Source organism: Accipiter gentilis, chromosome Z (genome assembly GCF_929443795.1).
Source record: "Accipiter gentilis chromosome Z, bAccGen1.1, whole genome shotgun sequence".
Taxonomy (NCBI): domain Eukaryota; kingdom Metazoa; phylum Chordata; class Aves; order Accipitriformes; family Accipitridae; genus Astur; species Astur gentilis.
Genome location: NC_064919.1, coordinates 25,747,215 through 25,891,393, shown reverse-complemented (window position 1 = coordinate 25,891,393; position 144,179 = coordinate 25,747,215). Strand labels below are relative to the sequence as shown.

The 144,179-nt window shown below is 41.7% G+C and overlaps 2 protein-coding genes and 1 long non-coding RNA gene across 4 annotated transcripts; all 3 read left to right on the top strand.

The window, feature by feature from the left end:
• Window positions 1–22,536: 22,536 nt before the first annotated feature.
• On the top strand, window positions 22,537–37,680 carry SLC25A46 (solute carrier family 25 member 46). The gene is made up of 8 exons (XM_049795299.1): window positions 22,537–22,899; window positions 24,831–24,873; window positions 27,459–27,516; window positions 28,018–28,095; window positions 28,790–28,890; window positions 31,825–31,881; window positions 32,362–32,419; window positions 35,564–37,680. The coding sequence occupies exons 1-8, from the start codon at window positions 22,647–22,649 to the stop codon at window positions 36,140–36,142; spliced, it is 1,227 nt and encodes a 408-aa protein (XP_049651256.1). The 5' UTR covers window positions 22,537–22,646; the 3' UTR covers window positions 36,143–37,680.
• Window positions 37,681–70,736: 33,056 nt separating this feature from the next.
• On the top strand, window positions 70,737–96,642 carry LOC126036400 (uncharacterized). Its single transcript, XR_007505140.1, has 3 exons — window positions 70,737–70,853; window positions 94,101–94,303; window positions 96,172–96,642. It is a non-coding gene; the product is annotated as an uncharacterized LOC126036400 (long non-coding RNA).
• Window positions 96,643–107,989: 11,347 nt separating this feature from the next.
• On the top strand, window positions 107,990–143,495 carry WDR36 (WD repeat domain 36). Of its 2 annotated transcripts, XM_049795298.1 has the most exons (24): window positions 107,990–108,189; window positions 108,535–108,675; window positions 110,949–110,976; window positions 113,863–113,963; window positions 114,444–114,561; window positions 115,451–115,583; window positions 117,279–117,333; window positions 118,154–118,286; window positions 119,974–120,149; window positions 120,723–120,843; window positions 122,988–123,053; window positions 124,025–124,108; window positions 125,626–125,780; window positions 126,920–127,034; window positions 129,357–129,522; window positions 129,811–129,919; window positions 130,698–130,777; window positions 134,344–134,451; window positions 135,628–135,725; window positions 137,216–137,358; window positions 137,998–138,114; window positions 138,354–138,435; window positions 140,753–140,940; window positions 142,722–143,495. In XM_049795298.1, the coding sequence occupies exons 4-24, from the start codon at window positions 113,907–113,909 to the stop codon at window positions 142,869–142,871; spliced, it is 2,454 nt and encodes an 817-aa protein (XP_049651255.1). In that variant the 5' UTR covers window positions 107,990–108,189; window positions 108,535–108,675; window positions 110,949–110,976; window positions 113,863–113,906; the 3' UTR covers window positions 142,872–143,495. The 2 variants fall into 2 exon arrangements, with proteins under 2 accessions (XP_049651255.1, XP_049651254.1); XM_049795297.1 differs by lacking the exons at window positions 107,990–108,189; window positions 108,535–108,675 and adding an exon at window positions 109,575–109,756.
• Window positions 143,496–144,179: the final 684 nt, after the last annotated feature.

The following is a 144,179-nucleotide window of genomic DNA, read 5'->3' as shown; positions in this document are numbered from 1 at the left end:
CCGGTTGAGGAGTGAAGTCAGGAGTAGTAAGAGGAGAAAACCTGAATATCAAACCCAGGTGTGCTGAAGCACTTAGTCCACTGCTACCCCTTGCACAAAGAGAGGGGCAGGAGGGTCATGGTCTGGATTTCCCCTCATCCATGCTTTTGGACATGAATGATCACAGAAGCAGCTAGTAGTACTGAAGCTGGTGGCACAGGTGTTGTGTTGTGCTATGCTACCTTACACTACACTACAGTACATTCCACTAAACCTCTCCCAGGTGAGGAAGAAGGCTCCTACAGCAGATGCCCAGCCATGGTGGGCCCTCTCACACCTGCACATGAGCTATTGGGCTTGTCGCTATGGCCAAGGTTCTGGTGGAAGCAAAGCTCACTGTGCTGGGGTGGTGGCCAGAGATGCTGCGAGGCCTGAGCCCAGGTGGGCAGGGCATGGGGGGGTGGGAAACTGGGCAAACCATAAGCTTGGTGAGCAAGCAAGACTCAGCTGGGGTGGGAAGCCTTAAGCATTGGGGAAAGGGCTTGTAAAGGCTTAGGCAGCAGGGACATCTCCAGGGCATCCCTTCCTGTCCATGCATATTCTGCTTCCTGTGGGTTTTCCCATTGCAAAGCACTAGGTGTGACCTCCTTCCATAGTGTGTCCATAGGAGTAGGAACCTCTTTGGGGACCCAGAGGATGACAAAAAGCCCAAGGAGAAGGCTGACCAGCAGTTTCAAAGGATTTCTGCCACATTCCTTCACCCCTTTGCATGGGAAGCCATCCTTGGAGGATGAAATATGTCCCTTACTCCAGAGACTCTCATTATTCAGGACTGTTTCGTTGTGAATTATGGAAATGTGGAAGGCACTTATAGTAAAAATGAATCCACAATCATGTATGAATCAAAGATGCATACAGCAATCTCATTCATGTTATGACAAGAGGTAATGACAAATGCACTAGGCATATTAAGTGACTAGGCTCACTTTGCCTTCAGTGTCCTCATCGGGGCCAGAAAAAGCTAGTCCATGTCTGCCATTTCAGCAGTGTAACCACTGTGGCAGAAGGCTAATATTTTGAAATTCCCAGTGGTCCCTCTACTGTTCTCTCTGAGACTTCTATATGCTCATTTCCTTTCATTTCAGTGTGTTGGGGTTTTTTTCTAGCTGCAAGCTTGCCTGTGACTAATTCAGTAATAAAAAAAGCCAGGAAAAATGTATCATTTGCTCTCTTCTATTGATTTGGACAGACAATACTAGTCTGCAAGCGCTTCCGTCATCCCATTCAGAATTGTAATTTCTCTCTTTTTCGTTTCCAGTGACATTTTGTGTCAAGCCTATCACAAATTCACCACAGTGTTTTGAAGACAAAACTGCAGTAATAACTTTGGAAGAGCATGACACCCATATAATATCGTTAAATATGTATGACGTTACCAGCTGCATTTGCCCATTGTTGCTGATACTTAACCTTTACTCTCCTTCTACAACTTGAAAGTGCTTTTGAAATATATATTACAGCGTGATCAAACAAATTTAGGCAAGGCTGACACAGACAGTTTCTTTGTTTGGCATTGATTTTTCCCTACCAGAAATGCTACTAAACTTAAGCAAAAGGCATTTTTCTCAAGCACAGTTTTAGCACATCAGTCGATTGAATTCAAAAGTCTATACGAATCAGTACAGGCCTCACTGTAAATAAACATGAAATATTGTACAACTCCAGAAAGTTTCTTGCCGCAGAAACATTGCAAGCTGGAGAAGATAACAGTAGACACATCCTTGTCACATAAATTACTCAGATTTCTTCTCTTTTTGCTCTGAATATGGAGAAACCAGTGTTTCACTCACTATGCTTGAAGCTTTCTATATCATAGTCTGGAAACTGGAGTTCATAAGGGGTCAGAGATGGTGCCTGGGTCCCTTAGTGGCACTTGTGTTACTGATCTACAGAGCACGTTCATATTTAGCCATGCTAAAAAGTTGTATTTGTGTCTCCAGTGTAACCACTAAAATTAATGACTATTTTACTTCAGATGAAGTTCCCTGCTCTAGCTCATACCACAATCACACAAACAGTTGCACTGATACAGCTAAGAAGGAGCATAAATCCTACCTTAGCCTGGAGACAGGAACAAGCGGCTGGGGATGGGGGAAGCAGGCCAGACCTTACGTCAGTGCTGCACCTGAACACTTTGTGATATGAATCCACATGCTGAGGTGCATTTTCTTAATATTGCAACCCCAAATGACATACAAACTATAAATATTTTAAAACTACTCCAGCTGACTCATCTAAGACAGTGATTCTACTGTATGCTTGTTAAAAATCAAATCTTTAGTGGCATGCAGTTCCCTGAAGATGACTTCCTCCCCTTCATCCAGTAATCTGTCTAAAGTGTCTGTAGACTCTGCTTGGCAATGGTTACTTTCCTCCAGAATGTTCATAAAAAGGAAATAATGATACAACCTGAACAAAAGCCTTAAATGGGACAGGTAAGCATTGTCATTGCCAACTGTTTCCACATGGCACCAAGTTGTATTCGTTTTGTGTGGCAAGGTTTTGGTAGGGGGGAGGGTTACAGGGGTGGCTTCTGTAAGAAGCTACTGGAAGCTTCCCCTGTGTTCGAGAGAGCCCATACCAGTCAGCTCTAAAACAGACCCACCGCCAGCCGAGGCCGAGCCAATCAGTGATAGTGGTAACGCCTCTGTGATAACATTTTTAAGAAGGAAAAAAAGTTGGGATGGAGAGAAACAGCCACCGGAGAGAGGAGTGAGAACATGTAAGAGAAAGAACCCTGCAGACACCAAGGTCAGTGCAGAAGGAGGGGGAGGAGATGCTCCAGGTGCCGGAGCAGAGATTCCCCTGCAGCCCGTGGGGAAGACCATGGTGAGGCAGGCTGTCCCCTGCAGCCCATGGAACACCACGGTGGAGCAGATCTCCACCTGCAGCCTGGGGAGGACCCCACACCAGAGCAGGTGGGTTCCCGAAGGAGGCTGTGACCCCATGGGAACCCTGTGCTGGAGCAGGCTCCTGGCAGGACCTGCAGATCTGTGGAGAGAGGAGCCCACGGAGCAGATTTTCTGGCAGGACTTGTGATCCCGTGGGGGACCCAAGCTGGAGCAGTGTGCTCCTGAAGAACTGCACCCTGTGGAAGGGACCCATCCTGGAGCAGTTCAGGAAGAACTGCAGCCTGTGGGAAGGACCCACATTGGAGAAGTTCATGGAGGACTGTCTCCTCTGGGTGGGACCCCACGCTGGAGCAGGGGAAGAGTGATGAGCCCTCCCCCTGACGAGGATGAAGCGGCAGTAAATAATGTGTGTTGACCAAAAACCCCATCCCCGTCCCCCTGTGCCGCTGGGGGGATTTGGTAGAGAAATCCAGGAGTGAAGTTGAGCCCAGGAAGAAGGGAGGGGTGGAGGGAAGATGTTCTGAGATTTGGTTTTATTCCTCATTACCTTACTCTGGTTGATTTGTAATAAATTGAGTTAATTTTCCCCAGACTGAGTCTGTTTTGCCCATGACAATAATTGGTGAATGACCTCTCCTGTCCTTATCTCGACTCATGAGCCCTTTGTTATATTTTCTCCCACCTGTCCAGCTGAGGAGAGGGAGTGATAGAACGGCTTTGGTGGGCACCTGGGGTCCAGCCAGGGCCAACCCATCACACAAGTATAGAGAATTTTCAGGGATGTCACTTATGCTGCAAATTCTCGCTTCATCCACAACATCTATTTTCATCAAATCCTTCTTATCCACAACATGCCCTCATCGGTCAACACATCAACCTTGGTATAAACTAACCAGGTTGTGTCCTGATTGCTTCCATCTGTTGAGAGAACAATCTGTGGTGGGAGTCACTATTTCTGACTTAGGATGTGGGAAGAAAAACAGGGGCAGCTACGAAACCTTCCCAAGACACTGCAACAAGAGACATCTCGTCTTATGCAACAACTTCCATTGTGGTTCAGAACAAAGAAATCCTTAACCTCCTCATTTAAACCCTGGAAGAGACTGTATTAGCACACCCAAACATTACTCAAAGCCTTCTGACTTCTCTGGACCACTCTTCTGACACTTCTGCTGATGTTTCTACTACTAAGAAACTCCATGTCCTGATACTTGCCAGAGAGCGCATTGGAAGAGAGGAAAGATTTTCACAGAAGAGGGACCTTTCGAGTGATTGGTTGTAAAGACAAATTTCTCCATGTTCTTCTGCCAGCCAAGGTCGAATATTCAATCTCCATCAGGCCTTCTCTGCCAGGGCTATACCTTTGACAGAGGTGCTTCAAATAGTCTAGCATGTATGCAGATTGAGCAGTAGGAAAGCATGGGATGCAATAAACTGCTTTCAGAAAGGGAAGAGTGGATTTCATGTCAGTCATGTTAGCCCTGGGAGGCAGCCTCACATACTCTAAGAAAACAAGACGGGGGGGGGTGGAGGGGGACGGGACCCAGAGGAGGGAGCTAGGCATGTTTCAATGAAACATACAACCACCTCCATTAACCTTTCTTTCCTCTGTGAAAGCTTCATCCTACTGACAGGCCAAACTCCTACACCCAAGAAGTTTGGTTTTCACAGAGCATTTCAGATCTACTCAAGGGGTAAGCATATTAATGCTTCACCTAGCAGCTTGTTAAAAATACTCCTTAACAGCTTATTAAAAGAGCTATATTTTCTGCATGTTTGTTTAATAAATAATTGCTTTGTACTTTAACTAGCTGTAGAATCATAGAGTATCTTGAGTTGGAGGGGACCCATAAGGAACATCGACTCCAACTCCCTGCTCCCTGCAGGACTACCTAAAACTAAACCATATGACTAAGAGCATTGTCCAGATGCTCTTTGAACTCTGACAGGCTTGGTGCCGTGACCACTTCCCTGGGGAGCCTGTTCCAGTGACAGACCACCCTCTCAGTGAAGAACCTTTTCGTAATGTCCAATCTGAACTTCTCCTGATGCAGCTTCATTCCATCTCCTCATGTCCTATTGCTGGTCACCAGACAAAGGAGGTCAGCACCTCCCCTCCGCTGGCCCCTTGAGGATGTTGTAGACTGCAATTAGGTCACCCGTCAGCCTTCTCTTCTCCAGGCTGAACAAGCCACGTGACCTCAGCCACTTCTCCTAAGTCTTGTCCTCAAGGCCGTTCAGCATCTTGATCGTGCTCCTCTGGACCTACTCTAATAGTTTGATGTCCTTCTTATATGCATCCTGCTTTCAGGGTGTCTCTAAATAGGATAAGGCTGCCTGAACAAAGTGACAAGAGCAGAACAGTTTACACAGGTGGAAGAGGGTTGTGTTAGGAATCGCAGGTGGAGGACTGGGAATACTGTAACGGATGGCTATTGAGCCATCAGCATCCCTTTTGCACAACCCAAAAAAAAGCAACCTTGTTAACATGGTATGACCCAGATTGCTTTAAACTGAATTTTTTTACATCAGATGTTGGCTGTACTGTGACAGGGCACAATGGCAGATAGGTCCAGGGATTTCCCTCACCCTGTCAAGGGTAGGGAATGTCCACAGGGAGCAGGTTGGTGGGGGTATGTAGTACATATGTGAAGTATCTCGTACAGGAACAGTGTTGATCTTTCCCCTGACCATGTACTACTCTTGCAGGCAGTCTATAGGCACCACTGCACCCTCTGTGGGCTTTGCACCAGGCACAGGCAGTGTGCAGAAAGTGCAGAGGTTAGGACTGCGTACAAAATTACCCCAGGCCAAGGTAACAGTGTGTGCCACCTCTGGGAAGGGCTTATTTTGAGGAACAGACAGCGTCCCAGCTCCAGAGCAGTGGCTGGCGAAGATGACAAGCAGACACAATTTGAGGGAATGGCCACCAAAGCTCACAGGGACACGGAGCAGTCCTGGGCACCTGTGGTTGAGCAAGATCAGAATCTGATTTGGTAACTTTGTTCTGGAAAGTAAACACATATGTAGTTTAACATTAAGTAAGTGCTTCAATTGTATACATTTTAAGGAAGTACAAGCACATGTTTAATAGAGACAGCTACTGCAAAAAGCTGTACATATTTGGAGCTTGAAAGCAGTGTAGAAAGGATTGAAGTCTTGTCTTTTAACCTTACAGGACATCTTTCATCATCATACTGTGAGACTTTGAGAAGATTTAGCCTCTTTGCCAGCTTTCCTGTTCCGAACGTGGGTGTGGTGACATTTAACAGCCTCAGTGTGATACTGCAAAGATAGGTAGTTAACAGCTATAAAACACTAAGGACTGTATGAAAGCTGAATGAATTGATAGAACAAACATCTAAATAAATTATTTGAGTAAATAACATGGACAAGAGTATTCCCTAAAGTACTTCATTCATCTTGGTAACTGTATTGGGATACTTTTCATCTGTCATTTGTTTTGATAGATTGTGGGCTCCTTGGGAGAGGAGCTGTGTCTGTCCTCAGCACTGCCCCGAGAGCAGGCTACCCAGTGGAAATAATGTCATGAATTATCTCCATCGGGGCTATCGGGAGTGTACCAACTTTCACACCTGAGCATCTTTGTGAGTATCTGAGTGTGCTCCTGGTCCCAGGACCTCTATGAGGTGAGGAAGTGCTCCTCTGTTGGTCCCACACAAGGACACAGGGTGATGAAATACCTGGAACTGTGGCACAGCAAGGAAACCCCAGAAATCCCAAGGCCCAGGACTGCACCCAGGTGGCACACCTCAGACACATTTGCATTGACAAGCCATCCACAGGAGGCCAGCAGATGTGACACAAGACCTAGAGCAGGAGCTGTGCCCTTCTGAACTGATGGGCCCAACAGGATAGCCCGGGGCACCCAAAGCAGCCAAAGTGTCAGTGTTTAACACTACAAGCCTGTGTTTAGCACTCCCTGTCCGTGTTTGAGCATTCACATCCTGTCTCACAGTCTGTCCTGAAAGTGATGACAGAAAACATGACCTTTTGGAGAGTTATTGGTACCAGGGAGTGTGGCAGCAGTCATCTTTATTTTCAGCTGCTTAGATGCTGGTGTCAGGCCCAAAAGCCTATAAAAGATGAGGGTTGGCTTCATTTTGAAAGTAGAAATCCCAAGAAACTGCCAATGACATCAGGGTCCTGCATTTCAGATTCAAACTAGACAGATTCATTACCTTCTCAAGGGTAAACTCAGCGCACAGATCTCTGCCCTTTGCTCTGTCATCACCCACAGCCTCCCTTCTGTCACACTGCTATTTTCTTGCAGTACTTGCTATTATCACCAGTATAATTATTTGTGGAGAGCTGATGGCATGCTCCAAGCTGGGTGGATGTGCAGGAGAGTGCGCACGCTCTCTTATTAAGAGACAGGGAGCGTGTTAAAGACTGCCTAACTATTTCTGTGTACAGTGTTCCTATCTGTTGCTCAGAGCCTATGCTGACATCATTCCTTAAACTCCAAAAACCCCATGGCATTATCTCGTTGATGACACATACAGATTGTTTTTCTTCTGTATTTCTCCTCAGCCCCAGCAAGAAAGACAGACTAGTCTAACTCCTCGTGCATTTTTAACAATGCTAAGAATTAGTATACCAGCAGGGTACCCATAACGACAGAAGCGGTCCTTCCAAAACAAACCAGAACGACCAGATCTGGAGCAGCCCCCTGGGCTGATGCTCTGGGAGCGGAGTGATTGCTGGATCAGCTGTCCGTATTTCAGCTAAGTGCAAATTAAACACGCTAAAGCTGAAGTAACTGCCAACAGAATGATTTGGGAAGCGGTCTGAGGCTCGTGTGACCGTGCAAACCCCAGCAGCTGCGACCCCCTTTGGCAAGCGCCGCGATAATACGTAGGCCTGTAACCCTATCGAGTATGACACAGTGCGTCACACGGTGGTGCTGCTGTTCAGCAAATGTGAAACCTCTGCCAGCACTGGCAAGAACGGAGACCTGCCGCTGGGCAAATGTATTGACTCGTGCGTGTGTGTATGTGTGTGTGTGTAAGCGTATCTTCAAACACTGCTTGAATTCTGATGTCCTGATGACAAAAATCTTTATTGCAGATGTGCTATCCTAAGCAATTTTATTTTTCTTGCTGTACAATACACCATTGCACATGTCTGTTGTTGTATGTGTAGATGAATCAAAACAAATCTTGATCAGAGACAAGTTCTTTGCATTCCTTAATGCACTTTTCTCATCACAAGCTACGTGGATGATATGACTTTGTAGCAGGCAGGCTTAGTCTAGTCACCACTTAAACCAATGAGAATCTTTTCTTTGCTCCAGGTCTGATTCCCATTTCCCACACATGTTTTTTTCAGCTCTGCTGGGGAAGAGAGTCTAAACTTTGTTTATCCATAGCTTTATATTTATTAATCATATACTCAGCATTTTACAGGATTTGGTATGGTTTTGCCAAATCCATTAAAAGAGCATTAATGCAGCATACTGTACCCAGTATCATATATTGACTTTGCCTTTTTTTCTGATTTTTGACAGAATGTGGTGTCATTCTTCTAGTTTGGAGGTATATCTAACAGTCCAGGTGCTCTGCCTTGGACTTCCAGGGACAATGAGCACTTTGTCTCCGAAGGCTGTTGTAGAGGCACCCCCGAACATGCCGAAGAGCAGCTAATCCTGGGGAGGAGGGAAATACTCCCGGTTTCTCCTCTCCTGCAGCCACAGCTCCAGCCTGCAGGGCTAGCAGGCTTGGGAGCAATGCTAGTGAGTATTTTGCCTTCTGACAGTTCACAGAGAAAAAAGCTCTGTGTGTTCATGAACACCCAGCTACTCAGAAGTAACAAAACCAGAATGGACGAGTTTGGTTGTGGCAACAGCAAAATGGCACTTGGAAGGTTTGCAGCAGCAACCCAAACCCTGCAGAGACCACTATCTGCCCAACTGCAGCTCCAGGGTGTTCTCTGCATGCCCATGGTGGCATTTCAAATGAAGACAGAGAAGTTGTTGGTTATGAAGTATTTCTAACACTTCTGGCCAGCCCCATGCCTGTCACCTGTGCTGGTTTGGGCTGGGATAGACTTAATTTTCTCCACAGTAGCTAGTATGGGCTATGTTTTGGATTTGTGCTGGAATCAGGGTTGGTGACAAAGGGATGTTTTCATTACTGCTGAGCAGTGCTCACACAGAGTCCAGGCCTTTTCTGCTTCTCACCCCACCCCACCAGCCAGCAGGCTGGGGGGGCACAAGAAGTTGGGGGGGGACACGGCCGGGACAGCTGACCCCAGCTGACCACAGGGATATTCCACACCATACGGTGTCATGCTCAGCATATAAGGCTGGGGGAAGAAGAAGGAAGCAAGGACATTTGGAGTGGTGGTGTTTGCCTTCCCAAGTAACTGTTAGGCGTGATGGACCCCTACTGTCCTTGAGATGGCTGAACACCTGCCTGCCGATAGGAAGTGCTGAATGAATTCCTTGTCGTGCTTTGCTTGTGTGCACAGCTTTTGCTTTACCTATTAAACTGTCCTTATCTCAACCCATGAGTTTTCTCACTTTTACCCTTCTGAGTGGCTGCGTGATGCTTAGTTACCAGCTGGGATTAAACTACAACACACCCCACACTTGGCACCATGCTGTCAGAGGTGCCCAGCTGGCCAGAGAAAAGAGGGGATCCCTGTGCCTGGTGACTGCTTGAATGACATGTGGACAACAGAAGACTGAAGCTGAGCTGTTATTACATGGGCAGCAAAGGATGATCCATCCACTCACCTTTGGTTCAGAGCAAAACTCTGTGGAGAGGACGAGCGCTTCTTGGTCAGCACAGAAACCAGCAGTGCTGGAGTCTTTGACAATTTTCACCTATTTGTGGGATGCTGTAGCTAACACAGGATATGCTAAAAAAAAACCCACCCTAACCAAATGGCCTGAGCCTCCTGCTGACCTCCATCCCCAGCAGAGCTGTCACTGCTGTGCCCGACAGGGACTCCTCCCCAGCCCATGGCCTCCTGCTCCCAGTGCGTGCCCAGCTGCCTGTCTCCCAGGCACCCCAGAGCGCTGCCCCTGCCATGAGGAGGGACAGAAGGGGTAGGAATCAGCACCACATCCCCAGAGACTGGAGACATGCTGCCATGGGGAGGGACCTCAGGAGCAAGATCTCACTGGCAATGGCCCAGGATAGAGTCCCTCCAGAGACAGCTGCTCAGCACCCCATCTCTGCTGTTTGTGGTGTGGAGCAGGGGCCAGGCAGGATGTCACGCCTGGTGCCAGGACAAGCCGGGGAGAGGGATGGAATGGTTTCCCCTCCAGGGACTGTGGGTCCCTCTGGCAACAGCTTGGGCACCACCACTCAAGAGGGCATGAGAGCAAAGCCCCTGCACTCTCTCATTCCCACAAAGCTGCCAGTGAGTAAAAGCTCTGCTGCTGATCAAGAAACTCCAAAGGATGCAATGGCTCAGGGAGCAGACCCAAACCTCCACAGGGGAAGGCTTTTCCCCAGCCTCAGGAGGTCTGTGGGTCAGATGACCTGAGACAGATGTGTGCAGGTTGTGGGAAAGGAACCACAGGCTTCTGCTCTTCTGAGCTGTGTTGAGAAACAGCCCCCAGAAAGATCCCTTTAACTTCCAGACTTGCTTCTTTTCAGCTCAGAAGAGAAAATCCTCCTGTGAAGGGGATTTGTTGCCTCTTCTTCCTGGCCCAGGTCACTCTTGATGAGCATTGGTGAGCAAGCACCAGCCAGCTGTACGCAGTACAGACATGCTGGATGCCAGGTCTCAGTGTGAGGGAGAGACACAAGAGCCTGGTGCACTTTCCAGCTTTCCGTTTCAGTGAGTCAGGGAGTTGTGGAGACGGACACCCCCAGCAGGTCCCAGCTCGTCTAAGAGCTGACACATGCACACAGCATTTAGCGAGTGGACTGAGTAGGACACTTCTGCATGCAAGTCCCTCCTCATTTACAACTTCTCCTTTCAGATAGCTAGTGCCAAACAACTGCTTTTAGTAAGACTAAATTTCAGGTGATTTGTATCAGGTGAGTTACCCACTCAGGTGATATCAGCAGGAAGATGTCACAGCTCCAAGTCCATACTGCCAGCAACCACTGAAAACCCCAGGCTCCTTTTTTGCTGGCCTTTTTGGGCTGACTCCTGCCTCAGGGCTTACATATGTGGTTAGTAAGATACTGAGAGAAACCAAAGATTTTCCTGTGAGAGCATTTTCCCTCCTGAGACAAGCAGCTGGAGGGAAAGAGCTCTTTGGACAGCAGTTCCACCACTGGGACAAGATGAAGGATACTGTGGAGGTCAGGCCCACAGAGGTGTGGGGAAAAGTCAGCCAGTTTGCTGTTCCCTCCTCTGCAGACTGTGGCTGTGTGTGACCCTCCTCCCAGTGCTCAAGCATCTGTGTTCTCATCCTGAGTCATAATGGGATGCAAAACATGAGCACAGGTTTAAGACCCCAAATCACAGAAGAACTAGCAAGCGCCTTGTTAAAGCCAATGGCAAATTAACATTCAAATCTGTCGCCAGGTTAACCAGAGGGAAGTGCTGCCAGGGGCCATACCTGTGCAGCGGGAAGCAAGTGCAAGGAGAGTCAGTGCTACAGCCCACCCTCCTACATATCTCTAGGGAGAAGAATAGTCAGTTTTGGCTCTCTGAACAATGCTACTCCATTTATAATTGGGGGTAGAAGAGAAACAGCTTTCAAAGACAGCAAGTGACAAATTTTCTTGTTGGTTTTATATTTTTTTTATTGTAAACACAACTTTGAAATATTCTGTGGGTATATTTAACATACAATGACAATATAGGATTGCTTTATGAAAATCCAGCTTCCAAGCACTTTTCTGAGAGACCTTAAAAGTTATATACTAGCAGTACTCTACTCTACTTTTTAGAAGTTTGAGTGTAAAACATGCCACATTATTTTTCCTGGTGAATCAAACCACCAGCATCTGTTGACAAGCCTCTTTCTTTGGCAGTCTTATTGTCAACAGTGGTCTCTCTGGATGCTCCAGGAAGGATGCCCTGGGAAAAGCAGTTGACTGGAGGATTATGCTTCTGCTCCTTGACCAAGGCTAGTTACAGGTCCTGTGTGAGGCGTGTTACTGCTGATAACCTCTGGGAACAGACTCTGATCAGTTGCTGTTTCTTGAAACTCGATATCAGCATTTCTAATGCCACTATCTAAGTTCCTTCTTCTGGTACTAATAATTTTTGGCTGGTCCTCTACAGCAAGTTTCCTTGCTGCTTCTATAAACACTTTTGAATCCTGTCATTCCTGTTAAAGAAGAAGGAGACTCATTTTCTGTTTCATTTATCTGAGCTGTGCCTGTTCAAGTAATGTTGCTGTCACATTCAGTCCTTTGTGGCTCCTTCTCATGATCACTGTCAATTGTAATCACTGCTGGAGGAGCACAGGCTGAGCTACTCATGTGATGTTTCTGGTGTTTCTGCTTTTGCTTTTGCTTTTGCTTTTTGGGGGGCCTCACTGTGTCTGCCACTTTTCCTTCACAGACTCTCTCTGCACTTGGACTCCACATCCTTTTTTTCCTTTTCTTATGCTCTGTCTGACTCCTTGCTGGATTGTCTAAAAGGCTATCTTCACTTGTGTAGCAGTCACTGATTTTCGATAATGTTTTCTGGGGATCATTATCTCTCTCTAGATTTGCATGCGCTTTGACTGTGCTCTCCACATAGTGAGTTTTGTACTTCCCTTTTCCACCAGGCTTTTCTCTTCTCATTCTGTCAGCTCATGCTCAGGCCTGATGTGTGGTGGGAGCAGTGCCATTAGGTCAAAGCGAGGGTAACAGGTGGCAGTACAGGTGGCCAAAAAGAGCTAAAAGACCATTATACAGCCACACACACTCGGACACACAATGCAGGGAGAAAAGGTGCAGGTTTGTGCAGTAGCTTAGCAGGGAGAGCAGCTAAAATGGTGTCCTCAGTGCTATGTACAGATTGTCCCAGAACAGTACTGCATGCCATGACCAAAAGTCATGCCTTCCTGAAGTGGTTATGCAGCTCTCTAAATCCAGCTTTTTAAAAAATATTCTCTTAAGAAGTTTGGCTGCCATGTTGTGGCTGCAAAAATAGTTAAAAAAGAAAAGGCTAAAGCAAGTGTATATTTCTGATGAAGTTGTTTACAATATTATTTTAGCATGCTCAAAAATGTTAGGGCAATGGAAATGGGCAGTAAAGTCTCCTATGCAGCATGACGTATGTTTAGAAGTGGAGACAGTTATAGCCCAGCAGGAAGAATATACTGAGTAAAAGAGTACACCGTGAATATGAAAAAACATTCCCCATACTCCTATTCCATCAAGGGACAAAACTGTAGAGATGGGAGAAGTCATCCCAGCCCAAAAGAAGAACCTGGTGGGCACCACTGGTGGTGAAATGTCAATTTCCTTCCTCAGTCAGGGTGAAAACTGCAACTGCCTCCTCTCCTTTATAAATTTTCATTCTGCATCCCTTCATCTTCTCTTTCATTTACTTCTTTCCCTGTCCAGGTTGCTCCAGCTGCTGCTCATTTGGGAGCTTCCTTTGCCTCCAGTGACTTTTATCACTGATCTCTTCCCCCCACCCCCCACCCCCCCCTTAATAACTTTTCATCTGGTTTAACAAGATCTGGCAGCAAGACAGGGCGGACATTATAACACCAGAGCGTCACTTTACATCTCAGGTAAATCTGTGGAAAAGTCTGCCCAAAGGAAGGGAGTAATGCTGAGCGGGACCTGTCTAAAGCAGAGTGCACACAGACAGGGTGAAGGGCTCTCCTCTCCCCAGCAGCCTAGCAGGCTCTTTTCCATCCAGCTTTTCTTAGAGCCTGTCAGGGAAAAGTATGCTTCCACCTCTGTCATGGTGTTTCTCTGCCAACAGAGGACAGTTAAGGTGGAGTGACTGGATAGCACTCCACTGACCCCATCTATCCCTGCACATGAATCTGCATGATGACAGCAGGGTGTAAATGGTGAGATTAAAAAAACAGTGAATGAAATGAGGCTTCTGGGGAACTACACTTAGGCACTGAAATAAATACCTATCATTCAAAAGTGGCAAGGATCTACATGTTCCTGTTGACACAAAGTAGGACCTCTGGAATAGGTTCTTCAGGTTGAAGCCTCCACTGTCCAGCAAGATGAAGAGGAATGGTTCCTCCATGGGAGGACCTCCATGGACCTCCGTGGATATTTCACTAAAGATGATCTGAAGTTTATTTCCATTCACAACTAAAATGGGCAATCAAACATTTCACATATTTTTTCAGGGCTGAGACCAAGGTGGATTTCAGGCTGCTTGCCCTGCTTTTTGTACATTTTAAATAGTGAAGTGCTCTATTTTGGTTACACATGTTCATGCACTTGAGGAAAATGCTATCGGCTTTGACGAGAGCTGGCTGTGGTTTTTTGGCCTGTGATACATTCTTTCAAATCTTGCTTCATGTGCCCTTAAAAAAAATAATTCTGAATTATTTTCCTATGGTATAAAATATCTCAATTTCTAAAGTAGCTGAGGCACAATATTCCAGATCCAAGCCCTGTACTTACCAACAAAATTGACTGAAGTTTTGCCGACCTCCTCCAAACTTGTAGGCTAAAAAGGTCAGAAAGGGTGGAAAACTTCTGTCTTGAGACTTCCCTAAGATCACACAAGTCCTGTGTTAGTTGTGACAAGGAGACATTCTTTTTTGAGATGAGTTTTATCACCATAAGAACTTGTCTAATAAAATTAATTCACTTGCAAAATGCTTTGAGACATATGGACCTCTATTGCCACCACTATGTCTAAGGCACCTTGTGTAAAGAAGTTGTACTTGTGAAGGAGTGAAGAGTCAGCAGCAGCTGTGGGCTATCCAGCAATTCCCAAATGCCATCAGGGATCTGCCTGCCCAGGACAGGCAGAGCTGCTGTGGAGATGACCTCGGCTTTGGTCACCAGACCTTTATAGTTGTCAAGTCATGACATGAACATGTCATGCTTCACCCCAACAGAGTTTTAATCCTGTGGGCCCTCCTGACCCATTAATGTAAACACAGTACATTCCACTCCTTGCCTCTGTGAAACACATACTTAAGAATTATCACTAAAACATCTCTTCATCACACAGTGCTAATAAACTTCACTTACATCAATTACCCAAACTGAAGTCAAAATAATATCATGACAACACCAATAAAGTTGGACAATTTACACACATTCCACCCCTTGTCCCTTCACCACATTACAACAACAAAAATACCCCCCAATTATTCCACTTTCTGGCAATGTCCAGTCAGAGTTTTGCCCATTATCTCTCCCAGTTACTGTCCTTATCTTGAATTCCTTGACAGCCCCACTTTGGGTACCAGAAACAAATGTAGTGGTTTAGCCTTGGGTGGCTGCCAAATGCCCACCCAGTCACTCTCTCAGTCACCCTCCTCAAGGCAAGAGAGGAAAATAAGACAAAAGGGCTTGTGCATTGAGATAAGGGCAGGGAGATCCCTCACCAGTTACAATCACGGGTGAAACAGACTTTACTTGGGGAAGATTAATTTATTGCCAATTAAAAATAGAGTAGGTAGTGAGAAAAAAAAACAAAACTTGAAACAATTTTCCCTCACCACACACCCCCCCCCCCTTTCTTTCCAGACTTAACTCCTGTCCTGGTTTTGGCTAGGATAATTTTCTTTCCAGTAGCTAGTATAGTGCTGTTTTGGATTTAGTATGAGAATAATGTTGACACACGGATGTTTTCAGTTGTTGCTAAGTAATGTTTATACTAAGTCAAGGATTTTTCAGCTTCTGGTGCCCAGCCAGCAAGAAGGCTGGAGGGCCACAAGAAGTAGGGAGGGGACACAGCCAGGGCAGCTGACCCAAAGTGGCCAAAGGGATATTCCATACCATGTGATGTCACGTCTAGTATAGAAACTGGGGGGAGTTGGCTGGGGGGGGGGGGGGGGGGGGGGCGCTGCGTGGGAACTAACTGGTCATCAGTCAGCAAGTGGTGTGCAATTGCATTGGGTATCACTTCTTTTGTATATTCCTATATTCCAATTCTTTTTATTATCATTATCATTATCATTATTATTATTTTCTTCCTTTCTATCCGATTAAACTGTCTTTATCTCAACCCATGAGTTTTACTTTTTTTTTTCTCCTGATTCTCTCCCTCATCCCACTAGTGGGAGGGTGGGGGGGGAAGTGAATAAGCAGCTGTGTGGTGCTTAGTTGCTGGCTGGGGGTAAACCACAAGAACTCCTCACTTTTCTACCTCTTGCCCCTGAGCAGTGCAGAGGAATGGGGAACGGGGCTGGGGTCAGTTCATAACAATTCACCTGTGCTGCTCCTTCCTCCTCACACTGTCTCCCTGGTCCAGCATAGGGTTCCTCCCATGGGAGACAGTCCTTCATGAACTGCTCCAATGTGGGTCCTTCCCACAGGCTGCAGTTCTTCAAGAACTGCTCAAGCGTGGGTCCTTTCCATGGGGTACAATCATCAGGATAAACCTGCTCCAGAGCAGGACCCCCATGGGCTGCAGTTCCTAACAGCAAACCTGCTCTGGCGTGGACTCTCCATGGGCTCCAGCTTCCTCCAGGGTATCTCCACCTGCTGTAGTGTTGGGTTCTCTGCAGGCTTGCAGTGTGGAGATCTGCTCCACCATGGTGTCCATGGGCTGCATGGAGACAACCTGCTCCACCGCAGTCTCCTTCACAGGCTGCAGGGGAATCTGCTCCAGCACCTGGAGCACCTCCTCCCCCTCCTTCACTGACCTTGGTGTTTGAAGGGCTGTTTCTCTCACACATTCTCATTCCTCTCTCCCAACCTCTCTGCAGAGGTTTTTACCCTTTCTTAAATATATTCTCACAGAGGCACTACGACCATTGCTGATGGGGTCAGCTTTGGCCAGCAGCAGGTCTGCCAGCTGGAACTGGCTGTGTCCTACATAGGGGCAGCTCCTCGTGTCCTCCTACAGCAGCCACTCCTGTGGTCATGTAAACCCAATATATAGACACAACTCAAATCTCTTTCAAGCTGTACTGCTGGAAAACTCAGGCTACCTTGGAGCACAGATGCCCTCTTCCATTATATGAACCAGAGGGCAGCTACCAACTATGCAGATCTCGAACATGTAGTGTAAATCAAATCTGTCTCAGCAGCTTTTCAGTCTAGTCCTTTGCTAACTGGATAACAGCAATAGCTAACAACCTTGTTTTCCAATGGAAATGTAGATTTTAATTCTGCAGGACTCATCAGAGAAAGCTAAGCAAAATCTGCTCAGAACATCCACTTTACTGATTAAGCACACAGCATTAGAGCAGCTCTCTCCACTGGCATAACTTGCTCCTGCCTGTCACCATGTGTGAGAGCATGCATGTGCGTGGAGGCAGGGGGGATTCAAGGAAAAAGAAGGGCAGGAAGTACCCAAAAGATGAGCTCTGAGTACCAGTGCAAAGACACATGCTGGTAGAAGCAAGCAGCGTAAGCCAGGTGTTAGGTATGTGTAGACAAAAAAAGGTAATTTGTGTTTTCTTATGTGTGAGATATTGAACAAGAGAGACACTGAAGCCTTGCATGTGAAAAAGCATTCCCCATGAAGTAGTCAGGCGCCTGCTTGTTTTCATCTTCCTAGAGAACAGGTGCCCTGTGTGCATGGCCTGTGAACACACAGGCTTATAGTAAGCTATATGAGTATCCACGGAGTTGATAGTAAACTGCTATGTAGGATGCATTTCTTTATGTTGCATATAGGATCCTGAATGACACAGGCTCCCTTTCTTGAAGTTAAAGCTGAAAGTAGACTTCTCCTGAAGAGCAGACCTCATATTTCCTGCAAAGAATTACCATTGCTTGGAGGATCCAGTTGTCTTTTAGCCTTTCTGACATTTAGCCTTTCTGTCTTCTAGCTTTTCTTTCTGACAGATAGAAATTGTCATAGAAGGAAAGGGAGACAATGCCTTGGAAGCCTGCTCAAGTATTCTTGTAAGGACTGAAAAACAAAGAATGGATCTTTTTCAGAAAATTGCTTTTGTGAGCAAGGAAGGGTACAGTAGGTGGTAGATGTCTGTAATGATGTATAGGAATGGGTGATGTTTTTCTGTGACATATAGTTTCCTCACCCAGATCACTTCTACATCTCATACACATACTGAGTTCATTAGCCTTGTTTTAGAAAAGACAGCAGATCTGGCTTATTTTTCCAATGTGGAAAAAGATTGGATTGTTCTTTGGAACAACACTTTTTCTCCTATATTCTCCAAGTGAGTGTGGTTTGCTGCTTTCTCTTCTTAACAACTTTCATTCTGTTTTCTCTCCTGGAGGGTGGTCATGCTGCCAAGAGAGGGCAGTAACCAAATACAGAAACTGCATGCCTGGCCCTATATTAGATCACATAGGAATTTAATTTAAGGGATCATTAGCACAGGAGCTCTGTGTCTTACTGTAATTACTGCTCAATACACTTAGCTTGTTGGTCATTCTTTCTCACTGCAAAAGCAAACCTCTGAATTGTTCTCTTTTCTTTGTGTTTTCTTTCAAACAAAAGAAATCAGCCCAAACTTCTGCTGAATCATTTGCAAATAAATTCTGTGCCATGAGGGCATGGTCGGACAAACACCAGGGGCTGCTCTGGGGATGCTGTGTAAAAGGCATAGATCCCACACCTGCGTTTCTCTTTAATAGTACTGATTAATATCTTCATTAGTGTGGTGGTACATTCTCCCTCTGCCTCAGGAATTTCTGTTAGGCCTTAGCATTTGTGTAATAAAATGGGTGGTTAAGCATCCCTTGACTGTACCGGGAAACCTTGCATGGTTTAGGTGGGGAGCAGCACTGACTGTGCCAAGGACTCCTGTTGCCTTGCAGAGGCAGAGATGCAGAACCAGGAACATTACTCTGCTCCTGACAGCCTTGGAGCATCCCTTATCAGTCTTTTTTTTTTGTTCCCTTGGAGCCTTCCTTATCTGAATTTTAAGTCATTCCTTGATAGCCTTGGAGTCCTCCCTCATCTGAATCGTAGCTCATGTGGAAATAGTACCAGTGCCACTGGAATTCCAGTAATTTGCTGATGACTAAAGCAAATCACCTTGTGAACCTATAAACAGCAGTCCTAAGTGAGATCCTTGGAGCTCTTCAGGACCGCAGCAGGTTGCAGCCAGCATGTCCCTCTGAGTGGGATGCCTCTCTGAGCTTGTAAACTCTCTAGTTTGCGAAAATCAGAGGACTGTTGCTGAGAGCTGACAACAGGACCTGGGCCAATACCCTTTGCTCCTTGAGGCTCAACCATTTGCCCATTGAGAAAACTGCTGAGATATTTGATGTGAGCATTTTCACTGAGCTTGAGGGGAACTGTTAACAGTTAACCTACTTTTGCTTTGCTTTATATCTATATATCTTAGTGTCTGTCGGCATGCATGTGTGAATTAACTCAAGTATCCTATAGCAAGTATAACATAAGTGTTGCCCCTTCTAAATCTTCTGATTTACTTCAAACTGTGAATGAAACTCAGAATGCTGTTTCACATATAATGCCTTTAGACATAGACCATTGATGAAGTCTAGGAGTCGATCCAACCACACCTAAGCTCCAACAGGAGTTTAGAAAGCAAGGGAGTCTTCTCTGAACTTCATGACTCAATGGCAGGGTCTCCCTTACCCTTTTGTATCGCCTACCTTTTACACATAAACCACTGACCAAGTCTGAGACTACAAATCATTCCAGCTGCACCTAAGCTCCAACAGGAGTTTAGAAAGCAAGGGTGTCTTCTCTGAACCTCGTGACTCAACAGCAGGGTCTTCCCTACTGTTTACATCCCCAATTTCTGTGCAAATCGTGAAAAATCAATTCTAACTTGACTTTTCTTTGTATGTTTCTCTCGTACCCTTTTGCATCTTCGGTCTCTGCTTAAATCATTCTAGTTTGACTCTAACTTGATTTTCTTTGCACATTTCATCCATGTATTAAGTAATAGAGTGAACTTTGCTATCCAATTCTGTGAAGTCACACTTTTTATAAATTCCTATTATACAATTTTTCCTAATACCCTTGACAATGATTCTTTAAGCAGTCCAAACCACTCATTTTACGACAAGCAGTACTGTTTAATATCTTCATCAGTGACATAGACAGTGGGATCCAGCACACCCTCAGCAAGTTTGCAGATAACACCAAGCTGAGTGGTGCAGTTAACACACCTGTGGGACTGGATGCTAACCAGAGGGTACCTGGACAAGCTCAAGAAGTGAGGCAATGTGAACCTCATGAGGTTTAACAAGGCCAAGGGTAAGGTCTGGCACCCGGACTGGGGCAATCCCTGGTATCAGTACAGATTAGGGGGATGAATGGATTGAGAGCAGCCCTGCAGAGAAGGACTTGGGGTACTGGTGGATGAGAAGCTAGACATGAACCGGCAATGTGCACTTGCAGCCCAGAAAGCGAATTGTATCCTGGGCTGCATAAAAAGAAGGGTGGCCAGCAGGTCGGGGGAGGTGATTCTACCCCTCTACTCTGCTCTGGTGAGACCCCACCTGGAATACTGCCTCCAGCTCTGGGGCCCCCAACTTAAGAAGGATGTGGACCTGTTGGGGTGGGTCCAGAGGAGGGCCACAAAAATTATCAGAGGGATGGAACACCTCTGCTATGAAGAAAGGATGAGAGAGTTGGGGTTGTTCAGCCTGGAGATGAGAAGGCTCTGGGAAGACCTTATTGCAGCCTTTCAATACTTAAAGGGGGCTTATAAGAAAGATGGGGATGAATTTTTAGTAGGGCCTGTTGAGATAGGACAAGGGGTAATGCTTTTAAACTAAAAGAGCGGAGACTTAGACTAGATATAAGGAAGAAATTTTTCACCACGAGGGTGGTGAAACACTGGAACAGTTTGCCCAGAAAGTTAGCAGATGCCCCATTTCTGGAAACATTCAAGGTCAGCTTGGACAGGGCTCTGAGCAACCTGATCCAGTTGAAGGTGTGCCAGCTCATTGCAGGGGGGTTGGACTAGATGACCTTTAAAGGTCCCTTCCAACCCAAACTATTCTATGATTCTATGATTTCCACAGCTTTACAGGGGACTAAAAGCGTATAACAAACAAGTGTACAGCTACACTGTACCTTTATTTCCATGTGTAAGGCATTTTCATTGTTCATGCTGTCAGCTTCCCACTGCAGGCTGCAGTACCGATAATACACTGCTCTGCTCTCTAACGGGCAGCATTTTCTCTCAAATCCACCATTCCTCTAAGATCCAGAGCCACCTCCTTCATGTGTAGTGCTGTATGATCAGATCACCACATATTCTTAAAGACATGCTTATTCCAGTATTTATTGACCTGATCCAGGCTGAACCTGTTTTAGAAACAGAAGTAACCCGGTTGGTTTTAATATGGATAATTATCTTTACCCCCAAAAAGAGCTGCAGTGTTTTGGCCCCTGCCTCCAGAGGCAGTTGGTTCTTCCGCCCATAGGTTTGAGGTTACAACATTAAAACACAACGTTCCCAGCGGATTTTCAGTCAGAAGGAAAATGTCGCGGCCCAACAAAAGCGGAGGTAGAGAGAGGGAGGCTCCGTGTGGGCTCTGTGTTACCGCAGGACAAAAGTGCGGTTGCTCTCTGCGGCTCTGCTCTTCCCATGTCAAACACGGATGCCGGCTCTTTACCTGGTTACTGGCAAACACTTGAAGCTCTACTGGCAAAATAAACCTGCATTTAAGGGCAGAAGAAGAAAGCACCCCCAAGCACGCTGTGCGGAGCCGGACAGGGCTGCGACGGTGGGAAAGCACGAAGCGGCGGATGACTCCTGCGCCTGGGCTCTAGTTAGACTTGAACGGACTAATGCTGGCTTAACCTTGCGTACAAAAAAAGGAAAGGCTGTGGGCCAGACCGAGACCCAGCTGTGGGAGACCTCGGCGGGCTCCTCAGGGCGGGAGGAGCTGAGGGAGCACCAAGCCCCCGGGGACGGTGTTCGGCCGGTGTCAGACCCGGCGTGCCTCACGTCAGAAACCTCTCCGGCTGGCGAAGGGGGAACACCCGGGGTCCCACCGGTGACCTGCTCGCTTCTCCTCAGCCAGGAGGCTGCACGGCAACCAGCATTTTAGGGGGAAGCAGGTTACAGGAGAGGAGGGGAGGCACAGGGAACGGGAGTGGCGGGCTTACGCCGGGCGGGCGCCGCTCTCCGATCCCTCCTGCCCCCTCTCCGCTGTGGGGTTTGCTCGGGCCCGCCAGCGTCGTCAGCACAACCACGAGCCCCAGCTCCCAGTTCTGCCGCGCGGTTCGCACTGAAGGGAGCCGGGCGGCCGCCGCGCCTGGGTCTCACTGACTGCGGCTGGGGTGAGCGCTCACCGGGGAAGAGCGCCGGGAGCCCCGCCGGCTTCTCTGCACGCCAGGAAGGCACCGGGGCTCTCTTTACCCGCCCCGACAGAGGCCAAGCCCGGAGATGGGCGGTGCGGAGCTCGCCGCCCTCCCCGGCCCCGCTCGCCAGGGCCGGCCCGCCGGAGCGGCAGGGGGCGTCCTCGCCCGCCCTCCGCCGCCGGCCCGGGCCCGCGCCCGCGCCCTTCCCCGCTGGACACACCGCCCACCTCCCTCCTCCCCGAGCCGGGCAGAAGGAGGGACGCTATTGGCCCAGCCTGCCGCCGGACCCGCCTTCTCGATCACGTGGCCTTGCGCTCGGCTTCAACAGGGTGCGGTCCCTCGCTCCGCGGCCGGAAGTGGCGACCGGGGGGGGCTGGTTGCGGGCCCCGCTGTCGCCGGTGCCGGCCTCTGCGCGGCCCTCCCCCCCCCCCGCGCCCCGCGCCTCCCGCCATGCACCCGCGGCGCCCCGATGGCTTCGACGGCCTGGGCTACCGCGGGGGCGGCCGGGAGGAGCCGGGCCCCGGCGCCAGGCCCTTCGGCAGCGCCTCGGAGCTGGGCCACTGGGTGACCAGCCCGCCCGACATCCCCGGCAGCCGCAACCTGCACTGGGGGGAGAAGACGCCGCCGTACGGGGCGGGGACCCCCCTGGGGGGCGCCGGCCTCAACGAGGAGCCCAACCTCGGGGCGGGCGGCCCCGGCGCCGGTAAGGGAGGGCCCGGCCCGGGCCGGGCCGGCCCGGCGGGGCTAGCCGGCTTCTCGCCGTTCCGCCTGTCCCTCGCTCGACTGCGGGGGCGGCGGCGGCCCGCCAGCGGGCGACCCGCCGAGGTGGGCAAGGGCGAGCAGGCGGCCGCCGTGGGGCTGTGCCGCGGCCTGGCCGCGCCCGTTCGAGCGCCGCCCGGGTTTGCTGGCGCTGACCACCGCCGCCGCGGCGGGCCCGGAGACGCGTTGGGGCGGCGGGCCGGCGATGCTGAAGCGCCAGGAAAAAAAGTCCCTTAGAAGAAGGAGGACCTGCTCCATCGCCTGTTGCACTCCAGCACCCGCTTCTCTGTGTAGCACCGCGTAGTTACAGGCAAATACGGCTGAGAGTGCCAGAAGGCACCCTGCAGCTTCTAGTTAAGCAGCGTGTGGTCAGCTCCCCATTGCCCATGTAAACGATATCCTGCAGAAATACTCCGTCTTCCGTAAGGGCAGGAAGTACCGTTGGGTCTTGAGTATATTTTGTTACTTGGTGTTGATGTTTCAGACTTCGTGTCTTCTGGCAGCTTTATTGTTCCGTTGAAAAAGTACAAGGGGTGTGGCATGAGCTGCTGAAGTAAACCCTCCCTCCATGCATAATAGTGAAGGAACCGTGGGACTGGTAGAATCTGAGGAAGAAACTGTGTTCATGTCTTCTCCAGTAATTGTTGGGAAGCTGAGCAGAAACCCTTGGAAGTACAGTATCATTTTATGTCTTTGTGAGATTGAGGTGAATTAAGAGAAACTTGCTAAATCTAGGCTACAGAACATTGTCTCCTTTAATTAAATGGATGTTCTGGAGCAGTTTATATACATACACTTGAGTATCAAAGTTTTATGAAAGACTAATTTATATAAAATTAAATTGTATTAATGGGTGAATCTTCCTGGTTTTTAACGTGTAGTGCAGTGTTTCTGTTCAGGTCGTAATGAGTACAACTCTTACCTGGACTTTCATCCATGCAAGCACTACTTAAAGCACTACCTAAATTTTCTTAAATACTTGGACTCTTTTTTTTTTTTTTTTTTTTTTTGTGTGTGTGTGTCCTATCTACTCATGGAGGGTATGTTGATTCTTCATTTTGGAGGACTCATAAGGAGTTGCTGTATCACTGAGTCAAGCTTCTGCAAGTGGAGAGAGTCTTATAATTCCTTTTAGGAGGGCTGCCACGCCTGTGTGGAGCTCCACTGAAGTTACTGGCATTACCTATGCTTACAGCCTGCTTGCACCCTGTAGATTATAGGACTGAGCATTAATTTTCAGTTGCCTTTACAGTTATGATTATCTTCTTGAAATCTCTTCTGATAATTCCCAATGTGTAAATGTCTCTCTGGTAGCAGACAACAGAGAATTGAACCCATTACTCTTGTTGCAGTTTTAACAGTTCTCTAGTAACTAGATTTTTGCAAAGGAGTGGAGATAAACAACTGACGTGAAAATTTGCATCATGTTGTTGTTTGTTATGTCATCAGTGGCATTTTGTGTTACTTTTCCCAAAATTCCTCTTTTTACTGTTTTTTATTTTAAACTTAATTTCACCTCAGGTGCCTAAATTTGTGTTTCAGAATTATTGTAAACTGTCATGCATGCTAACTTTTTCAGTGGTTGGTCTGCATTCACTTTGTCTCTCTTCCCCCCTGCCCCGTAGCTGTCTGAAGGCAAGAATAATTTTACTTATAAAAGTATGTACAAACTCAAATGCAGTCCAAAGTGCAAATATTCCCCGGGGAATAATTTTTTATATCCTCTCTTGCTGAGTTGCCATAAATGTTGTGGTTTACTGCTTGTAATTTTATGAAGCAAGTACAGTGTAAAATTAGTTTTTCAGATAGTCTGTGTGGCATTTTCTCCCACTTTGTGATTATCACTGCTGTATAATCTGTTTTTATTTTTTTCAGAGCAGTTGAACAGGTTTGCAGGCTTTGGTATTGGCCTTGCAAGGTAAGAGTTGTGTAATGATTTTCAGTGATAGTGAAGTAGTAAAGCTATAGTTGTCTTATGATCCCTGTGTATACTTTTGTGTTGTATTTTTATGACGGTAGACAGTTGAAATGCCTTTAGAAACCTGCTACCTGAAATCCATGTAGGTTTCTGTTCTCTTTAACTGAAGTGTTCTCAAAATTACTTAATCAGCCGTGAATATTAGAAACAGTTTTTCATAGGGTGTGCCCAGGATATGTGTACCCTATCAGAGCGATCTGAAAATAACACCAGAAAACTGTTTTCACATTTGCCACTTTTATTAATATTTTTAGGTGGTGTGGCTGTTTCCTAAGAAGGTGAAAATGTCTTCAAGTATATTATCAAAGTATCCTGGAATAGTAATGTTACTCTAGCCAAGTGGTCCGATAATCCATTTTATTCTTTATTATGGTGACAGTGATTATTGATAGTATTTTTGAGAAAGTGGTGGACTTTAACATGCTTAACAACATTTTCGAGCTTAAATTGTCAAGTGTAAGGATGATGATAAGCTTGGGATTTTTTGCAGGATGCCTGCTTAATCACACTCACCTTACTAGGTTTTTCTTGGTCACTGTACTGATGCAACTTGTGAAAGGGTGGGAGGTGGGTTGTTTTTTTGTCTTGAAGAAGTTAGAACTTAAAAAAAGTTTTACTGCTTGTTGACCTGAATGTGAGACTTCTAAGAAGAGTGCTTCTCTCTTCAGAACATGAGAGTACTTGTGTCACTTACCCAGTTAGACCAATATGGGAAGCTATGTCAGTTGAGGTTCTTATAGTGTCCTTCTGCTTAAAGAGGAGGACCTCTTACTTGACCCCCAGCCAGTCCTGCTCCTTACCCCATTGTTATCACCCTTGATGCCCATCAGAACCTCTTTTAACCTGTTCAACTCACTAAAACAGAAGATAACTTCAAGGAAAGAGCTAGATTCCTTTTTGCTGTTTCAGTTAGGTTGATTTACCTGGAAGTTGACTAGCTGTGAAAGCCAGCAGACACCAGCTAACTGGGCCAGTGAGGGAAGGGATAAAGAAGGACTATGAATGACTTTTTTTGGCAAGTAGTGAGTTGCTTAAATCAGATCATCCCATCTCATTAAACTGCCTGTCCTCCTTCTCCCACTGTATCCCTTGCAGTGGCTGAGCTTGCTCGTTCAGACCCCTTGATAAACCTGTTAAAATGGAGTTGATCGGGGGGAGGGGGAAGAACACCCCCCAAACATGTAAAGAGTTGTTTGGTTTCTTTCCAACCTTACCAAGCTCAGTGAGCTCAGGAGAGTACCAGCAAAGAAGTAGAGCTGTAGGGCAGGAACATCTTGATCTCCTTCAGGAACATCTTGATCTCCTTCAGGAACATCTTGATCTCCTTCAGGAGCAGAGAGATGTTAGGGTGGCTCAGTTGTCCTTTTGAACTATATGCTGTGATTTAATCAAGCATGAGAAAGGTTTCCACATCCTGATCACCATGGCCACTAGGACTAAAATGAGCTTGTGGTTTTGAGAAAGAGAGTGGATCAACATTGTATCATTGCTGAGAGCAATTCTCCCTGCTTCTGCTTTTGCATTTGTACCAGATCACTTGTCAGACACACATGGTTCAAGTCAGAAATCTTGTAGAAAGCACCCAAAGGAAAAGGTTAGTTTTTGTGAGGCTAGTTGAATTGGCTACCAGGAGGGCTTAATAGATAACAGTTGGAGTACAGGGAAAGTTTCACCTTTTTCGGTAGTAGCAAACTACTAATTAGCTTAATAGTTGTGAAACTATTATCAGTACTTTTCTGTGCAATTAGTACTTGTTTATCCAGAGTAAAATCCCCATAAGAGACCTAGCCCAGTAGATCCTGTAGGTCAGTGGTCAGAGCTCTTACTTGGGGTACTTGGATAAAGCCTGGAGGTTTTGCTTTTCTAATCCATATCCCAGGTTTGAACCACATACAGGTGAGTACTCTGATCACTCGGGCACTTTGAGATGAAATTAAAAGTTTCTCTGTGTGGCTGTGAACAGGAATACTACTTTAGAACTGTGAGAACTTTCTTATGGAGGTTTGATTGAAATACCATTTCTGTGGGTGGAGGGAGAGTTGGTTTTGGGCAGTAATGTTTTCTGATTAAAAAATGTCAGCTGTTAGTACCAATCCTCTGGCCCTCCTCCTAAGGAAAGTCTTGATTAATAATGTGGTACGCGGAATTAACATAAAACTGGAAACTGATCCTTTCATAATTCTGGCTCTGGCCTGTTCTGTTCCCTCCTATTTTGCGGAGGGAAAGTTTTAAGAAATTTGGTATGTTGTTTTGCCTATAAAAGTGCATACATACTATAGATAGATAGGGGCTTTTTTGTAGTGAGTGCATGTGTCAGGTTTTTTGATATGTGTTCCTTTATAGTATTGGCAGGCTATTAGGTAGCTATCTAAAATGCCTCATTAATTCACTAGATAATGTATATTTTTTCCAAATACTGATCTAATGTTGTTAGGGAAAATAACAAGCTTTTTCTAATAAATTTTTGATGGCTTCCCATGCTTTAAATACACTTCTTTTTTTTTCTTTTTTTTTTTTTTTCAAAGCCTATTTACAGAAAATGTGCTGGCACATCCTTGCATTGTTCTACGTCGTCAGTGTCAGGTATGTCTTTTATATTACCTCTTCCAGTCAGAGCTCCTGTGTGCTGTGATACTTCGTGTTTTCCCACTCTGTAGAGTATAAGGAAGCTTTACAATTCTTAGGGAGATACTGCTACATTAACATGTTTTTATTTGTAGCATGCCTGTTTTCCGTTCTGAAATTTAACCTATCTTGAACATTCTTATTTATAATTTTTGGGCAGTGGAAAGTGAATTACAGCAAGTAAGTGTTCAGAGTCTGTGGAGCAACTTCCAGATTGCCATTTACAAGCAAGATGCTTTGTTTTCTGGTTTATGCTTGTTTTGTTGTTTACATTTTTGTCATACAAATACATAAAAGTTCTGCCTGTTTCCCGAAATTTCAGAGAGAATTAATTCATGTTTTGGTCACTTTAGCTGACCTTTACAGAGAAAAAGTCCTTATTTTGGAAGTGCTTTTTCCTTTAGAGTTGTAGCATCTGTAAGTGTTTATAAAAACTGCCATTATTTGTATTTTTAACAGGTTAACTATCATGCTCGGAATTATCATCTCACTCCATTTACTATTGTCAATATTATGTACAGCATCAATAAGACACAGGTCAGTATTGGTGTCAGGCTGTATCTGAGCAGTGAAGGTTACTATAGCACATACGTACATTGCTATCTTTAACTCTTTATGTAACTGGTGGTTAAAAACATGGCCATTGTAAAAGTTTGTTATTTTTATGGTTACAGAAATGTGTCAAGGAGATCACTGTCTTTTTTTTTTTTAGTAGTATAGTATTTAAAGGGAGAGATTTGCAGACGTTAGAAAACAAAAGATCCCTGAAACTAATTCTATTCATTAGCATTCTAAAAAAATAATTAGTGTTTATGTGGATAAAAAGATTATCCAAGTGACTACTTCCAAAGATAATATTGCACAGATTTCCAATTCCGCATGAGAATGGCAATCCTGAAACTCAGATCAGAAGACAGTAAGAAAAGACTTCTTGAATTTTACAGATGTGGTTTAACATCTGAAGCTCATTTTGTCCATAGAAAATGGTGTTAAGTTTATAGTACAGAGTATTAACAGTGAGAGATATGCCTCCAAAATTGTTGGCAACTTTGAAATTATTGAAGAGTAGAAGTTTCTTCAGAGTTGAAAAGTTAGTTGTCCCCTGAATTTGGTAATAGTGAAGCTGAACGGTAGAGTCGTATCCCTGTGCATTCTGAATTTGCTGAAATTTCATAAAAATTAGTAAGATGAAAAGATTTTTGAGTTTTATGTTGCATTTTTCAAAACACAGGGTCCAAGAGCTCTCTGGAAGGGAATGGGCAGCACTTTCATTGTTCAAGGCATAACCCTGGGAACAGAAGGCATCATCAGTGAATTTACACCTTTGCCAAGGTATTGCGTGGGGTTTTTATTGCTTCTAACAAATTAATCATCAGTTGTTGACTTATATTGAAAGTGTTAGAAATGTAAGGCTGTTTGAAAAATTTTACTTGATTAGAACAGTCAGACATTGAATAGGTATTTTCAGCACAGTGTAGTTGTCTTTGCCAAGACAACCTTGTAATTAATAAATAGTGAGGACCCTTTCTGGGAGCTTCATATGTTTGGTATGTCTGCCTACTGGTCTGAGTATAGGAGTAACATAGGAAATAGGTCTTCAGTGTAATTCCACTCTAATAAAAGAATTCATAAGTTTCTTTTTGTATATTGGTTTGTATTGTGTGGTACTAGCAAATACCATGTGTAAAGTAAGAAGTCCTAGTTTCATTAATCTAAATACAGAAAACTTATATGTCTAATTTGAAGAGATAGCACTCTTATTTCACTGTGTCCATATTCGGCTATAGTAGTTCAGTAATATTTTTTTTATTTTGACGTGTGACTCTGCCTGCTTTTTATGCTGAACTATAACTCCAGGATTATGCTAAAACATTGTGATGTCTTTCTGCTTTGAGATACAAGTCTGATAAAGAATTTTTGGCTGAAGACTTATTATCCATGTTTTGTTTTATAATAGTCCAGAGCTGACAGTAAGGGCTGATGAGTGTAAGACTACATATTGCTGGTTTTGTTACAGGTATTTTAAGAGTAAGCAGGTTGTTTGAGAGAGTTTATTATATAAAGTAACTAAAACTCCTAGTGAAGTGCAAGGAGACTGTGAAATAATCAAAAGTTAAGATACTTAACTGTTGCAGGGCTCACACTGAAATCAGGAAAATAATAAGGACCTGTCTTGGAAAATATATTAGGGAGCCAGGCAGGTAGTTCAGTTTAAGGCTGGTGAAGTTTGAATGGACCAGTGGGCTTGAGAATCATGTTAGCTTTCAGAAGACACAAGTGCCTATTTTTAATGTGTGTACAGAGACCAAGTACTTCAGTGACATGGAAACTGGCTTAGTTTTAAAAATAAGAAATGTAGACTATTATCATGCATGCATGCATCGTAGTAAAAGTAAGTCTTCGCAGGTTCTGGCATTCATCAAAAGCATTAGCAAAAGCATTTCATACTTCAGTTGTGTGGAGTGTGTGTTGAAGATTTTTGATCAGCTCTGTCTCACATGTAACTGAAATTCCCAGACACACACTTTCCTCCAAGTGTGACTCATTGTTCTTGTTTTTAAATATTGCTGTAGGGGATGCTTAAGTTCATGAGATGTGATATAGTGTTTGTATTGTCGTAGTTCTGATTTCTGTCCAATGTGAGCGAGGTTTTTCTTCTTGTGGGCCAGTTGTTCAGTAGTTTGAAAAGTAAGCTGGTGCTGCTGCCAAAAGAAGCAATCCTTTCTGCTAGTACCTGCTCACTCCTTCCTCAGTCCTACTCCCATCCTTGTGCCAACACAGTATGTGAACAGTCACGAAGAACTGGATTGGGGAAGTGATCTGGCTAAAATGGCTGTCTTGTACATGCATGACCCCATGCAGTTTTCTACTGGATGCTCTCCCTTTTTAATGGTTGCATGCATGTTTGGGCTGTCACAGGGAGGTGAAGGTTATTGCTTATAGCAGCAGTGCCAGCAAATCTGATTTAAAAGGTTATTTCACTACATTATCAAGCTCCAAAGGACACAGGGAAGTGAGATGTCCATTCCAATTCTATATCATAATATTATAAAAGAATCCCCCTGTTTTAGTAGAGCAGCCCAGAAAAGGGTGTTGACATTTTTGCAGCAAGTTGAATGTGGTTCTGTACTAGACAAACTTACTCCATTAATTGTTCTTCCACTGCAGGAATAGTTACAGCTGGTGGATTAACAAGTTAGGCTTTCACACATTAGTTTAGCTGGTTTTTAAGTGTTATGGCTTAGTGGATGTGATCTAAGTGTCTGAAACACGTAATGGCAAATGATCTTCCCTTCTTCTTTAGTGACTGACCTATGTCGTTAGACAAGTGATAGCTACTAGGAACACACAATTCTTCAGAAAGAGTAAAGAGTATCTTTTCTTGGATTTGCATTGTAGTTATGGGCAGTGTGTGAGTAGATTCCTGGACAAGAATTGAAACTGAACACTTTATAGCTTATTATTAAAAATGCGTAGTCTACTATGTCCAACATTTCAGACAAATATCTTTACCTCATAGCTAGAGTATTTGAATGTTACCTTGAGCTAGGTGGGATTACATTTTCTGCCAAGTGGAGTGCAGTTAACGTTTACTCTTCATATTTTGAAGTGTGTAACTAGGAAATACTACTTTAATGGGATGTTTTTTAAAGTCGCCTTTGCGTTGAACACATGGGGTTTCTCTTGTTTTACCAGGATACGCTGAAGACTGGTTGTATGCCAAAAGACTTGAGTTAAGTCTGTACAGAATTACTATGCAGCTTCTAGTCTGACCTACTACTGTACTTGATTTGGTCCATGTTGAACTGTGTCAGAATGGGATTTAGGTTTTCAGGAAAGAAACAACTGGGTAAACATAACCTCAAAGCACAGAAAAAGCATAACCAAAACATAATAAGAAATGTATGTTGATAACAGAAAACTACTGAGATTTTGCAATAATCCAATATTTCCTGAAAATGTCTTTAAGAGTTGGTATATAAGGATACAAAATAAATGCAAAACAATAAAGCCAGTAGCTGTGAGAGCTACAGACACCTTACTAATAATTGAAAGCTTTTTTGACAGAATATCTAACAGGCTCAAATAACTTCTAAAAGTTAAGCAGGATTTATTAAATGTGTAGCTGATGTGTCTTTCCCATATGCAAAACCCTGCAATGTAAACTGATAGTTGAACACCAATATGAAAACTGGATGTTGGTGCCCATGGAAGAAATGCTTGAGAATAACATGTTTTGTCCATATTACGGTAAATACTTTTTAGGGAGCTTTCACATAAATGGAACCTCAAGCAGATCGGTGGACACCTTCTACTCAAAGGGTAAGTGTAGCATGTGTTATTACCTTATGTCTTTTTATGTAAACATTAACAGAACTACTAAATATACATTAGTTTAATCTGCAGCTGTGGTTACTTGACAGGGTGCTAATAGTAATTTTCAAATTATTATTTTTTTGAACAATCTTGATTGCATACACCACTTCCACAGATTATTTTTTTCTCAGTAGATCCCCATGTCTGTGTGGAACCTGACTGACTTAAAGGATTAGATTCTTTTAGTAATTAAATCATGGTATCTGAGAGACCTGAATCAGACTGGTCACATGGAAATAGAATTTAACAGAACTTCAGACTGAAGTTTATCTCAACTTGTTGATGCACATTTTAATAATTGAGTTATGGTTTGTTAATTTTCTCTCAGGCATGAATGGTAGATATCTTTATCAACTTTCAGGTGCGTATTTGGCTAAAATTATAGTATTGTCCTCACCTTAATTCTTATTTTGTTAATTTCTACAGTTTAACACATGTGATAGCAATGCCTTTTTATTCTGCGAGCCTGGTTGAAACTGTACAGGTAACTCACATATACTTACAACATTTTAAAAGATACTGTTATTCGCTTTATGGATTAGATTATGTGGAGAAGTGAGTCTTTGGCTTTAGATTCAGGTTTATGTTGCAGTAGTTACATTTGTTTTGCATGAGGCTGTATGACTTAACTGAGAAAAACTATTTACTGTTGTGGATATATTAGTTATACTATCTTAAGTCTAAATCTAGAATTAGAAAGGACATTTAATATAGTTGGAGTATATTGTCTGCGAAATAAGGACAAGTTACATCTATATGTTCTAGCAGAAAAAACATAAAGAAGTTTTTCTCATGTAAAGGTTTTTAAAAGGTTGCTAGGCAAGCTGTTGCAGTGACCCCTTCCCGTATAAAAACTATAAAGCTTTTCCAGTAATTCAGCTTTGTTTTGCTAAAATACTGAACTCTACTATTTCAGGAATGCTTTCAGTTCAGTCAACTTTTTGCTTTTAAGTTTTCATCTAGTTCTTCCTTAGCCATGAAAATAAATATCTGGACCTGTCACTTAAGATACAGCTTAACTTGTTCTATAACTGTACAGAGTAACCCATAGCACTGTATTGCAGATTCTTTCAGTTAGTTGTTGCATCTCTTTCTGGAGAAAGAGACAGGGTTTAGCTATGCAGAAGTGGTCCAGGGTAATTCTTCCAGCTATCTCTATATAATGAGCTGCTTTAATTAACATGATAGTATCTTTGTGCAGCTAACAGAACTTTTACTGTAATGTGAGCTCTTGTGTGGAGGGTGGTGCAGGATAGTCACTCTAATGTCATTCAGTCATCAAAATAATAATTTTCATTCATAGTATAGGCTAGTTGTAAGTACAGTCAGGACTGATTTAGATCTGGCTGTTCAAATCGACAGTTAACTGCTGGTGTATTTCTACAAAGTGCTTTTTCTGTGGAGAAGAGGCAAACAAGGCTGACTTCTACAGTTTCTTAGTTTCAGCATGTACTTTAGAGGCAGGTGCTCTTAAGGGACAGGATTCTGCTCTGTGCAGAGGTTCCAAACTTAAAGGAGCGGAAGGTACTAGGAAGGCTGTTCTGTCTGAACTGGCCACATTGTGGACTAGCAGGACAGGTGAGATTAAACGTCTGTGCATGTGGGCATGTAGATAGACTCCCAACAACAAACTCGCATTCTCTAAAGTTACTCTGTATTTAAGAAACCCTCTTCTTCTCTCCTTCTGAATTACTTTGAAAATAATATTCCATAAATCCTGCCTGAGTGGATCTCTGAGTTTGTGGAAGCCTTGGGAAGATTTAACTGGTCTTATATTAAGAAGCTGACTTAGGAAACTCTTATATCCTGGGGAATGGCTTTACCCTGAGCATGCCGTAATCCTACAACTAGAAACAGTGGTAGAACAGCATTCATGTTTCTTGAGTTCGTAGCAGGCCACAGAATGGAATGTTTTATTCAGGTATCTTACTGCTTGTATTTTTGTCTGAAAGGATGAAAGATCTGTGTTGTTGGACATGGGAACATTTACCAATAAACGATAAAAGAGAACATGATCTAGACACTGTCTTCTGTTGGCAAAATAAGTAATAAAGTTTCTCTGCTAGAAAGCAGCTTAAAAGGAAAACAATCAAAAAGCCAAAACAGCATCTCCCGTAGCCTTTTAGACAGGTGATCATCTCTGTAAAGCATTGCTCATGAAAATAACTTCACTGAGATCTGAGAGTTTTAGGCATAGTAGGTTCAGCTGTGTGCAAGTATTTTACTGAATAGGTGTACATATGCTGCATGAAATATATTTTCCAGTTCCTGGAAACCTCATCATGAGCTTTCTTATTAGAAACACAAAGGAGGTAATAGCATTTGTGAAGATTTTATTTATGCTGTATTAATCAGTGCAGGGAGGCAACTTGGCTTATCAGGTTTACATTATATTCCTGTGCTGCAAGAGGACAATGACCAATAACAAACAATAGAAGTTAAAGATTGTGGGATTTGTTACTGGCAGTTTTATATTAACTTTGTCTTAATTCTGATAAACCATACTGTTCAACAGTATTAGTTTGACACACTTCTCCAAGTAAATCTATTTCATCAAAATAACTGTAAATGGTAGAAACTTACCACTGTGACGTTACTGATTTGTCTCTCACATTTTAAACCATGTGGTGGCGTGTTTGACAAAAGCAAGCACAGTTTTGAAGTGCAGTGACTAGGAGAAGAGGATGCAGTAGGGGCTATGATGCTTAACTTGTACTTAGTCTGGAACAACGTTACATTCTCAAGTATTTGAACTAGTTTATCTTCTGCGCAGACTGACCATGAAGGCTTTTCAGGGTTTTAGTCCTTCCCCAGAGTACTGAGGAATGTTCTGGTGGTTTATCCTGGCATGAGGTCAGGACACAGCCAGCATGGACTTAGAGACTTGGGCATTGAGAACTCCTAAATCCTGAATTTTGGATGTAACAGAGATGATAAAACACTGAGTTTGTATAAGCATTAGAAGGGGAATCAATGTCTTTAGCTTAATCCTACAGTCATAGGTGGAGTATAACAGAGTAAGTAATTACTAAGTGAATTCTTTATTTTCATGACACGAACAAAATAATTACGTCTTTTCTGAGACACAGCATGGGTAAAGAGTACTGTTTTACGTGCAGATAATGGAATGGAAATGTGCAGAGCTGAACCTATTAAATTCAAATTAAAAATGATCTTTCAACTCAATTTTAGTTATGGAAGTCTTTATTATGCACATTCAAGTTCAAAGACTAGAGTTATAGTCTTTAAAGGAAAGGACTTTTAAATTAGATAAATACTTCCTGGCATTTTGCTCTGGAAATAAGCATTTTCAGTACATGACTGTTTGGCAGACTCATACTACTCAGCAGTAGGCTGAAAGTTTAATTTCTTTGGTAGTAACACAAATAACTGGAATGTACATTAAATAAAGACTCTTTAGGATGTGTTCATTTTTTAAAAGAAATTTACTTGCATGCTATCAAGAGTGTTAGAGCAAAGAATTAATATCAGTATAGCTGTGTAGATACAATGGCATGTAAATGTTTAACTCTCTTGTAAAGTTCAGCAGTGATAAAGTGTCAAAGTGGATGTCAGCATGGTTATGAAATGGGCAGCACAAGTTGTAACTATTCCTTTGTGCTTGTAGAGCGAAATAATTCGAGATAATCCTGGCATCCTGGACTGTGTGAAAGAAGGACTCGGCAGAGTTGTAGGCATGGGCGTACCCCATAGCAAGCGTCTCCTTCCTCTGATGGTCTTGACTTTTCCAACTGCTCTACATGGAGTTCTTCACTATGTCATCAGTTCCATTGTCCAGAAGCTTGTTTTGTTTGTTCTGAAAAGGGATAATTCCCACAACCTTCCAACTGAGAGCTCTGCTTCTGTGCAGAGCATGCTCGATGCGTATTTTCCAGAACTTATTGCTAGCTTTGCTGCTAGCCTTTGTGCTGATGTCATGCTTTACCCGCTGGAGACAGTTTTACACCGCCTTCATATTCAAGGGACACGCACAATAATTGATAATACAGACCTTGGCTATGAAGTGCTTCCGATCAATACTCAGTATGAGGGGATGAGAGACTGCATAAATACTATAAAACGGGAAGAAGGAATGCCAGGTTTTTATAAAGGATTTGGAGCTGTTATAGTACAGTATACCTTGCATGTGGCAGTTTTACAGCTTACCAAAATTATTTACTCAACACTGCTTCAAAATGTTTCTTAATCTGTTCAGGTGTGGATTTAGCACCGTGGACATGACTGACTTACTAACCTAATTATTGTTTAAAATGGCTTAGAAAATGACTTTTGAAGAATCCACCCTGTGGATTCTCCTTACACTGTACAAGAACTTGTTTTAAAAATGGGGATATAGATTCCTAAGTGTAATTAAAAAAGTACTGTTTAAATTTAAAATTATAGACACAAATTGAATATATAATGTGCAGTCATACAGAAGGGAATCAGATTTTAAATGTGGTTGGAGTGAGGATTTACCTTTCTTCTTGCCAGTTAACTGACTTAAGGAATGGATATGAATTCTTAATATCTGTTTTGTAAACATCACATATGTTATTTGGTTTGGACTGTTAGCCAGTTCAAAGAAATTTGTTTTTGTAAGTTGTAAGAACTTGGAAGTGGGAGACTGATGAGTTTACTGGTCTTTTAAAGATGTTTTCAACTTCACTGTTAATGGAGCTGTGAGCAATATAGAAACTATAAAAGTAACTTAAGTAGACATAAATGTCATAATTTACAGGTACATAGAAGACTTCTTACTTTGCTGCAGTGTGGCAGAAGACAGCAAAGGAATCTTGCTTTGTAAAAAATAACAAAAACTTGGGTTTGGACAAAGTTGCATAGAATGCAAACTGGGCCGTCTTGCAGTTTGTTTGCAAGACTTACAGTAACTAAAGTGTGTGAATAAAGCAAATTAGAAACTGATGTGTGCATGTGTAAGTGCCATTTTTAGTCAACTTTCTACTCAACTTCAGGTTTTAATTTTACTCTGGTACTTCATGTAAGAGTAGAATAATCTTACGAATGTTTGTGGTATCAGTGTTCAGAGTGTATAAAAAGCATAAAAAAATTAATTGGCTGTTTCTAGAGTTTCTCTTTTGTTAGATCAGAGAGATGTACACAACTATCTACTTACTGTTTAGCACTGATGTCCTTCATTTAAAGTCTGCTGGATTAGATATTTTGTGGAGCAGAATTAAGTCTGTGTGCAAGCAAACTACTGAAATGTACCATTTTTGCCCTCTTCCCCTAGTAAATCAAGACTTTCAGCCTGAAAATGAGTGCTGATCATTCTAAATAACTTAGTCCTTCGTGGTTTCATCAGTAAATATCATGAAAGTTGGGGAGGGGGTGATTTTCACAAATAAAACAAGCATGTGCAGAGTCACTTTTACTTTGTATGAGAGGCTGCTGCCTTTTTCACGCTTTCATGTGGCAAGTCTATCTTTGTGAATACTGTAAATTGATGTGCATTTTGATCATTAATCATTGTATAGTAGTTATCATTTATGGAAAGTAGTCATGGCAAAATGATGCAGAGGCGTTGCTGTTCATAAGTTCTGACTAAATAATTTGCCGGTCTACTTTGCTATTACTAATCTAACTTTCATGTATTATAAATGCATAAGTGTTGAAATGGAAAGTATGGTGAACTTGGGAGCTGGTTTTATTTTGAAATACTGTTAATTGAAAATTTAGTGTATAGAATGGAAGCAATGAAATAAAATGAGAATCCACTGTAAATATTTTTGAAGTAATTTACTGAGGCATGTAAAGGATTCCCGATTTGTGTGTTATATTTTACTGTATAGACTTCAGAGGGGCTTTTTTGAGTTCTTCAACTTTTCTAAGTGCAAGAACATGTTGAATTAAACTACATGCAAGAACTTGGGTAAAATATCCAATTCCTGGGTTATATTTTTAAAGTTTCTATGAGTATGAAGAGAGCCATATTGGAGAATGATCCAAATTGGAAAGGATCTTGGCAGGTCGCGTAGTCCAAATTCCTGCTCTAAGCAAGGACAACATTGACTTCAGACCAGATTGTGCAGGCCCTTGTCCAGTCAAGTTTTTAATTCCAACTTTTGATATGTAAAACCAGCCTTTTCAAAGGTGTTGAATTCAACGGAAGCCAACTATTCCATCAAAGTATAGTTGCCCTGAAGCAGTAACTAAGTGCATGTTGGAGACAAACACTTGCAGATGTATCGGTGATATTGGGCAGTAATGTTTTTCTAGGAATAAAATTTTAGGGAAGGTGTTTTGTCATAGGAAAAGGAGGACGTGTCTTTATATTCTGCAAGGAGGAACATAGTAGATTCTCAGAACAGCACTAGATATTGTGCTAGAATATTAACTTGTGTCAAAAGCTCTTGCTTTCTTTGCTGAGAGTTTTACAGTTCTGTTCTGTGCCAGAGTCTCAGATCTGTAACTTTAAGCAAGGTGAGAAAGAATGCTGTCAGTTTAACAGCAAATGTTCTGCAATGGAAAAGCTATCTGCTTTGGGCCATTCTTTTTTGGTCCTCTTCCCATCAGTTAGAATGAACATCTTTTGATTCTTCACGTATACTTGCTTTACCTTCCAAAAGAAGTAATACTTTGCTTTGTCCAGAGTTGCTATTTTTGCCGACGCAAAAATGTAAATGAATGTGGGGTGAAAAAAAATCTTTTAACCTTTTTAACTACAAGTGCACTGTTAATGTATTTCTGGTTTTCATTTGGATCTTAAATCTAGGTACTCAATTTTTAGCTCAAATGAGTGATCAATGAGTAGCTTTAGCAGGCTGTACCACCAATAACTACAAAATACTGATCTGCTGTAGAAAGTAAGTTTTTACTTTTCTGGAAAATGAAAAATTCTTATGCGTGCTATTCTTCCTGATACAAACTTAATTACTTTTTTGTACATTGTTTTTCTGTCTTTTCATTTTTGAGGAAGAGAGCTGATAGCAAGAAGATAAATGTTACTGAAGAAAGACAGACTCAGTGTAATGTTCCCACCCAGTGAAGAATTATTTGGCTTCTTACCCATGCCTCTTAAAAGGAAAGCCTTGATGTGCAATAACTGACAATAGACCAGGCAGGAAACTTTGAGATATGAGGCCAGCTGGAAACCATTGCCATTATCTGCTTGTTTGTTTCACAGACTGCCTTACAGATCAGATTTGATTTTTGGTTGTGTTAGATTATTGCTTCTAGATCTAGCATCGGTGCGAGTACTGCATTCTTCAGCAAGGTCCAGCTACATTCATTCCTTTTAGCAGATCTACTTTGGGGCAGTTGATCTAGCTCTGGGTCCTGTCTGTAATACTTGAGATGTGCAGTGTGTTTTAGAGATTTATGCAGAATTTGTAAGACTCGCTATCAAATTACATGCTTTTCTTAGTTCTTCCAAATTTAGCAGCAAGTTCAAAGCAAGTATGTAAGCTAATGGCCTTCTTGCTGCTTGTTCCATCTGAGATGGTCATTCAGTTGGATACACGCCTTCAGCTACAAACATAATCAATGCACATGATGTAAATGAGGTCTGTCTGCGTTAATGTACAAGTGCTTGCTGTGCTTCAAGGTTTTTGTTGGTATAATTCAGGGCTAGCAGTGGTCACTTTCAAACTATTTACCCTTTCAATGATATCTGAGAAGAGGTCACGCACTAAATTTTTCAACTAAATGGTTGTTGCTAAGAGACTTGAGAGCAGTGTATAATGGCAGCATTCCCTCACAAGTATAGGAAGAGAGGTGGTAGCAAAATGTGAAGAAACCATTTGTTTAGTTTTGTTTTAGAAGATGTAATACATGTCTCCAGCAGGGGCAGAAGAAGGAAAGATCTTTATCTAATCAAGAGCTGGCGGCAGCATCTGTGTTTTAAAAGCAAATCTGATTTTAAGGAGTTGGATAAAACTGTATTTTCACTTTTTTTTTTTATGGAATAAAGATAATTTGCCCTTTACCTTCAGCACTCCAGCTTCTCCACAGACAGTCTGGCAAATTGTGAACAAAATTTGAGGGTGGGAAAGAAGCAATATTGAAAATGGAATGTAGAAATTGCACAAAAATGTAGATAAGCAAAAGTCAACAATTAATGTTCTCAGTTGCAACAAATTAATAAAATAAGGTAGAAATGTCCAAATGTCAATATTTATGGAGAGTTTCATTTGGAATTCTATTTCTGTCCTTATCTTTCATAAGCTGTTTTTAAAGATAAGTTAAAATCACAAAACGTGTTAAGCTCAATATACCCTTTTTTTCCCCCTGATACTTGGAAACTAACTCAACTAAAAAGCCAGTTATTCTTTCAGCTTTTTGAATAGGAAAAAAAAAAGCCATCTACATATTCCTTTCAAATCAAGGTACCCTTTCAATGGATGTAAATACCATCATACAACCGTCTAATACTTACAGTTTGGTTTGGTTTGTTTGGGTTTTTTTCAAAGTGCTAATGAGTTGGCTGCAGTACACCTTGCCTGTGGCAGCTTGATCTGGGTGAGACACTGTATCACTCTTCTCTTGTTTTCAAAGTGGAGGGACAGAATGTGACTTGCACCCACCAAAGTAGTAAAATCAGAAGGGATGTTATCTGAAATTGAGTCTTGCTCTTATTTCATAGCCTTAAGCTTGGCACTAAGGCAAGTCCAGAACAAAAGGACTTGTTGGACAGGACTCAACTCTGTTCTGCATAGGCGATTCATGTCTTTGCCCAAACTGAATTTCTAGAGGCAACAGGCTTATAAATTGGCGTTCCTGATTCTTGGTTTTAGGTTACCTCCAGAAAAGAAAAACTAAGTAGATTTGCTTTTACTGCAACAGTGAGTGTGACACTCTCCAAGGTTTTTGATCCCTGAAATGGAATCCTGAATGTATGCATGTAGCATTTGAGCCTTCAAACATCTTGTGTAGGAAGAAGCACCAATATGCACAGTTACCTTGATTCACAGCTCCTAGCTGCTATCAGCTCTTTTCAGTATCATTCAAAATGGGCGTGACACCTTTGATGTCCATACAGACCATTTATGTGTTTTATGGTCTCTACAGGTATCAGTTTATACCTGTTGAAAAATACAAGCAGAGGCAGGATTTTCAGACTCTTGCCCATGGATTAACCTTATGTATGCAAAATGAGGCCGAAGAAAAAAAAAAACAAATGAAGGCAATGGGAAGCCGATTCTTGAAACTAAGTAGGTGCTTACCAATGTGAGCACCTTAACAAGGAGGCACACGTTGCTTTAACAGCTATTTGAGCACAGTGAAGGGAAGAAGACAACTTCTCGTGTAGCTACTTGCGTTTCTGGAGCTTAAAAATGCCTACAGTGTTTTCTTTCAAGGGTAGAGGTTGGTTTTTTTTTCTTTCCATTACAAGCAAAAAAACTGGCAAAAAAGCTGGTGTGATGCAGATAACTGTTGCATAACCATTCTGACATGCTTTGAAATGTATTAAATTATATGCACTTTGGCTAATACAATATTTTTTTTAATAAAAAGCAGCTCTCATCACCTTTAAGTCCTGCTTTTACCAAGAAAATGAATGTGTCATGTCCTCTTTGGCTGTTTAATTTCATTGATTTGCCAACATAATGTATCCTGTAGAAACTCACGTGTGTTTTTCCCTCTATTAGTTTTGTGTCTGATAAGTGCTTTCTAATAATGGTGTTTCCTCAGCATAATGCCCTTCAATCTTCATAAACAGACTGCTGTTGAAAAATGGTTCTACTTACTCCATAAAAGGGAAAATAATTGTATATTTGAATACGGTTTCAACATTTTTCTCAATGGAAAAGCTAAACAGACATTTTTGGTCACAAAGGAAACATACTGCTGACATGTAACAAGTTAAAAAATTTTGAACGTCCTAAAAATACCTGGAGAGCTTGTTCTATTAATAAATACAGTATTAGGAGTATTGCACTAAGAGTGCAATATAAAAAGTTGGAATCGTATTTAGGGGCTAGCTGGAGAGCTCTGTAACTGACACTGCTTGGGAAACTAATGCTTCTTCTTTTGCAGGAGGACAGTCATAAGCATTGCAGTCCTCTCATACTCGGAGGCAAAATGGAATACAAAGCATGATGGTTCTGCTCTGATGCATGCCTTCCTCTGTCTTCTCTGTAGCTGCAAGGTTCCAGTCATCTGTCAGGTTCTTTTCCCCCTCTATGAAATAAAATGTCAATAGGTACTTCTCAAATCTTCAAACTCTGTGCAGATTGTGCAGACCGTTCTCAGGTCAGGATTGTTCCAGGATTAATAATCATTAGGAGAATGATTTGGGGTGTGGGGGGGATTTCCTGATGATGTTACAGAGCCGTGTGATGTGGAGGATGAGGTGGGATGTGCTAACAGTACTCTCCCAGTGAGGCAGAACTACCAAAGGAATGAGAATATACCTTTTCTAGAGTTTGTACAAACCCTACGTTTTCTCCCTTGTCCCTCCTGCACGCTTTATATAGCCAGGTATGTGGGGCCAGTATTCTCCATACAGCATAGATGCAGTCATTTGTCATTAGTGATGCAATACCTGTTCTTTTCCACAGGAATCACCTTTGTTTCCTTTCTCCATGGAAGTGTACAGGATGGCTTGGTATAGTATTTTGTCAACAGGTTGAATTTTTAGGGAAAAAATGGAATCTTAAATTTTGATCCTTATAATTAAGATCCCACAAAAATGTTTATATAGTAACCCTCAGATTTATCAAACTAGTCCCGACTTCAAGTCTTTCTTCTTTTAGAGGGAGTATTTTCTACTTGACTGGAGACACTTTCCACAGAGTTTCTCCACTTTTTCCTAGGGTTCCTCTTTTATGTTTTTTTGTCATTTCAGTCCAGCTAAACTCAGGACAATGTTCTGCCTGGCTTCACACCATATCTGTGCCTCTTTATGTAATAGCTTGTCTATCCTCTCTTTAGTCATTCCACCTTCCTCTCATCTGTCTTTTCTTTCTCCTTTGTTTTTACATCTGCCTTTTCTGTCTTTGTCCTTTATGTCTCTCCAGTGAAATCCCGAGCCCCTGTTATCTTCTCTATCTTTCCTTCACTGAAGGTCACACTGGGTACTCAGCACTGTGCATAATGCTGCCCATTGCATGCTATAGAGTATTTGCTAATATTTATTGCCGGAAGATACAAATTGGACTTCACGTTGAGACTGTAATTTATACTCTTCATTGGTGAATTCACAGGGTGATGAATCTTCCCTAACACTTCAGATGGATGAGATTGAAAGTCAGGTAGCTTAGTCCATCTGAAATGTTGTTCTCTTGGCAGTTCTTGTTATATTTTTGCATACATATATACATACATTAGAACTATAACAGAAAATATTTAGAAATATAGTAACTGTAGGAATAGGTGTGCGGATGTTGAAACATGGAAAGTTTGTTTCTCATTCATTGTAGTTCTTGAGGCAATTTTCTAAAAGGTGCCTAACCTTCTGTATTTATAGTATTTGTCTGCAATGATTTTTACTTTAATAGCTGAAGCAAAAGCACTGCTCATTAGGAAGAAATTAGCATTCCAAGAACTGGCGTATAGCTATCACAGGAACAGATTCATGCCTGGGTTTATAAAAACCTGGCTGTGGCATAGAAATATTTGCTGTGCCCTCAGCGATGAAAATAAAAGTTCTTGTTTGCCAGAAGTTGTTGCACTTAGATTTGACTCCTAAGATCAACAGAAAGATGAGCAGTTACTTTTTGTGTGACTGCACCCGTGAAAAACAAGTATGTTGTTAAGAGGAGCTAGAACACTAAGTATTTTTTTTGGTCCCCAGTTGCTTTTTGAGGTCTGTGTGACTTTCTTGTGGTGGCATCTTTGTTAATGACTGTATTTAGTACAGAGTCTCCTTTGGGTTACTGCTGCTTGCAGTGTGGCCACAGGTGGCTTCTGTTCTTGGCTTTGCTTAGGCAGTGTTTTCTGTCCTCCATGTCCATTCCTCTTTTTTCCACTGGAGTTCTGGCTTAGCATGTTGCAGCTGGCTACTGTTCAAGAACCGGAAGCAATATCTCACCATTAACGGAGCACTTTGTCCAGGCTAAACCACTGCTTGAGAATTACCAGAAGGGCTATAATAGTATAATCAGCTAACAAGGCCAAGCAGAGCAACATCATAATGCTGCTACACTGATAAATTTGGGGCAACTCTGTTTCTGAAATGGCTGGTAGTAATCAGATTTAAAAGTAATGTAGCCTTGGTGATTGATTACATAACAAATTATCAGTGCTGAAATTGAGAATACAGAATACACTTCAAGAAAAAAAAGCCGTATTTATGCAACAACTATACAACAGGGTGATTTTGCTTGTGGGAAGAAGAAAGTTGTATTGTTCGTGTACCTCCTGCTCTGCCTTGTGACAGTAACGTGAGGTTGTTTTCTTTGCATCCAGTACTTGGATGGTACTGCTTGCTCACTTCTCCAGATATGCATATGTCTTCCTAAGTCCTCTTCTCTTCCACTCTTTCATTTATCCTATTCCTGTGGATTATATGGATTGGGAGCTTTGAAACAAGTAAGTAGTTTGAAAACAGCGCAGCTGTAATTTCTTTGACAAACCTGCTGAGGTGGTTCAAAACATCACTGACTTTTCAACATGTTCCTATAATCCACTAATTCTCTGAGATATGAAAAGAACAGTAGAATGTCTGGTTTTCATTTAGATTTTCAACAACCTCCCCCCACCTCCAAAAAAAAGAAAGTCCTTATTGGGATTCTGCCGATTAATAAGACTGGAGAGGATACGTGACTTGAAATAGGTTTTTACTTGCACAAACACACCCACACCAACCTTTGATGTTTCCTGAGCTTCAAGATGCATGCTCAAAGGCAATAACGGCTCAATTAAGATCTCCAGAACTATAATGGTAACATTAAAAAAGAAAAAAAATTCTCCACTGAAGAATGGTGCATATGTGCATGTCATGAAGATTTGGAAATAGGATTATATGTTAATCCTGTGAGCCCTTGTGTTTTATAACAAAGTAGCTAAACCATTACATAAAGATCTGGGAAGACTTGTTTAAACTTCAGGTTTAGCAGAAATGCCTGGAAAAATGATGAGTATGTATTGATAGCATAGCGTTCTGTGCTGGGTTGACCTTGGATGGCTGTGAGGTGCCTACCCAACCACTCTATCATTCCTTCTTCTCAACAGGGTGGTGGTGGGGGGAAATATGACAAAAAGCTTGTCGGTCATGATAAGGACAGGGAGATCACCCACCAATTACCATCATGCGCAAAACAGACTGAAGTTGGGGAAATTAATTTAGTTTATTGCTAATTAATCAGAGCCGGATAATGAGAAACGAGAACAAATCTAAAAGCACCTTCCCCCACTCCTCCCTTCTTCCCAGGCTCAACTTCACTCCCAATTTCTCTACCTCCTTCCCCTGAGCAGTACAGGGGGTGGGGAATGGGAGTTGCGGTCTGTTCATTACATGTTGTTTCTGCTGGTTCTTTCTCCTCAGTCTCTTCTGCTGCTCCAGCATGGGGTGCTTCCCCTGGTAGACAGTCCTTCCTGAAATTCTCCAATGTGGTTCCTTCCCACGGGCTGCAGTTCTTCAGAAACTGCTCCAGCATGGGACCCTTCCACGGGCTGCAGTCCTTCAGGCACAGACTGCTCCAGCGTAGGTCCCGCACGGGATCACAGGTCCTGCCAGAAAACCTGGTCCTGCATGGGCTCCTCTCCACAGGCTGCAGCTCCTGCCAGGAGCCTGCTCCAATGTGGACTCTCCACAGAGTCACAGCTTCCTTCACACTGTCTCCTTCCACTCCAGTGTAGGGTCCTCCACAGGCTCCACTGTGGATATCTGCTTCACTGTGGTCCTCCATGGGCTGCAGAGGGACAATCTGTGTCACCATGGTCTTCACCACAATGTCTAGGAGGCAGTATTCTCATATTCATTCTTGCCTGTAGCCTGGGTTACACCCAAAATTTCTTGGCAGATGCAAAGTATGTTTGGTGATCAATTTTAGAGTCAATTGATGTGTCCATGCACAGTCCTGCATAGTGCCCTGGAAGAGCCGCGACTTGAACCAGGTGCCAAATTTCTCATCAGACGTCCTGAACCTGAGGTGAGAGCTGTCAGACTGTGACTCAGATTGACTTTGGTAGGAGAAGAAACTTTTTCTGGGAAAATCCTGACTGCGTTAGGAAATTGTGGTCTGCTTTTATGATCTCTGTTTGATTCCCATTGATTCTCGGTGATGGTACTGTTGTTACCTTGAGCTTTCTTTAACAGATAAAAGAATTGATTCAGATCATAGGCTGCAAGGTGTAATGTGAGTAAGTCCATTGGAGGTTTTTCTGGTTAATCCTTTTGCATTTCCCCTCATACTGAGAAGGATATATTTCAGTATTCACACTCTTAAGAATGGCCACTGATGAACTGGGTACTCGGCTGCTTTATAGGGACCTTTCCTGGATCTACCTGTCTGCTCAAACTGCTTCCCATGTCCCTCCTTTTTGGTCTCTTATGTACAATTTGACTTCCACATGTCAGGACTGGCTCCAGACTTCACAAGGGAGTAGGCAGAATTGAGAGTGGTGACTTTCACAGTAAAGTGAAGAGCAAGGACGAATTTGCAAGCAGTTGTGTTGTGGTCATCATGGTCTCTGTGCTCTCAGCTGCTTGGAGAGAGTGTGTCTGAAGGGCCACTTTGCTGCCTGTTGCAGTGACAGCTTCCTTTTATGTCGTCGTTTTCTTGATTGTCCTTATACTGGCTTCCAAAAGGAGTTTTGCAATGCTAGTCTGTTACTCTCAGCTGAGCAGATAGATAGTTTCATTGTCTTCTTACTGATGTGCCACTTTCTGCAGAAACACACCAACATCAGAACTTAGCTGTGGGTACTGTTCCTTATAACCACACATCTCATCATGAGCTCCTGCATCAGGAGGCATCCAGCATCGAGTCATCACTGGACCATGACCCCAAGAAAATCGGTGTATGCTCATCTCTAACCAAAACAGATGCATTTTCCAGCATAAAACAATTTCTGACTTATCAACCCACCTTCAAACATATGTTCACTGGGGCTTTGCCTTTTCCCCACTAAGCATAGCCATAAACAAAGTACTAGCTAGTTAGATGCCAACTAAAAGTTTTGTAATGAGCGGGGGCAGGATGGAAGCTTCATTTTTTTTTTCCTTTTTTATACCTAGCACTTCGACCAAATCTGCGGGAAGTGCACTAAACAGGTAACATGCTGATGGTATGTACAGTAATCATACTAAAGCAGGGATGGGCAGTTAAGTATTTATAGCCATGGCTTGCAGTAGAACAAATGAGAACTGCTGCAACAAGGACAGCCCTGGGGAAGGAATATTTTGTTGCTCTGGAAACACGGTCGGAGTCAATAACTAGCTGGAGAGCAGAGCTGCCAGAACTTGGGTGGAAGGGAGACACTGATACAGGAAACAGGAGAGAAAGATTTGTGTAGGTCCTTCTTTACCATCATAAGGACCAGCAGCTGACCAATGACCTGCAATTCACAAAATTTTTCCACAATGGGTAATTGTCTGGTGACAAAAGGAATACACACCACCTGGTAGGTAATGTGTAGCATTCGTAATTTACTGTTTCAGTAGAGGAAAAAGTGGCTCTGAAATGCTTTTTCTTTCTTTTTGGTGGAGGGGAAGGTGCAAGTATGGGTTGTCCTGCATGAAATATCAGTATGCTATTCTGGGTGGAAGTGAGGGAAGTGCAGTTTCAGATGCAAGAGAACAGAAGTGGAATTTGCTTTTATCTGAGGGGTGGCTTTGCATCCTGCCTCTCTGCTTTTGCAATGAGTTTCTTCTCTGACATCAAGACAAATTCTTCCATAATCTGCTCCTCAAAGTGCCCAGACCAGATTAGTGGTTCAAATTTTTATCTTTCCACTCTTGTTGGTATGGAAAATACTATTCTATATGGCTGGACAAGCCATTGTGAAACAACTCAAACTAGTAACTCCTGCACTCTTCTGACTCCTTTCTCCTTCCAGCCCAGTGCAAGCATTAATATTTTCCTTGCATGTCATTTACCAAATATGTAAGGAGGAGCATCAGTCTATACCTATATTCAGATAGGTTCTTTCTACTTTTCCTGAAAAACAGCTCTATCTGTGCTTAGCACAACTATGTATTTCTCTCTTCTTGGCACAGGAATAGGCAATGTGGCTGTCTATTATACTGATATTATACAGCCACTGTCTTTTCTCTGTGTGAGGGCATTGTTTAATCACTGCTACAGAGGGAACCTGCCTTCTAGCTTTCTGTGTGGTGACATTGCAACCCATCAACTGGCAATCACTGAGAAACCTATGCTGACCCAGCAATTTCCTCCAGAGATTGTGATGGATTAGGCTTTGTCATTTAATTGATTCATAAAATTTACAAAAGCCAAGACCACTAACTCTGTTCTTTATTATGTGTTTTTATTAATTTGTCCAGAATAGACATCATCCTTATTGACCTGTAGGTTCCTGGATCTCCCCTAAAGGACTCTTGAAAACAGTGTTAGTGTTAACGTTTGCCACTTTCTAGTCTTCAGGTATGAAAGAAGTTTTTGAGTGGTGATGTACTGAAGCCACTTAATTCAAGTATTTCATTGCCTGAGTTTCTTTAAAGCTCATGGGATTAACAGTGTGGCAGTTGTTGCTGTTTATTTTGTTTGCTTGTTCTGTAAGCTCTTTTGTTGCTGCCTCAGTTTGAGATAGCACTTCTGATACATCCCCCCATAGAGAAGAGTTTCTTTCTGAAAAGTTTGCAAGCCCTTCCACTGTGAACAGTGTAAAATTTAGCTGTCTTCTGATAAGGCCATGTTTTCTGCTACCCCTTCTGCATCATGACGATTGGTTGGTGCTCTGTGTTCTCTGACAGGCTTCCTATTCCAGGTCCATTAGGGTAATGGCTGATTATTGGTTTCTTATGCCCCCTGTAAGATATTTCTCTATCTCCCTACCCCACCTTACTGTGTTTTTCACATTTCTTCTATCTCTGTTTATTATGCCATCTATTCTTCTTTGGAATGGAACTGGAGTTTTTCAAAAGATGCTTTTTAATATTTTCCTTTACCTTTACTGTGACATTTGATCACATTGTCTTCTTTTTTCCTTGCATCGAGTTTTTTTTGCTTTGTAGCATTTTTTTTCTGTGCTTCTTTCCTGGGGACAAGCAGTCATGATCTCTTGACATCTTGTTCGGTGGTGATGTTGACCTATAAATTTGGGGCTGCTGTGTTAATCTGTTACTTTTCCATTTTCTGCTGTATTGCTTTCCTGATCACCTTAGCACGTCAACATCAGTGTAGTATCCCAGAGGGCCAGCTAGTAATGTACAACCCACTGCTCTGCTGAGGCCAAGAACTTCAGCCCATTGGGTTTCCACATGACTCATTGGCATAAACAGGCTTCTAATCCCACTTGATCTGCTTGTCCTTTACCCAGAGCACTACACTTGCATTTTCAGTCTTTCCTGCACTCTTGATATCCCTGGTCTCAAAATGCCCCATCTACTGTCTTTAAGTTTCCAGTATGATAATTATGTTGATGTCCTCATTACAAGTTAGTCATTCCAGGTCCTCCAGCCTATGTCTTAGACTTCTGGCACTCATGTGGAACCTAATTTATTCTGATCCTTCATTTTCTTATCTGTGTGTTGTTTAGATGGCCATTACCTGCATTACCTGAGGAGCAGAATTCTGTGGCAGCACTCATAGTGCATGCCTCCTGCTGAAATGGGTTCTCTTCTACATCTTCGTCACTCTTCATTTCAAGAAGTCATATCTAACTATCATCACTTTGAAATGAAAAAGTGTACAAGAATTTCTCTATGTGCCCACAAATATGTTTATTGGTTGGAAAAATGGTAGTGGTGGGAGATCAAGGACTTAAATGAACAGGAAAGTTTCTATGGAGTAAGCAAAGGACTAAGTTTTCTTTCATGAAGGTCAAATACACTAAAAACCTGGAGACATGAAATGGTTGCTGTGAGGAACAGGGGGATCTCCTGTTCTAGTTCTCATCGTGCACTGGAGAGATGCAGATTTAAGAGCAACAGTTGGCAGAAAGCAGTAATCAAACTGTACCTGCATTATCCTCAGTAAATTTGCATTTTCTGCACTATGTATGTACAATGGAATATTCTTATTGTAACTATACATGCCACTTTTTTAATTACTTCATAGTCCTGAGGCAATCTGTGAACTTACAGATCAAGATGATGAGACTTAAGGACAGGATATCCATGAAAGTATCTGTCAAAACATCAAGATGGATTCCTGTAGAAAGCAATGTATAACTTTTCTTTAGAGTTTTGTAACACCTTACAACAAATAGAATCACAGTAGTAATGAATATGAAAGAGATGCTCACATCCCTCAATTTTACACAGGATTTCTGGCCCATACACTGGCAAAGCATACAGCTTACAAGAACTCAAGTGAAAACACATAGAAATGACTTGCAAGAGGAGTTTTTGAAAGAAAACCAAGCAATAACTGCTAAAACTTCTGCACATTTGATTCGTTTTTTAACTGTTCATTTAAAAAAAAAAATCTTTCTGATTTATCAAAGTGGTTTTATCTGGTTCTATTTGACTGTGTTGTCTGACTTAGACAACATAGTCCAAGATTTCTAGGAAAAAACTTTTAAGAGATAACCTGAAGTCCTCGTCCACTCCTCACAGGACTTGCCTTCCAGCCCTTTCACCACCTTGGTCATGCTCCTCTGGATGCATTCAAGGACCTTCATAACCTTCTTAAGCTGTGGGGCCCAGAACTGCACACAGTAGTCAAGGTGAGGCTGCACCAACACTAAATAAAGCAGGATAATCCCCTCTTTTGCCCAGCTGGTTATCCTGTGTTTGATGTACCCCGGGACGTGGTTTGCCCTCTTGGCTGCCAGGGCACACTGCTGGCTGGTGCTGAGCCTGCTGTCAACCAGCACCCCAGATCCCCTTCTGCAGGGCTGCTCCACAGCCACTCCTCTCCCAAGTTATACTTGTGCCCGGCATTACTCCATCCCAGGTGCAGAATCTGGCATTTGTTCTTGTTAAATTTCATACTAATGATGATTGTCCAATGCTCCAGTCTATCTAGATCCCTCTGCAAGGCCTCTTGTCCCTTGAGAGAGTCAACAGCACCTCCCAGTTTGTTATCATCAGCACACTTGCTGATGGTGCATTCAACTCCTTCATCCCAATCACTAATAAAAATATTGAGAGGTAAAACTAGGTTCATAAATCTGTTCTGTCAGTTTTGTACCCAGGTTATATTAATCATCCTCCCATGTGTTCTTTTCATGGAGTCTGAGCCAAAACTTACACAAATTGTACATTTTTTTCCTGTTCATGTCAAGTGAACTTCTGGATCAGTCTGTAGGAAGAGTCCATGTTAGGGAAATATGAAAGAACTAAAATGTAAAAAAAATATAAAAAATACTTAACTTTTTCTTTCAGACCTCTGCAGCCTTTGTCCAGAGGTTTCTGTGAGCCAGGGTGAAGCTATTTTTCTCTCTCTTCCCCTCCTTCCCTCCTCCCATATTGCACTTACATAAAGCAATTGCAGTAGCTCCTAAGCATGTTTGCGTTCAGGTTTGATAAATCCCTTCTCTCCAAGATCTCTAGTGACAAACTTTGTTTCCTTAAAGTAACATTACTTATTAAACTTACTAGTTATTCAAGAAAGAGATCACAAAGTTCATTTATGGTGTGAGTGGCTTTTTGGATCAAACACCAAGTATAAGCCATGCAAATTCATGTCAAAAAGTGAATGCTCTGTGCTCCCACTATTACAAACAACACTAAAAATTATCCATCTCCTATGTGAGAACAGTAAAATGTAAATAGTTCAAATAGTGGAAGGCAATTCAGTGTTTAATGTTCTATTTCAGTAACTTGCACAACATTGTTTCAACACTACAAGAGGTTATTTTTAAAACAACATGTCATCTAGTAAATTAGTTTTATTATGTAGGATTTATCTGAGATGGATGCATCTGTTAGCTCAGCAATATGTTATGAAAACCTTCTAAATCTTGCAGCTTCCTTTGATGCGTTCGAGACTTACAATGTGGGGGGGGGTCTTCAGGGATATTTTGATACCTTCTCCTTAATTAAAGCTTTTTGTGAAGTCATTATGTGCCCTTTAGAAGTCACTTTTTGTCTGCATTACACATTTGTGCTTGTGGTGTCTAACTGAGCCTGATCTGTTTGCTGTGCGAACTGTGAGATGAATGCAAAATCAGAAAAGTGATGTAACCCATAGCTGAGATTCTACTAATTTTCAACCGGTTTCTTCTCCTTCCATCAAAGTTTAGTACTACTTGGGTTTCATTTCACTGAATAGGCTTGGGCGTGGGGTTTGTTTGGGTTTTTTTTTCTTTTAATCACTTGGACCTCTGAAAATCGCTGTGAGTGATATCGCAGATAAAATTAATAGTATGACAGAAAGAAATCACCGTAAAGCAAACTACATTTGCAGTGAAAGACAGAGAGAGACACACAGAGGTCAATAATGGATTTATAAAGCTTACTATCGTTGCATTTTAAGCAGAGAGAAGCTTCTTGAGTATTACAAGGTACCAATGAAAAGGTGAACTAAAGAAGTGGAAGAGAATCACACACCAAGCAGCCTGACTAGATATCTTCATAGGGCAGAGAAGCAAAACCCCAGATAATTTGCAAAGACTATGTGTGTCAACAAAGGGAATTTGTCTTAGTCTAATAGCTTGTCAGCCAGTTCCATCCACAGGGGTTATTCAAAACAACGCTATGGTGCTGCTACCTCTGCGTTTCCCCAGCCGCTTGCTAAGAATTCTGCCTTCAAGCAAAAAGAGTTGTCTCGCTGAGGAAGGCACATTAGCTCACCTTAGCCCACCTATCTAGTCTTATCTCTGGTTAAAACAGGATTTAATACCAATCAACCGATGCACAGGGCATATTCTGGTATATTCTGGCATATTCTGGTATATTGACATAGGGCAACAATAACCTTCTGAAGGCTCATGGAGACAATGTCCTAGCTGATGCCGACTGGTGGCTCAGCCATGCTCTGAAAGAAGCCAGTGGCCATCTGCTTGCAGTGGTGTGTGCTGGCAGATCATGATGCCAGTTACATGAGCAGAAGCAAGCCTGTGCCAGGCAAAGAGTATTGACCTCCTGAGAGGCATCTGAACTGTAGGAAGGAAGCCCTGCCTGCAAGGCCTGAGAGGCTGGCCTGCAGGTAGTCTCCTGTGAGTCCTCCTCCCTAAACAACATAGTACAGTGATCTTGTCAGGGCAAACGCTTTGGTGCACACTCAAACCCTGCCCCAGACATTTCCCCATCTAGCCAGTGCTCCTCCACTCCCAAGTGTAGTCCTTACCCACACACAGAGAGACACTCAGCCATTCCTCAGCTGCCCACAGCACCCCTAGCCTCCTAAATACACACTGACTGCAGAGCCCCAAAGCTTATCTGCTGTGCCAACTGCCCCTGAAGGCCCCACGGAGTATCCTCCTTTTCCACTACTTCATGCCTCTCTTCACTCCTGCTTTTTGCTACCTGAGGCACAAGAGGGATGAGTGCAGAGACCCACCTGTTATTGAGGCCCATGGGTCTCGCTGTGCGGTCAGAAGTCTTGGTTCCACCTTATGTGATGGCTGGGTCATGGTCGGGGCTTGACTAAGTACAACCACCAGGTAGCAGGTAAGACATGGCAGCCTCTTGCAAGGGGGCTTAAGCCATGAGTTAGAAGTGCAAAATGTCAGGGTTAGTGTTAGACTTACAAGCAAGAAAACTGGCTTAGATATTGGGGGACACTTAGACATTTAATTGTGGATGCCAACCAGCTGCAAACATCAAGTGCATCTCTGGTTGTGGGACACGAGTCACAGGTACTTATCTATAGGCTCTGTAGTGTAATTTAGGGAGGTGAGTTTGGTTCAAAGGTCCTGGTACAGTAAAGCACTACAACCTCCATCCTCTAATTATTAAAGGATGTGATTGTATTGCTACAGAAGTGTTAGCACCACTTGAGCCTCACCCTATGAAGAATAGACTGTGCTGATGTAGCTGCAGCTTTTTAGACCGTGCTGGTGTAGCTGCAGCTTTTCTGGGAGTTGTTGCACCTGTATAATTGCAAAACTTCCCTGCCTGCCACTACAACATTTTAGACTACTGCTAAACTTCAGTACGGCGCTGAATTACAGAAGCAGCATGGTCACGAGGTCCCCAAGCTGTTCCCTTTGCCCCAGGACAGGAGCTATCATTCAAGATGTGTTTCTTAGGACCTCAGTGGTGGCAGAGGTGCTGCTGTCCTCCCCAGGCAGCCTCCTCTGACCTCCCACACCTGATGGCTTCTGCAAGGGGTTCCTGAAGTCTGACCCTGAGCTCCCTCGGGCAACTGCAGCCCAGTGCTTCTCCTGCTGCCCATGGACAACATGCAGGCAGAGCTCGTCACATTTCAGCTACTTTTCGCAGAAGGCAGTTCTCATGTGCCACCTTCCCCTCTGCAAGATGGGACAACCTTCCCTCATGAGTGCTTCTTTTTGACTCCTTTGGTCACTCCCCATAGAGTTTTGTTTCCTAGACATCTAATAAGTTTTATTATTCCTCTCTGGTTGACTCCTGGATTTTTTTCTTAAGAATTCGGAACAATTTTAAGTGTAATTCCAAGTGGCATTTGTTATACAATAAAAAAGCATAATACGAGTTTATACAGAATAAATGTGGCACAGTTGGTAAGAAATTTAAAATTCTACTCATTTGGCTGATATCCTTGCCATCTGCTAATGTTAATCATCAGCTTTTGCCCATAAACGATCTTTAGATTTATTGATGAGGAGCTCACAACAAACACTTGCCAATCTCATGGTGTGTCATAGAGGCAATATGAAGTTTTCTTTTGGCATCATAACATAGCTGTGTGGTTATTTTGGGAAAGCTTTTGTAACTGTTTTGAATTGCAATATCATGGATATTGAGCCAGAGCTTCAGAAGCCCTTTTTTGTTTAACATTTCAACCATTCTTAATTTGATCTATTTGCTCACATCACTTTCTATGATTTGGAAGAACTGAAAGGAAAAAAAAGTCACCAAAAAAAACCCACCCCAAACTATATAGCTGTCATGTCCCAATTCCTCAGGACGACGCCTCAGGTTTGCTGATTCCCGGGTCAGGATTAAGGTGAAACAACACCAGGGATCCTTTAAGTCACAAAATCCAATTTTTATGTGCTCACAACAAGAATCGGCATGCTCACCATAAAATCGGTATGCTCACCACAAAATCGGCATGAAACCACGTCAGTAAGCGATGTAAGGTGTGCTACCCTTGCATCACCAGACATATACCGCAGGCCTGGCTTATCTGGGAATCAGTTCAGGGAGGACCATAAGGAGAGCCCTCCCATTGAGTCAGGACGTTCAGAGCGGACCCCCTGGCTTTCTAGACTCCGTCTCAGAGAGAAGCCCAGGGGCGGCTGGATCCGCTCCTAGTCCCAGACTTGGTCAAGGGTTTGTGCCTAAAGGGATGAGGTGTAGATTATGGAAAAGGAAAAGGGGGGGAGAGAGAGGGAGAGAAGAGAAGGATTTCGCCGGCCCCGAGTCCAGCGTTGGTCTAGTCGGCCCGCGGGCGTGGGCACGTGGGGCTCCAGTTTGTGTCCTTTTTACCATCTTTTCCCCTCCTTAGGGCGGGCACCCGAACTCCTCAGGCCCGTTAGGTGTCCTGATCAGTTTGTGAGCCTTTGGGCTCGGGGGTCGCCTGGGGAGCTGCCTCCCCCTCCCTGGAGAAGTGACCTTTCGCCATGCACGGTGAGCTGCCCCGCTCAGCCTACCCAAAGCGGCGTTCTCGGAACAGGGAGCTGCGCACCCTCCGGCACGGCCTCCCCCTCCTGTTGCTGGTGCCCGGCGCTGATCGGCTGCTGCTCCCCTGCGGCTCCTTGCTAGGCTGAGTTAGTCCTCGAGCAGAACTTGCCCCACCACGGTGTTTGAGACATTAACGCTTTCAGTCTCTCACAGTAGCTATGAGAAATCATTTATTACATATGTTCCTGTGTGCCTTTTTCAAGTGCATAGGTGGTCCTTCTGGAAAAACACTCAATGTAAAAAGATTTAAGAACTAAGAATATTTTGCACCTTAATTATTCCCTAAAAACTTGTTTCTTGTTTAGACTGAAACCACTGGCAATATAGCAGGGCTTTAAAGAACCCATTTATAATGAAGACCCATTAGAGCTAAAATTTCAACTAAGCCACTCAAAAAAAGAAGAGGAACACCTGAGATGGTGAGATCTATGGAGAATTTTATTTGCTACCTTATATTTTTACTAAAACTAAAACAGAAATAGATTTATCTTTGATCGATTAAAGTTTCTGACAAAATGAAATCTGACAAAAGATGTCATTATAATAAATACTGCAAAGGAGAGCTCTGTTCAAGGAAAAGAAATGCTGGAAGCAAACTTGTAAAGTGTCTGCTGGAGTTTTCCAAAGGCAAGGTTGAAACCAGGAATTTTCCAAATGAAACAAAGACACAAACTGTCCTGAAACAGAGCAAATATTAGCACAGTCATGCACCTGTCCAACTTCTGATGTCTTTGAGAAAAGATTATTTCAGGCAATTCATGTAATTGTTCAGAAAGAAATCTGGAATTCCACTCTGTTCTTGGTGATTACTCAGAATTTTAATTATGAAAAAATGCTGATGTTAATTCAGTATGAATTGAATTAATTAATCAAAACTACTTTTAAAAGACTCTTCTATGTACAGATGAAGTTCTCATCATCTGGGTCTCATTTTATGCGCTAGATTCAAATGCCCTACATATGTTTGGATCTATAAGCTATCACCAGATGGAAACAGAAGTTTAAGATAGAAATAATTTTTCTTCTATACAAGAGATATGACTGTTTTGCTAATGAATTAGCAGAGCTACTTCTGAGACCCTTTCAAAATAATTGCCACAAAAGCTGACAAAAATTGTATTTTGGGTACATTTCTTTAGATTTAAATGTCTCTTTTTCTCTAAAACTAATTTTTGAATTTTTCCTGATTTTATTACAGTATCAGCTTTTCTAATAAAAAACCTACTTAACACAGAAGTAGATCTTAAATAAATAAGTAAATAAATTGAGATGGGTTGACCCTGGCTGGACACCAGGTGCCCACCAAAGCCGTTCTATCACTCCCCTCCTCAGCTGGACAGGGGAGAAAAAATATAATGAAAGGCTCATGGGTTGAGGACAGGGAGAGATCACTCACCTACTACCGTCACGGGCAAAACAGACTTCACTTGGGGAAAATTAATTTAATTTATTACCAATCAAATCAGAGTAGGATAATGAGAAATAAAAACTAAATCTTAAAACACGTTCCCCCCACTCCTCCCTCCTTCCCGGCTCAACTCCACTCCCAGTTTTCTCCAACTCCACCCCACAGTGGCTCGGGGTGACAGGGAATGGGGGTTGGGGTCAGTTCATCACACCTTGTCTCTGCTGCTTCATCCTCCTCAGGAGCAGGACTCATCACACTCTTCCCCTGCTCCAGCGTGGGGTCCCACCCACGGGAGACAGTCCTCCACAAACTTCTCCAATGTGGGTCCTTCCCACGGGCTGCAGTTCTTCACAAACTGCTCCAGGATGGGTCCCTTCCACAGGGTGCAATTCTTCAGGAGCACACTGCTCCAGCGTGGGTCCCCTGTGGGGTCACAAGTCCTGCCAGAAAACCTGCTCCGTGGGCTCCTCTCTCCACAGACCTGCAGGTCCTGCCAGGAACCTGCTCCAGTGCGGGCTTCCCACGGGGTCACAGCCTCCTTCGGGAACCCACCTGCTCCGGCGTGGGGTCCTCCACGGGCTGCAGGTGGAGATCTGCTCCACCGTGGACCTCCCTGGGCTGCAGGGGACAGCCTGCCTCACCAGGGTCTTCCCCAGGGGCTGCAGGGGAATCTCTGCTCAGCACCTGGAGCATCTCCTCCCCCTCCTTCTGCACTGACCTGGGGGTCTGCAGGGCTCTTTCTCTTATGTGTTCTCACTCCTCTCTCCGGCTGCTGTTGCGCAGCTTCTTTTTAGCCTTTCTTAAACATGTTCTCCCAGAGGCACTACCATCGTTGCTGATGGGCCCAGCTTTGGCCGGCAGTGGATCTGTCTTGGAGCCGGCTGGCTGGCACTGGCTCTATCAGACATGGAGGAAGCTTCTAGCAGCTTCTCAGAGAAGGCACCTGTGTACCCCCCCGCTACCAAAACTTTGCCACATAAACAAGCTTGCAGGCTCCTTGTTTGAATGTATTTTGTAGGTTTTCCTTCAGAATCAGGACTGAGAGATCAGAGATATCGTGCTTTGGTGATGAGAAATAGTCTCTCCAAGGCAAGTGGGTGTTTTGTTTCCTGCATTCATTATATGAGTTAATTTGAGTATGTTGTGATTGCTTGATTTTTTCACCTACAGTTTCCACAGCATATTATTGTGAACATAGGCATGTGAACAAAAACTAGTGTCTCAAATCCTGAACTGCTCATATCCAATATTCAAGTATCTTTTTAACCCATCCGTACCCTATCTCATCTGCTGAAATCTCTTGTGTTAACTGGTAGCTTACAGTGTCCGGATGCATGTTCAGCTGGCCAGCTGCTGTTCCAGCAAGCTGTCTGCCTGGACCTCTCCCAAAAAGGTCATCACCCAGCTCTGTTATCATAGGACCAGCATATTGACCTTTTTTTTTTTCCTTATTCATGTGTATACTGGAGAACTCCTATCCAGTTCTGTGGACAATGATTTTTGCTCTACAACACGATTCACTGAAAATAAATATGAATGTGTCACAGGTCTGTACCAAGGAAATCACCTCTTTATGCACTTCTCTTAATGAGATCATAAAATCCTCTTTCTCATTCAATGGCTCGTTGCCCTTTTTATAAATATTGAGACAACAAGACAATTTGGGTAGTCTAAACAAAGTGTCTGGTAAAAAACAGAGAATCCAAGTTTAAAATTAGGGTCAGAGGCAGCATGTTGTGTGTGCATATAAATATTTGCTGAAAAACTTTCACTTTTGAAATCTCGGAACTAATCTTAGTTAAGAAACTGAGAGAAAAAAACATGCTATTGTAATTTTGCATTTCATTGCAAATTGAAAAAACAAACAAGTCCAAACTTAGTCAGACTTAGTGCTAACACCAGCTGCTGTGACCTCCTACTAAAACAGGAATGACACACCACGTTTTTCAAATTCTGCTGATGATTAGAACTGAGTCAATACGTGGCTGGATTCATAATGGTATTGAATTACCAGATAATTAAATTTCACAGAGAAAGTAGGCAGGTAAAGAAAAAGTCGGTGCTGACATGTTTTAATCCAAGCAATGCAGAAATTCAGCTGCTGTTGAGTTTTAAACATTCCTTAAATGTCATACCAACAGGAAGTCAGCAGAGCTGACAGAAGATTTTAGCGTGTAGCTCAGACTAGCTCAGCTCTGAAAGGAACATCGAGACCTCTGCAGTTTCTACTCTTTATGCTTCCAGCTATCTTAGGTTTTCTACATGTGCACATTTTTTCTGGCTGTAAGTTTTCCCATGTGGAAAAAGAGACTGTTGCGCAATGCTTTTATCAGAGGACTGCTTAGGTGTTGCATGTGGAGAGGTTTATTAACTCTTTTAATATGAAATTAGATGCCTATGTTATCACATAGCTATGCACACATCTATGCCTCAGTATTTGATAAGGGAAAGGACTGCTCAGATAGCTCCCAGTGAAGTGGTCATTAGGCAACCAGGTGACATGATTTCTAAGTGCTGGCAGGTTCACCCATGCACAGAGGCTGAGAGAGGAGAGAGGCTAGCGTAAGCTACCAGACAAGACTGTCGTCTTCTGCAAAGAGACAAACACTGAAAGATGGGAATGTCGTTTTTTTCCTATTTCTGTGGGAGCCCAAGAGGACAACACAACTTTACTTGAAACTTTAAAGTGATAATTTTAGTTTTCCACCATGGAATATTCAAATACGAGGCAGCACACATGTTGTGTTCCACACATCTGTTCACCTTTGGGTTACAATTTGGCAGTCTTCAGCCACAGTCAGTTTGGGTAGGTCCCTCAACTAAGCAGCCTTTACTGTGCATAGCCACAACGCTGCGAGCAGCAAACCCCAAGCACTTCAAAGAGCGGAAGGAAGCTGGAGGTTTTGGAAGCCATCTCAGTAGCATTCTCTGGAGTATGGCTGGAAAGTTAATGTGACACCAAGATGATTTAAAAGACAGAGAAATCATTTGTAACCACAAAATTAGTTGTGGGCAATACCTTAAAAATAATCCTCAGCTTTAGAACTTTGCTGAATCATAAACAGAGTGCCCATAGCCTCAGAACTATGGGAGAAACAAATATAGACAAAGAAATTAATGTTCTCCTGAGGTTGTGAATAATTGTTGCTTCCTTCCCAATGCTTTTTAGAATGTCTCTTACAAAAACTTACAGTTAATACCTGGAACTGGTGATTTTTTACAAAAAAAAACAACAGACAGGTGAAACATATTTGGGTGGTAGCAGTAAAGAGAAGAGGCACTTTATTTAGAGAGCTGGGTAAAGTCTGGAGAGAAATAGAGAAATTAGCCATATCAATGCATAAGGAATGTTGACTATATTTTTAGGCTGCTACAAGACCCATGTTTGAAAACAGGCTTCCCAAGTAGTTTTGGCTTGGAAAAATTATGTGAGTGGTTGTTTTCCTGTTTATTCTGCCACAGTGCATCTATGAGCTATTCTTGAGAAGAAACATTTGTGTTGTACACCGTTTTGTGCAGTTATAATTGTAATGGATTTCATGAAGGAAAATTTTTTTTAAAAAGTTTTTCTCCAGTAAGACATGAATTTCATAAAGTATACAGCTGATAGTCCTGTTCCAAAAGAAAAATAGCAGATTATTTATCCCACTGGTAAGGAGAATAACATTTGGTTTACATTAGGAAAAGAGAAAGTTTAGAAAATGTTTATCATACATCTGAAAATAATTATTGGTGTTGCTGTGATGAGAAGTCTTTTGGCTGGGGTCTCAAGGTAGATCTGTCAGCATTTAGCTCTTAAAGTGAGCAAGTGCTCTGATGCCTCCAAAGCTTGATTTTGCTATAGCTCAACCTAGAGAAAATTTTAATTAGTGATGCCTTGGAGTGCAACAGACCAAAAGAGGAGGTTTTGCAGGTGAATCTTCACATCTGCACCCTGGGCCCTTGAGGGGCAGGCCGTTTCTGACTCATCTATCCTTACATCCCACAGGGATTTCTTCCCCTTATTGCAGCTTAGCACTGCTGCCTCCCATGTTCTCCCTGCTTTCTACCGATCAGGGTCTGCCTTCACCACCTCTGGATGTCCCCATGGATGTGGGACCGCGGTATGAGCTACTGCCAGGGCTTCTCCTCGCTGGGCTTTGCCCACCCCGCTCTCTCAGCTGCCCCTTGCAGGGCTCAGGTTACCACTTGCCACAGTGGCCCACCCGTGTGCCTCTTCAAACCTGTCCCTGCAGAATCAGGGCAGACTCCTCATTTACTTGTCTGCATATTTTATGCAGTCATTGTGTAAGGTTTTGTTTGGGGTTTTTTAGTTGTCAGGGAAAGCAGGGTCATTTTTCCCCAAGTTTATGCTTCTGAAGAGTGACTTTTCGGTGAGACAGAAGTTGCATGACTTCAAGGCAGGTCACGCATCTGACTTGTCCAAGGAAGGTGAAATACCGTGCTTCAAAAATCACAAACCATAAGAACAAAGTACCAGGGAACTCCCCTTTTTGTGTCAAGACATTCCCTTTCCTCTGGTGGTTTGTTAAATATTTTGTTTCCCTCTTCCTTTCTTCCTGCCTTTTGTTTCCATAGCTGAGTGATACTAACTTTCTAAATGCCAGTCAATTTTTCATTTCCTCTGCTTATGGGATCCTGTTTTGCAAGGCCAGCTTGGATGCAGTGCATTGTATTAAGCCAGAGCAGCCTTCACACTCCCAGAGCCTCTCAAAGCAACGTACCTTCTCTCCTTCTGGGGTAAGAGGAATGACTATAGCAGCAGTGTTAGCAAACAGCTTACCCAGGTTTGCTGATCACCTGCTGGCTGCCGTAATTGCTAAAAAGATGAGGAAGGTGGATTTAAACCGCAGCTGATGAGAACTGAATGCTTAGCCCCTGTGCTTTCTCCTCTGTTTCACAGTATATATTTGCTGTCTGCACCTTGCAGGGAGGTTGATTTAATGTTTGCTATGGTAGCAACTCTAGGACCAAATCCTATGTGGAGACAGATGGAGGGTTGCTTACTTTGTGAATGTGAATGAGGGTTAGGTATTTTTCTGTTGGCTGAGGCCAAGATGTTCCTGGACCAACACAGAAATTGTGTTTTAGATGCATTTATAGCAAAATTCGGAGTGCATGTGGAGCTCACATGCCTCCAAGTTAGTCAGCAGCTAAATGTAGGTTTTCTGAAAAGCAACACTTTACTTAGGTATCTGAAGTCCATTTTGGATCTGCAGGTAAGCTGTTTGAATTAAATGTTTGCATTAAATCAATTAGGAGGAAAGGTATCCCTTGAAATACATACCCCAATGTTGATATCCACCTCCTTAGACTTCTTACAATTTGAATATTATTTCTTCCTCAGACAGCTTGAACTTCTTTGAAAATAACTGTTCCTTAAAAAGAAGTGTTTGATTAACTGTATCTACAGACACCTTGCAAAAAAATAAAGTTGGAGGCAGGCAGGGCTTTAAAAAAAATTGGACTTTGCGAGATAAGAATTACTTCAGTACACCAGCAGGCAACTGGCTGGGGAGCTCCCTCTGTTCCTGGCTCCTGTGCACAAACCACGGTGTTGCTAGGTGAGAGGATTGGCTTATGTCTTATAGGCTATACATTTTGGACCAGGATAATATGCTTTGTTGATTTACTCTTGGTTTGTTTTTTATTAAATAGAGTATGGATGGTTAAACTAGGTTAGTTTAATTTCATCAAAATCATTGAGGATCCAATTCTTTTCCATAGGCCAGTTATCAGCCAAACCATTTAAGAGCCTGATGGGCCCAACTTATCTCACCCAGAGTGACATACTGTTACAGCAAGTGTTTACAGAGCATGGGAAAACTGTGCAAGGTCTTTTGTTGGTTCTGCTGACTTCTAATGCACTTTATCAATTAAAAAAAAAAAAAAAAAAAAAAGAAGCAGGTGCCATGCAATTAGCCAATGCTCTCAGGACAGATAAAGTGGAGAGTATCAAACGTCAAAACACCTGGGAGGGAGAGGTTAATTATTGCACACAGCAGCATGTAGTAGTACAACTTTCACAGAAATGAAAAGCTTTCAGTAGCCTGTTTTTTCTCCTCAGCAAATCAGGATGAAAATGGGATTTCAAAGTCCCTTCAATCTACTTGGTTAATTATTCTCTTCAACGCACTTCAGGCATTAAGGGTATGGCTGTTTGGCTTATTACTCATAATGCTCTATGTACTTTTAACCAGGGCAGAAATATACATTTCTTCATTGCCCATGAAGCACACAGGTACTTGGACATGGTTTCAATATTTAATAAAAGGTCTAGTGACAAAATAACAAGTACTGTATGAGAAATTCCTTTTAGGACTCCAGCATCCTGAAATGGTGGGTGTAACAGTTTATACTTTAAAATCAAGATCAAAATATTCTTCCAACAGAGATAATCTCTCTAATGGAAGTTTATATAAACTTTGAATGTTTGGGCGTTTGTGTTTTGTTTGGGGGTTTTTTTGTTGTTGTTTAGCTCGTATTTGTTAATTCAAATCTAAATAACAGCAAACTTTCTCCCACTGAAATTAGAAATTCCTTCTGGTAATGTATGCCAAAAGCATGCACTGGCACTACCCTCTTAATTGGTTGCACTCTTCTGATTGTGGCCTTCAGCACAAGTATCAAAAAACTTGAAGAAGTGTAGGGAACAGTGTACTGTGTGAAACATGAGGCAAGTGTGAAATAGCAAACGTATTTGACTTTAGCGTACAGATTTATTCATGACTTATTCTCATACAGAAAAGTCACCTAGGATCTTCTAATAACACATAGCACTATGGAATTGTTTTATGCAAGGCTGACAGGCTATAATTAAGAAATAGATGTTATTATACTGTTTCTATTTTTGTGTTATATAACTGGGAAGAAAAGGCTAGCTTTATCCAGAAGTAGAATGAACTCAGTTCTGCTTGCATAAATACACTTATCAGGAAGATTTGATACCCAAACATTGGTTTACAGGCATTGACATTTACAATCCAGATTGTTTTAAAAAGAAATATTTAAGAGATGGCTTGGACACAGTGACCTGTGTTATTAATTTTAATCTGTGTAGGCTTTAGGTTCACAGGGAGTTTAATGAGGCTTAGCTTTTCTTTACTGCAGATGTTATGAAAAATGCAAGTTTAAAGAAAACCACGTCAAAATGTGTTGATTTTCTTCCAGAGTTAAGATCTTGGATAAAGTTTGTTAGTCAGTGCTAAAACTAGCCAGAATACCTCCGAGTTTTCTACAGAAATTATAACATAATAGAGTATGAAGAGTATCACATAAGTATATCATGTATGAAAGCTACAATATAAAATATTTTCCATTTTGATATAGCTAGATTTTAAAGCAACCTCTCAAAATATTCTATTCCTTCTTCCTTACTAGGAAAGTGGACATTGACAACTGCTCCATAATCATCAGCAAAAAACAACTTATACCTAAAGTGTGAGGAGGGGAAAAAAAAATCAGGTAAAAGGAATCAAATTCCATGTTCTGTTCCAAAAATATAAGTATCTTTTTAAATTAAGCTAAACAAATGATCTGAGAATTTGATGATAACACATCTAGGTAAGATTTTTTTTTCCACATTCAAGATAGAACAATCAACTTCAGAATAGACTATTTCATGTGTTGAATGGCTTCCTTTACTGTGAATGCTCATAAATTCATAAGATCCTAAAAGGAAACTTTTTTACTGTGGGGATAATCAAACACTGGAACAGGTTACCCAGAGAGATTTTGGCATCTCCATTCCTGGAGATATTAAAAACTCAGCTGGACACAGCCTTAGGCAACCTGCTGTAGCTGCACACACTTTGAGCAGGGAAGTTGGACTAGATGATCTCCAGAGGTCCCTGCCAGCCTCAGCCACTATGTGATTCTGTAATAATTAGGGAAAAAAGGTATTGTTCAGTGATTGTAGCACCAAGACTGATACTGACCTTGACAGGAAAATGAGACATTCTTGTCAAGGCTTGACAGATTTCATCTTCTCATGTACCTTAATAGGGAAGAAAAGCAAACACAATGCTTCTTTGGTACAGCCCTCCTCCCTCCTTATTTCCATACTCACGTTAATTTCTCCATTCCTCAGACTGTTCCATCAGTGTGTGGTGATTCTCTATACTTAATCACTGATGTAATGCATCTTGTCCCTACTTACCAACTTCTTTGAAACTTTTTATTTGTAATCTGGCAGAAGTGTTTAGTCTATATACAAGACAAATGTGCAGACAGCACCATCTAGGACCTGTGGTTGCAATTCTAACAAGAATAGTTGCTGACAAAGGGTGATAAGATGATTACAGCTATGGAAAGGTTTTTGTTAAAGGAGTGATGGAAGAGGCTTTGACATTTCAGTCCTGAAAATGATAATTCAAGAGGACAGACAGAGATCTGTAGAATCATGCTTTGCAGGGAGAAATTGAATAAAGATAACCTTGATGACTGGTCTTATCCAATGCAGGAATTATGAGTTATCAAATGAGGTTGTTAGGAGTCAGGTTTAAAGCAAATAAAAGAAGATAGTTCTTCATACAATGGAGGCTGCTACCTGTGATACCATTCTTTGTCAAAGGATACTGTAAATAATTAAAATTCTTGTGGGTTCAAGGCGGATTGAACAAGTACATGAAAGAAAAATCCATTAGGGATTGCTCAATCACAGGAACCCTTTCTCATTCAGGAAATAGTGACAATGAGTTTCTTATCTGCTTGACAAGATTTTAAGCTTCCATTAATAGCCAGGAAAGACTGTGTATCAAAATAAATGAATCTTTGGTCTGAGCCAGTCTGGCCAGTCTTATATGCCTGTCTTACACATTGCTATACTCAAATCAGGGGGGTTTGTATATATCATATAAGAAAATTTCAAGTGAGATGAACTGTTGCTTAATCACTAATAGCTTAATAATTAAAGTTAAAAAAGAATAATCCTATTCCTTCTTTCTATGTAGCAGTGGTTTAATTCCCAACTGTACTTCTCATGAAAGTGGAGGAAAAAAATCCTTCAGATTGCAATCATCTGAGAACAGAGAAATAAATATTTCCAGTCCTTTGATGATAACATCTTAGATTTTCAATATCCACGGCCAGGCTTAGCTAATTATAAGCTAATTTGAATGTCAGTGTGAATACTACTAACTGTGTTGAAAAGGGTGTGTTTGCTCATTGCCCTTAGGGCATAGGATTTACCCTATACATTTTTTGTGTGAGGATAAGCTTCAGAAGTTAACCAACACCTGTCCTGATGAATGAAAGTTTCCATTGCATAAATTGACTCTTTCACAAATTACATTTTAAGCAATATATTAAACTGTTCAGTTTCACAACTTAAGGTACTTACCACCTAAAATAAAGACTACTATATTCAAATTACAGTCTGCTATTTCTCCCTTTCATTTCGGTCCTCTGTTCACTGGAAACACTCTTTAACTCCTTATCAGATTATAGAATTAATCAAAACCAAGTGAAAACATACACCAGCTACTGTAGGTGTATTTTCTAACATCTCCCCCTCCACAAAAGGGGTGAACCTCTGTCCCAAACTCAGGTATCATGCTGTCACAGCAACGAGGCACCATTTTGTGTAACAAATGCAGATGAAGGACCAATATAAATAACATCAGATTCATTACTTTTCCAAGTTAATTAGCAATGGGTTCAGATGGTGTTAGAGAGTGGTAATGAGTTTTGCAAGCTGCTGCCTTTCTCTTGTTTTCAGCTGGGTCTTTAGACAATAGGTCTGTAGATCAAACTTTTGATGATTGAAGTAAAAACTTCCCATGCGTTCAACAATTTTCACATCAAAAGACTAAGTTGAGCTTCAGCTGGTGTTATATAAATGTATATCATATGTGGTTGCACTAAGCTTTCTAGAAAATGCATTGGTTTGTAAAATGCACTGTAGAAATCCCACAGGTTGCTTCTCACAGAGACAGCTCTCTTGTTGACTGAGTAGGTACCCAATCATCACACTATTTCTTGTATACCAGGCAGCCCAAGTCTTGTTCCTACAAACTGCCATTTAAAATTTCATAAAAATAATTTGTAGGCCATTTGCTAAACAAACAATTCAAGTAGAAATACATGACGTCATGAACAACAAGGAAATGGTTCAGAGCACCAGAATTCATTTTTGTCTTCAGATGCACCAGTTCAAGTCTGAGCTCTTCAAGATGTGGACTTCCTTTTATCACAGCTTATTTCTTTATTGCTTAGCCTAATGGGGCATCGATGTTTGATAGGAGGTCTGGAAGCATAATCATAACCTAATGCAAATTGTATACAGTACTAAATAGACCCTTTATGTTTATATGAGCCAAGTAAAGAGCACAGGAAGGGAGTAAGATGACTCAGGTTTGTCTTAGTGCATTTTGCATTTTACCAGTAAATAAATGGTGACATTACAAAGTCTCAGAGTATTTGCTTGTAAATTGTTCATATTGATGTTCTGTATCTCAGCATATCCTCAATAAAGATCAAGTAACTGATCCAAGTATTTTCAGCACTTGAAAAAAAGTTCACAAGTGCTACAAAATTAATTTGTGAAATTGTAAAGCAGAAGCCAGTGATAGCAAAAAAATGTCCCATCTGATTTTGGCATATTCAAAAGAAAGCTGCTTCCAACTGTGTGTTAAACAATGTCTGCTTCAGGTCAGTCAACTTTTGTGTTGTTGTTACTGTTCATTTGTATTATGCGAGTACTCCACGGCCCTGGTCAAGCAGACGACTCTTCTGCATACAGCTGTAGTATAAGCAAAAAAGACAGACAGAAAAAATCAAGAAACTAATTCAAAAACATCAGGAGAAACAGTAAAGGAACGTGGGTCTGCAGCACAGGCAATGCTTATGTTGCAAGAGATGCTGAACTGTTGAAGAAGCATCAAACAGAGGAGAGTTTATGGTGACAGTGGGAATTCAGGACAGGGATGACAGCATAAAGCAGGCACTAGCTTCCTATTGAGCTGTCTGCATTATTTTAATCCTGAATGGCAAACCTTTGAGGCTGTTAACATAAATTTGGTAGGTATTGGTGTGAATGACTGCCTGATCACAAGCACACTTCACTTTACCTAGCGAGATTATTTTGTCCTAACTGTAGTTGTCTGAATTTCTCTGCACTTAATTTGTTTATTTTTCATCATTCTATATCATTTTTACATACTAACTAATAGGATAAATAATTTGCATCTCATCAACTGCAAAATCAGTCACAATCCTCCCTCCAATTTATTTTTGTTTGTATGCTGTTATTAGTTGATGTGGTCATCTGTATTGCTCAGAAAAAATTAACTTTAAATCATGCTTTTCTTAACTTTCAGGTTTTGGTATTCCTTAATGCCAGGGAACATTTGCTCTGAAAACCTTTTATTGTCTTCATTTGTAAGCTACTCTCTTGATAACATTGATCTCATGTGAAGGTAGCTTGATCCTCACTCTTACACCCCCTGATGCTTGGAACATACCTTTGAATTGCATCCTGCCCAGGAGATTGTTAGAAGCATTTAGAAAATGCTATGGCTAAGATGTAAGGTCTATATGCAGTTATTTATTGCAGTTGTAAAAAATTTGGAGTTTTCACTGACAAAATATTAAGTCCTGGCAAACTCCCACATAGGTAATTACAAGCTTCCTGTCTAAATTCCACCTGAGAATTCAAATGGGATAATTAGTGTTGCCCCTTTTAAATTAGCGCTGTGAGGAGTGAACATATGCAGGATGAATGCTGTATATTCCTTGAGGCAATTTTTCTGTTTTCCTTCTTCGTTTCAGATATATCCCTGTTGTATACTTATAATTTGTTTCATGGGTCAGGCAGAAAATTAAGGCAGTCAGGACTTTAGCTACAGTCTAATATGGGCTGTTTCCTTAGTCTGCATCTGTTATGTCCTTGCTTCTCAAACACAGTGGTAGCAGCAGATATCTTTTACAGATAAAACACAGGACTTTTTTCTTTTTCGTTTGAGGGAAGAAGGCAAGGAAAGAAGTAAGGGTTGCTACATATTATGCTGTCAGAAATGCTTTTCACCTGGTCTCAATTAGATAGATATGTTGGTCTAATTTTCAGAACATACAAATTAAGCAACTAAAGACATCTGGGGATGTTGCCCAATGAAGGCTTCTATTAAGGCGTAAGTGTAGATTAGAATTGGTGCATGCATATTAAACAAAGCATACACCTGATCTTCTGAGCAGCTGTGTCCCAGCCATGTGGTCAAATCTGCCCATGGAGAAAAAAGGAAACCATATCAATGGTGCTTCAGTGAAATGTTGTGCTCGTGTTCATGTCTTGCAGATGTATGCTGAGCGAGGTCTGTGTACTGTCTTGGTAATTCTTCTAGAAAGAACTCTCAAAGTACTGGAAGTATTGTTTGCTAATTTTTGGTCTGGTATGTGTTGCCACTTGGTGTAGGCTAAGGTAATTGGTTTTAAAAGTGCAATTTCAGGAATTTTATTATTTGCTTATGAATCTTGCGTATCTACTAGAAACTGATTTTAAGTTGGGAGGTGAACAAATGCTTTGGGTGTGTATTAATGTTATCATCAATTAACAGCATGACTACATCCCTCAGAGAGTGCATGCCCTTCCCAGGATTGCAGTAAATGTCTCTCTGTTACGAAGTGCCAGAAGGAAAAGCAGTGCCCTTCCAGTGCCCTTCACAGACATGATTGCCGGGTGCTTTGTCTTCTTATGCTTCAATAAAACTGAACAGAAACGGCAACAGACATTACCACGACTCTTTCCTGTCCTATTCTTTCTGTGTGCTGTGGACTGGACACCCCATGGTGCTGGGCACAGCAGAATTGGACCCGATGCCAGAAAAAGAGTGTCAGCAAGTGCCCGCTCAGAGCTAGCAACTAGGGAAACACTGAGAACGGAATAATTATAAATCCCATTCCCAAGACCCCTGAGACAGAGCTGAAGGGGAACACCTCATCTCAAGTGGGTGCTCACTGCCTGAAAACCAGGTCTGAGCTGAGCAGGAGGCACTTCTTAAAAACACAGCAAGTGCACCACTCGACCCTACTCTCCATCTCCTTGTCATGCTGTTTAAACCAGCAGTTCAGTTTTTTAAGCAGTAGCTGAGGGAATCATAAATGTGGGTTTACTTTCCCCTCTTCCAAGGGAAGGCAAAACTTCTCCTTCCCCAGAAAAATATTCATTCAACCATTTGAGGAGGACTTTATAGAGGTTGCTTCCTGTGCCTCCTGGTGAAGCCATACATCTGTGCAAAGAAGGAAAGATACATCGGACTTCTGAAAGACAGCAACGAAGGGCCATGGCTCTAATTTACATCAGTTTCATTTGGGAGAGAATGAGTGGGGTGTACTTGTTCCCCAGACCCAGCTTACTTAGCAACGGTAGGCATCTTACATGAAAACAGTTCAAAGACAAAATGCCCTATGATCGTTCTTTCAGCTTTAAAAAGTTGCCATCCCACCTATAATCTGTGAGGAGCTGAGACTCAGTATGTGTTAAGCGTGGTATACTTACCCTAATCAGTCTACACGTCTCGGGGGATTTGGCTAAGAGAACATCTTGTCTCTGGATCAAGATGAGGATTAGGCACAAGTTCAGCCAGCAGCTGCCAAGTACAGCTAAGCCTGGGACAACAGGGAGGTCTGCACAGAGGCACCACTCCAAGTGCTTGCAGAGTGTCTTCAGTAAAGGTGAGGGTCTAACAGAGCTGGAGCACCTCAAAGGTAAGGCAACAGGTGTTTTCCATTTCACAATCTTGACTTTAGGCATTTAAATTCTTCCTGTGTCCCATTTTAAGTCTCAGGCTGTGCCTGTGTTTCAGTGTCAGTCAGGTCTCACCCTGCAATGAAGAGAAATTGAGTTCTGTCTTTACACATGTCTTTAAACAGTCCAAATTCCCAGAAACACCTTTACACAAATGTTTGTTAAAATATTTGTGCTAGAATTATCAACAGGCTAATACTGTTTAAAGTTTGCAAACCTTATGAGTTAATCCTAAGCATTATAATTACGTCCTACACACAGTTTGTATTTGTTTCTTACTGTAAGACAAATTTTTCTTACTGTAAGACAAATTTTTTGCAGGCTTAGTTTCTATATCTGTTAATGCTCATTTAAGGAGATCAAAACATGAAAATGTGAGCCAAGGACAGCCTCTGGGAAACTTCTGAAACTGATATGAAGAAGACCAGACAAAATCTGAATCTAAACAAGGAGTGATTCATATACTACTTGGTATATTATAATTACTTTTTTACAGGAATGAAGTAGTGAGTCAAAATTAATAATAGTTTTATTAAATATTCTGGTATTTGCTGAGCAAATCAAACACAGGAAAATACAGGTATTTAAGGATGGTGTTTATTGTCTTGATATTATCTGATAAAACAAGGTTACACACAGAATTGTGGTTTCTATTTAAAAAGGATAAACACTATAGGCAATACCTGGAATTATTTTTTTTTAATACCCATAATATTTACTGTATTTTTTTTAATTGAAGGACTAGATCCTGGAATGGTAAGACTCGACTTTCACTATTGGAGCAGTGCTCATGACTACAGAGAACAGCTTGAGAGCACAGACTCAGGGAAAGATTAAGGTAAAAGGGACCTCTGGAGGCCATGCAGTCCAACTAGCTTGCAAGTTAGACAAGGTTGCTCAGGGCTTAGCCCAAGTGACTTTTGAAAATTCACAGGGATGGAGGTTTTGCAGTGTCTGAGCCACCTGCTCCCGTGTTCAGCCAGCCTCATGCTTAAAAGCTTGCATTATACTCATGAGATACAGCAAAAAACCTTAGGGTATCTTAGGATAAATGGAACGGTAAATGGAATGAATACAAAATGATACTATCCATTTGTTATTACTTAATTAAAAAACAAAAACAAAAACAAAAACAAAACGCACAACTCCACCCCAAAAAAACCCACCCCAAAAACACACACAAAAATTCCACAGCAAAACCCATGCACAGAAAGTAAAACAAACACATGAATAATATTTAGAAAACATGGAGGCACAGGAGTAGTAGGCATCAGCAGAAGTTCATCCTCAATTCTCACAGGCACTGTGCCGCAGGATCATTTAATGTCATTTCTAGAAGCATTTCAATATATTATATTTAGGCCTGAGCCATGATTTCAGGATTGAATGATCTGTGTTGGCAACGTAGTCCGACTTCAAGGACTCAGTCCGTGTGGCCAGCCAGGGTGGTGTAGTAAATTGTGCCTGTGCCCATGAATAGTAATGTCTGTGATAGCAACTGCTGAGAGCACTGCAAGCTCAGGGCTTTGGTTCCCTTCACCTCATGTTTCCTGTTTATTCTTCAGCTTCTGAAGAAAGGGGCACAGCAGGTGTTGAGCACTCTCACACATGTGAATAGCTCCACATGTCCTCACTTAATACATTCCTGCATGCTGTAATCCTAATAGTGCATTCAGGACTTTTGAGATTACTAGCAGTCAATTTCCAAAGGGCTAAAAAGTCCAAGGTAAATCAGAAATTTCCAATTCAAGTTTCACTGAATATCTTTTTTTAAAAAGGTATGAAACCGTACTGCATAAAATAGATACAAGAACATTTAGCAATTAGCTCACACTTTTACCTTGCTGCTTGTCAAGTCATAGAACATCCTAGGGTAGAGGGTCACTGAAGGTACCAGTCATGCTTGGAATGTTTCCCTCTGCTTACCTGGAGCGATGTTGTGGGGACAGGGCACTGCGCTCTAGCACCTCAGTCTGGTCTCTCAAGAGGGCTGAATCTGGCCTCAGTAGCTTTAAAATGAGGATGGTGCCATGGTAATGTGCTAGCTTATCTCTTATGCTCTCTGTCTGGAGACTTATTTAAAAGATTTGAGACATTATTTAGAAAGACTGATATGGTAGTGTGTAGTATTTAGTAAAATACCGGATACTACAAGCTACAAAAATTTCTGCAGAGCCAAAATGTAACCCTAAAATGTTTAGCCTAATTCTGGGCACCTTTCAAGATGATTTGCACTAGAAGAGAAAATCAATGATGTAAGCCATAGTCTCCTCTGCATGGCCTTGCATTTTTTATACATAATATACATAAGCCCAACTTTCCCAGAAGCCGGTAGGAAGGCAGAGTGGGCAGTTTGCTTACTCAGCAGTCCTCGGTCTGCCATGGCAGCATGCTCTCTGTCTAAGAAGTTCTGCCTATGTTCACCTTGTCATCTTTCTGCCTCAAAGCTCACAGCATGGCAGAGCAATGTCTTAATCCTTGCACTTGCAGACATTGGTCAGACTTCGTTGTGCAGCTCCGTACTTTGTGTGAGGGTGTCCATTGTTTCCAGTCTTTTCTATGCTCTAAATTTTATGAGATGGGCATGGTCCTTCAGCCAGGGCTACCTAACCAATACATGACTTCCAAGCAGAGGATGCAGAACCAAATAGTTATATCTAGAGTAACACATATATATGGCAAGAACTTGACTTTCAAAAAGTACTTGAGAGAAATGAAATTTGAAGGTAGGAAGAAAGCCTGAAATATGCATTGTCTATGAAATCTCACACACTGAAAGGTGCCCAGCAATGAGTCAGTTCCTGCAGGATGGTAACTGCAGAATGTAAAAATTTTAAAGAAGAAAATAAAAGCAGAGGAGGAAACATATCCATTTTCACATTCTTAAGCAGCAACAGGATATGACTTTCACTGAAAAGAGCAAATACAAAAGCTCTCGGAGTTGATAAATAAATAGTAATAAGAAACCCATGAGATGTTAACTAAAAGGGTTAAAGTTTGCATCTTGTTCTAAAGAGGCAAGTATGCCCAAATGCAGTCAATCAATACTTGAGTTGCTCCAAAAGCAAAACCTCTGGCACATAATAACCTGAACCTTCTGCTATCTGTTAGAAGAAAGAACGGGACTAGATCTAAAGCTGAACAAAACCAGTGAAATGACAACTGATTCAGTACGGTACATGGCCACTTACTGATGTCACAAAAGATCTAGGCCCTAGGAGGAAAGATTACCACACATCTAGTGATGACCAAGTAGCTTAGGTACCAGTGGGACTTAAACTATCTGACGGTATCACTTCCAAATCTCCCAGATGTGGAGGAAAACCGCTCAAAGGAAATTACGCCCAAAATAAGCCATACAGCCATTGTTTTCTCAACATTATATGAACATATGTCTCTAGAAGCTGCTCGCTTTTCCTGAGATACTAAAGATGTGGGGGTAAGCATAAAAGTCAGTATGTTACAGCAAGGTAGCAAGGTTTCAGATGAAATCTCATGGATTCACAGGATGGTTTAGGCTGGAAGGAACTTCTTGAGATCATATAGTCCAACCCCCCTGCTCAAGCAGGGTCACCTAGAGCAGGTTGCCCAGGACCACATCCAGTAGGGTTTTTAATATCTCTGTGAATGGAGACTCCACAACCTATCTGGGCAACGTTTGACGACCCTCACAGTAAAAAAAGTGGGGTTTGTGTGTTCAGAGGGAATATCATATGGTTTAATTTTTGCCCATTGCCTCTTGTCCTGTCAATGGGCACTGCTGGGAAGAGTCTGATTCCCTGTAAACATCTAAAACGCATGAACAATAGTTAAGCTGGGGAGAATTCAAGATCAAGCAATCCAAGAAAAAAATGTCATTTCATAACATTCATCATTCTGACAGGATAGAACTATCAGTAAGAACTGCATCCAAGATAATTCATCTACAATAAAATATCATCAAATCAGATTAACTAGATTATTGAGAAAAATATTCCCTTAAGAACCACCACCACAGAAAAGAGACAAGTTTCCTGAACATTAGAGCTACCATATACCAGCCAAATATGAGTCAGGACGTTCAAAATCTACTGCGCAGAAATGACGCATGTAGGAAATTGCAAGGACCCTTTTTGCTGTAAACAACGCAAATGCATCTTTGTTTTAACTCCTATTCTCATTTCCAGGCAGTGTCTCTATAGAAAAAGCAACGATACACAAAGATACCTTACTTAATGCTGTGTATTATCAAATAAAAAATATTAACTTGCCCATAGTGACATGCAATTTTCCTTGGAAGATGATATCCTTCCTCTCTGCAGAAGTTCTTCTGATGTTCTCTTGTCTTCTCCCTTCAAACAGTATCTCACCTGGAAGCACACATTCATCTCCCATCTGTGCCCCAACAGCTCATAGATCCACTTTCTGCTCCCAATGCCTTTTAGTCCCAGCTAAATTCTGGTCCTTTTTCTCTGATGGCTGGCTCCATGTGGATAACCAGCCATCACCTTAAATTAACATGTCTAAAAAAACCCACTCAGACTGTCTACTGAAGCTCTCCTCAATGCCTTCTTTCTCAAAGCTGGAGACATCAGCAATGTTTTATCTGACACCTGAGACTATGGCTATATGGTTCTCTCTGCCCACAGCCTCTCTGTAGGGCCTCCCATCTGTACTTTGTTTAAAGTTTGCAAACTGTTTCTTACCAACCATTAAGAAGCAACCTTCAGCCTGATCCATGTGGTATGGTGCCATATGGAGCTAGCTGAACTGGTTATGATTTCTGGTTGTATTGGAGCCAGTCTACCAGAAGTCCTGCATGAGCTGCTGCTTATTCATGGAAAGTGGTCCACAGAAGACAGACACGCTGCCATGGTTAGGCTGTGTTCAGTGTCTTACGCGACCATATAATGCACAGTCTAATTACGAGTGTAATCCGGTGGTCTAGAAAGGTCTGCGAAACCTTATGTTTCATTGCTCATGTTCACATGGTTTTAGATATGTATTATTGTCCCTAATAGCCATTAATACTTTTTGGTGGAGCTGTTATCACATGAACAATGACTTGAAGTCTTACCATTTACCTAATGACTATCAACTAAGTTATTTTCTGTTACAGAAATGTTTATGCAAATGCTAACATGCTTACACTTTATTTCCTTGTTGACAAATTTACTGAGACAAAATTTTCTTCATCTGTCCCAGACTACTGCAGCTGCCCCAAACAAGTTCACACATTTAGTCTTCCAAGCCTCATCTGTTATCCAACATGTATAATGAATTTTTTTACAGACTTACAGGGCTAATTCTAGACAGAATTTGTTATAGCAGCTGATTCAAGAGAGGAAAAATCATCAAATCTTCTTTCCTTATTAAATATTTTAATATTTTAAATTATTAAAATTAAAATGAATTGAACTTAATATTTAATTTAATTTAATATTAAATTATTAATATTTGAATAAAATGCAATCAAGAAAGGAGAAGTCCTGTTCTGTGGGGTAAAAATAGTTTTGTCATGTAACAGAGAAAGCTTAAGTGTCCTGGGGCACCAGATCAAAAATCAAATAAATTAAATCTTTGCTTATGAGGCAAAAGCCAGAAAATGTCACTGTACATACAAGGTTGATGTTACAGCACTATATTGTGCATGGAATTGTGGAGAAGTTACCTTTACAGCATTGAGAAAAGAATGCCAAAGCCATGTTTCTTCTCACTGCCTTCCTTAAGAGGAATAGTTCTTCTAGGACATTAAAAGGAGAGACTCTCAAGGTGGGTTGTGTTGCACAAATAGTTTGATGCATTTTGAAATCACTCGATTAAACTTTTTAAAAAAAAAAAATAATTAAATTTCGAGTCCAGAAAACTGCAACACCACTATTTAAAAAGCATCCCCAGGAACCTCTAACAAGAGGTGAAAAATGAAACCAAAGTTGTCCTAAAACAAGATTTTGGGCTCTGCTCTGGAGAGGTGTGAGGGCATTGCTGCCCAAGCGCTGTCCTGCAACAAACCCTCCAGCTTTACCAGGTTTCCTGCTTGACCAGTGAAACACAGTGCCACTGTGAAGTGCAGCAGTCCTCTGCAATGTGGAGGTGGCAGCAGCCTTTAGCCCTCCATGTTTGGGGTTTTCCTGGTGGGAGTTTAGTGCACATTGATGACATTTGCTGGCATTTTCATTTCAGAGAGGCACAGATGTGTTTGTTTCTTCCGTTTGTTGAACTCTGCTGATGTGGCTGTGTGGTCTCTCTCCCTCTCACTCTGACTGAGTCATGATCTAGGAGAAAGGAACATGCATCACCCAGCTACGTTTTCACAATTAGATTTTACAGTAAAATATTGACTCATCATCTGGACAAATGGCAAAAGTTTTCTTAACATATTAAAATATTTTCTTATATTCAGACAAATTTTGATCAAAATGTGTGTCTGTGGTTTCTTCCGAATCAAACTCAGAATATGCTGGCACTCCTGCTGTATTTCTTTGACCTGGAATTTATTTGGGTTGGAATTTTTCTATTTGGTTCAAGGCAAATATTTAGTTTTTCATAGTTGTATCCTGTATTCCTAATTGCCAAAAACTGTGAGACCTAAAAGAAAGTCTGAATCCTTCCTGATTGCTGGGTCCATCCTACACACTCACAACATGTATGGGTCACTTGTGATAACTCAGTGTTAAGCAGGACTTCCAAACTGCAAGACCAAGATGATGGCCGTCAGTCAGGAGCTCCTGCTCAAAGGCATGTCTCAGGACAAACTGGACAGAACTACAGGTAGCCTGCTGCTGAGAAACTTCCAGCTTTTTCCGAAGCTCAAAATTCAAAGGTAATTATTTACCCTCCAGGCCACCAGCTGGCAATTGCCTACTGCTCAGCAACGAGGTCAACTCGCAACGCCATAGCTGCCTTCCCAGGCATATGCAACTTCTCCCTGTTCTGCCCCCGTATGTCTTGCTCCCTCATCAGCCTGTTGCTTTCCTGATGACCACCTCAGGTTTTGTCCCCTCCCACCTCACAAGCCTGCCTGTGAAGTCCTCGTCCCTCTAACCCTACCTGTGGCAACGGTGGGAAAACAGCTCTGTGGGTCCTTCCTCCCTCCATATTTTGCCAGGCTTCCTGAGGGGGAAACAGAGATTGGGAGCAGAGTGGCATTTCACCCTTCTTTCACAACAGGATAGCAGGAAGCTGTCAGGCCTCTCTTGCACTTGTGGTATAACGTCCATGTCTTCATGTCCCTGTTCTTTCACACCAAAAGGCAGAGTGACTTTTCTGTTTGCCAGAAAAGGGAGGTCCTGCACCTTCAGGTAACCTCCGACCCTCCAAGAAACATGCAGCTCCCCAAAAATCAGTCTCATTAGTACCTCAGATTGTCTCTGTTTTCAACATCTGATTTTTTTCGTCTTAGTCGGTGGTGCAGGGTAATAGATTATAGGCCTTGAGTCTAAATTCATGCTATCTTTATGTCCTAACAGAAGCTTTATTAGCTGCTCCTACTGTCATAAAACCTCTTTCACAGTCTTCCTTCTCCATGAGTATATATATGAAATCTCCACAGCACAGCCAATGATAATAATGTAGTTACTAAGACAAGAGCCTTGTAATGCCCCAAGAGAGCTCTGTGTGCATGTGACGTAAGTGTGCGCATGTGCGTGTCCTTGTCTGTGTATGTACACATATATAGGGACACAAGTAAACACAATCTCTGAATGCGATGCTGAGAAAGCAGCACAGTGGTTCATCTCATCAAAACTGCATGGCTTCTGACCACTGGGCTGAAAAAGCATGTATGAATTTTTGAACAGACCTAACTACTGTCATAACCTGATTTGTGTTCATTCACTGTGAAAAATGACTCAGCAAAACCTACAACTTTTGAACTAAGGACATGTGGGGTACAACACTGTTAGCTCTTTCATCATTAAAAGAGAAGTCTACCATCTAACTCAGTGGTACATGCTCCATCCCTGGAAACATACAAGGTCAGGTTGGACAGAGTTCTGATCAACCGGATCTAGTTGAAGACACCCCTGCTTATTGCAGGAGGTTTGGACTAGATGACCTTTAAAGGTCTCTGCCAACCCAAACTATTCTGTGATTCTATGAAAAAAACATGGGGTTTGCACCTGGCGATCTTCATGTATGACTGATTAAAGGTAAACAATTTAGCTTCATACCCTGGAGAGGTCTCAATTTCTTGTGCTATGAGGACCTCAAACCAATGTTTAGGAGTCAGTAAGACCCTTCCTCTTTTTTTCTTATCAGACCAGGTCGTGCTGTAACAACTAACCTTTCTATTTGAGAGAATAACAATAAGAAGTATCATTTGTCAGCAAGGGATGCTACAGAAGCATACAACCAAGACATTTTCTATGGGTTCTAGATTTGAGGGAGTGATAGTGCTTTTATTTTTTTCTGAAGATGTATATTGACAAGTCTGCATTTTAAAAAGGAGATATCATACCCAGGGACAGAGGTCTTTCAGCTACAATTCTACAGTTACACTGTTACACTGTTCTTAGCATCTCATGTGCTCTGTGCTGCTGCCAAAGTTAATACATTTATGATTTTCTTCCTTGTAAAATTTTGAGGTATTTTTCTATTATTCATAGGAGTGCATCATAAATTGTTTGTTTAGCAGAATACATAAAAAATTGCATGAACCTACAAAATTTATGGAATGTTTTACCAACAGCTGAAAATTGCAATTATTTGAGCCAAAAAATTGAGCCTGAGGGTGTTTTGCTCTTCTTTGCTTCTCACAATGCATTTGTTTCCCAGTGTGATGACAGAAGCACCAGTTCTCTTCAATTCCTTCAGAGAACTGACTCTAGTGTGCTCCCAGAGCTGATACTGAGACAGACCAGAGCAGAGGAGAGGATGTGTTGGAGATCTAGGTGTTTGGTTGCCCTGCCTGGGCTCTTCAAAGCATTGATATGAGTTTCAGTTGTCAAAAATATAGAAGTCTGAACTCCTTGGATGGAAGATGCCATGCCATTACAAAGCATTATTCAGTTCCTTGCTGTAAAGTGTCAGGATTTTTGCCTCTTTTTGTTACATACTTAGAACCCTATAAAGCTCCTGTTTCAGAGCATGACACTTAGCATAACAGAAACTGAATTCAAATTAATTTTAAATACTTTTAAAATTTTGTCTGAGAGTTGACTTACCAAGAGAGAAAGGATTCATTGTCATTACATTCTCCAGGGGTCCATGATGCTGCTGCCATGATGATCTGTGCTGCACCCAGATGCTGATCAGTATTTCCTTTAGCTGTACTTTTTGTTAATTTGATGAGATGTTGTATTGAGTTTTGATTATGACATGAGCAATAAGGGTAATTCAAAGAATTAAAAACTTTCACATGCACAACCTGCAATTCTAACAGCCTTTTCGTTATTTTTAGTTTGACTGTCTCAACCTTTCTGCAAAAAGATTATCTTACTTCTTTCTACTCTGCTATTTTATTTCCTGAATTTGTCATGATGATGCTATGTGCCACTATGTTGCCCACATGTTATGTTTCATGAACATTTCTTAAGCTGTCCTGAAGACATGAATTCCCACTTCCTTGTACCCTCCCAGCTGTTCATCAGCATGGTGAGATGGACCACAAATCACAGAACTGGTCCCAGTTCAACACATAATTTTTCACAGAGCTTCCTCCAAATTGATTTCTTAATCAATTCACTATAAATACTCTTGGAAGAAATGTCTTTAGATGTTTGTGTGGTGTTTTTTTTCATTAGGTTTGGTTTGGGGTTTTTTTTCAATAAAACTTTAAGGCCTTCATTGAATCTCTTAGGTAATTTGCTTGTTTCTGCCTGAAATGAAAAATTTTACAGCTTCTTCCCATGTATTTCTGCAGATTTTCTGCAGGATTTCCATGAAGTTAACTTTCTCTCTTACAATAATAATCAAGCAGACTTGCCCTGCTAGGTGCAGAGCAAAACGAAGGCACCTGTGTTAGCCTCTGTATTTCATTCTTTCAGATACTGTGTTGTGAAATCAGTAATTAAAATATTAAACTTTAATTTTATGTTTTTAGTTCTGACTAGTTCTTTTAACATAACAAAAATGAAATATTGTTCAGGCTTGCACAGAGTAGGAAAGCTCATAGACCAGATATGTTGCTTCCTCCTGCTCATTTCCAGAAAGGAAGTGATCTCTACCCGACTTTCTCTCTTCCAGACTGCATGACATACATTACAATAACTTTTCTCTTGTTACTTTCTGTGATATGAAATTTGCATTATCTATTCTTATGTTTTTTATAACTTTGCGCTTGAGTTTCCACAGAAACCATATACTGCATAACCATGATGTTGATGGTTGACTTGGAAACTGGGTTATCTTCTTTTCTCCTTTCTTGAAATTTAGACTCTTGTTTTTCTGCTTGTCAAGTAGGTACACTGATTATGGTCTACTAATCAAGCCAACTTTAAAATCAACTGTCTAAGAACTATTAGCAAACCTTCAGGAATATCCATCTTCAGGTAGGATGTTCAGAAGAAAAACCCACAAAGCAAGAGAATCAAGGCTTTAAATTTGTTGATGCTGTAATCAAACAGGCTTCAAACTCCAACTGCACTTTTATGGCCAGAACTGCTATTGCTTCTAAACTTATGTTAAAATTTGCCTCAATTTTTCCATTTGAAAAATATTTCCCACTGTAACCATTACTCTGGATTAGCCTACAAATACCACTAGGTCCTCAGTGAGAATAATGTAAAGTTCTGTAAGGAAAGATGCCTTTGCTTGCCAGCAAACATGCTCACGTAAAGGTCTGGTAGGAAGTATTAACTCTATGCCTACTCCTTCTTTCATAGACCATGGATTACTATCTGTACATAGGTTGTGTTAGATTTTTACTACACTGCTATGAATGTCTCTCCATCATTTAGCTTTTAGGAAAAGAAGCCAACAATTAAGCAGGCGAAGGACTTGAGCATTAAGTGATAAAAATGAATGGTCAGTTCACATAAATGAAGGTAAACCATCCAAGGCTTGAAGAGCATAAGGACACACTCAGTATTTCCTGTTGCTGAAGTATGGCTATACTATGGCTGTAGGGTCCAAAAAAAAGCACAGCTGTGTCAGTCTGGCATTGTGCCTATCCTTGCAAGCATCCCAAAAAGTGACATGGCAGTGCTGTTTCCAGAAGTCTGCTAGAAGTCTGCATGGAGTCATGAAGCTTTGCACAGCGGTGGCTTTCTGGCTCTCCCCTCCAATAACTTGGAGAACTCCACATCAAATACCAGTGTAAGCAGCAGTATAATCATACCTGCTTGGCTATAAACAGTCATGTCCATCATAGTGTGCTTCTCTTAATGAAATAAGAATTTTCAAAAGTGCTCCTTTCCTTCCCATTTAATTTTAATGCCAGCAGCTGCAAAACATTGAAATAATCTAAATTTTAAAAAAAACTTCTTAGAGTGTCAGGTAGTTCTTCAGGTAGATTTGGAGATTGAAGCAAAGACTATTATTGCAGCTCAAGGATACTTAGTGTTTTAAGAATGTTTTCTCATGGTTTAACCAGCACAAAAATTTGTCTGCCTGCCTATCTCTACTTTACATGTGTTTTTTCATCTTTTTTCATCAGCAGCCTCTCTGTTCTTTCTTAACATGTTGCAGTTACTTTCTCCATCCCAGTTGGATGAGCAGTACTACAGTCCTAATGTTATTCCCTTCCTGTTCAGGCATGGGATTTCAATCCACTGGGATTCATTATTACCAATCTGACATACCTCTCTCTGGTGTGTTTCTTAACGATGGAAAGCAGCTGCTCCAAAAGTCTGGCACAGTTTGCTGGCTCTTGGCAGTCTGGGACCTACCTTTAAGGTTTCATGATGACTCCACTCCTTACTCAGAGTTTCTGAGATTATGGTTTTGTCCATATCCTCTTCTAAAACTACATGCTCTGATTCACCGAGAACTAACAGATCGGGTAGTAGATAAAGCAGAAAGTCTGAGCAAGTTATAATAGGCCACTTACTTACTGAATTATTTACTTCTCATGTAGTTTCATGAAATTTTAGACACTGTAAATTGTTACCTCTTGAATCAGCTTGTCAGAGAACTCACAAGAAGAGAAACAAAGTTGTATTAGCTGTAACAAATCCAAGCAACCTGACTCAATATATGTCTTAGACTCCCACAGAACTTACCAAAAGATGCTCAAGAGCAGTATTCTTACAGGCGGGGGGGGAAATCTGCTGAATTAACATTTTAATTAAACGGACCAAGTGTGGGTGCATTGATCAACATAAAAATAATTAAACTTGTTAGAGGGAAATTGGAAATAACAGGTCAAAATATAAAACACTTGCAAGCAACATGGATATATGTTATTTACTAAACCAAGTAAATGTGTATGGCAGATCAAGAAGGACTGTAAAGACAACACATGCACACACATATAAAAGCAACTGAGTTCATCAGCCGAAGGATGGTTATCAATTGTAAGACAAGGAATTTTTTAACACAGGAATCAAGCCCAAATGAGAGGCAGAGTCACCAGTGAACTGTTGAGAAATTAGTCACAAAACCACTACAAGGCAGACAAAGAGCAGAACAACTACATAAAGACAAAAACAAAATAATTAATGTATTTTCATTTATTCTGGAAACTGAATGCATGCCAAGCTGTGGAGTTAACAGACCAAAAAAAGAGGTGAAGGAATGCTCCAGTAAAAAAACCTGGAGTTAAGTATTGCTTTTTTGTCTAATGCAGAGTCATATGCCAGAGCTGATTTTGGCAGAAGAAAAATCTGAAGAGTTGGCTCAAAATAAAATTTTAGTTTTCTCAAAAAAATGCTTTGAATGAGAAACTGAACAGCAACAAACTGTCAGGTCCAGCTGGTAATGACCCAAGAGTTTGAAAGGACCAAGATGTAAAATAGCTGAGACAGCAGCAGCAGTGTGCAGCTTATGGTCATATAAGCCCTGGAACAGAAGGACTGGCAGGTGGCAATCATCAGATTCTCAAATGGGCCTCCAGGAGCAGACCAGAAATCTAAATACCAGTAAGTCTAATTGCAGTGCCATGTAAAGTTGTAACTACAGTAATAAAGAAGAGAATCTGTGGATAGCAGAGATAAACATTATACTTGGGAAGAAACAGCATGGCTTTTCTAAGAAGGATCATGCTTCACCAGTGTACTACGAAGCAAGCATGTATGTAAGGTGAGTCAGCTTATACAACATAGTTAGATTTACAAAAGCTTTTGACAAGGTCTCCTGTGATAGTCTCTTAAAGAAACTAAGTCGTGATGGGAGAGTAAAGTTGATTAACAACCAGCTAAATGTTGAGAAATAAATGCCAGGAATAAACTGTTAGATTTCACAATAAAAGGACATTTTCAGTAAGATATCTCAAGAATTCATGTTGACTTTCTCATATATGACCTAGAAGAAAGGCCTGACTGGTGAGATGACAATTTTTGCAAATAGTATATAATAATTGACATCTTTCAGAGCAACTTCTGGCAACGAGTCTTATGCTTGACTAAGATTTGCACAGTACAGAGTGATAGAGTGCTAAAATGGCAGGTGACATTCAACAGTGATAAATGAAGTATAATACATCTGTGGAGAAAATGCCCTACCTGTGTTTTCTAGGTTAGGTAGAATTGTTTAGTTCATAGATGTTAAAGCCATTAGCTCAATATGAAGAAGCATTCAAAAAGGCAAATAAAATACTGGGACCCATTAAGAAGGCAAGGTTTATGGATAAAGATCATGTGTTTCAATAGGTCACCTGGTTTTAATCTAAAACTTTCCCTTGGTGTTGTTGGCTGCAATATTATTGCTACAGTAACGTGAGTTGGAAAAGAACTGAAAACAAAATAAAAATATGATTCTGCAATTGTATAGATTCAAGAACTGCATCATGAATACCAAATCCAGTTCTGGATCCCTCATCTGAAAAAAGACAGATGGGAAAAGAGCAGAGGATGGAGTCTCTGTGACAGGAGACTTAACAGCTCTTCCACCAGTAAGAGGCAACTGCAGAGGGTGATTCATAAAATTTCCAAGGGACAGGAAAAGGGGTGACTAGGGAATGGATATGCATTCTTTCTTATAATAAAAAGAACATCAAACTTTCAGGCATCAGATTTAAAACAGACAATGAAAGTGTTTTTTTACAAAACACATAGCCAAGCTGTGGCATATATCACCTTAGGAGCTATGGAAACCAAATGTAGGAATGAAATCAGGTAGGGTTTAGAGCAACTCATGCAGGATAGGTCCACTGAGAGCTATTGAATGTCACTGCCTGAAAGAAGCCTCCAGCTGAGGAAGTCCTTGAACCACTGACTGTCAGAAACTGGATTAGTAAGGCAGCATCCAATTTCTACATGAGACCTGTTTCTAGTACTCTTTTCCAAAGTATTAATTACTTGAGACAGGATAATAGAATAACCACAGCATTATGGACTTCAGTCTTGATTTTCTCTTCTCCAGGGTGTGTTTCAGGCCTGTGCTGGGTGAAAGCACCCTCAGAGATTAGGTTTGGTCTTGGGCCCCTCGCTGCCATTCATCAGATGTTGGAGGTTAGTAGTAAGTGTCTTGGCAAGACCATAGTTTAGCTCATCGTATATAGACAGGAATGATTTCTGGGGATCTCATTGCTGTCCTTCCACCTCCACAACTTCTCTGGAGCTCTTCCCATTACAGGAATTTGCCCTGCCCCACTTCTCCAGCTTGGCAGGTACGTGGCTCTGCTAGGACAGGACTGGGTCATCCACTCTCTCCAAATGTCCAGGAATCCCAGTGTTTTTCCACCAGGAAGCTCAAAGCCTGGCTGACACTGTGCTCAGAAGGGTGTACAACCCATGGAGCAGCTTCCTGAAATGGGGGCTTGCTCTGCTACACAAAATGAGCTCTCAAAGCAGGAACAGGCACAAGGATACACAAAGGGTTGACCCAGGTAAGAAGTAAAGCAACCCTCAACAGAGTCAGTCTTCTAGGACTCTGGGAACAAGCTCAAAATTCAGATATGGCCATATGAATTCAGTCCATTCCCTAAGCAAATTATATATCATCATTTAAAAGTGTATAATCATAACTCACAAAAGGAGTGTCAGCATCACAAAGCGTTATTTTCACACATAACTTCTCTTGACCATTCTGCTTCCCACACTCCTTACTGTTTGGGTCTTGTTATACTAAACATTATCTTTATGCTCAGACTATTCAAGGACATTTATAGATTTGTCTTTCTTGTACTTCCAATTCTGGAAGCATTTTCCTCTAATATCAAAATTTCTTACACTTCCACTTTAATGATGGAATCATTCTGAGTTTGAAGATGAAAATGTCAAATCAAATGCCCATTTTGAAAATAAGAGGAAAAAAAACAAGATTCAGAAGAGGAAAATGTCGATCTTTTTTAAAGCAAAGACAGAAATGTTTATTAAATTTGTGACATTCCCAAAATTTATTTCTTTTTTTCCTAGGGAATTGAAACAACTCTTCTCTAGCGTCCTTGGCATTGGAGGGAAGGAAAGTTGTAAACATAATACTCATTTTTAAATAACCCTGGAAATTACCTTCCTTCTTTTGGCCTCTGGTACTATCATCACTTCATTTCAATTAAATTAAACATCTAGCCACAGTTTAAATTTTTATTTTTAGGACTGAAGCAAAAAAATGTTATTAAAACTGAGTATGATTCACCAGTGCAAGACTGCAGGAAAAAGAAAAAGCAAACAGCATAATGTGATATGTAAACTCAAATGTCATTTTCAAAGGCAAATGAAACTGATAACCTGCTGCAAAGTTGAGTCTCGTTTCTGTTGAAGAAAAATGTTGACCACGAATGATCAGAAGTCTAACTCACCTTTAAAAATAATTTGAACAAATTTTGGTTGTTCAGTACAAATACAAGAACCCTGAGGGAAAATAACATGCTCAAGAGCAAAGAAAATGTCTGCAAAGAGCAAAGGAGTGATGTGTTCTCTTTCTCCCAGGTAGGGAAGATAACAATTAATGGTCTTAAGCTATGCTATGGGTGGCATAGCACAGACATCAGAAAACATCGTTTGAATAGTAACACTACAGAAGCTTGTCTTGAAGGTCATGTTATTTTCATAGCTTGACATAATCAAGTTCATGTTGACAGGCCCTCTGTCAGAAGTAGTGTAGGTATAGTTGATTGCGTATTGAGGAAGAGTTTAAAAGATCATGTCTTGACAGCTGTTCTAGCTCTGTGTATTTTTATGAATAATGAAGTGTGGCCATTGTTTATATTTCCTTCTTAAGTACTAGGTATGTGCCTCCTTCCCTCATTCACTAACTGCTAACAGATTTGTAGAAACAGCTCCCTTTGCCTGTTGTAATCCCTGCCAGTTGTAATTCATTTGGAACCTTACCCATTAAGATTTAATTTTTAATAATAATCTTATTCCTTTTTACGTGCCCGTAGTTATGATAAGTATCAGCTCCAGAGACACCAAGGCAGAGTTCTTGCTGTAAGTAGTACCATCAAAAACAGGGAAGATAACCACACTACTGTCCTCACTAGCCATTAACTTTTCTTCTCCAGACAACTTCCATCCTAGCTCCTACATTAAAATCATCTTTGACAAAAGCTAACTGTCTTTTTTTCTAGGTAAATATTTTATTCTCTACCAGGATTCAGCAATGAGGGAAAAGGTTTTCTCAGAATGGGACAGCAGTCTCAAAGGATTTCCCTGAAAATCACTTGTGTAATAGGGCAGATATTTACAGAGGAAGACTATCATGAGCCCACTACCTAATAGCTTTCTGGGTTTGATTATGGTTTTGGATGCTGAAGATCATGTTGGTTTAATCAGAGACTTGCAGATAGTTCATGTTAATGCTGTGTTAAATATGGCTTCAGCTCTAGGCCTGTCCAGGGTTTTCCTCTGTTCCTTACAAATGCCCTCATCTGCCACTGGAAAACAGGGTTCCCACAGGGAAGGTGGTGTTGCCTTGGGGAGATAAATGAGATGGTGATTATTGGAAGATCTGTGCTATTTGGTCTGTGGTTTCCTCTTTTTTGCTCATCTTTTCTTAGCATGTAGTCAATAATGACCTCAGGGACTATGTGGAGTAGGCTTTCTTGTCTCCTCTTTGTACTTATCCACTGCTACATTAAAAAATTGGGAGATTAGGGTAGAATAAAAAAAATCTGAGAGCTTGTGGCTGGAGCCTGTATGACATTTCTCTTTGTGGGCTAAAATGGTTATATGAAGTGTATCTGTGATTAAAGAACAGAGAACTTCCTTTTTTTCTCCCACTTTCAACTCTGTTTCACCATATTACTCAGATTTATTATATTTTACGCTTCATTAGGAGGCTGGAAATAGATGTTTATTTTGAAGGGCAAATCTCTTACTTTCCGTTTTGATACTGTGATCTAATCAGACTTACCAAAAGTAGTTCACCAAAAGAAACAGGCATAAGCATCTCTTTTATTTATGTGCTGATTCTGTGTAGCCTTGATAACACTAGCTTTATAGTGGCTGCTTAAAAGAACTCAGCCCTTGCCATAGCTGCATGTGTTCTGATGATGCTATTGCAAGTAGCCAATGGAGTTAGGTTAAATCCAACTCAGGAACCCTTCTGCCTTCTGCAGCCACCTTGGGAACTGCAGTATGATTACCTTTTAAACCAGTGCCATAGCTGTATCCTCAGCTGTGTCTTAGGGACAAGCTTCAAAGAATTACTTTTAGGGTGTGGCTTCTCCTCCTCTATGGTAAACAAGAAAAATAAAACAAAACACACCAGGATTATGTTTGACTATGACTGATAGTGTAATACATGGGTTAATAGGCTGCAGCTACCTTGAGGTCACTATAGTCTGGGTGACTATACCCAAGTTAGCTATAACATAACAGATAAAATACTGCCTACATAGCAGCACTGCAAGCAGCACTGAATACAGTCATTTTGCAGCCCACAGGAACAGCGATCTTACCTGTTGTATATGCATGCATGGGACATGGCATATGTAGGTGTCTTCCAGAAGATGTTATGGCAGTTCAGGCCTCCCATAAGGACCAACAACCTTGAAGCTTCTTCCGGCTGTTTATGGAAGGTTGCATACAACATTACTTTTTGATGAGGTAGTCTGTAAGGTACACCCATTGTGTTGTCCTTCCCTCTGTTTCTGACTTCCAAGCTCTCAACCAGCCACTCTGTAGCAAAGCTTCACACATTTGAGCCATTTCCCTTTACACAGAGTACATATCCATTGATATATGCCAAGTATGATAACATACTGCTCAGATGGTGAGTCAAACACAGCTGAAAATTAACATTAACCCCAGAAAATAAGAAATAAGTCATGAGGGAAAGGGAATGGCTTGTGTACACTTCCTAACACTACTACTTCCACTGATTTCCACTGGATAAGAAGTTAGCCTTATTCTGAGACTTTCTAAAATATAATAGCTATTATTAGGATTGGAACAAGGCACCTGCCACTGGTTTCATTCTTACTGGTGACAAGGAGAGAGTGTACTATATATTCACATGGCTTTAGCCCACATATGGGATATGTCCTTTTCTAAATTGAAAACGTATGGCAAATTCACATAGAATTAAAGATAAAAAGGAAAATAATATCATGAAGGACCTTTTCAATTAGTCATATATGTACCTTATGTTGAAAACAACTTTTTCAAGAAATTAATGGATGCTTTCCTAATACCTCTTTGGTACAGGTAAGCTAAGCTATTCTATAATCTCCGTTATTTTAGAACCCATTTTGTTTCCACTCCTAGCAAATATTGGAGTTCAAATGGCATGCCTCTTTTGCAATTGCTGTGCAACAAGTTTTGGAAGGTCTGTAGTCAGAGTTATTTCATAATCTGGACTCATTAGGGGCTGTTCTTGTTGCTATTCCTAACAAATGACAGCTTGAGAATGGTATGCTTTCTTTTGTAATGCCTTCCAGAGAAACTTTTAAAGACCTAACTCTTCTTCCAAATAGCTGATATATCTGTTGTGCACTGCTAGCAAGCAGGGTCGAACACAATCGTTTGAGTGATTTAGTGGCTGGAGTGTAAGATACCTTGTGATTTCTACACGTATGGTGTCTCACTCCATTTATTTTAAAATATTTGAAGAGGCTCAAAAAGCCAAGCTTAGAAAGTTCAGCTTGGTGTGATCAGCCAGCCAACTGAGAATAATTTGACTGCCTGGTATTGAGTATTACCTAAATGCAGTCCATGAAATCAAGCTCCCTGTTTTGAAGCTCAGATTCCCTTAGTTTAATGCTGACTTGGAGGTGTGCTCAGAAGCATGAAGCTGGGAAAGCTGAGGTTAGAGCCTGCCATCATTCCAAGACTGGAAAGAGGAATAAAAATTCTCCACTGTTCTTGGGGTGGCCTGATTTCCTAGGCTTACGCAAAATGCAGCTGAACAGAGCTTGCTAACCAGGCCAGCATGCATGCTGGAGAAGTGCAGAGCAGGAATAAGCAGCAGGCCATGTTTGAATATGCTGTTCAGGTGGGGGGACCTAAGTGATTTACCCTACTGAGCCCAAAAGAGGCTGGACACTTTCATCCCCCGCAACTAGGACATTGTCTTAGCCCTAAGGCTTAGGTGGGACTTGTTGCTTGAAGGTCTCAGGCGCATCTTGACAGCCTAGGTGCATAGCTCAAGCACTTTCGGTCTCTCTGGCAGAGTGAAGCACCAGGTTTTTAGGTCTGTCTTGTAATCAGGACTAAGATGACAACCATCAAAATGAGTCAAAAAGACATAAACTACTATATCACAAACTCAAAAGAAATCACCATTTTCAGGGTGTGCAGAGTTTCAAAATCACAGAATGACAGAATAGTTGAAGCTGGCAGGGACCTCTGGATGCCATCTGTGGTCCAACCTCCCTGCTCCAACATGGCTATCTAAAGTCCATTGCCCAGGGCTGTGTCCAGATGCCTTTTGAGTATCTTAACCTGGGGCCCAGGTTAAACATGTGATGAGAAAACTTCCTACCGTGGTGTGGCCCTCAGATTATTATCCATTATTCATTTTTCACGAAGTCAGCGATGAAGATGCTAGGCAATATGAGTCCAAGGGCAATCAAGAGAGACTTCAGGGCCTTGGGGCTACTGGTTAAGGGATCAGGAGCAAAAGAAGTGTTCTCTTCTATCCTTCCAGTTGCAGGGAATGATGAGAGAAGAAACAGGAAGACCCAGCAGACCAATACGTTGCTCCATGACTGGTGTCACCAGTAGAATTTTAGGGTTTTTTAATCATGGGCCAGACTACACATCACCAGGCCTCCCAGCAACAGACAGGGTACCTGTCTCAAAGGGGGAAAAGGATTTTTGCAGTTAGCAGGGCTCATTGCAAGAGCTTTAAACTAGATTTGAAGGTGGAAAGGGATAAAACCAGGCTTCCTAGACTAAGTCCCCATGTGGTGAAAGATGAGCTGGTGTGGAAGAAGACCAGCCTGGCTGAACAGAAAGCTTTGGCTGAAACTCAGGGAAAAAAAAGAGGTTTTGAGCTTTGGAAGAAGGGGCAAGCAATTCAGGAGGACAACAAGGATGTTGTGAGGTTATGCAGGGAGGAAATTAGAAGGCACAAAGCCCAACTAAACTTAATTTGGCTACTGTGTTGAAAGACAATAAAAAATGTTTCTATAAACACATTACCAACAAAAGGAAGGCTAAGGAGAATCTCCATCCTTTATTGGACACAGGGCCAGACATAGTGACAAAGGATGAGGAATTGGCTGAGGTACTTAGTGCCTTCTTTTTCTTAGTCTTTAGTAGTAAGAACAATTATTCTCGGGGTACCCAGCCCAGTGCGCTGCAAGACAGGGACAGGGAGCAGAATGAAGCTCCCATAATCCAAGGGGAAATGGTTAGTGACCTGCTATACCACTTAGGTACACACAAGTCTATGGGGCCAGGTGGGACCCACCCCAGCGTACTGAGGGAACTGGCAGAAGTGCTCACCAAGCCAATTTCAAATATTTATCAGCAGTCCTGTGTAGCCACGGAGGTCCTAGTTGATTGGAGGTTAGCAAATGTGACACCCACCTATAAGAAGGGCCAGAAGGAGGATCTGGGGAACTACAGGTCTGTCAGCCTGACCTCGGTGCCAGGGAAAGTTATGGAGCAGATCATCTTAAGTGCCATAACATGGTATGCACAGGTGATGAGCCCCAGTCAGCATGCATTTATGAAAGGCAGGTCCTGCTTGACTAGCCTGATCTTCTACGACAAGTTGACCCACCTAGTAAATGAGGGAAAGGCTGTAGGTATTGTTTACCTGGACTTTAGTAAAGCCTTTGACAGCACTTCCCACAGCATTCTCCTGGAGAAACTGGCTGCTCATGGCTTGGACGGGCATACTCTTCACTGGGTAAAAAACTGGCTGGATAGCCAAGCCCAAAGAGTGGTGGTGAATGGACTTAAATCCAGTTGGTGGCCAGCCACAAGTGGCATTCCCCAGGGCTAAGTATTGGGGCCACTTCTGTTTCATATCTTTATCAATGACCTGGATGAGGGGATCAAGTGCACCCTCAGTAAGTTTGCAGATGACACCGAGGTTGGCAGGAGTGGTGATCTGCTTGTGCCTAGGAAGGCTCTACAGAGAGATCTGGACAGGCTGGATCGATGAGCTGAGGCCAATTTTATGAGGTTCAAAAAGGCTAAGTGCTGTGTCCTGCACTTGGGTCACAACAACGCCATGCAATGCTACAGGCTTGGGGAAGAGTGGCTGGAAAGCTGCCTGGCGGAAAAGGACCTGGGGGTGCTGGTTGACACCTGGCTGAATATGAGCCAGCAGTGTGCCCAGGTGGCCAAGAAGGCCAATGGCATCCTGGCTGTTATCAGAAATAGTGTGGCCAGCAGGAGCAGGGAAGTGATCGTCCCCCTGTACTCGGCACTGGTGAGGCCTCACCTCGAGTACTGTGTTCAGTTCTGGACCCCTCACTACAAGAAAGACACTGAGTTGCTGGAGCATGTGCAGAGAAGGGCAACAAAGCTGGTGAAGAGTCTAGAGAACAAGTCTTATGAGGAGCGGCTGAGGGAACTGGGGCTGTTTAGTCTGGAGAAAAGGAGGCTGAGGGGAGGCCTTATTGCTCTCTACAACTACCTGAAAGGAGGTTGTAGCGAGATTGGTGTCAGTCTCTTTTCCCAAGCAACAAGCAAAAGGACAAGAGGAAAGAGCCTCAAGTTGCACCATGGGAGGTTTAGATTTGATATTAGGAAAAATTTCTTCACCAAAAAGGTTATCAAGCACTGGAACAGGCTGTTCAGGGAAGTGGTTGAGTCACCATCCCTGGAGATTGTGTAGACGTGGTGCTTAGCAACATCATTTAGTGGTGGACTTGGCAGTGCTAGGTTAACGGTTGGACTTGATGATCTTAAGGGTCTTTTCCAACCTAAATTATTCTATGATTCTATGATTCTAAGTATGGAGACTCCACAACCTGTCTGGGCAACCTGTGCCAGTGCTCAATCACCCTTATAGTGAAAATGTTTCCAGATGTCCAGAGGGAACCTCCTGTGTTTCAGTCTGTGCCTGTTGCCTCTGATCCTTTCACTGGGCACCAATGGAAAGAACCTGGCTTCACCCTCTTTGTGTGCTTCCTTCAGGTATTTATATACATAGATGAGTTCCCCCTGGGCCTTCCCTTCTCCAGGCTGAACAGTCCCAGCTCACTCAGCCTCTCCTCCTAGGACAGATGCTCCAGTCCCTTCATCACCTTTGTGGCACTTCACTGAACTCTCTACAGTGTGTCCATGTCTGTCTTGTACTGGGGAGGCCAGTACTGGACACAGCCTCACCAGTGCTGAGAAGAGGGGAAGGATTACCTCCCCGTGACCCACTGGCAACACTCATTCTAAGGCAGCCCGGGATACCATTGTCCACCTTTGCCACAAAGGCACATTTGTGGTAAAGGGTGTTTGATATACCTCACTAACACGCTAATGTCTTTATTTAGTTCGTGTCCTAGAAGCAGACCAGGCAGGTATTCCATACTTCCTCAAGAACTTCAAGAAAGCCGACATGAAGGGGTTATTAAAACACTGGAGATGTCCAGACAGTAAATCTACATGCTGATGAACGGGCAAAATTTTATCAAGACTAACCCTGACATTTGCTTTAAGAACACAAGAAATGTCTTGGGACATTTGAGAAGCCATCTGACTTCTCCAAGCGCTATTTGGAGGAAGACGATAAATCTAATTACATATCACTGCTGAGGGTATGAGGTTAACCTGTGTTTCTGGTTTTTCCAGATTTCAGCAAGTATTTCAACAAAAATTGTTACTTGCAAAGTATGATGCTGGTATCCTGAGAAAGATCAGTGACAAAATCCTTTTGCAGAGCTATGCAACCCGTCATGGAACATAAAGCTTTTCCTCCTGTCAGCCAGGAAGAAAAAGAAGTACTTTGCAGTGGATGTGATGGAAAAAAACTACTCTGAAACCTGAAAATCCAGGTTTGTGTTCAAAACATGGCTAGAAAGGTTCGTTTTGTTCTTGTCCATGGCCTTGTTGGAGCTTTAGAAACATTAAACGTGGTTTGGAAGCCTGCGAACCATGCAGACATAGGAAAGGTAGCTTAGAGAAATGCATTGCTGGCCAGAAAAGGTCACAAGAAAAGATGAACAAACTTGAAAAGACAGAACAAAGCACTCTAAACCAGGAACAGCAAACCAAATCATCAAATTTTCAGAGTAAAACAGTTGGCCCTCTTTATTTGCCTCAGGGTATATTAGTTAAAACATATGCCAATTACTGAAAGAATAGTTAGATTTGTAAATTTCACAAGAATTTCAGGTACACAGAATTAGGCCAGATATGCCAAAATAGTTTGGAAAATATCTGAAATGGTTTCAGAATCAGGTTTTTGTAACTGACCTCCCAACAGCTCTTATGCAGACATTCCCCATGAGTGGGCATCTGTGTCTGTTCATTTTGGGAGAGTTGTGTGCAAAACTTGGCCCTCTGAAATTTGTACGAAATGTCAGAGCTTATGCTACTTGAGCTAATAACTGTCTGGACTTAAATAAATTTAATAGATGTTGTATTAAATATCAGGAAAGGTGTTTTATAAATGAAGTCTATAGCTATTTTCTCCACAACCATAAGTGAATGAAATAGTTTAGAAGCAGCTGATTCACACTGGGAAAATTGCTCTAACACTGAAGACAAGGTATGACATCATCAGCACTCAGCAAGGGAGAGGGGTGAAGTATTTAAAACCCATTTTACAACTTCTGTTCTAGGGGGCTTTAGCTATCAATATTCTTGTGTGCCTGAACCAGACTGTCATTAATTTCCTGAGTGTTTCTGACAATTGGAAAATATTGAGGGGAAAAAAAAAAAGATCATAAAGTATTCTATAAAGGAGGATTATAAGGGAGAGAAGGACTAAAGAGATTTCAAAGTCTACAGGGTTGGTTCCAAAATAAAATCTGCTATGCAAATACTGAGGAGAGAATGTATGTCTATTAATAAAAAGAAGGTTGAAGCTGTGCATGACTTGCCAGCTTTCCAGGCACTCCTGAAATAGGGTTTTTATAGGGGCCCATTCATAATGCCTGCTCCTGCAGCAAAACCTTTGCACAGGGTCTCAATAGCTGCTTTAATGGCTCAAACTATTATTGATTTTACTATTTCAAGAACTGAAAATAGTCTTGGCAATTACTCTTAGCTTAACACTTGCATTTCTAAAGGAAATTGAGCAGGATGAGGTGATTTTCAGTTTCAAGTTGGTAGAAATAGCCTACCAGGACATGAAATCTAAATCTGCATATAGTTATGTTTCAAAAAAAATTCAGATCTGCAAACCACTAGGAATGTCAACTTTACAGTTTAACAGAAAAAGATGGATAGAGTTGGGATAAGTTATGATACTACAATGACCATATAGTAATTTTTGCCAAAGAGCTGCTGCTTAGTGCAAAACCAGAGGGCAACCTGCTTCAGCATCTTTCTCTGAGGTTCAAGAAAAAAAAAAGGAAGTTCTGAGACAGTTGGAAAACTAACGGGTTCAGGCTCCTGCTCTGACCCTCATCACGAGATAAGAGCAGAGGCACAGGCATGTCTGTCTGTCTTTCTTTCCACACCTTCTTTCCACAGCCTCCAGGAAAATGAGGTTGTGCATACATTCCTTGGAACTAAATAAAACTGCACAAAAGGAGTAATTAATTCATGCCATCTATGTTTCTTCTCCTAAGAGAAAAAAATCTTACCATTCAGGCAGTGGTTATTACATAAATGAGAAATACTGCATTTCAATATGCAAAATATGTGTTTTAAACATTTATTGGCAATTAACATCTAAATGTTTTCCTCTAAATAGGACTTACATACTGCTCAGCTCCAGCACAATGATAGTAATTTGAAAACCAAGAAACTAGAAAATACCTACAGGTAATGATGGCTCATCCTTCAGAAAACATAACTTTTAAAAAAATATGTTTACCTGAAAAGGTTACCACACCTAAATTCCCTAATGTCTCCTAGATTTTTATTCATGGAGTTATATATATCACCATATTTTACTGGAAACAATGTACTTAAATTTATACTCTGCAGTCTGTTTTTCCCAGTAAAACATGTTACTTTCTGGCCATTTGTTAGCATTTTTAGTATCTCTTGCTTTGATGTTACGTTATTAAACCTGTATGCTGTACTTCTACTTATTAAAGTTTCTTTTGCACTATTTCACCCTGTACAACATGTTAAACTTTGCATTCATTTTTCTAAAGACTATTGTCACGAGTATTTCTGCCTGTTTTTCAGTAGCCCTCTATTTTAAGACCATGTGTGCATAGAGAATGTAACAGGATCAGGATGAATTTCAGTTTCTATTATCTTTGTTTTCTTTTGTCTTTTTATTCACTTTTTTTTTAAATAGGAAAAGAGTATTTTGAACTGACAAAGCAAAAGACCTGTTGTCAATCAATCTCTGACTGAGCTATTCTTGTGTGAATGCTTGTATGGCACACACTGAAGGCTGGCACACAGCACGTGAAGTACCTGCTTGATGTGGAGTCTCAGGCAGCAGGGTCCCTTTCAGTTCTGTGAACCACGGCTTTGCTTCTTCTCCATCTTCTTCCCACAATTGGAAAATCAGAGTGCGGCTCTCTTAAAGCAATGCTGGAGTTGAAAGCAGCAGCTTTGATTTATTTCATGCTGCATAACACACAGTGACTCAAGATACACAAGACCAGGGAAAAGTTTGGCTCAATCTTTCAGCTCATGAGCCACCAAAATGGCTGGTTTTACATAAATGTCAAAGCCAGAGGGCTTTACATTCTTTCTTGGAACAGCCCTTGAAAATGTGACTAAGACATTGGTCGCCAACTTACAAATAGTTATAACTTTAAAATGCCAAAGTGAGTTGGCTCCAGCCACTCATAATTTTTGTCAAGAGACATTAAAGAGTGAACAGGCATTTCCCAGTAGCCACCTTTTTGAACCTGCTCATCTAGGCTGTAAGAACAGTGTTCCCCAGTTTATTTTGACATACGACACTCCAATTCCATCTGCAGCAGGGACTGGCTCCCAGTTTCCTCCTAGTCCCCGCTGGCTATAAGCTGGCACAGAGCAGCTGCAGTCAAACAAATATTTGGCTTTTAATTTTCTGCGAGTCAGGGCCCTACCATCCTTACCCAGTAAGGCTTTCACACATCTCCTGTGGGGAAGGAGACAGAAAAAATCCCCACCATTTCCCTTTCCTCTACCTATAACCTCCCTGTTTCCCAATTCATTTTGAGTGAAACAGCTCCCTTGATCTGACAGCAGATGATGCAAGTTTACTCAGCGGTACGTCACACGGGTGTTTCTGTTACATGGCCACCCATCAGGCTGCATGCCGGCAGTCGGCACCATGCTGCCGCATGGGTCCCGTCACGCTTCCCGTGGGTCCACAGGGATGAGGTTTCTGTCTCTCTGCAGGGAAGAACCTTCTCCCTAGCACTGTTTAAACACAGATCCAAAGTCAAAGTCTCATTTTCCTGTCCATCCCACTTACTTCACAGCCTGCTTTGAATGCTGGGCACCTCCACCCTGCAGCTGTCAAGACTATGCACAGACCTGAGCTCTTCTTTGCCTGAGCTACCCCCTCCACTAAATTAAACTTGTCTTGAGTTCAAGCTCTGTTTCGATGCTTCTACCACACGCTGTTTCCGAATCACACAGAACTCAGGTGGGAAATGTTTTGCTCCAGTCAAGCCAGGTCTGCAACCGACCCACACCAGCAGCAGGTCTGAACTGGTGCTTCCCACTTGAGAAGGGGTGTGAAAGCCACGGTGTCCCCTACCCTCTGCCCTTCACCCAGCCTGGCTTGTGTTAACAGGTGGCATTGAGCAGAAAAGTGAGAAGAAAGTTAAAGACAGAGAGATGGGAGACACTTGGGTTATCTGAAAGCAGACTTGCGGACAGAGCAAGCAGAGGTGGCAGCAGGGCTGAGAGAGCGCATGGCTGCCTGCGGCCGGGCTGGGACACAGGGAGCAGCTCGGGGCCGGCAGGCAGGGACTGCACGGAGACGTGGTGCATGCCCAGGGATTGGCAGGGACATCAAACTTCAAACGGGGGGTAATATGTGAATAAGGTGAAATGGGTACGCACATTTTACTGGACTCCAGCTTTGTTAGCTTCACACAAGGTACAGGTTACCTTATCCAATGTAATACTCTGGTGGCCTTTGAGATAGAGGTACCCTGGAGCACACTACCAGGCCAGTCAGCAAAGGAAGTACCAGCAGGAGGGGGTTGGTTCTGGCGGGAGGCAAAAGCTCCATTTCCAGGCTCCAGTCCCCCCAGGAGCGACGCCAAAGAAGCCAGCACTTCTGGAGGGGAGGCACCAGCTCCTCACATCGCTGCTCTGGACTCCAGGGTGGGTGGGAAGCCCTGCTGCCCTCCCCAGGCGAAGGACAGGCAGCCTGCCTCTCTCTGCTGTTCGGCTGGCAAGGGAGGGAAGGAGCCATGAACACAGGAACAAATAAATGAACTGTTGTGCTTTCAGCGCAGATATTCCTCCAAGTCTCTTAGGCTGACGAGTAGGGCAGTCCATGACAGTGTCCTGTAAGGTGCTGCTATGTGCTGTAGCTTCCCTGGGCTGTCTTGAGACATGGGTCATCTGCAGCACCAGATGCGAATCCAAGGCCATGAGATGCAAGGAGTCCCCGACAGTATTTGGGATGTTATTAAGGAAGACTTCTGGGTAGAGAGCTTACTACAGGGACTGAGTATTCCTGGGACATGCAACAGCTGAGCAGCAGCATTGAGGACTGTAGTTCTGAGGGAAGGTACTTCAAAGCCAGGAGGAAAATGAGAGTTAGACATCCTCTTGGTTCTAGTTAGCAGGAATTTCCATTTGCTTTCCCTGAGGCTGTACTACATCTATCTATTACTCTACTCAGAGATCTTTCCTGGCAAAATACAATTCAGCATTATTTACATAGAGCAGATTTCTGGCACATTGCTCTTTTTGAGTGCAGAGGAGGGAAAATTCAGCTAAATGCCAGGTTCCTTTAGTAAAAAGTAAAGCATATTGTAGTTGGGTATGAAACTGATAAGGTGATTATGAAGAAGCTTAATTCTGATCATTTCTGCAACCCTAGAAATACAACAGCTTAATCCCATTTTGATCTGAACCTTACCGTACTGGCTAGACCTACTCCAGATTTTTACCGAATCGGCACAAAGGCACAAGCTTGTCAACACTGCACTTCAGTCAGGAATGGCAAGATAAGAAACTGGTTTGTACCAAACTGTTTGTAATATTAAGGTTATGTTGCTGCCCATAGTGAATGTGATATGTGCTTAATTTAGAGCTCATCTTCTCATTCAGTCACATGTGATTTAAATCATTTATTTTACTAATACCTGTGAGAAAAAAAGTCTTACAAGTTTATCTTTTTCTTTACAGTACCCTTTAATTACACTGATAATGTCAAATTCATAGCAGTGTTTGTCTGATTATATTCCTGTTAAACAGCGTGCAACTGAAATGTTCAGAAACGTTTTATAAAATCATCATTGCATAAAGCTAAAGTAAGCAACAAAGTGCATGGAAGAGCAAATATAAGAGGAGGAAGAGGTTACTGTTGTCTTTTTAAAGATCATCAGTTGTGTATCAGAAAAATGAAATGTTATTTAGCATCAATTTCTAGTTGGATATATATATCATTCTTCAGCTTCTCCAGGAGTTGTGGATCCAGTGACTGATCAAGGACAAGATGTCCTTTCAGTTTCACTGCTTTCAACAGCGGTGAGACTGACTTTCTCAAGAATTCATGGATTTTAATTCACCTTGCTGGATAAGGGCCCCGGGGTTTCTCCTTTGACAAACCATGTCAGTAATCCAACTGGGTTTCTGCTGAAGGAATTCTTGGATGAGACAAACCCCAGATATTTGGTGAAATATTCCAAACGTAGGGAACTGATGTTTCCTGATCTTTGCTAGCTGGAAAACCTTCGACAATCCTAACTAAATCTGGTGGCTTCAAAGCTAAAGTTTGAAGGTGTCGTTGTTTAAGCCCAGCTGGCAACAAAGCACCACACAGCCGCTCACTCGTTCCTCCCTCCCCGGCCCTGGTGGGATGAGGAGAAAATATAAAGAAAACTCGTGGGTCAAGACACGGACAGGGAGGGATCACTCAGCAGTTATGGTCAAAAAATACTCAACTTGAGGAAAAAAAATATCAATTTAATTTACTACCAATCAAATCAAAACGAGGATAATGAGAGGTAAAACCAAACCTTAAAACACCTTCCCCCACCCCGCCCTCCTTCCCGGCTCAATTCCACTCCCGGTTCTCTCTACCTCCTCCCCCACAGTGGCGTGGGGGGACAGGGAGTGGGGGTTGGGGTCAGTTCACCACATGTCGTCTCTGCTGCTCCTTCCTCCTCAGGGGGAGGACTCCTCACTCTGCCCCTGCTCCAGCACGGGGTCCCTCCCACGGGAGACAGTCCTTCATGAACTTCTCCAGCATGGGTCCTTTCCACAGGCTACAGTTCTTCACAAACTGCTCCAAAGTGGGTGCTTGCCGCAGGCTGCAGTCCTTCAGGCACCGACTGCTCCAGCGCAGGCTTCCCACTGAGTCGTGGCCTTCTTCAGGCACAGCCACCTGCTCCAGCGTGGGGTCCTCCCCGGGCTGCAGGTGGGCATCTGCTCCCCGCTCCCCTCCATGGGCTGGGGGGGGGACAGCCTGCCGGCTCACCGCGGGCTGCAGGGGCATCCCCTCCTCCGGCGCACCTCCTCCCCCCGCCTTCTGCACTGACCTTGGCGTCTGCAGAAGGGCTCCTCTCACATTCCAGTCTCCTCCCCCACTGCAGGTTTTTTCACCCTTTTTCCACCGTCACTGATGGGCTCGGCCTGGGCCAGAGGTGGGTCCAACTGGGGAAGCTTCTAGCAGCTTCTCACAGGAGCCACCCCTGTAGCCCTCTCCACCACTACCACACAAACCCAAAATAGAAGGAGAAATCGTTGAGGAGTAAAAGGTCAGCTGAGTTTTCTAACCCTGCTCTGGTGATTTAAAAAGTGTTTCTCATATAGTCAGGCATATACAGTTGTAATGACAACCAGTTGGTATCCAATTCTGATGCAAGACAGGTTCTTTATACTCTAGCAGCATGCTGAGAGTTGTTTTGTTACTGGTTTGAAGTGATGTCTTCCATTTGTTCAGATTTTGCATGTACACTGGACTTGATCAATATGTTTCTTTTCAATTTCTCCTTAAAAACTACATTTCAAAGCATAGGGACAGTAAGTTACAGTGTAAGTGTATTAAATTTGAGAGAGAAGAATAGAGGGGTTAAACTGGAGTACTACTGAAAGAAAGATGGCAGCACTGTTGTAGTGACCATTCATTAACTCAGGAAATGCACGCTACGCCTCAGAGAATGTTAAACACATTAATAAGATATGAACATGCAAGGCTAAAGTACCTGAACAGCCTTAACTCAGGTGAGCTGAGAATCCCCAAAACCATGACATGATTACAATTCTGGTATTTTAGCGTTTGTGAACCAGAGTAGATGCAACTGATGTCTTAAGACATTTATTTATAACTTTTCATGGGATCTCAAAAGAAGAGGAGTAGGAGAAAGCAATGGAGGAGTTTGACAGCAGGTAGACTCTTTCTACCTAGCAAAGCTAAAAGCTTAAAAATAAGCATTTAAGGGTAGACTTGGAAAATGGTCAGGACTGGATAAGAATGGAAGGGTAAAAGACTTAGAGGCTGACACTGGAGATGCGGAGGCAGAAGTTGCTTGGACAGATGAAACGGAGACGACGAGAACAGGGGATGGCCATGGGTAGGACAGCAGGGGCAAATGTGTTTACCCCACAGACAGCAATCCCTTAAGGACCTTAATATTAACCACAAGCGTGCTGAGTCTTTGCAGTCTTCTTCTGGCAATGAATCAGTGTGACTTCTACTGGCAATGCGTATTTTCTTCCTTCTAGCAACTGACCTGCACAGAGAATAACAGATCCCCACTGCTATGATTAGTCAGCCTGGGGCGAAAGGACCTCATTTGGGAGTCTTGATCCTGTTAAAGCAAGGTGGCCATCAGTCTGGCTCCTGGTAGTGAAGCTTCTCTTCCTGATGGGTGTTTGCTTTCCTAAAGAGCCAGGAAGTTAATTTTGGAAACAAATCGTCCTGAGAATAATGTTAACATCTGTATGAAGTTCTTAAAAGAAAGGATGTGCCAGCTGTCGATGTTGTGGGACGTAGACACCTTAGCGTACAAATCTGGGGTTTCTGTGTACCATGTAGAAGCCAGCAGCACTGAGAGGTTTGGGAGAAATGTATTCTGTATTCATCTCAGGACCCACATGCCTGAGTCTTGCTGATGTGCTGGTGCTCTAGTCAACAGCTTCCCAAATAAATACCATCAACATGGCCTATTAGATCAAAAGGGTTAGATTTTTTTCCAATAACAGAGACATACTCCGGTGTTTTGCTGACATGTCTTTTGATCTCTGGGAGAAGCTGAGGAGTACCAAAGGCAACAGGTGCTACACTCTCTCAGAGCTGTTTTGTTCATTGCTAGCCACCAGCCTCCCTCAGGTGCTCCTGACAGGGATATGCACACCTCTTCCAAGTGGCATGTGGAGGTCATCACCAGCATTCAGCTGCTGCTTGTGTTCAAGAAGGTAAGCTCCTAAACATGTGTAGGCACAACCAGCCAGGCTTGTGAGTCTGAGACCGGGAAGAGCAGGGTCCAGGCATCAGATTGGAATGTGGAAAAAAACATGGCCAACACTTTGAATTTCCATTATGTTGGAAATTACAATACTTCAAAACAAAATGTTGACATCATTTTCTGAAATAAAACTGTTTTAACAAAAACATATAAAAAAATGTAAGGTTGTTGAGCTTTCACCCCCACGCCTTGTGCATGAAGGTTATCTCTAACATCGTCTTCAGCTTTGCACAAGTACAGGTTTCTTGTCGGTGACATTCACACACCCAAGCTGCTACAGGCAGGGCATTTTTGGTTAGCTGGCTGGATGCTCTCACCAGTGATTAGACAGTGCTGGGCACCACAGAACTGTGCAGTGCCTTCTGCACCTGCAGACAGGCCAACAGGGAACTCTTCAGCCACAGCCTGATCCATGAAAACGGAAAGCTGAGTGGTGTGTACCCAAGCAGATGGAGGATCTCCTGCGTGTGTGGCTGAGGGGAAGGGTGGGCAGGTCACAGACAGGCTGTGTGCATTTGTCTTGCCCTGGGGCAGCCTGTGCTGAGCACTGGAGCTGTGACATACACTGTGCATGTCCTCAACCACTGACTCACTTCCTTCCCATCTCCCCAGCATCCCCCAGGTAATCACCGCCTGCACCCAATTCTCCTTTCCAAGTACATAATTTCATAATTTAAGAAATTCCCAAATCCTACATATCCAAAGTATGATTATGTTAAACATCCTGGATATGACAGCATTTCCATATCAGTGAGGTATTTTAGGAAGGAATATATTGCTCATGTGTTAAAAAAAAAAAAAAAAAGCCTTAAGGTTTGACTTTCTGCTACACGTACCAAGATGTAACAATCAAAAATTGTCTCAGCAAATACAAGTCGAACTGACAAATTATAATGTCAGTAATAAAATAACATTGACCAGAAATGTCTACCAAAGTTAGTGACTTCTTGTTTGCTTCAGACTCTTCCTCTCCTGGTGAGGGCTGGCAGCAGTCCCACCGACACAGGCACCATCTCGACCTGCAGAGAAATAGCAACAGCTATTTCTCAATCCCATCTTTCTGCTGCTCAAGCACTGTCACAGATGCGAGGTCTTCAAGGCAACCAGGCAGCAGGGATTAGGGAAGAAAGTAGATGTGCTATAAGTATAAAGCTCCATCAGAAAAATGCCTCTTGTCACGAGTTATTTCTCATAATGAAAACCACTTCCAAATCCCTCAAATTCAGCCAGCTGCTGTCAGAAGTGAGGCCTCAGCATTTTTACAGCTGGAGCAAGTAAAAGTTAAAAGTTTTGAATTGCTGCAGTTATAAAAACGGAGAGATTTTTCTAAATTCCTCTTCCCGCCCGACCCCACCCCAGTACATACATTAGTTATTGAACCTGTATCTCTGAAGAAGTTAAAATAGAAAAAAAAAAACTTTAAAAAATATTCATCATAATTTGCCATTTCTGAGGTTACCGCTGGGTGGAAATGAGAGACTAGCAAGTCGTTGACAGTTACTGTTAATTCAGAGAACTTCTCCCATACAAAAAAGCGATTAAAGAAAAAGTCAGTTAATTCCTTTTTTTCTTAATAATCTTTCATTTAATCTTACTTCCAAGCCTGGTTTGAATGTCAATTTGTCTTTTATAGCTACATACATTTCTGCTTCCTTTAAAAAACACGTTTTGTTCGCTGACCTGATTATATCGCCAGTGTCTGCTGCAACTTTGTTCTACTGCTATCTTCAGAGAGACAACTTCAGAAATAAAAACGTGCATATTAACAGTGAGTGATGGAAAATAATTTCAACCCAGTGTTATTTGCATTAAAACAAGTTGTACCCTTTACCTATACACAGGATTACTATGTCGTGTTTAGTAAGGACAAATAAACATCTTTGCTTAACTATTCACAGGGTTGTTGTGCCCTGTTCAGTAAAGACAAATGAATAGTGGAAGGTAAAAAATGACATGTTCATGGTCCTGAATTCCTTCCTTAGGTCACTATTACACTGAATTCACGGCAGGGACAGGCTTTTTGTCAGTTTTGCTGCTGGTTTTCAGGAGTACAATAAAACTCCCCTAAAGTGACTTCCTTTATGCTTAGGGTGCACCTTTGTTTATGCCGCTGTAAAACGAGAAACACAAAACCATTTAGAAGAATTGTATTTTTATTAACTTACTAACTTTTATGAAGCCCTTCAGCAACTTCAGACAAAAAGCCCTGGAGAAAGATGAAGGCACACGGCTTTGGAAGGTAAGACAACTCCAACAGCTTCTGGAATACGAGAACAAGGCATCCTTTAGGAAACAGGGATTTTCTTGGTTGGTTTGGCAACGCTGGGAGAGTGATGAAGGGAAGCACCCTGATCAGACTCCCCCAAGGGCTAAGGGCTACCCGAGCTCGGCTAAAGCGCAGCGCACCTGCTCTGCAACTGCACCTCAATTAGTGCAAGCAAGGCATCGATTGTAAAACGTCGGGTTTGACTAGAATTAGATTTACGTGAATCCACACACACGAGTCACAAGACCGATGCTGCGCTTCGAGCCAGCGACCGGCAGCTCTCGGCAGCGAAGCCAGCGAACGGCCGCGCCGTGCCCCGCTCTGCGCCCCCGCGGACGGGGCCGGGCGCCCCCCGCCCCGCTCCCGGCCCCCGCGGGCTAGCCGGCCAGGTGGAGGGCGGGAAGTGAAAAAGACGGAGGGAAGGGAGAGATCCGGGGCGAGGGCCGGGGGCAACCCGCTCAAGGGGGCAGGCGCGCGGCGTTGACTCATCTGCCCCGGCTCGTCCCCGCGCAGCTGGCCGAAAAAGCCCTTTCTGCCGCGGCGGTGGCAGCCCCTCTGGGCTTCCCTAACGATGCATGCCGGAGAAGCATTCCCCGAAACGAAACCGAACGCGAACTTTCTCTGACAATGAGCTGAGGCTGGTCTTAAAGCCTCCGCAGCCGTGCCTGCGCGGGGCGGCTGGGCTGGGCTGGGCTGGGCTGGGCTCGGCGAGCCACTTTCGCGGGACCAGGGAGTACCTGGTGGCGACCGTGGCAGAGGCGTCGGTGCCGGCCGCCGCCCTCGGAGAAGGGGCTCCGGAGGCCCCTCGGGGCGAGGGAGGCAGCGGGGCCGGGCCGTACCTCCTGTCGCCAGCCTTCCCCGCTACCCCGGGCATCCCGGTGTCCAGCGCCCGGGGCAGCCTGGCCCCCGACGTCCCGGGATCTCGGTGCCCGGCGCAGCCGGCTGCTGAGTCGGCGAAGGTGTCCCCACGGCAGAGCAAGTGTCCCTCGTCTGCACTCCCCGCAGCCTGCGCAAGCGAAGGGGCTCCCTAGGGAAAGCCGTTTGTAAGGTAAAAAGTTCACCTTCGAGAGGAAGAAAAGAAAAGAGAAAAGAAAAGAAAAGAGAAAAGAAAAGAGAAAAGAAAAGAAAAGAAAAGAAAAGAAAAGAAAAGAAAAGAAAAGAAAAGAAAAGAAAAGAAAAGAAAAGAAAAGAAAAGAGAAAAGAAAAGAAAAGAAAAGAAAAGAAAAGAAAAGAAAAGAAAAGAAAAGAAAAGAAAAGAAAAGAAAAGAAAAGAAAAGAAAAGAAAAGAAAAGACTGTAGGCGGCACAGGGAAATGACCACCACCCGCAACCCACTCCCTCGCCAGCGTGTTAAAACGATGCGCGAGTGATGCCCCTGCGACCTCAGCACGGCGGGTATGAGCGTCCACGCCGGGCAATCCATCTGCAAGCGCCCTGGGGGACTTCGCCTCGCCTTTGAGAGAAAATCGCGTGTTACTGCAATAGTCCACGCTGAAGGTGGACCCCACGCAGTTGCGGGGAGGGCTATTCACACTTGTTTCATGCAAGATCGGCTGTTGTGGAGGTTTTTGTTTTCTTTTGTTTTGTTTTGGGTTTGAATGCTGCGTGTGATAATCATTTATTATCCCAGTTTTCTTTTCGAATTAGTGACACAGCTTCAAGCCTGATTAAGTGTTATTTACAGTTCTGGAAAGAGGTGCATGAGACGTCCAAATGAGTCCCGGTTATGGAATTGGAAACCTTCATTTCCGTAGGCGTACAGGTACATATATGAAGCCAGCGACGATCTGAAGCCCAGCAGGAGAAAAACAACGTGTAAAGACACCATGGATAATCACAAGGGTAACCAACCAGTTTTACTAGTGCTCCCGAAGCACCGGCATCCCTGTCTTCAGACCTGTCCTTCGTGCCTTGTCGGGTCACGTAGCGGTGCAGGAGAATTAACCTTTGGCTTTTTCTTACACAGTCTTTTGTGGCTTGGTCATCTTTCTTCAGATCGCCGATTTACCGCGGGGATCCACCTACAATTTCAGCCTCTGTAACCACGACGAGATACAAGAGGATCTCCTAAACGTTTTGGATCCAGACATGACCTTTAAAAAAGAGGTTGGTGGTTTCTCTGGTGGCGTCGGAGGGAAACTGTCGGGACGGCACTGCCTCCACGATTTTACCCTTGACCGCCCGCAGCTACTTTCTGAAAATCTCGATTAGCAAGCCGGGAGTTGGCTAGTGTAGTAAACCGGCGCCTGTGAAACAGGACGGGGAAGTTATCTCCTACTCTCCTCCGGCGACCTTCCTAAAATGTGCTTCGCTGAAGCTGGGACTGGCAGGGACGGAGAGCAGGAGCCCGGGGGGCTGCTGCCAGAGCGCTACCCGACTCTTCCCGGCGCCTTGCAGACCCGTAGGACTGAAAGTCGCTTGTGTAATGCTTCACCGACGCTGAAGATGGTGTCACGGTTGCAAAGGTGATAAGTGGTTTAGAAGCTACGCGGATGGTTCACACGCGCAGCCGGCGCTTAGCGGAAAGATCAGCCGGCGGCTTGCCGGCACGGCACGCCGTGCGAGCGGACCGGCCGACGGACCGGGGCCGAGCAGCCCAGCGCAGCCCAGCACCCCCTCCCCTGCCTCGCACCGCCGCCGCCCGGCTCCCGCCGCCGCCCGCAGCCTGCGCGGCCCCGGTGGGGGACGGGGGGAGCGCAGGCCGGCGGCGCGCCGGGGCGGTGGAGACGCCCGTGACGGGGTGTCCGAGGCGGGCTGGCAGCCGGCGCCGGCGGCGCCGGTGTCCGTGGCTTTAACGAGCATCCCCTGTTGTTGTTTCCCTCCAGGAGCTACAACTCGATTTTCACACCTGCGAGGACGCGCCTTCCCCGCCGGCGGGCCCGCAGCAGTCCGAGGTTCGCCCGGGTGCACGCATCCTCCGGCGGCTAGGTGTCATTTCCTCTCCATGGAGGGGAAAAAAAAAAAAAAAAAGGGTGTAGGAAGGAGGAGGAGGGAAGGGGAAAAGGGTGGAAAAGGGGGGAGAAGAGGAGGAAAGGGGGGAGAAGGGAAAAAAACCGAGGGGAAAGGGAGAAAAAGGGGGGAAAGCGGGGAGAAAGGGGCGGGGATGGGGCGCGAGAGCGGAGAAGGGGTGGGCGGTCAGCCTTCTTTTAAGGATGCTCGGGGAGGCGCCGAAGGGAGAGGGGGGCTGCGGGCTGACGGCTCCGCCGGGGCCGAAGCCGTGACCGTCCATCTGCCTGCAGGGCTCCCGGCGGGCGGAGCGGGCGGGCCGCCTGCTGGAGTGCGTCCTGGAGAGGGCGCGGGGCTGCGGCGAGCGGCCGCCGCTGTGGCGGAGCACCCTCTTCGTCCTGCAGCGGCACTGCCCCGGCTACCGGCCGCCACAGGTGGGTGCGGGTGCGGGTGCGGGGCGGCGGGGCAGCCCTGCCGCGGGGAGGCCCGGGGGCGGCGGCCGGACGCTAACGCGTGTGCGGTGGCAGGGCGCCGCGGCCGGGGAGGCGAGCCGAGGCCCGTGCGACGAGAGCAAGGCCCGGGAGCTGATGGCGGTGTGGAGAAGCTACTTCAATTTGGGATAGGTGGCTTTTGGGGGGTGGCATCTTGTTCCCCCCTCCCCGGACTTAGCTGCTGAGTATTTATTGTCCGCCGTGCAGTCATCGCAACGAAATCATCCCGCGGGTTGTTTTGTGTTTGTTTGTTTGTTTGTTTCTCCTTAATGTAATTTATTAAAAAAACCCCAAACGAACAAAGAAAGAGAAAAGTACGTAAGGTACAGAGGTTGTTCGCGCGGGTGGCGGAGCGCGCCGCGGCCCCGCCGGGATGCGCCGCTGGAGGCCGGCTGACCGAGCGCTGGGCTGCGCTGCCGGGCTGCGTGCGCCTGCGGCGGGGCTGCCCCCGTGTGTGTGTGTCCTGAGCCGGGCCTGGCGCTTTGTGAGGGGAAAAGCGGGGCGGAAAGAAGAATAAAAGGAAAAAAAACCGAGCAGCGGCGGCTGCGGGGAGTGTCTGTAGAGGCCCCCGGCGGCCGCCGCGGGGTCCGGGGGAGGGAAGGAGGGAAGGAAGGGGTCGCCTGGCACCGCGCCCGCCGGGTTGGCGGCGCTGCCACTGCCCTCCGCCCCTCGCCGGGCAAACCCGCGCCCGGGTCGGGGCAGAGGGGCAGCATCCCCGCCGGCTGGGCGCCGGCCCCGGAGCCTGGGCGGCCGGGGGGACCGCTTTCGGCGGCGCACGCCGGGGCGGTGAGGGGGAGGAGCGTCGGGCGGGCCGGCCGGAAGCGGGGGGGGGAGGGGGACGCTTCCTGCGAGCGGACAGCGGGCGCGTGCCGGAGCGATGGCGGGGGAGGGCGGCGGGCTGTTCGCCGGCTTCCGCGTGCTCGGCCGCTTCAGCGGCCACGTCCCGCACGTCCTGCGCTACCACGGCCGCCACCGCGAGTTCTACCTGGCCACAGCCGTCGGCCGCAGCGTCCACACCTACAACGTGAGTACGCGTCCGTGTCCCCCCCGCCCCCACCCCTCCGCCTGGCCGCCGGGCCGCTGGCCGGCCTTGGGGAGGCCGGGGCCGCGCGGGGCGAGCCGTCCGGGCGCGGGGCAGGGCCCGGCCGCCGCGCCTCTTTCCTCGCCTCCAACCCGCCCCACCGCCCGGCCCCCCCCAGTCGTGAGGCGGGAGCCTGCGAGGAGGGCCCCGGGAGCGGGCCTCGGCGGCAGGCGGGGCTGCTCGCCGGCGGGTGGCTGGGAGCAGGGGAGGCTGCTGGCTAAACAGGCCAGAACGGGCTCGCTTAGCCGCGTGGGCGGCCCTGGAGGGTGCCTCGTGTGTGTGTGTGTGTCCTGGCGGTGCGGCACAGCCCCTCCGTCGGGTGGAGGCGCGCCCAGGGGCTGAAGCGTTTCCTTCTTCGCTAGATAAACCAAAGCTCAGCCGCGGTTTGGGTGGCTGCGGCTTAGTGCTTGAGGGCTACAACTTTGGGCGACAGTCCATTAGATCGTATTAAAACATCCCTTGCACGCAAACAGGTGAGCATAATTCAGTTCTGCAAGGTGGAAGCCTGTGATATTGACTCTCTTCTCGCTGTACGATAAAAGCAGTTTCAGTGTAGAGAAACAGTAACAACACAGAACTGGATCGAGCGAGTACAGTGAACAGCAGAGTGCAGATGGCGCAGACTTTCCTGTGCCTTTGCGGTACTCTTTTAGCGTTCAGTCCTCTCGATCTTCTCCACAGACTTTGAACTGAAATAGTAACGATCATCACTGGGCAAAGATGACTGTAACTGAAGCAAACTCTGTGTGAACGGAGATAAGATGATAAGACAGTGTGTTTGTAGTGGAAATAAAGTAGAAGCAGAGACAGTGTGAAAACAAATTTGCCCAAGCTATGCAAGGTGTCTAAATGTGTGCTTAGTTTCCCATGCTGGCTTAGGGTAAAGTACGTAAAGAAGCACAACTTACTGTTGCTGAATGGTTGTCTTTCGGCAAATATATTATCCCATTCCTTTTGACTCTCCATCTGCGGGCTTTCCTGTCAATGCTGTTGTAAACTAAGGTGAATAATTTTTCTGTCTTGTGAGGCATGCAAATTCCTTATCCAGGTTGGTTCCTAGAATTTTGAATTTCTCTTTATAGCAAATTCATTGCAACCAATCACTAAAAATGCCTTTTTAACATTTTCATTGCAGGTGAAGAGACTTGGTATTGTTGCTGTGAGTAAGTATGCGCAGATTGTTCACGTCTGGGTGTTTGGGGTTTTTTCGGTAACACATCTGACATCTGCACTTGATTCTCAACTCAAAAATGGAAAATTAATTGTGTGTACTGATATCTACACTGAAATGTGTTGAAAGAAGTCTCAGAAATATCAGATACCAATTTGGAAATAAGACTGCTGTTGCAACTGTAACTTAGTTCTCTTAGGGATATACCTTGTGAACCTCCTGTCCTTGTCATCTTGTTCTTCCAAGAACACCCCTAGGCCTTAAGGAGTGAGCAGTGAATAAAGCTGTTAATTCCAGATCCCTTTTTTTGTTGTTTTTGTTGTTACTAGAAGGCTGTGTTACAGGAGGAAAACAATTACAGGAACAGAACAGCTGTGGATGGAACTAGAAGTCTTCAGGGAGTATTAAAAACTGGCTGGACTGCTGGATACGAAGGATGTGAATTGATGGCTTGCCATCCAGTTGGCAGTTGATAACAAAGCGTAGCACCCTAGGTGTCAACAGCCTGGGTGATGAAGTGGCATGCACGCTCAATAAAAATTTGTAGACAATACTATGTTAGGAGGAATAGCTGACATCCCAGAACGGCAGAGCTTCAGTCCGGAGAGGTGTTGCAAAACACTAGGCCTGGGCCAACAGAAACCCCGCCAGGTTCAGCAAGGGCAAGTGCAGAATCCTGCACCTGGGACAGAACAAGCTGGGAACTGACTGGCTGCGTGGCATCCTGCTGAAAGGGAGCTGAGGGTGTGCTGGTGCCAAGTTGAACATGGATCAACAATGCAGTAACTGTGGATAAGGCAAGCCACGTACTGAGTTGTGTTAGGAATGCGGCCAGCAGATCAGGGAAAGCTGTTATTCTCCTGTACTTTGTGCTGGTGAGGCCATACCTGGACTGCGATACCCAGTTAGTGTGGTTCTCCCCCTCCCACCACTCCCCTCTCTGTTACAGGAGGGATGCTGAGGAACGGGGGAGTGGCAGGGGGCCTACAGCACACAGTATGAGAGGAGTCATTGATGTAATGGGATTTGTTCAGTCTTGCAAAGGGAAAAGCATGGGGCAACCTAGAGGCAGCCTGTCGTCTGAAGGGCAGCTACAAAGATGACGGAGATGAATTTGTGGTGGTAGTGGTAGACAGAGTAACAAGGGGCAACAGCCACAGATTGCAGCTGGAGAGGGTTGCAGTGGAGGTGAGGAAAAATGGCCCTAAGAGGGAACTGTAGTACGGTGTAGAGCTTGAGCGATCTCCTTCCCCAGAAGTTTTCAAGACTCAAGTGGGCATAGCTGCAGTTAACCTGATCCAGTAGTGGTGATAATCTAGCTATGGGAGGAGCTGGGTGGCAGGCTGAACTAGATGATTTCCAAAGGTCCCTTCCAGCCAGCTTTTAGATGATTCAGTGAGATGCACGCTGTTTGGAAAAGCAGCTTTTTTACTTCAGTAAGCCACAAAGTTTTTACACAGACCTCATAAAGCAAAATATTCTTCATTAACAGAGCACATATAAACTTGAGAATAAATAACTGTCACACAACTGGGACTAGATTTAGAAGATCAGTGAATAGTGACAGCTGTAAACACTTTAAAGTAACTTCTGTTTTCAGCTTACAAAATTGTAAAAACATCGCATGTTCTGTGAAATCCTTTTCGGTGGGCTACATCTTCTTATAGACCTAGTCATTTAAGCTTTCTGAGAAATTTAGATGTTTACATACAAAATTGTGATTGAAAAAATAAATTATGTGCCCCTCAGTGCGGTGTTGTTGGTTTATTGATGTTACGTTGTTAGTGCTCTGAACTTTTTGATTGGAGTGTGCCTAAAACTGTCTTGGCCTAAGCAGACTCGCTTACAACTTGTGGAGTACCAGGTATCTGTAACCTGATTAGAGACCTAAATCACTTCAGAGCCTCTATGGGAAGATGTCTAACGTGTTCAAACAAATGAAACCTCTCATAAAGTGCAACCTTTTTTATCTTCTTAGTTTAGTTCTTCCCACTGAAGCTGTGCTGCAGAACAGCAAAGGGTACAGGATTCTTTCTGATAATAATTCATAATACAAAGGAACATTGTGGGGAGGGCTGCTGGGTGATCTAAGTTTGTACCATAGGTACGCTCCTACAGTCACTGATTTTTGATCTGGTGTTTCTCTGTACAACTGTTAAGCTCTGTGATTTGCATTTTTCTATTTCCCTAGATTGAGAGTATTTTTCCTTAAGAGTACGTCTCTCAGTTTTCCACCTTTTAGGACCACACCAGCAGGTTCTCAGTGTGGTCTGCAGCTTTGACTCTTTTACCATTTGAGCTAGGAAAGTCATAGATCACAATAATAGATACTCTTTCTGACCAGTCACAAGGTGGGGAGTGAGATGTATTCTTAGAACAGTAAATTCCCCGTGTCTTTAGCTGTAATTGGGGAACAGTTGCAGGAGTGGGGCACTAGCTTCCAGGTCTGCAGAATGGCTTAACCTAATAGGCATTGCTGATTCTGAGAGTTATCTATGTTTCCAGTGCAGTGGGCTGGGGGGGATCTGACAGTCTCCGGAAGTGTTATGTTGGGATAACTTCTTCATAAGCCCTCACAAAGCTAACGTGAGCCTTTACTTACAGTGATAATTCAGTAATTTATTATTCACTGTTTTTCAAAAGAACCACCTTGTGATCTATCAATCTGATATTACTCATGTTTTTGTTACTGATCTGATGTTATTTATGGTAATGCTTGCATTCATCTGAAATGTGTGCATGTCTCTAAGAAATTCAACAGAGCATTCACCAGGAGAGCTTTCTTGGTGGGTCACCATGATAAATAAATGCCCTGTCAGGCTTTCTCTCTTGTTACGAACCTGGAACTTGTTGAACTTTTCTTCTGTTTGATTAACAGGTAATGCTTTGCCACAAGACATTACATGTTTGGCAGCAGACCGCATGTTGATATTTGCTTCGTACGACAATGTTCTCCATGCTTTTGCCAGGAACAAAGAGGTTTTTTATTACTTATTACTACAAAACAGTTGTGTAGTGTTTGTGTTTTCAAGGCACTTAATTTTCTACAAATATCTATTTTTGTAGATGTTTATTTGTGTACTTCAAATGTAGGGAAGCAAAAACTGTAGAAGGAGCAATAAAAAGCTTAAAATCTGGCACTGTAAGAGCAAATTCTGCAATGGCTGATCTGTGTTTTATGTATTAATTATAATAATTAAGTAGTTAAAGATAAATCATTAATTCATGTAAATTAAATTAATTAAACTAAATAATTAAAAATACTTAGTTACAATATTTTTGCCAACAGTTTTAAATAGCGGAGAAAATTACTTATCTTCCACTTAAAGTTGTGTGACCTTTCCATGTATTTTATTTCAACTTGTTGCTGATTTGTGTTAGCTGTCCTCAAGTACTATGTTAACATGATATGCTACATGAACAGCATATATTGAAAACATTTCTATTTTGAAACTCTAGGTGGTTCATACCTATGAAGGTCACAAGGCAAGAATACACCTTCTGCAGCCTTTTGGTGATCATGTTATCTCTGTGGATGTTGATAATGTTCTTATTGTCTGGGATATACAGTCAGAAGGTGAGAGACACTTTATTTTTGTTATTACTTTATAAGACAGCATTGTTAAACAGTAATTTTTAAAAAAGGGGTTTTTTAAATGTGCATGTTCAGAAGCAGTTTGTTCTTAAAAAAGGAAAAAAATCATTAAATGATAGTGCTACTTAAATGGTAATCTGAAGTCCTAATCCTACAATAATTTTTCATGAATGGATCTGGCACCACATTTAGAGACTCAGTAAGGTTCCATATAGGCCTAAAAAGATATGCTTTTACAGAAATTGCATTTTAGTGTTGCATTTTCTGGTAAAGACTGTGGTACAGCAGCTTTGGCACTGACACTGAAATCCTGCAGTTCCTTGATACTTACTAGTCTGGGTAAGACTAAATTCTTACGAATGATCTTTAGATTGTGTCAGTGTTTTCTCATGCCATTGTAAAGTGCCTTATGAAATCCTGCTTCAGTGCCCTGGATTTTTTTCTTTAGAAAGCATCCTCATGGGTGTCACCAATGTCATTCCCTGGATGCTGGGTCTTGAAAGTGGCTGCAGACAGGCTTTAGAGATTTGAAGTTGCTATAACAAACAAAAAGCATGCTAATCGGGTGAGGTGTTTTGCTCAGGCAGGAGCAGGAATCCTTCAGAAAGATATAAATCACTACACTTTTGCCAGCATTGTTGTGCTAGGTAGGCTTATAGGGAAAAAATATACCTTCAAGCCAACAGATGTTATAACGTAAACAAGTTTAGTCTGTCCTGTTACGCATTAGCTAATCCTTTAATGCAAGAAACACCAGTTATGGGATTTGGACAGAGTAAACATCAGTTCTGCATTTACATTTGCCAAGGGATGACAAGCCTGCAGATTTGTAGGGATAGCCACACTAACAGTGTTTCTTACTTTTTTGCAGAGGAGTATCTTCAAGTGGATTTTGATAAGGCCACTTTTGCAGTTTCTGCAGTTCTGCATCCCAGCACCTATTTGAATAAAATTCTCCTTGGGAGTGAACAAGGAAGTTTGCAGCTATGGAATATAAGATCCAAGTAAGATTCTGAATAACTTGGATATACTTCATGCTCCAAGCAGTTTCACATGCAACAAATAATACTTTTAAGTACAGTAGGTTTTGAACATGGAATCTTTTACCGAGTCCTTTGGCACAAGTTTTCAGTTGGTCTACCTCCAGGAACAAAGAATGCTGCTGCTCCCTGAATGCTGATGCCTTTCAAGTTGCGTGTTGTTTACTCTCCCTGCAAAATGTCAGGGATTGTTCAGGAATTTTTTTTTTAATTAAGTTTTTTTTTAATTTCTTGGAATCACATACCTTTCCAATGAAAATAATTAAAATAATAGTAAATGCATGTTCAGGCCTTCTGCATCTGCATCCCTTCTTACAAGCTTAATTTTTTGGTGGTTGTGGGTCCAAGGAAGTGCTGGCAGGTAGCATGGAGGTAATTACTAGCATTTGATCCTTACACTCAAGTAAGAGGTGTGTAGATATGTAGTTGTTCCTGAGCACATCCCGATAGAGCATCATCCATAATGGCAGTATTTCATGCCTACCATGATCAGCTGCTTTTCTAACTCGTGAAAGCTACAGCTACAGTTAACTTCCCTGCATGTTAATGTGCATACTGCAAGTAGGTGTTAACTCAGCTTGAGTAGTTCAGTGTTTTATTCTCATGACTACTGTATATTTTCAATGATATCGCTGCTAATTTTTTTGTTCCATATTCTAAGGTTTTGGAGGTGCCGTATATGCTGTGCTATATAAATCAGGAAGTAGGAATAACCTAAAAATACAGAAAAGTAAATGTCTTTACTTACAGTAGTCTTATGTCTCTTCAACGCCTGTTGCAGCATCTGAGATCCAATACATCCTAGATGACAAAGAGTCTTCCTTAGATAGCTTAGTTTCTCTTAATTGTGTGAAAACTTACAGGGCTGTTACTGCTCTTTTAGCAGTGTTGTTGGGTTAAGCACTTTGTATTTTTTGACTGTTTGTTGCCTACATAGATTATTTTGTAGATAGGTATGGGCGCAATTAGACAAAAAAATAGATTGGAAGAACTGAGGGGAAAGTCTGATGGTCTCTAGCAAGAAAGGACAGTGAGAGGTGGTAACACATGGCTGCTAGCAGTCTTTTAAGAATGACAGCCTCTATCCGTGGTGATGGAATAATTTTTTTAATCATGTCTGTTCTTAAATACCGTCTTCATAATTTCACCTTTAAGTACTGCATGACTGCCTTGTTGGTGAACAGTCCTGCTTCAGATTTTGGCTGTTACCATTTCTGAAAGAAACAAGATGAGGTGTGCTTGTAATATGTGTTAGTGTCTTCATTTAGGTAAGGTACTCTGCAAATGAAGGATTTGTTTTTTATTATAAGTTGGACCAAGAGTGGCTTTTCATGTTGATGTTAAGAATTCTGAAAAGGTGTTCAGAGCAGAAATGTATGGGGAGCAACTGGTGGAGAATGGGTCTTCCTCCCTATTCATGTTATGTAATTATGTCACCTTTTAGGTATTAATGCATGACACTAACTTGTTCAATAAAAATTAACCATAAGTTTTATTCTTAACCTCACTTACTAGTATTACAGGTGGTTTTTTCCTTTTAACTGATTTATAAGGACAGAAGGCTGATATGCTTTCCTGTATAAGTGCATAGAAAGCATCCATTTTGTTGTGAAAAATCCCCAAGGGTTAATTGACTTATGTTTTTTGTTTGTTTTCCAGCAAACTCTTATACTCGTTTCCAGGATGGCACTTAGCGGTCACAACTCTTGAACAAGTTAGTATTTTTGGTATCTTATTTTCTCACATAACTGGTCAAGAATAGCAGGCAAAATATCCTTGCTTAAAATTACAGCAATGAAGATGACTTGTATTCTCTCAGGTAATTTTAGTAGCCCTCTCTTGAGCATTTTAGGCATTGAAGAGAGGTAGACTTGGTGGTTTATTATCTGCCTTTCCTGTAGTCCTGGTTCCGTTGCATTTATCATCTTAGCTATTTGATGTTCATCACATCTGTACTGTTTATTCACTGAATGATGTAATGAATCCACAGAAACAGCTTGTTTGAAAGATGCATGTGTATTGTGTAGCCTCTGTTACACTGGTAGCTTTTTACTAAATTTATTTTGCTTTGGAGGTTACTAAAATGTAGGTTTTGCTGATTCAAGAAAATATTTTGTAATTTTATTTGCTGTATTTTTGTAGATATAAAACTTAATTGAAACGTATTGGTAGCATTGATGACAACTTTGAAAATGGTCTACAGTTGTCCTGGATAAAACTTGTAAATATGGGGGTCTGTGGCAGGATATGTGTATAATGACCCACCAGCACTACTGAAAACTTTGTGAGGTGTTTTTCAAAGGAGTTCCAGCTTCTGGAAACAGAATTGTTTCATCCAACGGAGACTAAGCGCAAAATCTTGCATCTCATTTTTTGTGCGTTAAGGTATACTATAGATGTCATGTGAGATGCCTTATTTGTTTCTTTTCTATTTGTCCTGGACTTATATACATTGCCTTGTATGTATTCGTATTACTAGTGTAGCAGCAAGATTTTCCTTTTTCATTTCAGTTGCTGTTCAATTTCTTTTGCAGGCTCCAGCAGTGGATGTTGTTGCAGTCGGTCTTGTATCTGGTCATATCATTGTACACAATATTAAGTTTGATGAAACTCTGATGAAATTTCAACAAGACTGGGGTCCCATCACAGCAATATCTTTTCGTACAGGTAAGTCGTAGCATTTTTAGTGTAAATATGTATAAAATCACTAAAACTGAGTGGAAGGTAGGAAAATATGTTTTGATAAAACATTCTGAAATCAAAACTGGGGCTGAGATTTTTAGTTTTCAAAGGTGGCAGATAATCTAGAAAAGTTACCAATAAGTAAGGGACATCATACATCTGCATCATACTGGCTGTTTTGTAGCATTTTTTTGTGTACTGACTCAGTACACACAGTAGGTACTCCTTTTCAAAGAAAAGTAAGACAGTTTATATTTACAACATGCCAAGAACTAACTAACACAGTACACAGTTACCAGTTAGTGCGGAGAAATCAGTACACTGTAAGTTAGCATCCAAACCTACTTGTCAGTAGTGTCTTCACCCTCCATAACAAAGTTAGAATGTTAATAGTTGGGTGACTACTGAATGGATGTTACTGGAGGACACCGTTTATATTCACAGCTTTTTTTTTGTGTAACGAGCTTGTACTAATTACTAAAGCTAGTTATTTTAATGATGATCGTGCTTACAGAGCTGTTGATACTGAATCTAATCTTTCATTTGAAAAGACAAATTTGGAAATCTTAACAGAACATAGATTGATGCAGACCCTGTTGAGGAAGGATGGTCCCGGAGAGACTTGTGGAAAGACTTGTTAGAAGTGGAAAGAGTGCCTTTTTGTGTCAGCTATTTAATTCAAAACCTTAATAAAGTTAAATAACTTCCATTGCCTGCCTGAAGGTGTGGCTTTCAGAGGTTCTCTAATGTCTCTCTCTTCCTGCCTTTAGAGTTAGAAATTTAGTGTAAATATAACCTGGTTGTTTTGAACTTGGGTACTCATGTTAGTCTTTGACTAAACTGCTCTTCATTTAAATTAAAAGTGAACTTGGCATTTACTTATCTGTGAAGCTTTACCAAAAAAGAAAACGCTAGGCCTGTCTGGTTTAGTTATCTATGATGTGTGTAATTGCAAATTGGAAACTGGCTTTTCTGTTGTTGGAGCAAAAAGATTAGTTACCAATTATGCAGGATATTTGGTGGAATTTTATCTTGATACAGTAAGTTTTAAAACTTGCTTGAATATTTGTAGTAGGTTTTTGCAAAGTTAATATGATATGTTTACCTCTTTAATATTAGACAGGATGGAGCAAATAGAAGAAAATTAGAAATTCTGTGAGCTGAGGTTTTTATTATTTCTTAGAATGATGGAATAAGCATATAATCAACTTCTGGAATTTGTTTTTGCAAGCTCTGGAGCCAAAAACTTGAGAGGATTTAAAAAAAGGACTGGTAACTTCTAGAGTGCTGATAGAGCAGCTCTCACATCCTGAAGTGTGTAGGCTAGTAAGTTCGGGGGAGAATCTGGGATGGAAAATAACTTTTGAAAATGGTACAGGTACAATATTTCTTGTGCTTTCAAGCAAAACCTCCAGCATCGGCTGCTGGATTTAGATATCTCTGTTATTATCTGATACGAAAACAATCCCGTTTTTATTATCAGTGAACTTTGTTTCTTTTCCACTTGAAATACTAGAATTTTTCAGTTAAAACATCCTATTTTTAGAATCAGCTTGAGAATTTTTTTCTTGTGATTGTAGCCTTTTCTTGCATCAGTTTTAAGATGTGAGCAAGTCAATAAGGATGAGCTGAATGTCAATAAGCAAATCTTTTTTTTTTTTTTTTTGAGTAGATGGACACCCAGTAATGGCAGCTGGTAGCCCAATTGGACACATTGCTTTGTGGGATCTAGAAGAGAAGAAACTAATGTGTCAGATGCAAGATGCCCATTCCACAGCAATAGCTGGTATGTCGTTTGTCCCTGGAGAGCCACTTCTTATTACTAATGGTGCTGATAACGCTATACGGGTAAGTTAAAATAGCTAAATAGCTGCTGCTATGTGCTGTTACTTTTTTTTTTTTCTCTTGTAGTCCTCCAAAGTGTAAATGTTTAGTTTGGATTGAAGTAGCAGTTCTCAAATGAAACAAATATGACAAAACTCAAGTTATGAAGTTGCTAGCTCTTAGCTGATCTCTAGTGGGGCAGTTTAAGGATTTGCTACCATGATGTCATTGCTTCATTTATTGCTTCATGATAGCCTTGGAGAATAAAGCTTTGGATCCGCTTTTCCAGAACGACACTTCATATCATAGTGCACTATATTAAATCTTGATCTATTTCTATAATGTTCTGGGTCATGAGCAGTTGCTGTTGATAAGTCCCTTGTGCTGCATGTCCTCTGATGCCATTAGCCTTTGGTGGAGGGGTAGAATGAATAGTGGGAAACTGTCAGCTGCTGTGGTGGAAAGTTCCAGAGTTCTAGGTTTAAGGATGAAAGCCAATGTGTGAAGTTTGCTGCACCAGCTCCCAGCTCATCCTGTTCCACTTATTGGCAGGGCAATGTTCATCACCTTTGTTTTTCTGCTTTTTTGGGGAGGCAGGTGTGGATTTTTGATGGACCTGGTGGTACAGGACGTGTATTGAGAAGCCGAATGGGACATAGTGCACCACCAACAAAAATCAGATACCATGGGCAAAATGGAGAGCAAATTCTTAGTGCAGGTATGAATTCTCATTCTTCTTATTCAGTCTGATTTCCTGCTGTGGGAAAGAAAACATACGGAGATAAGTGTCTTTGTTTTATTAATACAATAGATTATATTTCATGTGTTGTGTATGTGTATTTATGAAACATAGTAAGTGATTAATGTAGACAGTATCATTTATTACTGTATCAAACCATTTCACCGTTTCCCTAGAGGAGCATACATCAGCAGGTAGGCTGAAAATCAGTTACCAGCAGAAAAGCTCAGGAGCTGCTTTTGTCATCCATATTTATATGTCTGATGAATAAAAATTGTTTCACTATCGCCTAAGGAACTATCAGCTGGACAAAATGAAAACCTGTAGCAACTAGGGAAATTCTGTTGTGACAGGGGAAAAAACAAGCAGCATAATGTATTTGAGTAACTTAGAGGAGCCACTCCACTTTTCCCACTATTTTGAGCAAGTTTTGTGGGTTGCAGTGTCTTTGTAATTTGTTACAGCTCAGTTGTGTCTGTAATAAATATTCCCAAGGTCACTTGTTACTAAGATGTTAATCTAAAAGTGTAAAAATGCATAAGTGACTACCCTTCCTTAGAAGCTAGCATATTTAAAAATCTGTACATAGACCACTTAGGAAATGAAGTACTGGATCAGACTGTTTTGTGCCCCAGAACACTTCAGTAGTGGGATAATAGAGACTCTTCACCTAGTCTTTAATTACTCTGAAGTAATGAAATTGTGTATATGGGCAACATTTCAAAACATTACACCACATTTTGATGAAAGTTACACCTAATACGGCACAGCAATATTCTGTGCTAAAATCTTGGTGGTCATCCAACTAGTAACTTGCATTCAAGTAACTAGTTACTTGACAGTAATTCAGCTCACACCAGATGAACTACAGTAACAATCAGGAGTTGCTTAACAAATCCTCACATTTTCTTTTGCTTTACTGCTTTGTTAACTGCACTGAAACATACGGAGAGGGCACAGAGGCAACTACTAAAGTGAAAAGGGTCTCAAGCTTTGAGATCTTATTTATCTGCAGTGTAAGGAGCCTGACTCTCTATGTTCCTTTCTGAACCAGTGGTAAAACTTTGTGCAACAGGAATGCAGTAGTAATGCTGTGGGGTGCCTTTCAAGTACTACTGGTTTCCTTACAACAGGCATCTCCACAAATCAACTGTGTAAAATTTCACCAGTGTCACTGGCTTTCATCCTGCTTAACATTTCTCCCAATTCCCAGTATATACATCCTGCCTTACTTCTGTATCATAGCAGCAAGGAAGGGTTGCTTGAATACTGTAATTGTTCCATTGTCTTTCAGATTCTCTAAGTTCACTTTGACTAATTTTCTGCTTCATTACTTGTTTGGCCTAGTAAAAATGTTTTGTGATTCTTCTGATTTTTAAAAATCATCTCAGTGCCTTTAATTTTACATATGTTGTGCAATTTAATTTTCTGTTAATTTCTGGTTCTTCCTTGTCCACATCTCCCTCACAAAGTGGACCTGTTTGCTAGTTTCAAATTTGAACCTTCTGTCCCCCTATTAAATTAAATTCCTATCAGTTTTGTGAACATTGGTCACTGGGTAGAGGAGGGAAGTCCCATTAGCATCCTGGTTTACAGGAAAGATGGACAACTCAGCTTTTGCCATTTTTGTTTGGGTTAGCTTACTGGCTAACCTAGGTGTAGTCCTTAACCAGCCACAGCATGTGTTGGTTAGACAAAGTATAAAGAAAGGAATATTGTAGTTGGTGAGGGAGTATATGGGATCATGGGAAAGCTTTGGAGGTATTATTAAGGTATATGAAGGATGTAACAGTTTATTTAAGGTTTTAGTCATAGAAATCTGGGAACAGCTAGATATTGTGGTGGAGAAAGGAGGGGGGATAGAGGAATTGAACATGGAGAAGATCTCCATAAAAGAGGTGTTATTCTGATCACGTGTGGGGCAAAATAGTAGGAATGGGATATAGGCCATAGAAAATTAGGCTCCATTAGTTCTGCTGCTTATAGTATATCTGTATTTTTTCTTGGATGAGAATTTTTAATAAAACACTTTTATTATGGTGTTCGAGGTTTCATACCTTCTCTTTTTCTTGTTCAGATAGCTTGTGTAAACCCTTCATTGCTCTCTGCTAATATTTTGTCAGGTCAAGATGGAACATTGCAGTCTTTTTCAACAGTGCATGAAAAGTTCAATAAAAGTTTAGGACGTGGTAAGTATTTCAGTGAAAGTAAAAATATTGGTGAAAAAAGCCCTGAAAAGTATTTAAGTAAACAGGAGCTAAAACAGTCCTTATTTTCACTTTAACTGTTGTATGAAAACTGTTCATCTCAGTTGTTCTGCAAACTCAGTCCTTCCTGATGTATATGAAGTGTGTTCTGAGATTCGTTTGTACTTAAGAAAATTAATTTCTCTAGCCTGGCAGTGTGTGTTATTTCACTGTGGGAAACATTGGGCGTGATCCCTTTTCTTTATTGAAAACGCGTAAAGCAGTAGCTGACATTTCAGCATGCATAATTACAACTGTTTACCTCATTCCCCTTCTAGTCAGTTGACTAAATTATTAGTTAATTCATATTTCTTGACTTCAGTTACTTTGATTTAATGTAGAATTTAATTTAAAAAACACATCTTCCACACAATGCTGTGGTTAAGGGACACTTTCTTGTACAGTTCAGAGAGCAAGGCTCAGAAAGACTAAAATAATTCTTATTTTTAAATATCTCCATGTTGATATGTATGTATTTAGATAGATTTGAATAGACAGATATAGATTAATTGATTGTATATATCCTTTGGGCATAAATCTGAAATTCCTGACTCTTTGGTTTTTGAAAGGTCTGGGTGTTATACATTGCTTTATATAGTGATGTCTGTATGACTATTGTTTTAGCTGTGATGGGGAGACCTCTGCTTCAGGTTGTAAGCACAAGCTCCTGCAACAAATGGGTTGAGTAGTACATCTGTGAATGTAATAGGCTAGTGATGGGCTCAGCATCACATGAATTTTGGCAGGAACTCTAATAACATTCTTAGCTCTTCAAACCCTAGGTAACAGCAATGCTGTGTTAATGTAAGCCAGATTTTTCTAAGTTTTATAGGAACTTCGCATTTAGTAAACAATCCTTTTTAAAGCATTATTCTCAGATCTAGCCATGAGACTGAGACACTTCTTTTTTTAAGGTTCAATTAACAAAAAGAAGTCAAAAAAGAAAGGTCTTAAGCTTGATACGATGGCACTTCCACCAATTACAGTCTTTGCTTCAGGTAAGTAGTCTTTGAGACGCGTTACATAGCTCATCATGTCTTCATTTTGTTGTTTACCCCTTGAGACACTACTATTTTGAAAGCCCATGCTGTATCAAAATGAGATTATTGAAATTCTGTGACCCTTCATGAGCTGTTGAGTGACAGTTTAAAATGACACTTTACTTGGTAAACTTTTCTATTATTTCAAAAAAGAGCATTTTATTTCAAATATCTTTGTGTATAACTGGCTCTTTGCTTGAAAATCTCCAGCATGGGAGCCAGGATCTTCTTGATGTAGATATTCTTCCAGGCTGGAGAATGAGCAATAAGGGGGCTGAAGATCTTTGTCAGCTGAGGAAATCTTAGTTATAGCGGTTGATCTGGATTCCCCAATTCCTTTATTTGAGTCGCTTTTCAAAGTCAAGTTTCAATTACTCTGTTTGTAATTCAGTATGCAAATAGCGAACCTTACTTTTTGAAGCAGAATTGCAATTATCTTTGCTTCATCAAAATGTGTTTCTTTAAACTAATGACCTCCTCTTCAGACTTGAAGTCTGTTTTGTCTTAAGTCTAGCTATGCTTTGGTCTTCCAAGAATGGTTGATTGTTTCACATGTTGAAAGGTTTGGATTTACAATTTTGTGTAGCCCTTTGACTACTTATGGTATTTGTATTTGCAGACCTTAGAGATACAGACTATCTGTACATACTTGTTGCAAATATGTGAGTGTGTGTGTGTATATATATATATGCAATTTTTAAATTGGTATTAGACATGCCTGATTGATTTGAGGTGGTAGAACTACCTGAAATGTGTTTGGAGACATGAGAAAACAATTATTTAAGTCCATTTTAGAGTGTTTCTTTTTTGCTATCTTGTCTGTTTGGTGAAGTGAACCAGTTTGTATCCAGTTGTTTTATTCTTTGAAGTTCTAGAAATACCCAATTTCAAGCTCTCAATTTTTTTAAACATATGAATTCCAGGAAAAAAGCAAACTTGCTCATTATTTAGATCCCCACATATCATATTTTACTACAAAGTTTGGACACTGAGCTTGTGAGGAATGGTTTTCCTGCAAATGCAGAAGAAGTCTTTTGCTATGTGAAGCAGACTTAGCTCTTAAACCCTGCTTTAAGATGTTAATCTAGTGGCTTCTGCTGCTTCAGCAGCTGAAGAAACCATTAAGAGACTCAGCTGGAAATGTGTACAGATTGAGCAGTTTAAACCATTTAAGTTTAAATATGCTTTTCAAATCACATAGACTCAAATACACAAAGACATGAAATATACCAAAAGAATGCTTGTGGGTTTGTTAGCGTTTTAGTACACTAGCATATGCACAGTGGTTTGCCAGGTGTTTTTTATGGTTTGCCACATGTTTTTTATGAATGGTAGCCTTTTGACTGTCCAACAGGGACGCTAAATATGAACTGTTCTGCCTAAAGGTATTTCAAAGTACTCTTATGATACCAGAAGAGCTTATTTGACTTTAGAATGATTCATTGTTACTAAAAGGAGTATGTGTTACATTGCAGAAGTGGCACATCAGAGTGACTGGGATAGTATTGTTGCCTGCCATCAAGGCTATATAACCTGTACAACCTGGAACTATCAGAAAACTTCCATGGGAGCTCATAAACTGAGGCCAGAAGAATTTAGCAAACACAAACCTATTGATATATATGCAACAGTAAGTTTATTTAGGATAACATTTCTTCAGCATTACAGTATATGCTATTTTGGTTTATATTTGTACAGAAGCAATATTTAGAATGAAAAAACACTGTCTAGACATGTTCTAGTTGCTTTGCAGAGTGCCTTCTGCCAGCTCAGTGTGGCCTACTAGCTGTTTTGTAATGGATGTGGTCTTAAGAAGAATGCTGTCTATGCATTTTTTCCTTAAACGTCCAGGTTAAGTGCAGATTTTATTTTCTGATTCCAGTAGGTGGTTGGTGTTTTTAATCTGTCAATGTGATGTAGAGCTGACTATATGCCTGTGATGATAAACTTGCTCTGTGATTGCAAATTGCCAAAGATAGTTGTATTTTGGCAATATGGAAAACTGTATTTCCAAATTGCAGGCAGGATATTCCCTTTAAAATGCCTTACAACTTCAGCTGGACACAATGAAAGTCAAACACTCAATGAAAGAGATTACAAATGTTTACTGAGGCTTATGGGCTTGCAAGACAGGTAGTTGCTGTGGCATACTTCATGTGCTAGGTGTTCATACTACTACTGGATCTTGTGATAAATTATTTTTCTAACCTTATGCTTAGTAGTTCAGTGATAGACAAAATCAGTTCATTTGTAAATACCTGGTTTTCTTTTAACTACTAGATTCTCTGGACTTTATCTTTCCAGAGACATCTAGACCACTGTTTCTTTGTTTCTTACTATTTAAACTCTATGGGCATTGAAAGAGGCATGGGCACTGAAAGAGGCATGCAGTCAGCATGCTTGGACTTTTTCTTAGGGATTGAATTTGTGGATGTCTTGATTATAGAGGTTACTCCTTTAGGTTACAGTGTTGATATTATTAGATATCACTTCTGATGGGTGTCACTAAGTCAGTATTTCATTATCCTTCATAAGGATATGCACTGCCATATTTATTATTTGCTGACTGTTTGCTTATTTTAAGAGCTCTCTACTTTTTTAAGGTGTAAACTGTTGTTTGTTTTGTGCAGTTTTCCTTGAAGTCTAATAAAAAACATACTAGTATTTTGTATTCCTGATATGTTATGTATCTTGACAACTTTGCTAATTACATAACACTTAAAGAATTGTTTTCATTGGTGGTTGGTTTTCCCCCCCCCCCCTTGAAAGGCAGTTGACATTACCTCATGTGGGAACTTTGCTGTAATTGGGCTGTCAACTGGACGGGTAGATGTGTATAACATGCAGTCTGGCATTCACAGAGGGCGTTACGGCAAAGAAAGAGGTAAGAGTTGCTACACTTCTAAAATACTGACTCTTAACAGAACAGCAACAACTTGGTGTTCTGTCTTCTAGGAAATTTATCATAGAATCATTTAGGTTGGAAAAGACCTTTAAGATCATTGAGTCCAACCATCAACCCAACACCACCATGGCTGCTAAACCATGTCCTGAAGTGCCTTGTCTACGTAATTTTTAAATACCTCCAGGGATGGTGACACCATCACTTCCTGGGCAGCTTCTTCCAATGCCTGACAACCCTTTCAATACAGAAATTTTCCCTAATACCCAATCTAAACTTCCCCTGGCGTAACTTGAGGCCATTTCCTCTCGTCGTATCGCTAGTTACTTGATAGAAGGGACCAGCACCCACCTCACTACAACCTCCTTTCAGGTAGTTGTAGAGAGCAATAAGGCCTCCCCTCAGCCTCCTTTTCTCCAGGCTAAACAACCCCAGTTCCCTCAGCCGCTCTTCGTAAGACTTGTTCTCTAGACACTTCACCAGCTTTGTTGCCCTTCTCTGCACATGCTCCAGTAACTCAGTGTCTTTCTTGTAGTGAGGGGTCCAGAACTGAACACAGTACTCGAGGTGCGGCCTCACCAGTGCCAAGTACAGGGGGACGATCACTTCCCTGCTCCTGCTGGCCACACTATTTCTGATAACAGCCAGGATGCCATTGGCCTTCTTGGCCACCTGGGCACACTGCTGGCTCATATTCAGCCAGGTGTCAACCAGCACCCCCAGGTCCTTTTCCGCCAGGCAGCTTTCCAGCCACTCTTCCCCAAGCCCGTAGCATTGCATGGCATTGTTGTGACCCAAGTGCAGGACACAGCACTTAGCCTTTTTGAACCTCATAAAATTGGCCTCAGCTCATCGATCCAGCCTGTCCAGATCTCTCTGTAGAGCCTTCCTAGGCACAAGCAGATCACCACTCCTGCCAACCTCGGTGTCATCTGCAAACTTACTGAGGGTGCACTTGATCCCCTCATCCAGGTCATTGATAAAGATATGAAACAGAAGTGGCCCCAATACTGAGTCCTGGGGAATGCCACTTGTGACTGGCCGCCAACTGGATTTAAGTCCATTCACCACCACTCTTTGGGCTTGGCCATCCAGCTAGTTTTTTATTTGGGAATCTCTTCAGTTTCTCTAATTACCCTACAGTGTCCTATCTTGCACTGTAATCAGAAGTAATTTGAAACCTGCTCTGAAGGACAGGATCCCTGCTATTTTTAACAGCTCTGATGTTAGCATAAGTTTGGTTTTAATTAACACAAAATTGTCAGTTACCAAAATGGTTAGCAGTAAAATGAGATCCTCTGGCCTCAGCTCTTTTTGAGATAATCACATTTCCAGTACTCAGCTTCTTATTACAGGGTTCTATCTCTGAGATAGATTTTTCCCTTCTGTTTTGTGCTCCCTGCTTAAAAATGAAAGAATACTTGGGAAAGTATTCCCATGAAAGACATGCATGGGAAATGGAAATCCTAAGGAAGTCCAGTTCTTTGCATGTGCTACTATTTTCAATTATGCAGCTGCAAAATTAGGCCTTAATGTAGATGACAGTGTTCAGACTTTTCCTTTTAATGGTTGCATACATGTATTTCATGTCATGTATTCTCATGTATGTTTGCTGTTGCTTTGTAAGTCTGCAATTTATAATAGGGCCCTCGTGATATGTATTTTTTTGTTGTAGAAACAAGGAAAGAGTCCTGATGAACCCTTAAACCTTACTGGGTTTCTAAAAGCCATCTAGTGTAGCAAACATGAAGTGATCTAATAACATCATTGCTTGATAGTGGGATGCATTTTATAAGTTTGATTACTGGCCAGTAGTCCTAGGCATAGATTAAGAAATAAAATTGATTCCAAACCAGAGGAGCTATGCCTTATCTTTAAACTGCAGTGGCAAGTAGCCTAGGAAAGCTCTCAGACTTTGGGCCAGAACTAAAACTGTAAATTCTGTCTGGAGTGGTCACCCCTGCTAGAGGCATTCCATAAGTGATTCAAAAAGCCCCTCAAATCTCTCATCCAAAGAAAGCCCCCCAAACTGAAAGCAGAAATAAAAGCTAATATTCAGCTGCAGTTACTCACAATTTTGTATTGTATTCTAGGTGCTTACTTGAAAGAAATTTAGTTTCTCTACTGATAAAGAAACTTCCAATATTCGAGCAGTCTTGTCAGGTTACTTTAGAATTGTTTGTCACATGCTTACTGCTTATTTAGTGTAGTTAGGCAAAGACATACAGAGTAGTGTTTGGCATGCTGCTGATTTCTATGCTATGTTTAAATTCTTAAACAACTTTCTTTTCCCTTGATTTGCAGCACATGAGGGGGCCATTAGGGGGGTAGCAGTGGATGGATTAAACCAGCTGATAATCACAGCTGGTAGTGAAGGATTAATTAAATTTTGGAAATTCAAAACTAAAGATCTAGTTTACACCACTGAGCTTTCTTCTTCTCCAAATGGAATTCTGCTTCACAGAGACAGGTAAGAAACTGAAGCTATTTCATGTGCTTATTGTTTTGCTGTAAGTACATAAGTCTAGGATGGCAATCAAATACTCTTATAAAGTTTAAATTTCTGATGCTTTGAAATACAACTGACTATGAGTTGACAAAACAAAATGACCGCAAGACATTTGATTAGTCTGAAGGAATGTAATGCTGTTTATCTGAGATTATCTTGGGTTAAAAGATTTTTGGAGCAATGTTAGAATGTTGTTTTTATTTTTTGTCTTTTGAGTATTTATTGTCGTGTGCTAATGATTCTTGACAGTGGTATCCTGGGAATTGCCTTTGATGACTTCAGTATTAGTGTTTTGGATATAGAAACCAGGAAGATTGTCAGGACATTCGCAGGACACCATGGACGGATTAATGACATGGTAATTGTTAACTCATTTTCTGTAACAGGTGACATACAGATACCTAATTCATTTTAAAGATGCTGAATTTCTCTGTGTATATTAAGTCACTGAGTATTGTGTTCAGCTGTGACTAGTAAAGTTGTAGTTGAGCTCTACAGCAGTTTTGGCAGTGTTAGTTTTCAAGTTAAAATGTATAGCGTTAAAATGGCCATGCATTTTTAGTGTGCTTTGGGATTTTACTATAACTTTGCAACAAGCTTATTTAGGGTGTAACAAAAAAAACATTATCAATAATGAAAACCACCTTGAGGAGCAAAATTTTGCAACAGTCTTAACTGTATATATAGAAAAGATAAGCCAGGTAAATAAAAGGTGTAAACATGTCTGAGATTATGCAATGCACTGGTAATTCCTTATTTTACATCTTGTGTAATAGTGCTTTGTAGTGTTCATTGAAATAGTTTTTAGTTTCTGATTTAATTCTAAGTGCTCGTCAGTAAGTATTTATTTGATCAGTTTTAAGCTTAGTGGTTTTTCATCATTAACAAAAAAGCGAGAACCAAAGTGCTTTTACTAACAGCCAGATGTATCCTCTGTCATATATTTAAACCCATTCTGAAATAGTTTCCATTTTTGTCTGTTTCTCGCTTTCAATAAGGTGGTGTCAGTTTTGGTTTATGGCCAGACCATTTCATCCTGGTGTTAGGGAGCAGTCTAATCTTGAACTGTGTTAAACAGGACCTCCTGTAGGGACTGACTTGTTAGTTGTGCCTTTAAACGGACTATTTTGTTTCAGACTTTCAGTCCTGATGGTCGTTGGCTGATAACTTCATCAATGGACTGTACCATTAAGACTTGGGACCTTCCCTCTGGATGGTGAGTCAGTTTAAAAACATACAGGAGAAATTTATTATAATCCCCTTTCTGTCTGTGAAGTGGTAAAAAGCCTTCTGGCTTGATTTTTCTGTCACCCAGTTGTACTATGTGATATTCAGTTGTACATGGTGTAACAACTCAGTACCCAGTATTTTGGTTGTGTGTGATGCTAGCAATGTGTGCCTTTTTCTGGGTGTACAGAACAACAATGTCCTGAAGATCTAGTGATAAAACCTGGAGTTTTCATGTAGTGTGAATGAATGTGAATTTGTTCTTTGTCTGGAAGCAGCACTATGATAAAAGATTGCTGAAGGTGAATTGCTGTGTGATATGCTAAGTATTCAGAGTCATAGAACGGTTTGAGTTAGAAGTGACCTTCAAAGATCTAGCCCAACCTCCCTGCCATGGGCAGGGGACATCTTCCACTAGATCAGGTTGCTCAAAGGCCCGTCCAACCTGACCTTGAACACTTCCAGTGATGGGCCATCCACAACATCTCTGGGCAACCTGTTCCAGGGTCTCACCACTCTCACAGTAAAAAATTTATTCCTTATGTCCAACTTAAACCTACCCCCTTTCAGTTGTAAATCATTGCCCCTTATCCTGTCACTACAGACCCTGTTAAAAAGTCTGTCTCAGTCTCTCTTATAAGCCCCCTTTAAGTATTGAAAGGCTACAAGAAGGTCTCCTCCGAGCTTTCTCTTCTCCAGGGTGGACAGCTCCAACTCTCAGCCTTTCTGCGTAGGAAACATGTTTCAGCCCTCTGATCATTTTCTTGGACCTGCTCTAACTTCATGTCTATCTTCTGCTGGGGGCCCCAGAGTTGGATGCAGTACTGCAGTTGGTTGTGTAAATAGAAGGCTATTCTCCCATTCATTTTAGCAACACAGTAGGCTTTACCTCAGTTATATTTTTCATTTGTGCATACTTGTAACTGCCAAAACCACTCTTTTATGATCCACTGTGAGTAGTCTTCTCCCAATATGAAATTTGGCCAAGAAGTACACAAGTACACACAAGAAGTTCAGGAGCCTAGAAAAAACAGGCTGAAAAGTAACTTCAGGTTCTGTCAGTGCATTCTTTTAGCAGCACATAAGGTAGATCTTTAGTAATTTGAAGTAGTGCTATGCAGTGTGCAGCTCTAGTCGTACATGGGACTGAATGGTTTCATTTGGATTGATTACTTTTGTTGATGTGGTTTGATAAATAATTTTGTATACTGTAAAAGTTTTCATTTTACTACAAAAAGTGTGTTGAATCTCAACAAACAATTGACCTATTCTTACATGGTGAATGACACTAGTCTAAAATGGGACGGGATGGACAGTAACTGTCTTCTTTCCAGTATAAATGGGAGGAAAATTAGCACTCTGTTTGGACTTTCTCTTTCTAACCCTCTTTTCCTTCCAAAATGATGTGCCTACAAAAAATTGCAGCATTAATTAGAAAACTTCAGAAATGTTACTTTTATCTTCCATTTCTTTAATAACTAACACTTTACAGTAAGAATCCATCCATACTGGTTTTTAAAAAGTAATCTAACACTTGTTCACTTGTAACACATAAGTAAATACTGCAAGAAATTCTGGTAAAGTTGCAATCTAGGCAGGTACATGACAAACCCTGGTTTTGAAAGTAGTTAGGTTAAATTGTTCTTTCAGAATTTAAAGGAAAGGTTTTCCCATAACTGTAGGGAGAGGAGTGTGTTGAAAAGGAAGAACAGCTTTTAATAAAAAGCCAGATGCTTGATTAACTTCTACGGTGGTATATTTGCTCATAAATAGAAGAAATTAATTACAAACTGTGCATTCTAAAGACTCAGCTTTGATATTGTCCTAAAAGGATGGAACACATGTTTTTAGATGACTAAGTCCAAATTATGAAAAACACCAACTGACTTTAATAGATGTCATACCATTTACTTATTGAACATCTGTTTTTACTTGGCAATGCTGCTTAACTGTCCTTACATAACGTAAGTATTCCTAGTGCATGTTTTTTAGGTAGGGCTTTTTGAGAAACATGTTGATACTGTAAGCTCAGCAATTTTATACTTTCCATTGTCTCACTTTTGCAGTTAGGCAGGAAGTATAAGGCTCAATGTATTCAGTCCCCATGCAGGATTCATTTAGCGATTACTGTACATTTTGTTTAAAAATCACAAGCATGTCTCTCCTTATCCTATAGTGGATTGATTGCCCTCCCTGCCTCCCCCCCAGTCTGTAATTTTAATTATGATTTAAATTCAGTAAGTAGAAAAATTTAATTTAGTGTTAACTTTGTTTTGCAGTTGTTCCTTACAGTTGCTTTATTGAACAGTATTTCTCAGTTACTGATAAAGATTGTGGTAAAAGGATAGGTTTGAGACTAGAAACAGTATTTATGGTAAATTTTCTAGCCATTATGCACTGTGTGCAAAATGTATCATGTAACTGATACACATTCTGGCATTTATGGGTTTAGTGTTTGTATATTTTACGTTGAAAGTGATGAATGATGTGGCTCTTAACCTGATTACTTTTTGCTTGTAACGTGTGTCTAACAGCATGCAGAAGGAATAAAACATTCCATTCAGTGAAAAAAATGGCTTTTATTTTTAACGTGGTTTGTCAAACCATTACAGGAGTGCTCAGTACCTAAGAAATACGTGCCCACAAGATTTTACATTTTAAACTGCTTTGTTACATCAATATTTTTTCTATGCTTAGTAAACACAACAGGGTTGTAGAACTAGTTGCTCTCATCACTTCTCACTTTGGTTTTGATTTTGGTTTGTAAACAAGAACAAAATATTCAAGCTCTCCCATTTGTTCTTTTTGTTCTCTCAGTGAACTAGTTGTCAAACTTAACTGCTTCTTACAATTTGAAATAACTGGAATTTATACATCAACAAGTGACAAGCAGTGCTATGAACCTGGGGTTGAGTGGAAGTCTACTAGGGTGTCCATCATCCAGGACTTGTGGCATCATCCAGACTTAAAAGTGGCTTATTGTTAAAATAGTCACGTACTACTGAATATTTAAACTTCCTTTTTATGTGGTAATTTTTCAGTTTTATGCAATAGTGAAAGAAATTATCAAGCAATGGTATATCAAGCTGAAGCTATGGTAATGTCAAAACAAACTGTTGCAGATAATCAAATTTTGCAGTGTACAGTTCATTCATTGCTTTAGGAGCATTAGGTTCTAGTGTTACCCAGGTGTATATGAAGTATCTTGAGAGAGGGAATTGACAATTAATGGTAGAGCATTAAAAGATTAGCTCAGAGCAGCATGGGGCTGATTGGAAGTATGAAATTTATGGCTCCTGAGAAGGTTAGTGTTAGGCATAAGGAGTTGAATGTGAACAGATGGTTCATCTTGTTTTCTACAGAATGTAGATGTCTAAGGAGGTAGCTTTAGCTGATTTTGGAGAATTTCATAGAGGTGGGTGGTTTATTGCACAATGCTATACATTTGCTAAGTTCATATGTCGTATTTGAATACTTCTAATATACTAGTTCGTATACATACTTCCAGTCTCCTGCTTGCATTCAGTCTCTGTTGTGGTTTTTTTTTCTCCTTAGCCTCATAGATTGTTTTCTGGTAGACTCTGCAGCTGTGAGCCTTGCTATGTCTCCTACAGGAGATTTTCTAGCTTCAACACATGTGGATGATCTTGGAATTTATTTGTGGTGAGTATGTAATATAGCTATTTCTACACAGAATTTCAGATGGAGAAGAATTCTTTTAATCACCTTTATTGCAAATAGAGAATTGTTCTGCAAGGTATCTTGTCTGGGGTTTTGTCTTCTCTGGTTCTAATTGACAGGTGTTCTGCATTGTTGTGGTTCATAAATCTTGAAATCTCTTGCAGTTATTTATTCTGATAATCAAATGTTCTTTTTTTTCTAAATGTTTCTTTCTTACTCTGAAGAATTTCTATTATGCCATTCCTAAAGTTTTTCTTTTACTCTGCTATTATTTTTTTTTTTTGCCCCTTTTGAAATGTCAGTGCTCATGTATTGTTACTTTCTGAAGGGCTGTTCTTCTTGCCCTGGTATACAATGTTGTCTGAGATTTCTGAGTATAATTTGGAAGTTGTGATTATTTCTGTTTATTAATGATAGATCAGCACAGATGTAAAATGTATTTTGGTTCAATTACTTCCTGATACAAGTTTAAAGCAGATGACTGGTCACATCCAGTACTGAAGTAACACACCTTTTAAATGGTTTGTTTGATTATTTTTTTTTTTTTCCTTTTGATAGATAGATGTTTCAGGTTACATTTGGTGCCTGTAGTTTTGCCTGAGGGGTGTTCAGCTGTTAAACCTTTCTATGCTTAAGTAAAAGTGCTTCATTGTGAATAATGACAAATTTTTTTACCCAGCCCTGGTTTATATTGACTGAAAAGATCATTTGCCAGAATGACTTCTGTGCATGTTCCAAACCCCAAGAAAATATGCTAAGAGTACTACTCTCAAATTCTGTGACAGCAGGATGAATCATATCTATTTGCATAATGTATTGTACATATTAAGTACAAAGCTTTTTAGATGGGCAATTTTGCAATTTCAAGTAAGTACAGTACCTGGCAATGATTGAAGTAATCATGCTTGATAATGCTGTATGTATTAAACATGCTTGGCACTAATACTTCAGCATAACTTTTATGTTTCAGGCTTTCAGATGATGTATATTGCTATGTTTCATATCTTGTTTATCTGGTAGATGAGGAAAACTAATCTTGAATAGAACCCGTTGAATTACCATAGTGCAGTAGTAGTGGACTGTAGTAAAAATTATGTCTAAAATACTTGTTCCCATTCACCTGAAGATTGTTTTTAAAATGCCTGTCTTATTTTTCAGGTCAAACCGTTCTCTGTATTCACTTGTCTCTTTACGGCCTCTGCCAGCAGATTATGAACCTTCTATGGTGACACGCCCTAGCACCTGCCCTGTGCAAGGTAATCTTCAGGTGAAAGAGTATCTTATTTTCAGTTTGGCATTATATTTCAAATAGAATGTGGTTTGCTTCCTCAGTAAAAACTCACTGCATCTTAGTATTCTTTCTCTGAGCTGTTCCTATTGCTTCTGCTGGCTTTGGCATACTTACTCATATGCTGATATTATTTACTAAAATCTAGTCATGTTTCTATGTTTAGACATAAAGAATTACATTGTTATGATCTCCACATCTTCAAGGAGATTTTGTAGCTAATAAAAACATCTGTGCTATTTGTTGGCTTTCTTTAATCCCAGACTTGTGTAAATACCTTCTGTTTTGACATCTGTGAGGCCAGTTTGAAATTAATGTTACTGTTTGGCTTTGGGAAGGGGATTGTTCTTTGTTCCACTTCCCTCCAACTTTTTTGTCTGCCTGTATGCCATCGTAGTTTCACTGCTGTATATTGTCTTGTTGGCAAAAGAATTCAGTTCAGCTGACCTGCCATGTATCTGTGCTAGATTCCCAGTGAAAGAAAGGCCTAAATTGCTTTTGTGGTATTTAATAGAAATGGTTGTGCCTCTGAAGGCCTCTAGATGGAGATCTTGTCTGCCCAAGTTTAGCAGTGTCTACATTAGATCTCCGTCTGGAGGAGAAACACACCTAGCTATTGACTGTGTAAAAGAGCAAGGAACATACTAGATGATAACTGCTTTATTAAGCACACACTCATTTTAGATACTTAAATCAGGGAGACAGGATTTAATCAAAAAAATTTGAATGTTTTAATTCTATAAACTGATCCTGGCTGAACGGTTTAATTCAATGTTTGTCTTCAGTAAACGTAAAGTTCCTGTTTAGAAGCTTTTAATGGTTTACACTTTTATGTTGGTTTAGGCTTTTCTATCACATCTGTGGTTTTAGCCACATATATTTTGCAAAAAGGAAGGGAAACTAGAGGTGTTTGGTCAAGACTACATAGGAAGTCTAGAGAAAACTTAATGACAGGCTGCATATCTTCTGTTGTGTGATGCTGTGCTTCAGTGTTGAGATTTTCTTCATTTTTATGTGCCACTTCAGTCATACCTATGAAGAGGTTGTGAATAACGTGCGTATTTAAACGCAAAGATTTTGCAGATTTGTAACTCAGAACTAAGATTGTCATGCATATATTTTAAAACAGTTAACAAAATCTTAAAAGTAATCCGTTGTTCTTCATTTAGGACTTCTATAAATTGCTTTTATATCATTTCAGCCAAAGCAGATAAATCTTGTTAGTCTTCAAAATCTTGTTTATCCAATTCTGCATTTTAGCTATAATTGTTTTAAATTTAAATTTCATATTTCATAGGGTTAATAAAGATTGCTTCTGTAGCCTTTCAGCTATACAGTATGCTAGCACCCTTTTATATAGCTGTTTTTCAAAAATTGCAAAAGAAATAATCATGTTTTGATTTTTAAACAAATAAATATGAAGTATGTATGTTCATAAAAGATATCTGTTCTTGAAAGATGTGGATGTGGCAGGAGATGAAGAAACATGTGATGAAATGGTAGAATATGTCTCGCCTGAGCAACTGGGAGAGCAGCTGGTGACCCTTTCCTCATTACCTGAATCAAGGTGGAAAAATCTCCTCAGTCTTGATGTTATCAAGGTAATGATATTAGGTACACCATTGCTTATCTGCTGTAGTATTTGGATTGTATTTTTTAAGGCGGCCATAAGGACTATTTCTCCTGTAAAACAGACAATTGTCTTAACCATTTTCTTCGACATTCAAGAAGTCTTGAGGAGGAAATATTTCATAACTTTTGCCATTACTATTTCTGCAACATGCAAAAGAGATGTCTGAAGGCAGATACTTTGATGTCAGTGCAGCTAGTAAGTGCCTGTAAAGCTGTTCAAGGTTATCCAAATCACTGTTGGACATTCTCATAACCAGAAAAAGAAGGAATGTGCAAAAAATAGTAATATACAGCCAGATATATTTGCCCTTATTCTATGAGCTGCATTTACATAATCACAAAATTTGATCCCACTTTTCAGGTATTTTTCAAGATTTTGCAGTAGAAGATTATATGGTGCTTTTCACAATTTCTGAGATTTGGGAGAGGGGCTGTTTCTTTTCTAGATAGTAGCTTCCTATTTAGTGGTAAAACATTTTACCTATGTATTTACTTTGCGGTTAGTCCTTGCAGTTTTCATAGTATTTAAAAAATAAAACTCCTGACAAAGAAAATTCCCACATGTTCTTACTATGATGATGATTTTAATTCAAATATCTAATTAACAGAAAAAAAATAAACCGAGAGAGCCACCAAAAGTTCCCAAGTCAGCCCCTTTCTTCATACCAACAGTTCCTGGTCTTATACCCCGATATATTGCTCCAGAAGAAGAAAATGATACACAGGTAAAAACAAGAATCAATATAATAGTGTTTATATAGTGTATTTTAAAAGAAAATTCTTAAATGCTTTTTACTGCTGAGTGAAATCTTGCTAAAGACTTCAAAGTACTAGTTTTAACACATGTACATTAATGCTTTCTTTCTGAAAGTCTTTTATCCTGTCAGTAGGAAAAGAATCTAATGGAGATGTAAAAATATGTTTGCGTATTCATGTACACTCTTTTATACTTTTCATGGTCTAGTCAAAGGTTGTAAACCTTGGAGTATTGGCACAGAAATCTGATTTCTACATTCATCTTGAAGAAGCCCTGAGCACTAATGAATGTAAGTTAAGAAAACATTTCACTAAAAATGTAGATCCTAATAATATTTTGATATATGTTTGATTTCTAATGCCAGAATTGTGTGTAACATTTATGAGGAAAAAAATATGCATAGTACAGTAGCAAAGGTAAAGAGAATGACCTGTTATGTATAAAGCTGGCTAATACATAGACAGCCAATCTAGATCAAAGATCCTTTGGTACTCCAGCTTGCCTGCAGCATGGAGCCCAGTTCTGGCTAAAACCCACATAGAGAAAGAAGGTAACATTCCTAAGATTGTTAGACTTTTTTTGAGATTGTGATGATCTCATGCAGAAGAGGTGCTATGTATTATTTCTAGGGTAAGAAAGGAAGGGAATGATCTGGTAAGCAATAGTCGTGATTCACCGAAACATGAAAAAAATAATTTGCCTAGCAAGTTCTATTTTCAAGGGCTACTTCACTAAACATTCAGCAAATATAGAGCTTTAATTGATTGCTTTGTAATTAAAGTTTAAGAATAAATAAGTGACATAAAAATAAGCTGTTTGATTTCTTTTAACTTTCAATTCGTTTTGAAATTCAGTCACTTAAGTTGCCTGTGGAATGTACCTGCTGTTTTCCCTGTTTACCTTGTGCTGCTACAGAATCATTGAAAATTTAGATTTTTGGAAATGATTGGTAATATAGCTGCCTTGGAAATGTAGATGAACAGTCACTGATAGCCTGTCCACAAGGCAGTTCTTCTGGGAGTTTTTCTACTGCTTCTTAAACTCTTCTGAGATGATCAGCTTACTCAACTGTACTTAAAACATTTTGTGCATACAACTTTATTACCTATCACAAACAGGGTGTGGTTTTTATGCTGTGTTTTTAGTATTGCAATTGATAGTGTCTATTAAGCTGCTTCAGAGCTACTCAGAGAAGAGTGAAATATCAGGTGAATATTTAAAAACCTTACCAAGCACCTAGAGGCTGGCTGTACCTGGGAGCAAGTGCACTCTATGGTGCATTGCAGTAGTGGTCCCATGGGCCTCCCTCAGGCCACCTCTCTGCTGTAAGGCAGGTGTGCTCCAGGGTCTGTGCTGTAATCCCAATCCAGGGAACCTGTTGCTCCTGACTCAGGAAGGTGCTGGTGTGTAACATGGCTCTGTGCTTGCTAGTTTACAAGCATCTCTTCTAAAGGTGACTAGACTATGCAAAGAAACAGTATTATACTCTAAGCCATCTTGGCTTACCATTGGGATGGAGACAGGGTTTTGTACCTCACATCAGGACTGCGAACACAGATTGAGCTGGGCACCTTTTCCATATTGTATATGTACCAACCTCATAGGATGTTCTATGCTTGGTTTTTTAATGTCACAGTACAAAAATGAGTTAATGCATCTCTTTAGTACTGTTAATATCACAATTACATTTAAAACTAGCTAATGATTTTCACAGGAATCAAATACGGGTGGAAGCAGATTTATACTACCAAAGGAATATTAACCAATGCCTGATACCATTATTTACCATGATATAAGAGTATAAGAAGTTGTACTTCTTAGCAAAAGAAATATTAATTAGAGGACATTTTTAAAAATGTTTTTACCAACAGCTGTCTTTGCAACCATACATATTTTTATTTCTGCATTTTTAAAGCAAGTGGATGGACTTCTCAAAGATCAGGTAGGATTGTAGAAATCCTGAGGAAGAACATTGACGAAGAGGAGGAAAGAATTTGTAAATTGCATGTATTTCTATCAGGGAAGAGATTTCCACTGCGTGCACACACACACACACACCCTGGTCACAGGAAAAGCAGTCGGAATTCACTTTACAAATGTAATAACTACCTTAGAGTGCACCAGCTGATCCTCAATTTAGTTTAATGTAAGTAAGAGTAAACACTGTAAAGATTCCTAGTAAAAGTAGAACCCTGTCTATTCTAGGATGTATTTGCAATAATAGCTTGAAGTCCTGAGTATATAAGTGATTCTTGCCAAGATGTAAAATGACAATGTTACATGGTTAATAAGAAATTTTGTTCTGCTTAAAAGACAGAAATGGGAAAAAAAGTGATACAAAGATGTTACTTGTATTTTTCAAGCTGAACTTAAAAATAAAATGCAACTGTCTTATTAGAGATACACTTCGCTGTAGTATGTGATGGTACAGTAAATTAAAGGCAGGATGGCATTTTGTGGAAAATGAAAAAATAAGGAAACAGTAGAAGCTTGAAACATACAGTCACTGCTTAAGAATTTTGGAATAAACCTGTCGACATGAAGGATTTGTAAGATTCTTTTCTGCAAATATTACTGATAATGTATCCCTCAATGCTTTAACACAGATACAGCTCCACTTAACTTACTGAAAAGCTTGGGACCATCTAACATTGAGATAGAACTAAGGGGTTTGGCCCCTGAAGGTGGTGGCTCAACAGAGGTGATGCTAAGCTTTTTGAGAATGATTGGGATGATGCTGAATAAGAAGTACAACTTTGAACTTGCGCAGGCATACCTTGCACTATTTTTAAAGGTAACAATTTTCTTATAAAATTCTATATTAGTTCTGTTTAAAATGGTGGTTGTCCAGTAAAAGGACATAAATTGTCTCCTTGAAAGAATTATCTTAAGTGTTTTTTGTTGGGGATGGTTTTAAAATGACTGACTGAATGTATTGGATAATTTGGCAACTCATCAGGTCACAGTCAAGAAAAACTTGCTAAACCCAGATACTGTGAAGAGGACGATGCCAGACAGGTTTTATTCTAGTATTCGTTACTTAGAATTGTTTTTATTTTTGTAACATACCTAACTTTTTTTAATGGTTGTTAATTGCTAAGCTAAGATATGCTGTCTTCAGTAAGACAAGAATTCAATGCACAATATTTGGGGAAGTACAACAGGCATTTTGTTAGACTTATCACTAGACAGCAAGCCTGACTTTCATCTTCCATGTCAGTGGGCTGCCTTTCTTCTGTCAACTGTTAAGCATCACAGAGCTAATGAAATTATTCCCAGGTTGTGGAAGTTAGAAAGTTATTGTGATAAAATAACAGTAGCAGTTACTCTTAGAGAGAAGGTGGTTCTGCAGAAGGTTGAAACCCGATATACAAATGCTTACCATGTCAAGATACTCTGATTTATGAAACTGTGGAAAAGCAAATAATTACAGTTTACTAGTAAAAAAAGTTGTTATAAACATTCAGACACATGCAATACTGTCTATTTAACTGACTATTTCTTGATAGCAATATTGCAGGGATTGGTTTTCAAGATAGAGTGTAATGCTGGACAAATATGACTTGCTTGTTTCCTTTTGTTGGGGTTAAATAGAATGCGTGGGACAGCTTCCACAAGAATAAGTAGTGCAGATGAATAGAAGTAGATCTGTAGAGTGAAATACTTAGGGTTGAGGTCTTGATATTCATTCACCAGTGGCTTTTTATCATGTCTATTTATTATTAGTCTGGTCCTATGGACTGGATATGATTAATAGTTGTAATATTAGATGTTAGAATTCGTCTTTCTGTTCAGTTTCATACAAAAGAAACTTGGCTGTTGTAAAGTAGATTAGGGACAGCTAGGTAATTTTCTTCAGAAATGTACTCTGGATTTGAACTGCAGTAGAATAATATAAACTCACCTTGTGACACATGCACACCAATATCTTTTGTTGTAGGTTCCAAGTAAAACAGCTCTGAGCTTAGCAAGACTCCCAGATTTAAGTGTAGCCAGGAGAATAACTATTCCATCTGTTAAGTAGTAATGATGTATTGCCTCTCTACGAGATTGAGAGGTTTCTTTTCTTTATGCTTTACCAAGATTATTGTTTATTACATAGAAAGATATCATCTCCATCCGTATAGAGTATGCTGGCATCATTCTTCTTGCTTTATGCAACACAAATAATTAAAATAATAATCCTGATTGACCTCAGGGCATCTGTGTACCCTTTCTAGCCTAGAGGAATTTGTGATGCAGGTTGGAAAGAGGAGAAGGTTACCCTCTAGAGAAGTGTGTGATTAGGATAATAGATTCAGCATCAGCATCAGAAGAAGGTCTAGTAAAGCAATAACACATTTAAGACATTTTGCTGCCTTATCCTATCTAATACATATGTTGGAGTAAAACGGCTTGTAAAAGACTAGCAAAAGGGAGGCAGCATTAAATGGAGGGAATTAATTGAAGGAAGTGTGCCCTTCCCTTACTTGGGAAATTCCTGAAAGCAAAGTATTGGAATTGAATGAGGAAACTGATCTTTTAATTTTTTTATTACCTGTATTTGTCTCACTAACTACTTGTTTTAATTTTCAGTTACATCTTAAGATTCTGTCATCAGAGCCAAACCTATTGGAAGAAGTATCCAGATTGTCAACACAACTTGAGGAAACTTGGATTTATTTGCAGACTCTCTTCAATCAGAGCCTCTGTGTGTTAACGTATATGAAAAGTGCTTTGCTGTAAAATACTTAAGGATTTTGTCTGCATGAAGTTCCCGTTGGAATAATAGTACGATTTATTACCAAAAATACTGGATTCCAATAATTATACCAGGACTTCTGATGCTGTATTTTATACATCTGTGTATGGTAAAGTGGTTTAGAATGTGCATAACTGAGTATTTTTGTTCCCTTCAGTTGGAGCAAAAATTAATATGTGCAGCTTAAATATTCATGTTGTATTGGTTTGTGCTATCAATGAACAAACAGTTGGATGGCCACAGGTAACATAGCTAGTTACCTTATGTTTTCATGACCAAAAATGTTAATCAGCATGAAGAAATTACTTGGGGAAAAGAAAAAAAAAGGGGGGAGGGGGGGGATGTAATTTCTGTGCAGGAAACCAAAACCTATATTTTGCTTAATAAACAATTATTGTTGATGCAAAAATAAAACAAAAAGTCTGAATTCTTAACAATTTATTAACATTAGTTTAAAGCAAATGAATATAAAAACTTCATTCCTCTGCAATCAGAGTGTTTCTGTAAAGCTAGTAAAAATTAGTTTTCTTCTCCCTTTGGCAAGCTGTGTTCACTGTTTTGCCTCAGACACCTATTTCTGAAAGCAAAGGTTTCTAGCTGCACTAAAAATGACGGAACTTGAAAAAAAAAACCCTAAACCCAAAAAACCCACCCATTTTTTATAACGAAGTTTCTTGCTCTAATTGTGGAGGCTTAATTTCTTAGACAAATTAGTATTATTTTCTTAAGGAGATAAAGATTACTGAAATAAAAGCTTTGAGTTGTGGGAAATTTTTGAGTCAGGTGTTACTTTTATGAATTGATATTTAGGTTTCACATAATAAGGTTTGGGCAGATTTTGGGAACTCAAGAGTGGGATTATCTTTAAACTTAAACTTTGCTGTTTGAGAGTACTGCCTTGGAGTGGAAGAATCTCCTGAACAAGGCCTTTGCTGTAGTTCACATGCTTCAGCTACAGACACAGACTAACAGAGTAACTAATACAAATGTATGCAATTTTCATGAGAAAACTTGAAAGATGGTGTCATGTTTTCCTCTGTACTCGGCGCTGGTGAGACCGCACCTCGAGTACTGTGTTCAGTTGTGGGCCCTTCACTACAGGAAAGACCTGGAGGTGCTGGAGCATGTTCAGAGAAGGGCAACCAAGTTGGTGAAGGGCCTGGAGCACAAGTCTTACAAGGAGTGGCTGAGGGAACTGGGATGCTTACTCTGGAGAAAAGGAGGCTGTGGGGAGACCTTATCGCTCTCTACAACTACCTGAAAGGGGGGTTGTAGTAAGGTGAGTGCTGGTA

Coding starts and splice junctions, on each gene's coding strand:
- SLC25A46 (XM_049795299.1), top strand. CDS start 22,647: ATGCACCCGCGGCGCCCCGATGGCTTCGACGGCCTGGGCTACCGCGGG. Junction 22,900..24,830: donor GGCGGGCGGCCCCGGCGCCG/GTAAGGGAGGGC, acceptor TATTTTTTTCAG/AGCAGTTGAACAGGTTTGCA. Junction 27,517..28,017: donor TTCTACGTCGTCAGTGTCAG/GTATGTCTTTTA, acceptor TATTTTTAACAG/GTTAACTATCATGCTCGGAA.
- WDR36 (XM_049795297.1), top strand. CDS start 109,610: ATGGCGGGGGAGGGCGGCGGGCTGTTCGCCGGCTTCCGCGTGCTCGGC. Junction 124,109..125,625: donor AATTACAGTCTTTGCTTCAG/GTAAGTAGTCTT, acceptor GTTACATTGCAG/AAGTGGCACATCAGAGTGAC. Junction 137,359..137,997: donor TCAGTCTTGATGTTATCAAG/GTAATGATATTA, acceptor TCTAATTAACAG/AAAAAAAATAAACCGAGAGA.